Raw genomic sequence first — 144,179 nt, 5'->3', positions numbered from 1 at the left:
TAATTTATTCTTTTTTTTTAAAGGAAATGCAATGAAGGCTTTCTTAAGGATGTGGAAGATCGGATGACTGCAGGCTGTTGTAACAAACTTAGGGCTTCAATTCTAACATATGTTTCTAGTAACAAAGTTCACTGCAGCAAAAGATCTCCAGCATTCAGACAGATCCGCTTCAGTTAGGAGCAATCCTCTGTTCACATATAAAGATCATTGCAGCAAATGGCATGGTGGCAATCTCAAACACCCGTAGGAGCAAGCTGGCTACAGACCCATGTCACAGCCTCTTGGCAAAGCAATTCCAAAGCCATTTAGGTTGGTGATGTGTATTGTCCTGTTTCATTTGAGAGGGAACATCTGATACTGTAACTGCCTCCTGTGATCACCTTCGACTCATGAATTGACAGGTAGGGAACAAAGCATTCATTGTTCCAGCAACAGAAGAAACCAATGTGTAAGGTACCGTCTCTGCAGAGGAAGAGAGGGCACAAGTACCTTGGGCCTAATCACCAAAACAATGGTTTTCAATCTCATTTGCAAAACCCTTCATGTTTTCCAATAAAAGGGTGTCTATGTAGCAAATGGTGTTGAACTTAAATACTTGGCTTTGAAAGGATGAAGAAGAGAGTATCTTAAGTATTCCCAGGTGCTGTTACTTGTCACCTGTGACTCAAATCTTCTGGCCTGTCTGCAGATCCAAGATTTCATCATGTGTACCCAAAGGCTGACATACAATCTTTTCTATGTATTGCAGCAGGAAACGTATTTTATTGCTGTTCCGAGACAACAGTTCACAGAGCTTTTCTAACTAGCTGAGGATGACATTTTTACAGGATTAACAGTCTCAATAAAATACACCCCCAGCTCTAAAACTCAGTTAAAAGTGCACCACAAATGAGATGTGACAAAAGAAAATATGAGGTACTAAAAGATGAAGGAAAAGGGCTGTTAATTAGCTTCACTTCAACTTCACCCTTCCATAATTCCATTAAATGTTGAGAGCAGTATGTTACTCTTCTGTAAGTGGAAGGTGGGCTGCAGTCATTGCATTGCCTATAGTATACCTTTCACGAGACTAGTACAAGTCGCCACATCCAGAGCTGAATTACAGTTTTGTTGTCACCTAGCAGTGTCTGTTTGGAATAATCTCCTCCATGAAGGACCCATCTAGCTGCAAGTATCAGCTTCTGTCTGTCCATCAGTCTGATGCTAAGAGCCTGCGAAGTGGTCTTGTTCTCAGTACTATTCGGATGAGGACACGTCAAGGGCTACACACCAACTCTTCTGTGAAATGATACTATCTGAGCACACAGATAGTTACGTTTCTTTTCAAGCCTCGTATTTAGCTGCAGTACATGTGACATCAGTCGTCTTACCCGTCTCCCACAAAACACCAAACGTTTTCATTATTATTTTTTCTAAAGAAAGCAGCAACTCTGATTTCTACCCCAATCATATCACAGTACAAGTGCCTTAAAGCTAATGTGAAGGGTTGCCTGGCAACAGCACTAAGCTTGCTGGGATCATCCTGCTACTGATTTTTGCATTGATATTTTGGTTCTCAAGGATGCTTTGTAATAACAAAAGGCAGTATTAATCCTGTTGTCTTACCTCAGAACGTAATTAATGCTTTTACTGGTGTGAAAGTCGCTGCTTTCCAAAACATCTAACTATTTTGTCAGCTCTCTCAGGGCATTTGCAAGCAACACATAGAAATGGGTCCATCAAAAGAACCACAGGTTTTGAACGAACAACATCTGGAGATCTTATCGATCCTCTTAAATCTGTACAAAAGTCACTGTTTGCAATGAAACTATTGCTGGGTGTGACTTCTGAGTTCACAGAAGAACAATTATGTGCAATCTTTGCTGGTGACTTTTGAAAAGTCAATATCAACAACCCCTATGCGTAATAGTTGTGTTCTACATTTAGTAGTTAAAGAGAAAACTTAAAGAAAGAATTATCACAACTCACAGTATCCAAAATCAAACAAACACAAAGTTGAACTAATTGGACACCAAGCAATACGCTTATTTGGAGGAAGAAGTACTACACATTAGTAAGCATTTCAGGTTAAGGGAATTCCTCGAAGGACACCTGAACTCAATGGTAATGTTTTTTATGAGCACTGCTCCACGATAACAATAGTCTTACAATGAGTGTAAGGCCCAGGAGTTGCATATTGACATACAAATGTATTTACCTTAAATCTAGACTGAAGGCAAGGACAGAAATAATTTGTGTCTTTAAGAAAGCAGAATATTATTCTTGGGCTAAGAACTGGCAAATTTGTGTCCTATCCTTCCCCAGCCCTGATGCAGTGCCATCTTAAAGATACAAATATCCTATTGAAAAGTCATCACTGAGTTATGGAAGCGACTTTATTCCTCTCTGTTTCTGCTTGACTGAATACAGAAGTCATAGTTGTTGAGACAATAAGTTTATTTCTGCTATTAATAGTAAAATGCAAAACATGGACAAAAATCCTGGTGCTCTCCACTCCCATGGCCAACACAATAAGAATCAACGGGACTCAGATACAGATATGTAAGTTACAGATCTGCAAATAACCAGCAAGATGTGAAGTAGATCCTAGCACTGTGTTGTAATTTATGCTTAAGCAAAGTTTTGGGACATCCATACTTCTGCATCTTCTAGTGACTGTTCACATAAGAGGCAGTCTCATTTCAGAAGCCAGCAGGCTTCTTTTTTACAGGTTAGAATCTGCTGATGTGCATCCCTTTCATCGACTAGGTTTTTTAAGCCCCTGTAACTGACGGCAGGTACTTGAATACATGCAAGACAGGGCCTGAGAGCTGGACATATACTTGAGAAGAGTCACAGGGATAAGACTGCTCTTACTGGAGCTTCAGCACAACAGGCCATAGGTAAAAGTTCAGTTTGCATTAGTTTGTGCTCTCCTGTCAAGTGCAGTTCCTGGGTGGGTGCCATGCTCCTGACCCAAGACTAAGGCTAGGGATGAAAAATTGCCAACCCCTCCCGCTACAAGGTGGTGTCGGATTGTATAATTTGAAGATTATTCCAAACCAAAAAGCCCCAGAGATCCAGTCCAGATTGGCTTTGCAGTAGCAGTGATAAGAGTATTGTTTGATGGGAAGTAGGGTGAGGCCATCCACTAATTCCACACAGGAATCAATTAGTTCCCGTGGAAAATGACTGGCCATCCAACCACCTTAAATCTGAGTTGCAGACACTGAAGTCCTGATCTCCACAGCTCTCCACACACACATTCAGGCTTCATCTCCTCAAATTCTGAAAAATCACAGCAAGTTTTCCTTTTTACCTTTACTCATAGCCGGTAAGAAAGTTAAACCTAGCTTTAGGGAAAACAGGTCATCGCCCTGGTTGCAACCTGCATCCCAAAGAAATCAGCTGGCACTGTTCCCTCTATTTTCATAACAGAAACAGCTCTCTCTAACAAATAAATTCCAAACAGAACAAGCTGTTTGACAATTATCATTTTGAACAAATATTTCTAGCCACGCGCAAAACACCGTGGCAAAAAAAAAAGCAAACTTTCAATAAACAGAAAATAGATGATTGTTCTAAAATGACAGCTTTCACGCTGTTTATCCCAAAGGATCCTCGGAGCTTATGTAGTATGCAATAAGTTTGCCACTGGTTAAAAATGTAAATTCTTTAAATACATAAAACCCTAATGAAAAGGCTTGTAACATTTCCCTTTTCCTGATCCCCACTTTTCTCTTTTTATCTTCCTAGAAGACGACGCTGATTATAATTACAGTGGAGACTAAAATATATGCTTGATTTTGTGTTCAAAAAAAATATTTGGAAAGTAAAATGGGCTCTTAGTGTATGCATGTGTGATTGGGCGTGCGTGTGTGCTTCTACACACCCATGCGTATGACATGAATTGTTTCATGGCTTTTAAAGGATTTTTTTTTTTAAAGCACCGAGCACATTTTATATTTAAATTTGTAGAGAACACGCAGAAGAGAGAGTCTGCCTATGGAGATGAGAGAGAAAAGCTGCTTTGAGACTCTATCACCTCTTTAAGGCTTTTAAGATACAGAGTAATGCAAAACACAGGGACTGACTCTGCCTTCCTACTGAAGCACTGAGGACAGCAGGATCAGTGCCACAGCCTGTCACTTTCTGCTCCTGGTTAGCAGGAGCTTGTGGTCATCACCACGGGGTCAGCTGTTGCCAGGTCAGAGTGTGCTACAACCAACGCTCAGTCTCCACTGCCCTCGAGGCACAGAACAAGAGCTCAGGCCTGAAGGACCACACTGTAGGACGAAACTCACACCTGCAGTGAGACCAAGTGTTTGCTAGCTAGGTGGGCTGATTCCAGATGCCTTTTTGGTGTTTTTTTTTTAACTAGGATTTCAAATTTAGCGTATCACTCTCAGAAGCGAGGAACTAAAAGTGAAATTAATGGAGAAACTAATACTTTGCCTGAGTGGGAGCTGCGTGAAAAGGTGGCAGTTTGGACACTTCACACCTCAGTCCTTCACATCCAAACACAAACAAGACCAACTCCCTACTTTAGTTTACAGAGTGTCTACTTCTGCACAAAGTAAACACACAGGTACTGGATTAAATTTAGAAGCACTTGGTGACCTCTCCTCTAACAATTTTGCTTTTCTTTCCTTAGAAATGGCATCAGCACAGATCCTGCAAGCAGGCTGCCCGAGTCCTTCAACAGACAGCCACTGCATACGTGCCACTCAAGCATGCAACACACAAGCAGCAAGCCCAACAAGACTCTCACAGATGGAGTAGCAGGTGCAGTGTGCTGGATTTACAACGTGCACAACACCAAGTCATACCTACACAAGTCCAGCCGAGCCAGAATGCAGGCACCTGCACCGCATTTAGGTGGAAGCCTGGCACAGTCAGGACACATCAGCCTCACCTACATATCAGGCAGCACGTATGTGATCCTGCCTGCTGTGGTAATCCTGATGTTATAGTGATATGATGGACTTCACTAGGTATCCTAAGATTTTTCCTGCCTCTACCCCAACACATTATGATGATCTTTAGATGTGGAACTACTAGAACTCCACTGCATAGATCCTTGCATCAGAGAGCAGAGGATCTGGGCCCTAGTCCCATCGCTCCTGTTCACTTGCCGTACAGCTGTGTGAATAGTAGTTTGCATCTCATTCTTGCTTGAGAAAACAAAAACATCCTTCTGGCATACCAAGCTTCCTTTCTCACGCTTACTCAGGTCACATTCTCTTGGAACGTGTCACAGCAAAGTAACCAAAATGACTATTAGTCTTTTTTTTATTATTATTTTCCTTTTCAGTTCACAGGGAATGAAATAATGGTGACTGCTGTGCTGCTGCCTGGTGAAACACTGTTTGATAGAGCAGTGCTGTGGGTGTATTGTGTCACAGAGGTGCCCTGCAGTGGCCTGAAGAGTTTCAGGTATTGGTCTGTTTGAGATGAAGCACTCCAAGCAGGGTATGGGCTGTGTCCAATCTACTGGGGTAGTTTGTGTAAAGACCTCTCCTATGGTCTGTGCCTGGGTCTCCTTTTGAATGGCAGCACTTAGTTCATAGCAGGTAGAATCTCAGGAGGGAACTAGCAAGCACATAATTCTGACTATCAGCTCTAGGACCAGAGTTTGCCTATATTTCTGAAGCTCAACTCAGATTGCTAATCTGGTCATATGTAAGGGTGGAAGATTAGAAGGAAAGATTTCCTTTGGGATTCTTTTCTAGTGGCAAAGTTGTAGGTGCAGGCAATGACTAGTTATCTTGTTTATAGTGCAGAAGCTGTAGTCGCACTGAATTCTAAGTGTCAATACATAGCCCGGCTATGTGCTGGTTCCCACCCTTTTCTGTGGTTGTTCCCAATTCATACAAGCAAAGGCTAATGATGGGAGAAAATTAGTTATTATCCTTTTCATTTCATAATTAGTGCTTTCTACTATCCTCATCAGTAGGTGTCTATTGTGGAATTTCCTAGACTTTGCTTTGCCCTGGGCAGAAAGATACTAAATTAGATAAATTACCATTCTGCTCCAGTATGGGCAGCCTTACAGTGATGCAAGCAGCTAGTTTGAATGCATAACCAGTAGCTGAACATCAGAACTTTTCAATACATTTTGGATTACCATCTGTGCAGAACAATCTCATAAACAGTAGTCTTCTCCAGAGTGAGGCAGCTGAACAAAGAGCCAGGGTCCAGAGATCACTTTATCATGGAGGAGCTCAAGTTTTGCTTTGAAGTTAACAACCTCAATCCTTCTCTGCCTCTTTACTTTTTAGTCCGATCAGCCTAACAAGAACTTTGGTTTTATAGTGGTATTTTTAATAATAACATCTTGTAAACATTTTCTGTCTTTCTAAAACATTACTAGTTTTATCAATCAAACAGACAAGCACCAGCATTACAAACAGTGGAAGACAAGTGTACCATCACCTCCTTTTAGTTATGACAGAGACAGAAGTATGAAAGGAACTCTAACATTCACATGAGTTTTAATTCAAGTTTAAACTGAGCTTTATATCAGCTTCAAACATTTTTCACCTTTTATAACTTCCTCATGGGTGAACTTTGACTGACTTGGTTGTCTAAATGTGCTCTGAGCATGCAGTTCACACCAAATAGTCTATAAATCTAACAACCAAACTAAAGCCTCAGTCAAAGCCCACTAGGGAAAAAACAAAATGCTTTAAAATGCAAAACCAGTCACATTTCATTGCTAGATATGACTGCATTAATGACAAAGGAATTCGAAAAAAGTAAAATAATTTGAACCAAACTAGACCATTTGTTGCCAAGTCAAGATTTTTTATGTATCTCTTGTGTACTAGAACTGAACTAGTGATGCCAAGAAGCTTCCCCCCTCCACCACCCTGAATTGATTTATGTATGTAAAGAATAAGAAGGAAAGGTTATTCCGTGGAACAGATAGCTCTGTTCTCCTGCTAATATTGTGTGGATTGAAACTGGTGGTGAATTAACATCAAAGCATGTATTGCAAAGACGATAGCAATTCTAGGGATGCGATTTCCAAAGAGTTTGTTTCAGAGTAGGCTTCTTTGATGCCACAAAAGGGTTCAAGGGTTTCTCATGACTGGAAGTTTTTAATACCTTTCTTCCGTGTTGGTTTCCTTATGTTAAAACATGGCAGCACAGCTTTTCACTCTATAAGGAAATAGATTAAATTCTGTAAATGTAGAATCTTTAATAGGTTGGCTGTTCTCTCCGTAGGTACTTATTTTCAGGAACCTTGAAGGAATTTAATGTCTTAAGCCCTTTGGTTCCTCTATCATATCTGCTTGAACTTTATGGAGTACAAAGATTACTGAGGGCACGATGAGAAAATGAGTGTCAAAACCTCATAAGATGCATTTCCTTAGAAACCTAAGAAGAAAATAAATTCTCAAACATTTTTAGATAACCCCCTGGTTGGAGAACTTAGGAGGATACAGCTTTGCAGGCTTGTCTCTGGGCTCAGCTGGGAGCAGCTGATGCAGAGTTTCTCAGGCTCGCTCTCTCATCTTCCCACATCTCATTGTTTCTGTGCCAAAATAAAAGAACCAGAAATCTATTTTTATACTAAGTTGTTCTAGCTAAATGCATCCATCATCTCCTGAAGATATTATATGTGGGTGAACCTTCTCTTTTCATTCCAAACCAGGCTGTATTTTGGAAACAGAATTTGCAATTCAGGCAGAGACCAGCAAACCTGACTCTATTCATCAGCATGCTGCTATCAGCTGCACACAAGATACTTAAGAGGTTTTAAGTTGCCTGACTTGCCCCTCCAGTTTCTAGTGTGGATTCACAGAAAAGATGCAGAGGGAACTTTGCACCTTGCTGCTACTCCTTGGAAGTTCCGGCATGATAGATTTGTCCAAGTTATTTCTGTTGAAAGCATCTATAAATAGCTTGCATAACGCCTCAAGTGTGTTACGGAATTATTGGGAGTTTTGCCTGATTAGAAGAAGAAAGAAGTAAAAGCTTGGAGAAAGGAGCTCAGGATTTTACATAGTAATAAAGAACAGTAATTGAAGGACTATGGATCTATTCATGTGCTTAAAATTAAGAACACACTCAAGTGTTTTGCTCAGCTGGAGATACTTTGCCTGTGAAATAACATTGATCCTTATTTTCCCCAATACAAAAATGGCCACAAAATGTTTTATCTCACATGTGTTGAATCAGAACTTTTTGTTACTATCAAATAAATTGTTTCACCAGTGTTCTCAGAAAAGACTTGTTTGTTCAGTGTGTTTGGATTCCTTTCCTTTCCTTTTCATACCAAAGATCTGGAAGCAACTTCTCAGTAGATGTCTAGAGAAAAAAGGAAAGGCAACTGTGTGCTAGAAAATAGACTACAGCATCCTTGGAGCAAAAGATGCATCAAATTATAGCTTACAGATTGTGAACACTGCCATGCCTAATGTCTGAATGGGGGTATGAGGGATTTGAACAGCATTATGGAGACAGCTACTCCTCCTTACCCATTAAACAAAAGATGCAACTAAGCACTAGTCACTACTGGTGTTTGAAGGGCAAGGGGATAATAGTAGGGAGCATCCCTCTTGTCACAGGTAAATATGTGTCCTTTGTAACTAATGCAAGCCAGAATGAGTGACAGCTTTATTGGAAATTGTTTTCATGTTCAGCTCATGTGCTAAGGAATGCTCTATGTTTCTTCTGGAGCGTGGAAACAGAACAATCATCTTACTTAAGTTAGTTATGTTCATCCTTCACAATGGTCTCTTATGGATTCACTTTAAAAATACTTTTTCTGTCTCTTCACTCTCAGGTAGTAACAGCATACCGTCCTTGGAGCAGTTTGGTTGCATACTGGCATGACTCAAGCCCAGAGAGAATACTTCCCTGACACTGATTTCAATGTACTTCACAATCAGGCCTCAAGAATCAAAGTGCATTCACCGGTGTGATTTACAGGTGAGGCAAGAAGAATATGTCCATAGCATCACAGGCTACCATATATTCATTTCTAAATGTGGATCAGTTTACTACAATGGTAGATAGGTTAGCTTTTCTTCTGCTTTAGTGCAAATTCCTTTATTTCACATACACATCAAACCTGATGAGATGCTCTCTGAAGCATTTCACTAAACTGGAATAAATAGCTGACACTGCTCTGCAAAAAGTGTATGTGCTGTTCTGTGTGTGGGGTATCTATACTGAGTGTTTGTTCTCATGGGATTTGCAATAGGACAACAGGTCTGCAAAGCTCAGTTTTGTTTTTCTTCTGAAGTTGTAGGTGGATGATTGGTTGGTGTACATTCACTTAAGGCTGGACTCATGGCATGTCTCTGAAAACCTCTTAGAGCTTTTTTTACCCAACACAGAGTTAAAGTTCCTTATATTCTTTCTTTTTCAGTTATATCCGATTCGATCATTTGAGTGGCGTTGCAGGATGAGATTTCAATCTGAGATAAAGGGATTAGATGGATCTCACTCCTTTTCACAAAACCCCATCGACTTTAATTCTCTTTTGCTGCAGTTAGTGCAACAGTAGAAGCTTTTACCACCTTGGGTAGTGAGCTGCTGTTCTATTTGGGATGCAAATTGTATTGGGTTTTGGTAAGGTGCCTCCCTATTGGAATCATTTCAGAAGTTACAGTTTTGCATTCATATACCAGAAATCCAAGAAATTTTCTCAGCTGAAAAGTTTTCTGCTAAAACCCACAGACTATCATTACCTTTTGTAAATTACCCTCAGGAGGAGCTGACCTGATGCCCACTGACGTCACTGAGTAGTACCTGTGGCCTTCAATGGATATTCAATAAGACCAGCAATGGCAGAGGTGTCCTGCAAAGCTGGAGAGACACCAGCTCGATTACGCTGATGCCAGAAGATGCCATGCTATCATATGCTATGGATGATGGTAAGAGAAATGCGTTGGTTTTTTCCACATGGCCAAAGGTGTTCCAAATAATAGTTAATCTAAACTCATTAAGAGCATCAAGCATCTATGACATCTGAAGAATATGACTTCTAGATTTACTCAGAGTTTTCCAAAGAAATGACAATGGTTTAACTATGGCCCAATACACATTCTCCTGCACAAATTTGAACAGCTTAACTACCCATCAACATGGCAAGTAAGAACCTCATACTTTGCATGACTCAAGGTCAGAGTTCAAGAGCTAAAGTGCCAACAAGCAGAGGGCTCACACTGCCAGCCTTCATAAGCATAGCACTGCCAGCTCTGCCTGGCATCCAAGACTTGCCTACAGAGAACACAGTGCACAACCACCACCCTCCCCTGCAAAACGGCTTCCCTCCCATGCAAGGAAACACCCTTTTCCTGGTGTAGTTTCTTGGTTTCAAACTGAACAGTGGCTTATATGCAATATCTTAAACATTCAAAACGTGTTGTGTTGATGTATGTATAAGACATTTTATTTTCAAAGCGGTAAGCTTTGGCTTTCCTCACTGTCAAAACCTGTGGAAAGGCTGTCCAAGGACACTGCACAGAAGTCAGCAGTTTCCTTCAGCCAGACAATCAAGCTGCTTCCAGTCACTTGAGAGCTGAACATCTGTTACTTAGCAACTAGGGAGGCAATTTGGGAGCCTACACCACCCTTGCCATCCTGTCACAGACCCAGCTACTCTGTGCAAGTAATCCTTTCCAAAGGCAGAAGGCTAATGTAAGAAGATTATACATTTCCAGAAATAAAACTTTACTTGAACACTTCTCTAAACTATAGCTAGGGAATGTTTAGTATATAATTTTCTCCACAACCACTGGATACTTAATGCAACAACTGATCAGTCAAAAGCTGTTTCTAGGTCAGAGACACAGCTTGGGTAAAACATTTAAGTAAAAAGTGAATCCATCTCTTGGTCAACACTAGCCCTGCTCGCTTTTACAGTTCAGATAAACCGCGTGTCTGCAGGAGGTTTTTGTTCTGTTTGAGAAACTGCCAATAACCTCAAAAGCCTTAAGTTACTCCTATATACACGTTACGTAGGATCTCCATGTTCAATATTGATGGATTTAATTTAAGGATTGGCTCACTTTGCATCATGCTTTCCAGATATAGCAGGTTGTGATTATCTTGCGTTAATTTCTGTGTTTACTTTTGGTGCTTTGTTGCTAGTTTCCTTTGTACTCCATCTTATGTATTTTGAATTTCATCTCTCAGTCCTCAACTCATTTCTCACAATGATTTGAGTTGCAACTGAGGATCCTACCAACAAAATCATGACTTACAGTAACTGCTATGGTTCTCTTGAAAAAAAAGCATGCCACATTTACTTTTCTTTGTGCAATTTTGATGTGTTTTCTTCATGAGAAGAGGCACTGTAGATAGTAAATTGTTCAGGTGGACCTTTTTGAACATCATATCAGCTACAACATTTTTATACTTTCTTTATTCTAGTTTTCAGGACAGCTATTGTTCCAAAAGCAAAATATATTCCGTTTGCTTGATGTTTTTAGATGGTATTTTTGAAGCTTTCCTAAGATTCACATAAGCAGAATATTTATTTATAGAGAGGAGAGGTTTAAACCTGTTGAACGTGTTACTAGATAAAGCCTTTTAAAATAACTTTAAAACAAATTGCTTTATCATTGATAAGCAACACATTTCCTAGGAGTTCTGTGATTCCTTATACTTGACAGCTGTTTCCTATGTGACTAACAGTTTGGCACATTCAGACATTTTATTGTTGACTTGGTAGGCAGGACGATTCACAACTTTTCTTTCCCAAGTAGGACAGCCAGGTTTAAACACTCAATCTTTTCTTCCCCCTATATTACCATCTACTTGGATAGAAAGATATTTATATTCACTTTCTGTGGAAGAAAAAGGTATAATGAAATAAGCAATGACAGTAAGGAGTAGGAAAAAACCCAAAATATCTGCTCAACCATTTAATGAATATTAACAATAGATTTAGCAACACGTCTTAACTCTATGGAACACAAGTCTACTTTGAAAATGTGTATGTAGGGCCTTGAGATATCATGCATCAAATGAGAGCAACCAATTACATAGAAGAAACAATTACTGCATAGGTTATCATCTTGTGAAGAGAAGAACCAGAGAAACATGCAGCCAACCCCAGTGACTTACACAATTTTATTATTCTTCTGACTTTATTCCTATGAAACTATTCTGACTCAAACTTCAATAGATAGGTAGGCTACTAAACCTAGTGATCTTTTGGCTTGAAGCAAGGAAGAATGCGGAATTATTTCCTGTTGAAGTAATGTGTGCAGCTGACCATATTTGCCACCAGCACCTGAAAACTGGTGCTACACACCTCCTGTCATTTTTCCAGCATTCATGGTTATTGTGTCTAGTATTTACAGCTGCCTTCAACTGCGTTTCCCCGCTACAACTGAGAAGTATGGTCCTAGGTTGTATTTCCTCCAAACAGACTTTGGGCCCAGGTGCTTAGAGTACTTCTGAGACTTCCTATCACAGAAAACAGTACATTTGCAATCCTACTTTCACATGTGAATTTGAAATTTGTATTTTGTGTTTAGTGAGAGGGAAGGAGATGACTGTGGTCTACACTAAGTTTAGATGTTGAAGTTTGTTTTCCCTGTTGCAGGGAGGTGCTTTTATATTCTTGTTTGCAGTCAAGGCTCAGTTATCCAACTCTATATTCAGGTTAATGACTACATCTCCTTCCAGCTCTCTCTAGCAAAGACCTCTGCAGTTAAGGGAGCAAGGCTTACTAAATTAACTTTATATTGTTAAAAATTCATAGAAGATCTAACACAGACTTGTAAACGCTTCTATGATACAAGTAGTTGTTCCCATTGTGGTAGATCAGGATTTAACCTATGTGTTACAGTGGAGATGGATCAACACAACTATGTGCTATGCAGAAAGAAGTGCAAATACTAACAAAGAGGTGATAAACATTCTTTAATGAAGGCTTGCTTTGTTACTTCAGTCTTCAGAAATTAATCACTTGAAATTTGATAAAGGAATCTTTCCAACTAAAAACCTAAAAGTAACAACTCTGGTAAAATAAAAGGAAATACAGCATTAGAAAACTATTTTCTCTTAGTTTTCCCACTGTCAACTTGAATCTTCTTGCATAAATCCTTAAAGCTTCTCTAGCATGTAAATAAATCAGGTGGATGATGGTTCACCATCAGTAATGCTTTGAGTCTTCTAAACACACTATTAACAGTTAATGATTTCTAATTATGGCTTCTGTAACAATTAAGTTATTGGCATCTTTTCAAGTATCAAATTAGGATTTTTGCTTCTCTTTTCCATGCTGACACACATTCAGCATTTTGGTAGGCAGCCTGAATACTGCAGTAGTGGCATTTATACATACAGAATGGCTCCTGACAGAGCTGGGATGTATTGATGAAATGAAAGTATTTGTTGCTGGAAAGCGATCAGTGTTAGTTTTCTGTGAGACCTACCACAAAGAAGGTAATTTAATCTGAAGTCAATTACAATTTAAAATCTCCATGATTTAAAAAAAGTATAAATCAATACTTCAAATAGCAAAGAAATCTTATCTGAGAAGGACTTTGAAGAGCAATAAATGCTCCTTCCTATAATTAGATTGTGAGATGTAGCCACAACGACATTGCTTTACACTCTAAGATTATAACAGAGTGATCAACTATTAGAATAGTTTAGCAGGGGAAGTAATAAACACATTATCACTGCGACCTTTGAATCAGCCTCACCATCTTCCTGAAGCATGCACTACAAGTTATTAGGCTTGCCGCAGCAATCATCGTATGAAATGTCTGGTTTGTGGTAGGCAGAGACCAGAGGATGATTGCAGCTGTCTTTTTATGGGAAGCTGCTGGAAGATTTACTATAAAGGAAGAAAACCCTCAAACATTAACAGTGAAAACTGCACCACATAACTGCTTACACTGCACATAACTGCTTACACTGCACATAACTGCTTACACTGCACATAACTGCTTACACTGCACATAACTGCTTACACTGCACATAACTGCTTACACTGCACATAACTGCTTACACTGCACAGCAGCACTGACACTGTCCCAGGCTGAGAGACCCAAGGTTTCTGCAGGCAGCTGTAACTTAAGCACCAACATGAATGAGAAGATGTTAGAGAACTGATGGCACTGTGGTCAGTCTGATGGCTCAGACCAAATGAAAAACAGAATTACTTGGGGTCATTAGACCCCATAGAGCAAAATTTGTACCTTACGTCATCTTACAAAGGAGACTGGCTAAGCATCTTTTGATATCACTTCAACAGTTGAGTGTGCTAAGCCATGAAGACATCTGAACAGGTCAACATGATGAGCTTAAATGCTCGATTCTCAGATTGTGTGAATAACCTGAAGGAACTATTGCCTTCAGCAGTGAAATTCAAAGTTACAGGTTGGTATGGGCTTCAGACAGCAAGCAGAAGTAAACTAAGGATCTAAATTTTACCATGATGCACAGTCAATCAAGTTTCTTCTGTAGGTTTTCACTAAAGAAGTTTTAGAAAAGGTGGTTACAATGTTTCCTTATATCAAGAGAAGCAACTCTGATTTGAAGTGTTACAGTACAAACAATACAAAATGCTTTACCAAAAACAATATTTGTGCTCTGGAAGAGCACAGTGTGCTATCTATGATTGCCAACCTCTTGCTGATAAGAGCTGTGTGAAATCTTTATCCAAACCCACAAACAACTAGAAACTTGTAATAAAGAAAAAGAATAGGCTAAATGCTTGCTCTCCAAACTGGTATCGGGTATTCCAGCCCTAGACTTGCATGGTTTTCAGTTTGGACTTCATGCTGTGTAACCTCCTATTTACTGTGCTGTATCTTGGTACATTTCCTATTTTATCACATCAGAGTGACAGGACAATTAGATATGAGCAAACCATTTCAACAAAACAAGAAACTAGCCCAAAATCTTCCACCCACGTTTAGGCTTCTACTGATATTCCGAAAGATTTTTTTTTTAAAGTATGGTATATTTTTCCATAGGTGTACACACCAAGGATCTAAAAATAGGATATTTCCTAATGCCTATCATTTTCTGCTTTCAACTGGAAATGGGATATCTAAACACAGCAGAGCTGTCCTATGTCAGATTTGAACCAATTCAGAATAGGTTCCAGTGAGTTCTTAAAGTGCCCATTACTTCCAGCCTCACTGACCCTGGGATACTGCAGAATACACTCAGAAGTCGATCTGGATATAGAGCAAATCTCATCCAAATGGGAATCCATCAGTATCAAACGCTGAAGCAGCAAGTATTAAGCTTTTTTTAAAAAAAAAAAAGTTAAAACAAACAGGAGGAGGAGATGTTTCAGTCCTGGCACCATTAAAGAGGAAGAAAACAAGTATATGGATAGAAACTTACTACATCTCCACCCAGCGCATATGCACATGGCCATCTGTTTATATGCACACTCCCACATCCCTATACACATGCATCCATGTATATAAAAAAGAAAAATCTCCAGAAAGTGCAGCTCAGTCTCCCGCATTTTCTAGAGCCCTGGTCCAAGCAATGAAAGTCTGAAAACCATTTGTTCTGTGTATGTAGCATTGTGGAACTACCAACCTGTCAGCCTCACCTCTGTGCCTGGGAATATTGTGGAACAGGTTCTCCTAGAAGCTATGTTAAGGCACATAGAGAACAGGGAGGTGATTAGAGACAGCCAGCATGGCTTCACCAAGAGCAAGCCTTGCCTGACCAACCTAGTGGCCTTTTATGATGGAGTGACTACATCAGTAGACAAGGGAAAAGCTACAGATGTCATCTATCTGAACTTCTGTAAGGCCTTTGATATAATCTCCCAGAATATCCTTCTCTCTAAATTGGAGAGCTATGGATTTGATGGATGGACTATTCAAGGGATAAGGAATTGGCTGGATGGTCACATCCAGAGGTTACTGGTAACAGCTCAATGTCCAGATGGAGGTTAGTGTCAAGTGGTGTCCCTCATGGGTCCATATTGGGACCAGTACTGGTTAATATCTTCATCAATGACAGACAGTAGGATTGAGCACACCCTCAGTGAGTCTGCAGACAACAGCAAGCTGAGGTATGGGATGCCATCCAGAGGGATCTGGACAAGCTCAAGAAGTGGGCCCACGTGAACTTCATGAAGTTCAACAAGGCCAAGTGCAAGGTCTTGCATCTGGGTCAGGGCAACCCCTGGCATCAATACAGGCTGAGGGATGAAGGTATTGAGAACAGCCCTGTGGAAGAGGACTTGGGGGTACTAGTGGATGAAAAGCTGGACATAGGCCAGCAATGTGCACTCACAGACCAGAAGGACAAATGTATCCTGGGCTGCATCAAAAGAAGTGTGGCCAGCAGGTCAAATTAAAGTGATCTCGCCCCTCCACTCTGCTCTGGTAAGACCCCACCTGGAGTAACGCATCCAGCTCTGGCATCCTCAGCTCAGGAAAGTCGTGGAGCTGTTGGAGTGAGTCCAGAGGAAGACCACAAAAATGATCAGAGGGATGGGTCACCTCTCCTATGAGGAAAGGCTGAGAGAGTTGGGGTTGTTCAGCCTGGAGGAGTCTCTAGGAAGACCTTATTGTGGTCTTTCAATATTTAAAGAAGGCTTATAAGAAAGATGGGGACAGAGTTTTTAATAGGGACTGTAGCAATAGAACAAGAGGTAATGATTTTAAACTAAAGGAGGGTAGATTCAGACTAGATAAGGAGGAAAATTAAGATTAGGGTGGCGAAACACTGGAGCAGGTTGCCCAGTGGAGCAGGTGGTATGTGCCCATCCCTGGAAACATTCAAGGTCAGGTTGGACAGAGCTCTGAATAACCTGATCTATTTAAAGATGCCCTTGCTTATTGCAGGGAGGTTGGACTAGATGGTCTTTAAAGGTCCCTTCCAGCCCAAACCATTCTGTGATTCCTTGTGCACAATAGGCTCATGGTCTATGGCTCTGACTGAACTCTGACCTTGCAATGCAAATTTAATAATCATAATAGTCTCAGTTCACATGAGCTTAAATCTGCAGAAAAAGTTTATAACATTTTAGCTTTAACATCAGGCTGAGGGCAGAGTTTGTAGTTTCACCTGTATTCAGGAGAGCTCTCACTTGCAAGCTTTTCATAATCCACTGCAGATACAAAATTAAAGATCCCAGAAGCAGTCTCACCATTTTGCTTTAAGAACTCCGCTAGATTAAGCGGGAAGATTTTCATGAAATCGCTTAAGCAGATTTTCATTAAGTCAACAGAAACTTTTCATGGAAAGGCTTTCTAGACTACTTACCCCTCAAATTTCTTTTTAGGGGATTCGTTCAGCTGGATTTATGGGAGTTATGAAAATACATATATGCATGAGGACAGGTATTGCTAGCAGAGCATGCAAATCCATCGCTTAAAGCAGGAAGTAGCCTCATCTTGATAGGAACCTTAGGTCCTTCCTGGCTCTGTTTGTAATCCCAGCTCAGGCGATGTTTACATGTACTATAAACCTGTTTAGATGGAGCTGAGGTGGCTTCAAGCTGCTTGCACAGGCCCAAGGCTCTGGTATAGTTATCAAGCTGATACAAGAAGCTAAATAAATAGAAATCTTGGCTAGTACAATACACACCTCAGAACTCAACTGAGCTACTTCCCTTGAGATGATCAGTGACAATCCCGACCAGGTTGCAAAAAGCCCTTTAAATCATAGAATGGTTAGGATTGGAAGGGACCTTCAAAGGTCATCTAGTCCAACCCCCCTGCAAGGAACAGGGATATCTCCAACTAGATCAGGTTGCTCAGGGCCTCATCCAACCTGGCCTTGAACATCTCCAGGGATGGAGAATAAGACGTTCTGGAGTGAATGTGAGCTGGAGAAGTCACAAAAGAAAATCTTAAAAAGTAAATACTGTTTTAAGGAAAAAGTCAGGCTGGACTTTAGCATAGACCTAACTTTACTGTTCCGTAGAACCCAGGTTTGTATTTCCACTAGAGACAGACCAACTTTCCATCCCAATGGATGTAGCAGATTGTGTCACACACATAGACTAGACCTGAGGAGACTCAGCTTCAGACAGGCAATGTCTCTATGTTTCTCTTGCATCAGTAAGTCTTGCTCTTCAACCAGAGCTATGTCCCACAAAGGACAATGCAAACCCTTTAAAATTTTGCATGGCAAGAATAACATAATAATGCAAACAATTCTTTTAGGAAAGGCATCAAGTGCTAATAAGGACTTTAATTACTGCTTCAGGCAGGTAACTTGGTAATGATATGCCTGACCATTAGTTTGAGCCATCTGTGGTTTGCAACACTTGCAGTTAAATGCACCAAACAACCACCCAATGCAATCAATCAGGAAAGTAACCAAAATGCCTTGAAATAGACCACAACTACCTGTTACAAATTACTTTTTTTTATCATTCTTAATCAACCTGTGATGAGGTGCAGTAAAAGAAAGGTAGAACCTTTTTAATGCCCTAGGGAGGAAGCTGCCGACATGAGGCGAGGTATTAATGCATTTATGATTAAATGAGGCCAACAGTACTTAGTGAATAAACCAGGACACCTCTGTGGTGTTTAGACAATCAAGGACCCACTGCAGAAAAAGCACACACTGTCACACAAGAACTTGTATTTACCATCTCCACCATTACCCCCAGCTGCCTAGCAGTTAAGTGTTTGAAAGACAGTATCACGGAACCCTGAAAAAGCATCACTGATATTTGACTCCTTTCAGAGGAGATCACCAGCAGTCTTTCATTCTTTCCACATTCAATAGTAAAATCTCTCCCCACCTGGGGCAGAAGGGGCTACCACATAAAAAACTCACAAATTAAAAAGCACATTTCTGCTCTGATTCACAGGACCACAACATGCGGATCTTGCTCTGCTCTCAGCATTCCTGTATCCCACTCACTCCCAAACCTAAATTTGAAACAGCCTAACATATCCAGTCCTCCCAAATGAGTGTAAATGTTTTTGTAGAGATAACCACATCAGTCCAGATAGCTCCTCCAATACTACGTGTCAGTGGCAATATTTTTCAGAATAGCATGCTGGTCCCATCTTCTTTTACCTGGGGAGAAAGGTCTGTCTGTGTCTTGCATTTTGTATTAACGAGGCTTTAGAAACCTGGAAATATCTAAGAGGTCTCTTTTTCTGCCCATTTAAATGAATGATAAAGAGGCACATGGGCAAAACGAAGGCCCCTTCCTGACACTTATTAAAAGAGTTGAGCTATTTATGTATCATCAGGGAAATGTTCATTGATTTCACAGAGATGAGCTGGGTATTGGAATTCAGAGCTTTGCAGTTGTAGCCACTAAGTCAACTGCAGGTCATTAATGACAAAAAAGAATGGCCCTGTTGCTCTTTGGCAGTGGATGTGAAGGTAGCTCACATCACTAATGCAAATCTCACCATGACCTCATTTTGTATCACCTCTTCAAAACGAGCCCCAAACTACAATTTCTAGGATGGTCCCCCTGAGATTTCTATTGGTATCATAATTCATGAGGAACAACCACACAAATAAAGCTATACCAGGAAATAGTTTGCTACATGCCAAAACCATCTATAGTGGGGCTCAAGTTAAAGGAGAAAAAGAAATATGACTCAGTCAACTAATTACATAATTAAAATTTTGTACAGTGCTCTGTTCTATTGTATGACGTGAAAATTATTCAGCTTGCTATGGCAAGTACATATTTCAGTAGTACTTGCTGGATTTTCTGGCTGGCTGTATCTGATACTGGATATATTTTAGGATAAATTAGTAAATCTATTTAAATATTAAGCAGTGGCTGCAGCTTCTGTGCAAACACTTCAGGACTCTTGCATACCAAGAGTAAAAGGATGGTGGAAGAAAGCTACTTTGCCCCTGCTAAGGTGAAAGAGGTAGGGAGCACTAGCCCGGTCTGCATGAAAGTGAACATGGTCAGTGTTATACGCAGCTTAGCCAGAACGTAAAGAGTGGTAGAATCATAACAAACACGTTCAGGATGTCACTGTGCCTCAAGGAAGGATCAGCTGTACCTGGATCATTTAAGACATCATCTAAGTTATTCTTAGTCTTTTGTCAATGAAGATTCTCCACCAGTGTATTTTAGCACTTCTCTACCCTCCCTAGCATCTTGAGAGAATGCTTATCTACTCTATTAAGAGCAGCAGCTCTCAGTTTGTAGCTTTAACTGATTTGTGACTCAGTTTCTCCTTGCAGCAACTTAACCCCATTACTTATTGTTCTGTCCTCAGATGAGCCCCTTCTCTACTGAGATGTTTTATATGTGAAGCTCAATGGCAGCATTCCTGGTCCCTGAGCTAAATTATCTTTTGGCAGATTACTGACCTACAACTTCTTGTCACTCTTTGAAAGTGGAAAGGTGAGGAGAGGGTTAGATTCTATTGACTTTTAACTGGACTTGAACACTCAGCTTCCATGCTCTCTGCTGAAGTTCTCAGACATGTGTGGACATGGGACAGAAATAATTAGAGTTAACATTTGCTTTGCTTCTTAGCCCAAAACAACCCATGCGACAAAGTAGGGTTCTAGAAGAGAAATCCTGAAAAATTCAAGATTATATATTCAATGTTGATCTGTCATCCCTAATGGGGTACTGAATAAAAAAAGAAACCTAGTTGTTTTTTGCCCAATGTAACACTTGAGGTGTCAATGGCTTCTTCATGGGACAGCTAACATGGCAGCTTCTATACTATTTTGCCCTTCTTTTGCTGAGGAATCCAGAGTTTAACAGGCTGTATGCCGTTTTATAATGGAAGTGTAAAGATTTGCACTGCCAAAGGACTTTGAGCTTTGTTAGAGTGACATCCAGTGGCAGATAAAGTTTTCTGCCTTGTGGCAACATAGAGCAGATATCTCTATTTGTGCACTACCAACTTTAAAAACATTTCATGATCCTGTAAGTAACTTAGACATTAAAAGGCAGTGCATCAGCTGAAGCCTTCAGACTGGGTTGCCTGAAGTAGGATATGTAAATTGTTTTTTAACATATCTATATAAATTACTCGCCAGCACAGGAGAAAAGCAGAACGCTTTGTTTTGGAATTTGTGGACACCTGAAACTTCTGAAGAGCATGGATCTAGTGTCCAGTTCTGACAATCCCAGCTTTTTTTGTTTCAAAGACCACTTTAAATTAGTCATCTCAAAATTCCTAAACATACACGTTTATGAAATAACTAGATCCTCTGCTGGGAATGGCAGGATTAAAACCTGAGAAAACATTATCTCTTCTGGCACAGCTTTTTAAATCCATCTGATGGGACACAGAAGGCATTAGAACCTCAAAAATAGATCCCTGCAGACATCTTTTCCTCAGGTCCTGCAAAAAGGAACTTAACAGGGAACATCAGGGAGTAGACTTGAAGGAGAGTTCAATCTTACAGGAAAAATTGCTGGTGATTGCAGGCCAAGCAAATACTGATTGGTGGAAGGCAGCCACCATGTCTTGAGCAGTAGAGAAAGCCCACCTAAATTAATTCTTTACGGGACAAAAAGTGAGCAGGGAGCCACAAAAACAGTTCAAAGGCACCTTTGTACTTCTTCACACAAGGCACACTAAAAACACAAAAGGCTCAAATTTGAAGAAGTCACATGCCAGAAAGGAGGTGTTGGACCAACTTGGACACATTTTGCCATTCCACTGAGTTATAGCCTGTACTATTGCCCACTTCCTCTGCGTGCTCATGTTGAAGATTCAGTCATTGTTTTGTTTAGCATGTATGAAGAGACATGCCCAATCTCTCAACCAGTTTCAACATTAAATCACAGTTTAAACATCTTTCTGTACAGCAGGATAGCAGAACCATGCTCTGTCCAACTTTGTTTTTATTTGAAATGAATTTTGCATTAATATGGAGAATACACTTCCATCTGAGTCCAGACCCTCAGTGCAAACTGGTAGTCCAAAGAACAGCATAAAAAGGATGAAAAGGGAATATCTGGCTTAGTACGCAAGACTGACTGAGGTGATCCCATTTTCACATTTCATATATTGCCAACTTTTCTGATCTTTGTAACTAACTTCACCCATTGAGAAGGTATTAAATCAGAGGAAACTACACAGAATCATAGAATGGTTTGGGTTGGAAGCAACCTCAAAGATCATCTAGTTCCAACCCCCCTGCCATGGGCAGGGAAACCCTCTACTACATCAGGTTGCTCAAAGCTTCATCCAGCCTGGCCTTGAACACTTCCAGGGATGGGGCAGCCACAACTTCTCTGGGCAACCTGTTCCAGTGCCTCATCACCCTCAATGTAAAAAAAAATTCTTTACATGCTTCCTAGGCTTATGGGAGGGACATTTTCCTCCTAGCTTGGTCTACAAATGCAAACATTTTTGCCAGGCAGCAAAAGAAACCAAAACAAGTTCTATACTTCGAGCAAGGGGCCAGTTTTAAGGTCATGATAGAAAATGAGATATAACAAATCCAATTGCACCTTGGCAGCAGCTGGAGACTCAATCTACCATAGCAGAGGACCGATACATCTGCTGAACTGTATGGTACCACAGAGTGAGGTCACTGAGGATCTAATCCTTAACGCAATTTCTTTTGTGGGGAAGAGAGGAAGAGTGTGCACGAGGCGACCCTTAGGCCAAATGTGTCTATGTCAGGCAGGAGGAAAGTTGCACATTTTAAGCATCAACTTTTCCAAGAAAAAGCCACTGGAGTGGAGAGACAGAGGTCATATCAGAACAACTGGTGAGACAAAACCCTGAAACGTAACAGAAAATCAGGCCAACGTTTCTTTCTTCCTCCCTCCTTCCCCTCACTGTTCTTGGCACGATGCAGGGGGAGAACAACTGTAGGAAAGGTATTGGGGGCTGATAGAACCAGTCCCCACTGAGTTGAGGTCTCAGTGCTGACATTTTTGCAGAAGTTAAGAAGTACTGTTTCCTTCCTCCTGGTAAACATGGCTAACAGAGGAGAGGAACTGGAAGGAATGCTTTAAAACTTAAAAAAAATTATGCTCATTAACACATTACCAAGCAAATTGTTTTCAATGAATAAGCTCAATGCTGATAGTTGCTCAGTTTGTTTACTACTCCTGACTTACTCACAAGTGTTCACATCTCATTCTTTTTGGCATGCATTTTATTCATATCATTTGCTACACAACATTACTCATGTGATGGGAGGTCAGTTGCAAACAGACTCTAGCTGTAGACCAATATCTTCCTTCTTACTAAAAAAATACCAAAAGTCCAATGCAAGCCAGGCTTTTGTACTAGAATGCTTGTGGGCAGACCCCCAGACTACCCTTACTTGAGAGAAAACACCCTGGATTTCAGCACATTCATAAAACACATCATGCCTTCAGCATGATATAAATCTTTTTATATGGACAAAACAAAGTCTTAGTATATCCTTGGTAAAGCACTGCACAGCGTACAGCAGTTTCACAGTAGCTGAGGGTTTACTGCAGCAGCAAAAGCACTACTGTGTGTGCCAGCAGCACAGGGAGCCTGTAGCAGGAACGGGTACTTGGTTTGCTTGTCACTGTATTTTCCATTACATACACAAAAGCATATGGACACACAGAGTCTTTTCTAATAGGATTATAAGAACACAAACATCACCCCTTCTTTACAGATGCTTGCATGTATATTTAGAAGCAACAGCAGAATTTACGTTCAGCTTGCAGGAATGCTGTGTTGTATAAGCAGAAATAAACTGTTTCTGGTAAAGCAGGTACAGGATAATGTCACCCAGCTGGTGCTTTGTGCACTCTCCTTTGTCTCCTGCTTTTCTTCGAGTTTAACGTTGCTGGAGATTCAAACATACAGCATAAGCACAGCTTAACATACAACACAAAGTTTGCTTTAAAAGACAAAATTGCCAAAGCAATTTTAAGCATTTTCCGAAGCAAACGTTGCTCAGACAGACAAATCTAGTTTTGACATGCGCCCCAAAAATAACCATGTCAGACTCAGAATTTACATCTACATAAAGAAGGTTAATGAACCAGGCAAATTGGACTGCGCAGGAACCAAATGCCAAATATTGCTCTTAGCTTTTTCTTGTGAGTCAGTGGCTGCTGTGGGAATGGGGGTACTAAAATAAATAGTACCACATACTTAGTGCAGTTGGAACATCCCAAAATGCCATGAAGCTGTCAGTCTGCATGTCAGAACCGATGTGCAAGCTTGTCAGGAGAAAGGCAGGGTGAATGTGGAGCTTTAAATAGTCACCATCTCTTACAGCTGTTTATTAGCAGTAATGGAAGGCAGCCCTCCTTATGATTGCAAATCAGAACTGCACTGTAATTACCTTTTCATGTGGAATTTGTAAGGAATACATGTTTATTTATGTCTGAAAAAGAAAAACCCTGGTCAGAGGTAGCAAAACAATTCAGATTATTTGAAGATGCTCAGGGCCGCAGTCCAAGATTAAACTTGGAGGCATTGACAAGGTTTGGGGAAATAGAAAGAGGGAGAGGATTGAGAAAGCCCAAGAATGGTTTTAACGGATATTGGCAAACTGAAGTTCAGCAATACAGCTACTATGAGGAATCACAGAATTCCCTAGGGCAAGCCCCAAGGGTCCAAGCTCAGTTTTTAATCAGCTGTTTCAAAGAACTCTCATAAATTAGAGCTGAAGGACCTTGATAGACCACCCAAGGTTCAGCTGCAGAGCTGCTTTAATGAGAAACCTCCCACTAACTTCTGTGGCCTCTCAGTTGAAGCCTCAGTATGAATTGTTCCTTGCTTGACTTTTTTTAACAATGTCCTACCCAAACTCAGGTGGCTTTTTTCCCCCCCTCTCAGAGTTTCTTTTCAAAAGGTCTGTTCACAAAGAATACGTAGAGATACTGAAGGCTTTGCTTTATATGTGTGCACATGCACATACAATTAAACACGGATCTGCGCCTTGTTCCAGTTTTTCTTCGCCTGCTGTTTATCAAGTATCTCATCACCTCTCATCTGTATACAAAACTGTGTCTACAGGTACTAATTATACCCTCTTCTAATTTAATAGGAGGTAGGAGGTTCACTTCAACTACTGATTGTGATTCCCAGGCACTCAATGAAGCATCTAGGAACTGTAATCACAGTTGAGGATTGGCTGACAGTGGGGACATTTTAGTTGCATGTGTGTAAGATTGTATGTTCTGAGATGTTCTTCAGAAGTATTGGACAGGATTCAGACAGAGCAAGAGTAATATCAGGACTAAAAAAGTCAAATTTGAATTTGACTTTCCAGGATTAAGCAACTAGACCTGAGCAATAGATCCATACATCTAATTTATCTGAAAGAGCGACCTTGGAACAAAACTGATTTTACTGGATAAACTGGCTGTTAGAGTTGGGGTTTTTTTTTTGATGTGGTGGTTTTTTGTTGTTGTTTTGTTTTTAAATGAAACATGTTTCATCTCAGATCCACGGATCCATAACAGGTTTCTACAAGACTTCCCAAAGGTCTGAAGCAACTCTAACTTATTTTATTACATTTAGGAATATATCAACTTAAAGAAAAACCAAATTAAATGAGTGACCACATGACAAATATTTATAGCTGTGTTTTGACAATGCTGGATGCAGGACAAGAAGATAGTTCCCCCCCACCTTGGTTGACACAGCCTAAAACTCATTTGTTTCAACTACAAGAAAGTTGTGGTCCTGTAGTAGACAACGACATCCACAAGTATTTACGGATACAGGCAATCCTGAACTCAGAAATTGCTTTAGGGTAAAACTACATACATGTAGGATGCAATTAATTCCATCTATTTTACATTAGTACAAATATGAGTGGTTTTGAGGTCTACAAATAATTACACTGCCTCCTACACATAGCGTTTTTGACTATTTGACAGCAGAGGTTTTGGGGAAGTAGAAAAAAACAAACTCACAGCAGCTGACACAGGTTAACATTTCCAGTTGACACCTGCATTTTAGATGTGCCCAGGTGTACCAGCTAGCAATCTCTGGTAGCATTCTTGGAAAAGATGCCTTCAGTGAAGGCCAGTAAGGAAGAACTGAATAGCTCCTCACTCTCTCAGTGTAGCTGCATAACCTGCTTCCACAGCTCAGTGCTATGCGAGTCACACCACAAACACTTTAAAAACACCTCCTTACTGTGGCTTGAGAAGATAAAGTTAATTATGAGACTTACCAAAACTCAAATGATGTTTAGTTGTGTTATGGTCTAGACCATCTCTCAGACACAGATAAGAGCATAAGCGCTTGAGAGTGATCACACTGGTAACTTCTCCTCATATATTTTCAAAAAGCCACATTGCTGCCTTTCACTGCCTATTTTCTGGTAAGTTGTTTCCTTGCTTGATATTTTTCTGTTCAACGCGAAGTCTGACACTCTTATTTTCTTTGTCTTCTCTATTTCACATGGAGATTATGATTTAATTCTGCTCCGGAGAAAATGTCATTGAAGTTGTTTGGGTTTTTTTGTTGAGAACACTACACAACTGTTTAAGATAATAATTTAGATAGGGTAGCAATGCCTCTCAGTCATCAAGAGAAAAAAAATATTACTGTGCACATCTACCTTCTCTTTTCCAGAGGATACATTATGGGTTGTCATTTTGTCTTATACCACACATTATTTTAAACATCTATACCGTTACAGTCTCACTGACAACTAACACCACAATGAACCTTCAGCATGAACCTTTGGGGATATTTAATAAAAAAAAAAAACACATTTGCTTATAGCTTTTCTGTAAAGACTGTAAACAAATTCTTCATGTGACAGTTATGATCTGAGGAACCCTCTTTTAACTCCATGTCCACCAGTTTAGTTGCTGAGCTGCGAGGACAAATTGATTTTTATATTGGCATGTGCTGCCACCTAATGATACAGAAACCAAGTCTTTTGAAGAAAAAAATCAGAACTGCATCCAAAAAGGGTGCAACTGCAGAAAGGACTCGCCAGTCTAATTACCTGAAGTGGTGCATGTCAAGTACACGTAAAGAACCAGGAAAAAGCTGATGATAGGCTTGACCTCTACTTGCCTGCTGCAAACAGCAGGTGTGCAGATGTTTATGTACAAAGCTCCAGATTCATCAGGTTTAAACCGATTCTAACCAAGAGGTGTCCCCACTACACCACAGAAATGCTGTTAAAAGGTATCTTTCTGGAGCACCTAGCAGCCAAGGAGGCTGCTGTTATCCAGTACCGCGACTCTCCAGCCCCACTGAGAAAGGAAACCTTTCCCAGGAAACTCCTCTACATCATTGCATAGCACAGTGGATAGGCTGCAAACAGCATCAGCAGTTTTCCCCGATTTCAGTTCTGAAATGGAAGTTTCAGCTGGGAAAAATCCAATTTTCAAGGCAGAAGTTTCATTCAATATTTCCATCTAAATAGGAAGAAACAGTCTCCGTTTCAGCTAATTGCATGCAAATGAAGAACAGTAACTGCTGCAAGAAAGCAGCATCCCAGTGTGTGAAGAGCACTGGCATCACCAAATTTAAGTATTTCTCAGACAGGTCTATTAGTTACCACCATAGCTTTTATTTAGTAACCAATCCAGAGATGCAGTAGCCAATCTACCACCCTCAATGTTGTATCTTCACTCCATCCTACCTGCATATGATTTCCCAAGCCAGAACTAACAGTTTCCGATACAGAACTGTCTATTATAGCACGTCATACTTTCATATAAAACCTCAAAACTCTACAAAAGTACAGGTAAATTAAACTCCTTCAGCTGACTAGATAAAAGCTCATGTTTACCCTGCCTTGATACACCAACTCAAAGGACATCTAAGCCACAGAGGCTAGTGAGGTGCCACAGCACTGCGCCAGACTAGGTGTTCCCAACATGAACACAGAAAGTTTTGAGAACATTTGCCAAAAGAAATCCTTTAACACCATAGAATTTTTAACCTGCTCACTTGAATGAGCTCAACAATTAGGATTTTTTAGGTAGCAACAGCACTGTGGTACATAGAGCAGGCTTACAATTTGAACTGTGCATGGGTGGGATAGAGAACACAGGAGCTTGTGGAGGTGGAGTTTGGCAAGGGTGGGAATAATTGAGGAACAACCTGCATGTTCTGTTCATTCAAATTCTGCAACAACTTTGCCAATTCAGATCACTGGCACACAAGCACCTCCAGTATAACCCAGAAACACACGAAAACTAATTCCACAAGTCACAATGCTAGAAAACCTGTTGAGACAAAACTCTGTCATCCTCCCCAGCTGTCCCAATCCCTACCTGTTGTGTCCTTGAAAATAGAAGAGACGACAGTCACTGCACTTGTGATATCCACTCCAACAGACAAAGACTGCACAGTACCCAACAACCACCCAGAGCAGCACTTCCTCCAAGAGACTTTCTACCTACCTTCTATCACTTTCCTTTCCTTCCCCAATCATGGTTGCCATGTGCTGTCAATTACTTCTAATTAATCCAATCAGCCTCCAGCACCTTCTACTGCAGAAGCAGAGACTGTTCTAAATGGCATTGAAGAGGAAGCACAGCTGTGTAGAAGGGGAAGGAGAACAGTAGTAGTTAGAGAAGCAGTGGGCCCTAAAGCTTGGGGAGGAGAAGGAAAAAATGTCCATGCCAACAAGTTTTCCATGAAATCTAAGGCAAAAATTTGGCAAACAAGCAGAGACTTTTAAACATAACCTGGGCTAGTTTTTTGGAAAGAATGTCTGAAGATAAGCAATAAAAGTTAAAAGGTGATTTAAATGTCGCTTGTGATACGTCATGCTTTTGTCCCTGCAGACAACGCAAAGAGATTAATTGTCCTTTGCTTGTCTTAATAGCCTATTCTTCTCTTGACTTCTGCTTACTGACCTGGTACTGCGTTGTTTGGCTTGTAATTTTTGCCCGAATTTCAACACAGACAACAAAACTAGTTTCACTGGAAAAGGGGAAAAAAAACCCCAAACCAAAACTCAAAACAAAAGACCAAAACTAGGCAACCTGATGAAGCCCAGAATAATTCCTGGGCATGTTGCTGTTGAATTTTATACATTTATTCTTCCAAATTATTTTGGGAGCAAGGTAAGAGTAGGGCTTGATTAGAAAGAACCACGGAGTTCTGGCCTGCCTATGTAAACAGAGCTCAAAGCAAGGTGGTGCTCCACAGCAGCTTCTGATCCACCGCTCCCACAGCTGAGCTTGCTCCTGCTGAGAATTCACAGATGGAAGGATGTAAACACAAAACCAACCCTGACATCTCCTGTCGCGTATGAATAAACCACATGATATCTTTTCCAAACGCATAAGGCTTGTGAAGGCACAAGTGGTGCAGTGTCCTGACGGTGTCCCTTCACCATGCTTTGTGTTGTCTTGGTCAGTTCTGCCTCGCACTTGTGCCTGTGTCAGGGCTTCCTGATGCCAGTGCTGGTCAGAGCACAGCTAAATTCCACGTCACTGGCTGCAGCCAAACTTAGAATTGGCCCTGGAGGTGTCTGCCTGAATAGCTAGAGCTTGCTCTTTTGAGCGTGGCATGCCTTAATTGCAGACAGTTTTTAGCCCTTTGGGAAGAGGAGAGGAATGATTCATCTGCATGTAGTGTGATAAGTAAGTGGGTGTTTTCATTTAAGTACAGAGTTCAGCCAGAGCTCTGCGTTTCTGATAAGATGTTTTACAGTAACGTTTAAGAAAAGCTGCTGTGCTTCTCCTGTAGTGCTGTAGGAAGTGCTGGGAATGGGTAGCGGAGTCGGCTGACTGCCTGGGTTAACGGCAAGCGGAGGAAGTAGCATAGCCCCATAGTCTGTCTCTAACCATTTTTGGTTAGAGAAACAATGGCTGGCGAGACATTTCTTGGAACATGCAAAGATTTTTGTTCCTTTCACTTTTGCCAGTGGGATGCTTTGGCTTCTGATTCGGCAGCACCAACAATATAGCTCAAGGCTATTCTCCTTGCAGGATGGACAAGTACAGGTGATGATGAAGGCAACTGAGGAGGGCAGCTGCAGAGAGTTAGCTTGAAAGCCCAAGAGCAGCCTTCTGCAATCAACGTGAGCACGGCCATCGAGGAGGTGACTGTAAATGGAATTCAGAATGACTTGAGGGAGTGCAGGACGTGGCTGAGGTTGGTTGCAGCTCTCAGAGAACAAAAGTAAAAAAAGGTGAAGGAGCTGATCCTTTTAAAATTAAAGTATGTAAGAAAAGGGGTGTGCAACTCTTCTCTCAAATTCTCTCTTCAAATCAGCACCCAAATCTTGGTCCCTTTGGCTGTATTACAGTGTAAGGGATAGTTTGTAGTTTAGGAATAGCTTTAGGAAGAAGAGCTGGAAACTGTCTGGCACTGTTAACACTCACCCCTTAGTGTTCATGGAATCTGGGGAGCCTGAGCATTTGTGCATTATGCCTTCTCAAACTTCTCAGCCTTCTCCAAACCTTTTTTAAGAGAATCTCAGCGCATTTTCTCCTTTTTAGGTCTGTCTTTGTGCAAATTTTCACATCTTCTTCCAGCCAAACATGTAAATACATAATCCACCAGGACGTTTTTGATCTAGTCAGAAATCAGTGGGTTTAGACATCTTCACTAGACCTACTGCTGCACTATGGATCACTAAGTTCAGGTATCCCTCTGAATATGGGGAGTCATCAACATCTGAGGCCAGATTTCCTGATATGTTCAGATTTACTCAATATTTAGTTGCAAGATGGGGCCAAGAAGCTTGTAATGCTGCCTGGCTGGATCCTGGGTCTGCCATGGGCTGCTGCTCCAGGTGCAAGCACATCAACCCTGGGAAAAGGGTGTGCCTCCTTCCTGCGGTGTCTTTGCTGCTGGGTAGAGTAGTTGGTACAGTCAGAGAGGAACTGAAAGGCTTTGTCAAAATCCATAGCACGTTTTCCTTATTATAGCCAAGCTTCATTAATCGAGATGAGAAACAGCCTTTAAGAGCTTCATTTCCTGTGCGGCAGGCTACTGTATAACAGAGTGCCTCAGGGTGGAACGTCGGGATTTTTCATCAGTACTAAAGCGAGCGTTTTTCCCTCTACGTGGGCCAGTGACATAAGAAGAGTATAAAAGCTTAAAGTCATAGTACAAAAGTCAATCATTGGCCTGTGACTGAGGCCATGGTTAGGAGGTTATTTTAATCCAGCATCACGTATACAGAAGATGTAATTCACCTTCCTGTGGTGTCTCTTCAGCGTTAGTGTTTGTAGGGCCAGAGATAAGCTGGAGTGACTGAGAACTAACCGTATGGTTTTGTTGGGTGGAGTTTCGGCCAGCTGGGTTGCTGAGGTGGCTCTCCGCCAGGCTCTCCTGACACTGCCAGCGATGCCAAGCAGGCCACAGCAAAACACAGCCAGAAGCAGGGAGGGTCGGGGTAGGGGACGGAAAGCGGTGGCAGGTCTGCACTTTTCCATGGCAACATGGATTTACGTTAAATAACAGGGACATTAAGTGCTGAGATCAGGAAACTGCAGTTTGTTACAGCCACAGATTTACTGCAGGAGCTCAAATAAGTTGCTAAATCATCTCTGGTTTCTAAATTCCTTGTTTAAAATCAAGGGACGTATGTCTGCCCTAATGGGGTGGTTGTGATTATTTAATTTGTTAGGTGAGGGTCATATAAAACACATTCGGATAAACTAAAATACACAGAATGGGTTTTGCCCATTTCCTTTAATTTTTGAAAACAAGTAAGTAGATGAAATCTTATGCCCTTCAAAACCAAACAGAATCTTTCTTTGTGTAAAATGTTACATAACCCTTAGTGGTTTTTCATTTTATTGTATTATTTTTAATAATATCACAGATATTTCAGAAAAGGGCAATATTGTTTCTACCGCATAAAAAAAATCATCACAATATAGTTGTTTTTTGCATTTTCCTCTTCATATTGTTTCAAAAAAAAAAAAAACCAAACCAAACCCAAAACCCACAAATACTATTAGGAAATTTACCCTCCCACATCCCTCCCCACAAAAGAAATTTTTTTTTTTTAAAAATCAGTACAGTGTTAAACAAGTCAGATATTAAATGCACACATTTACAAGCACGGCACATTAGTAACACTGTATAATACTTTAGACCATGCCAAACCAGATGTATGTGTATAAAGCTCCGGGTGGAATGGTTCATAGCAGCAAATAGGAAGCATGTTCCATACGAAGCACATAGTTCCTGTGGAGACACTTGGATGAGTACAACAGTTCAGAGGACACTGACAAGCTAAAATGTGCAAGTCAAGTTTTCCTGCCACAGCAACGTGCGTTATGATGCCAAGGGCAATCTTGGCTTGTCTGGGATTTTTGTTTTGTGTCTAATGCGTGGCCAGTCGAGTGGTGGGTTCTGCCTTTCAGCACCCTTTACTGTAAACATTCATGAGAAGTCCTGACTGCTGAAGATAACGTCACTGAAATGAAGGCTAAGGGCCAACTGTAACCTAACAGGGCATCTGCATTTGCCCACCCTTCGCTCACAAGAAAATGTCTTGACATTTACTCTGGGGGAGAACATAATCCATCCCAAGGCCCGTAGATGGCTTTGGGGCCTTAGTTCTGCACCTCTGCTAGGTGGAAAGACCAGAAAGGGACACTGGATTAGAAATGTGTATGACTCATTAGGACTTCAAAAAACGTTTTGTGGTGGTTGTTTTTTCAATGTCAGTACATAGCTTTCAGTTGCCTCGTTGTATTTTCTGTAGTCACAGAACTCTATCTGTGGTTTCAATTCTGGGAGCGTGTCTCTTCCAGAAGTACTCTTTTCCAAGGGGACTCTGATTTTACTTGGTAACCTCCCGTTCTGGATGCCAGGCTGAAGACTCCCTCTGAGGGAGGCCAGCATTCACAAGATGATGGTTCTGTACCTTCGTAAAGGCAAGCTCCGTCAAAACGTCCTTTCCTAAGCACCTAACGAGGGAGACATACAGAGGCAAGCAAGACTTCAAATATTCAAAGTAGAATGATGGTAGAGAAGTTCTCTCTGAGGCTTCCACCTTACCACACAAAAAATACAAATAAGATAAAGTAAAATTAAATAGATCTATTAGATTTAATGATGTGACTTGAGACCAAGTGATTCTATGAAAATGCTTTGTAAGAGGTAACCGTAAAATCTCAGAAATGCTGACTACACGGACAGTTCTATGTAGTAGTAAGATATTCCTAACGATTTCCAGTGAAATGTTTCCCTCTGTATAAGGCCGGCAGCCACTTCTGCTTCTGGTAACTCCAGATGGTGGTATCTGAGCTTTGATGATTTTTAATTGCAGAGAAGACAGCAGATTTTATGACATTTCTTCTTAGCTAGGTCTGTTGCTTGTCCCTCTCCATCAAATACTGCGCAGTGTAGTACAGTATTCCTCCACAGGTTTCTCATACAACCATTAAATGAAAAAACAGGTCAAGAAAAAAACAAAAGTCCAGAACAAATAATAGGAATATTGGTAGAAGAAAAAAAAGAAGAAAAAAAAACCTCCAAGAGATAGTCTAGAGATTTTGATACTGGGACTAGCATTTGCATACCTCATGGGAACAACCATCCATCAGTTGGACTCACATACAAAATGTGTTTTAAATCAGAGGGAGTCAGTTCATACAACTGATAGAATAAGAAAGCCTGATATCACAAGCCCAGTGCTGCTCCCTTTGTGAAACAGAGAAGTCACAACATCCCTGTCTTGATTCCTTCTCCTGTACCATATATAAATTACCTCCTGGACCTCTTGTAGAGCTTAAGGACCAATGACTCTGCCTTCCACCAAACAAACCTCTATTCTGACTTCAGTGCGACCCTCAGTCCAGGGTAGAGCAATCAGGGCCTAATCTGAGAGTACCTGGGAAGTACCTCGGAGGTGAGAACAGCTATGCAGTGCTGGGCGCTGTCGTTACAGGGTCCTTGGTTTCTTTTGAGAAGGACAAACAGGTGTGCAGACAGACAGACTGGCAAACAGATAAAGAGACAGACAGAGAGGCCAAGGTATGCAGAGCTCTAAACTTGCTCTTTTTTAACTCAGAATACCTCTGCATATATAAAGTAACCTTGATCTCCTGTCGTACAAGATAGACAAACACATTTCACTTCGGGGTATGAGAAGCATGGGCCACCCAGACACTAAAGAAAATGAAAAGCTTTAGAGGTGTCCTGAAGCAGTACACATCATCTTGAGACCATTGACTTAGAAGAGCAACAAAATCCATAGCTCATAAGAAATTTTCTCTATCCAGTCTCCAGAAAGACACTGACTCAGAAGTGGGCCCATTCCACCACATTTTTAGACCTGTCGAAGCAATCAGAGGGTGGAGGGAAGGCGGTAGGAAGAGCTGAGGTGGTGCTTCCTGTCAGCTTCACAAAGCTTGCCCTGAAAGAAGAGCTTTGTTAGGTGCAGAACTCAGTCTGGCAGCTGCCCTGGCCCAGGGAATGGCCAGATCGCCCACGGCCTGCTGCAACAGCCGCTGGCCCCAGTCGGACAGGCTCCCTCGGATTTCAGTGGACTTGGGACACAGCCCACGTTGAGAGAGTGATATGCATCAGTGGTTACAAGTCATCCCCCAGCCCCTCACAATTTCTTCCAATATAAGCAGAAGCGCGTTCTGGTCCTCTTTATATACATACATTGAAAGCTGAAATGGTCTGAAATGCGTACAGATTAGAATGCATGTGTCTACACAACAGTATATCTGACAGAAGTCAAAGTAGGAAAGTTTTACAGCACATTATATAGGTCCCTCTAACTTCTAAAAAAACATTTACTGAAATCGCCATATTACAAGAAGTCATCACTAACATACCATATAATGCTATTTCTTTTACAATAATCATTGCTTATATAGTAATTTAAAAAAATCACTTTTAAACAAGTATACAATTTTCACTTCAAAATTAACTGGTTAATAAAATTTTGTGCAAAACAAGCCAGCCTCTATAATTAAGTGAATTTATTTACTTATTTATACAAAAAAATAAAACAAAAAAGAGAGTTCTTTCAGAAATGCGTCTCCTTTTCTGTAATGGTCGAAATGTTGCCATCTCCTTTCAGTTTGGCATCGCAGTCATTTATTGCTGCAATGTAGGCTCCTCCTCCAAGCTTCCCTCTCATTTTCAGATCTGAGCTAGGTGTAATCAACTTCCTGAATTTCTAGAAAATTTGAGAAAATGAAAATCATTATCTTTTTCTTGGTCACAGACACACATTCCTTAAGCAGGTTGACTGCAGAACCCTTTTCTCTTGCATGTCTGCTGCTCACTTCCCTGTTACAGGTACATCCACAAACTGCGTGCCGCGCAATTGTTTACAAATCCCACCAGACCAAAGGCTATAGAGCGAAGGTGAAGACAAAGGCAAAGTGCATTTTCATCCTGATGTAGAGCAACATCCCCTTCTATGAAGAACCTCAGCACAATGCTCTGGGTAAGGCCTGTTCTATGCGTGCATTTTGTTTCTCATGGTACAGTCAAGCGATGTGCGCTGAAAAAACTAAATTAACAAGAGACTGTGAAAGTGTATTAAGTTACAATAAAGAACAAAAGAAAAACGTATGTGTTCAGCTGAGAACTCTCTTCTAGCAATACCATCAGTAGCAACGCTGCTGCTTACAGCTTGGGGAGCAGAGGTGTTGCAGGAAGTTGGCTTCCTGAGAAGCTCCCAACTGTAATTAAAAAACCCCTCTCATCGTTCATGTATGGGAAAGATAATGACCTGTCTGCAGTGCTCCAGACTACAAGGCAGCTCAAAACAAGACTCTATAGACAAAGTCTGTTTACTTGCAGAGACAGGGTAAGGTTGATGTGTTAAGGCAATACTTTATGTTAAGATTTGAGCAAAACTTCCTTTTTTGACATGCTAAGAAAACTATTATTATTATGGACAATTAACTTTTTCTTAATGTACCACAGTAAAGATTTCCTAGGTAGTCTCCAGGCCACATTTAATCAGCTTAATGGGGTCATTTCAAGATGGACTGCCAGCAGCCAGCAAAATAAATTCCATGTTACCTTCTCCGTTCAAGAACGCAGTACCTATTACGCTGAGATATACTCAGACATATTCTGATGTCATACCCCTTGGTTCTGAACGGAGGATAATCTTGAAAGTGTGGCTATACACTGTGAGACACATCTTTCAGAAGTGCTAGATAAGTTACGGATCCTCAGGCATGCTTGACACAGAAATTCCTACAGTCTTGTTCTTCATGTTGGCATTATCCTAAAGAACATCAGAAAGACTGAGAAAGCATGAAAGGGACCGAATTAGTTCCCTTCATATGCATTGAGATAGAAGGAGGCAGTGCTGGGATACCTGCCTCTACTGACTAGTATCTAAGGAACTCCAGATGACACAACCAGGCTTTTCTGCAATATGGGCTGGAGCACCTCTGCTATGAAGACAGGCTGAGAGAGTTGGGGTTGTTCAGCCTGGAGAAGAGAAGGCTCCGGGGAGACCTTCTAGCAGCCTTCCAGTACCTAAAGGGGCTACAGGAAAGCTGGAGAGGAGCTTTGGACAGGGTGTGTAGTGATAGGACAAGGGGCAATGGCTTTAGACTGAAAGAGGGGAGATTTCCATGAGATCTAAGGAAGAAATTCTTCACTCAGAGGGTGGTGAGGCACTGGCACAGGTTGCCCAGAGAAGCTGTGGCTGCCCCATCCCTGGAAGTGTTCAAGGCCAGGTTGGATGAGGCTTTGAGCAACCTCGTCTCGTGAAAGGCGTCCCTGCCCATGGCAAGGGGGGCTGGCACCAGTTGATCTTTAAGGTCCCTTCTGACTCAAACCATTCTATGATTCTATGAGAAATCCTAAATGCCTAAATAAGATTTATATTCTTGTTTCTTCCGTGGTAGCCATCTTCACTGTCTTTCTTTGGAGAAAAGGTCTTATAATCTTAATATAGTTAATAATCTTCAGCTTGGACCTGAGATAACCTGATAGCAAATGTTAGTAAATTGCACTGAAGATTTCTTTTTGCCTCTATTTCTTGCTTAGAGAACTGTAATCAGGAAAACTGCCCAGAAGACATATATGAGTGTTTGCTACCCAGCTCCTGGAGGAAAATCCAGGCAGCAGAGACTTTAGTTAGCAAAACCGTGGAAAGAAGGCAGCTGAGCTGAATGAATGTCTGGTACAAACCTTCTTGAGGGATTTAGCTGATGTTACAGACATTTTAAGCTACAAATTGAGCAGAAACAGAGCACCTTAAAGCTATAGCATTTGTTAGTTTACTACAGGCTGAAATTAGTGAAGGAAAAAAAAAAAAAGGAAATTCAGAAGAAAAAACAGAGAAAATTCAGATGCCTCTTTCCACCAGTGACTGAGAAGCCTAACTCAAGCTGCCAGTGAAACAGGCAGGTGGCATTGCTTTTTTGGTTACTGTGCTTAGTCTCATGCAGGTGAGGGTTCAGACTCTCTTCCCGCTTCTTTTTTTAGTATCATTAATCTGAAAATTTATCTTACCTCTGTAAAAGTGCCTTCTGTCTTCCACAGCTTAATGCAGATCCACAAAGGGATACAGATCATGGAAGACAGTGCCATCATCCACCCTATGCCGTAGCCCCAGTCAGGGTATATATATACATTGTTGTATTTCAAAGGCTTGTATTTCACCAGGAAAAAGATGAAGATTCCCTGAAATAAGCAGAGAAACAAGTTAGTGGTATGTGAAAAAACACTGCCTATGTAACAAGAAAATGACTGGCTGTTTAGACCTAATGGTGGAAAGTAGATGTAAGCTTTTCAGTCAGAGAAAAAAAAAGCACCATCCATTTCTTCTTTTATGTACAGCTTAAATAACGTGTCTCAGTACCTTCCACAGAAATGAACAACCTTTCAAGTTTAAATCCTATTTACCTCTCGATGACAATAAAACCTGCACTCTGATGGCAAACAGTACCTGGGCAGGAAAGATTAAGTTTTGCTGCCGTGAACCAGCTGTGATTAAGTAACACAAGCTGCGTTCTCTCCAATCTGTCATGATGAAAAAGGAAAGCCAAAATTTTCAAAGTTGCCTTAATCCACTGTCTGTATCTGCAGTTCTGCAGGCCAACTCTTTCATCCTCACAAAAGCTCAAATATATCTGTCTAAACTTGATAAGTGTCTAATCAAGCAGTTTGGACCATTTGAATTTATGAAATATAGAAAAGTTACTATGTACTTTTCTCCAAAAGTGGTGAAAAGAGTGAAAAGAGCAAGTTATATTAAGTTCATTTCAGAGTTGATTAAAATGAGTCAGAACTTCTCCCAAGTTTGCAAATGAACTGGCAGAGCTCAAGGGAACCTGGATCTCCAGGTGCCCCAGCATCTGTGGGTTTGCAGTTGCTATCATTTACGTCTTGGACAACTGGAAGATTTTAGTATCTAATCCTGAAGCACTTGTGGATCAAATTTATGGGCAATCTGGTCATGCTCCTCGTGTAATTTTGTCCCTATTATGTAGCCGCAGCAGATTGCCAGAGTTGGCACCAGTACTGCTAGCTTCTGGTATGGCAAATTCCGTCCCCTTCTTCATGCATACGAGATGTACTTTTGGCCTCTTCTACCACTTTTGCTAGAAGAAAAAATGTCCTGTCTTCTTTGACAAATGTCTACTCATCCAAAGAGAGGGAAGGAAATAGGAGTGTGGAGCCGTAAGGAAACCAGCACAAGTCTGGAGGAGCTTGAGTTATGCTGGGAGACACACTAGCGATGCAATGAAAAAAAGCCTCTGTTGTATTGGCAAATGTTCATAAGGGCCCTGAGTTTATTTTTTTTCCTATTATTGTATTTACTAAGGTTTCTCACAATTCACAGAATATTGAACAGTTCTTACAGATCCCACAGAGCGGTTTTTTAATTAAAACACATGCTACAAATCAATAGGCGTTTTTCTCAACAGTTGTGAACTGTTAGCAGCAGCAAAATTCTAAAAATATGCACAGAAAACCCTCTTTATTTCTAAAACAAGTTATTTGGATATTCTGTACTTACTGCACAAATACCTGGAGTTAAGACCATCCAGCACCATTTAATCAACGACAGTGGTTTGTAGCCAATCATGTCTTCGATGTTATCATAAAAGCGATTGCTGCCTGCCCGAAAAAACAAACGAAAAGCAGATGTAGGAGGTACATGTAAGAGGTTGTACAGGTCAGTATTTAAAACAGCAAAGACAAAACCAGTTTCTGACACGAGCTGCAAAGACTGAAGATAGCTGGGGACATGTGTGATCTGAGGCTCATACGCTGTTTTACCAAGTAAACTTTGCAGCCCTTTGTGTGCAAAAACTGCTGGAGGACGTAACCATGAACTGTAGCCAGCACCGCGGTGGTTTTCTCTTGACTTTGCTGACAGGAAGGGCAGAGCTAGGGACACTGCTACGTCCCTTTTGTGTTTACGAGGCCTGAACTCCAACTTCCCTGGGTTTATCTGCGAGCGTCAGAAGTGGAAGGGAACGTGCCCTGCACAGATGCTTTGTGAGAGAAGAGAGACTTATTGTCACCCCTGCTTTCTAAGGGCTATAGAGATTTCCTTGGTGAAGGAAGGTGGAGGTCAGTCCTGCCAAGGACCAAGGGGAAAAAAAAAATAATCTATTCCACTATCTAGAGTGGAAAATAATCTATCCCACTATTCTAGACTAGAATATTCCACTATTGAGAGTGGAAAAAAAGGCATTCCTGGGTTTTGGTAGGGCATGGGAATGTGGAGGGCCCCACTCCGTAAGGGTACAAGGCTTTCACATTGCTTTTATGCAACTAGAAATCTCAAAAGCTCAAACCCACAGCACTTTCAGCAACTCACCGTAAACCCAGCCTATGCAGACACATTCAAATATGGCGACAAAAAGAAGGCACATGCCACTGGCTGCGTAAGAGTCAAATAGCTGAAAGACGTACATCCCGCCCTGAAAGGCAAAAACAAAGGAAAAAATATATTGTGTTGGCACCAGAAGGAATATTTCTTAGCAAATATGGCTTTAATTACACAGTCAATCTGTCGGTTCCCTGGCAAACTTCCTACTAAAGTTGGTTCCTTCTTGAACAAAAAATATTAATTTCTCAGTGATTTGTTATTGTGAAAGATTTTTTTCTTCCATAGCACTAAAGATTATTCCCTATGCAAGTTGAATACTGTGCATGTGCTTTAAGGGAGTAAACCCTGGAGTGGAGAGGACTACGTTTGCCTTGTATCCAACATGCTGTCCCACCTCTGTGCTTTTTTCCAACTTCCTTTGTTATCACACCAAGCTGTGGATAACTACAGGTGCTCTTGATCTCCAGATCACTGCATGTCAAGATGCAGGGTTTGGTTTTGTGTCTGTGCTATTAATATGTAAAAGGATTAGTTAAAATGTGGGGAAAGATGGCAAAATCTGTAGCTCCTAGAATTACTCTCCAGTGGCACAAGGACTGTAAAACGTATAAACTGACCTATAAAGTTTGACTATAGCTCACAGCCTTTAAGCCATATTACTTAAATGAGTCATTATTATTTGACAAAAAAAAAAAGAATGAAACAAGAACCACCCTGACTCCAGGCAAACTTTTTTCAAATGTTTTCCTAACAAGTTAAAAATTGTTCTCTAAATGGCTTTAAAATAGCAACCTTTGTACTTCCAGAAAGGAGAGCAACCAAATGCGAGCAGTGTCCTAACTCAGCATGGCACCCAGACACAATGCACGCTGTACTACCAGCGATCCGTAATGCTCTGCATTCAGTGGTGCCACTGCACCAACCAGTATGAAAAAGGTACATGTGCTTAACTGAGACATCCCCACTAACCTACTGTTTGACTGTGACTCAACTGTATCAGCTGACACATCTATCAAAGACATAATTCTTGTCTTTTCTTCTGTTTTTCCTCTTGCTTACCACAGTCAGAACTGTTCACGGAACTAGCTGGCTTTCTAGAGCCTTTGCCTGAAGGCAAGATGAGAAGAAAACCTATGATGTCCAATTAATAAAATTATGGATAACCTGACTATAAAAATTATATTAATAATATTACACTACTTTCTAGGCAAGATACTTAATCTTTTATCACATATGCGTTCCGTATTGAAATAAGGAGGAGATTCACAAAAGATCATTTAAATAGAAAGGAATCCTAAGACTTCCCTCTTTGCAGAAAGCTGTGTGAAGGAAATAGGGGCTTGAGCTCATCTCTTCAGTTGAAATGTAATGCTATTTGAGTAGTACATATGATCCATTACATCTCAGACAATTTTCTGCAAATGGAAGAGAACCCTAAAAACATAAAGAAAACTAAATCAAAAACAATACCTAGGATTTCCCCCTTTTTTTCCTCTGCATTAACTGACTGAAGGTAAGTTAAGATGGACTCTGTAGACTTGAAATCCTGTCTAAATCTTACAGAACAGAAGGATGTTGTAAAGTTACTGTATGTAAAACCGCATCGATGTCCAAACAGGCATTTGGCAAAACTAGTGCTGTGTAGTTAAGAAACAACCAGATATCTTAAGGAGGAAGTTTTCCTATAAGGTAAAATATCTTTTATGAATAATCCAAAGCCTGAATGAAATCCAGGAATGTGTATTTAGAAATACAAGATTGGATAAGGACCGAGTTGGGATCTATATTTACCCCTGGAAGTCTCACTCATACATAATGCTTTGATGCCTTATTGAAGTACCATGGAATGAGTGTTCTCCACCAGTGTGTCATTTCTGCATGGAAACCCCACTCCTCAGATTGCCTAGGCCATGGTGTAAATAAGTCACATCTCTCAGTAGTAACTTGCGTCTCTCTAACGATACTGAGAAAACAGTGATTATCTGTCCTTTAAGGATCCTGTTGAGCAAAAAGCTGTAGTAAAAGCACTGTGGAGTGTCAATTCTCCCAGATCAGAATGCAAATGTTGAAGCAAATTTTTTTTTCCTCTTTATGTAGATACTTTTTGATTATTAGCTATACTGCTTTTAGTCAGCTCTGCCGGCTGACTGCTTCCCAGCGTCTCACAAGTGAGTACCTTTGCTGCAAAGAGCTCACTGTGAGGTTCAGCAAATGTCTGAGTGAATTGGAAACTTAGAGATCAACCAACCAAGACAATACAATGTAAGGAACACAGTTCTGCAAAACTCCTGCAAGAATATTCCTGTCATTTTGGAGAACTTGCTTCGTCTTCACTCTTCATGCTTATAATTCTTTTCGCCTGTACATCTCAAGAATGTATCTCTCAATGCTCTGCTTAACACTTGCACTGTGGGAGGACTTACTCCAAAATTTCCCCATTTTACAAAGCAAAACCAATTTATCTTACTGAGGGTAAGAATGATTACAGGCAAATTGGTCCCTATAAGGTTGCTCTGCTCCAGTGTCCAACTTACAGGGACACATGTGGAAGGAATTTTTAATCAACTAGTGTCAATTCCTCTGTTCTCACAGGGAACTATGTCACATAATACCTTTCATAAACTGACAATCTGAATTCCAGTTTAAAGCCAGAACCTACTGTTCTTGGAAAAACTCCTAGAACCTCACAGTTCTGATGGATAGAAATCTCCAGCCTAATTATTCATGGCCAGCTTATACACCCTGGATTTGGTTTGAGGGAAAGGAGCCATTCTTTCTGCAGAAATAGTTTGTGCTTATACTCACTGCCACATCTATGGTGTGCTTACAGAAAGCTAATGTTACCATCGTTTTGCTGTTTTCTGGTAAAATCGGTTCTGTGCTCCCGGGATCATCCTCACTGTGCTTGCTTTGCATGCTGCTCCAGTCCGAATACAAGTATCCAGAGTCACACATAATATTTCAGTGGGACTATTACCTAGTCCAGTCACGGGACTATTCCCATCTCTTAATTGGAAATATCTTCTGGAAACATCTAAGGAACATAGTTTTATGTCACAGAATATTTGTAGTGCTTAGTTTCACATCCAGATACTTCTCTTTCCTAATTGTTTTTAATGCCTACTAGAAACTACTATAGTCTCCCTATCTTTAATACTCCAGTCACCCTTACATCCAGTCCTTCCCTATCATTATGCCTTCTTCTGTGACCCAGGAACATCAGAGTTAAAATCCAATTTGGACTTAAATCTTGCAGGTGACTGTGAGCCCTTATACTTCATGCACTCATTAGGCTACAGCTTTTTGTGAATTCTCTGTTTGTTTAATAAAGACTGAACTCATGCTTTGTTCTTTTGAACAAAAAGGACACTTCTAGGGCTTCTCTATTTGGCTGCCATCTTTCACAACCCTTGAACTTTCATGAAAAAGGATTTATATTTGAAACTTCTGTTAAATTGACTGAAATCTGCCAATACGGTCAAAATTTAAAATGAGGAAGGAATACAGAGAGCTAGTCGCATGTAGCCAGTGACTGCATGTGACTGGTTTCCATAGCAAGTCTACTACAGATAGTAGATGAAATTGCTACCAAGCACTGTCTGTAGAACTTCACAAAGAATCTGTTTCGACACCAACGGTCATCATCTCCTCTTTGTCCCGTTACTTGTACAAGTCCTTTTCTTTTGAATAAAGTTAATCATTTCTCTTGTGATGAATTTTCAATTCCTTCACTGAAGTATATAAAACTTCTGCTCAACTGCATTTGCTTCATACAGTGTCGTATCTCTTATCAGAGAAAGATCTGATGAGCCTTGCGCAAACTAATAAAAGTTTCATTTTGTCCTAGTCTCCACTTTCCTCCCAATCTTCAGTTATTCTTTCCTCGAAAGTGTATCTAAAGCTAATATAGTCTGATTAGTTGATTTATTCTATTTGTTGTAAAAACTTGCATACTGAGGACAACAGACTAACGTGCTTACAATTGCCTAACGCCTTTTTTGGTGAAATTTGCTCATTTTCAGTAACAAAGCAGTTTAAAAAGCACAAAGTCTAAGGACTGGGTCTCTGCCAAGGGAATTTAAGCGACCCCAGATGAGTTCATGAAGCCCTGGGAGGCTGCTTCACAGTGGGAAACCCTGCCTGAGATTGCTGCACAACAGAGACACGTCGTGGCCCTTCACCGTTAATACAGCCGGGCTTCCGCGGACAAACATTCCTCAGGCGTTCGATTCTACAGCTCCTCAGACATGAAACTTTTCTCCTTCTTTGCCTCGCTCCCTGGTGCAGGGAGGCTCTCATGTCCCAGCAAGCAGAAGAAACGGGCAGAAGAGAGCGTGGACTCTGCTTCTCCATGTCTTGAGAGGGTAAAGTGAAGGAGAGGAGACTCTTGATAGAACTCACTGTGTAAAGGTAGCACTGAGCAGCAAGACTGAACTCCTACCAAGTACCAAAGGATCCCAGAGTCCCTCCCTAATCCGAGTACCAAACGCAGTAGTGCCAGACTTGTTGCATCATGAACTGATGCGATGGACTGACACCCTCAGCATTTTTGATTTAGAACATCCCAAAGCAAACACCCTGGTCTGTTTGAAAAAACCCGTTTTGTTTGGTTTGGTTTTTAACTCTTACCAAAGGAATTTCTGCTCAGAGGTTGGCTGTATTGATTGACCTGGCTTGGTGATATAAAAAATCAAAGATGTTCTAGTTTTCTATTTTCACTTTACTTGATCATCTTTATTGGTCTATTCATCCAAAAGGTAGTTGTTTTCAGACTGGGCTGCCCAGAGTAAGTAAGCAGAAACCATGATCAGTACATCTGGTCGGCTGGTGCAAAGCGGATGGAATTTCCTTGGCTATGTAACTTTGATTAAAATCTTTCCTAAGCTCAACTGAAAAACTGAGGACACTTTTCACCTTTCCAGTGTTACACAGTAGTTGAGAACAGTCTCTCAAGTATTTTGTAGTCATATTCCTGACAGTGAAATTTGTCTATGGCAGATGTTCTTGCGTTTTATGTTATGATTACAAAGAGAAACCCATTTCCTTTTTTCTGCAGTAGTTCAACAAAGCACATCTTACCTCAGTTAACATGATTAGGCCAATGAAGTATGACACAATGGACAGGCCGAGAATCAACAGTTCTCTTCTGTAGCCCCTTCGGAAAATCTTTGGGTACATATCGACAACAGCTGTCACAATGCTTTCGACACACACAAACTAGAACGAATGATAGGAAAGTACAAATGAAATATGTATCTCATCTGCTGTGGGGATTTGGATTTGCTACAAACCACTTCAAATATCCTCCTATGTTCTTATCATAGAGACTGAACGATCCCTGAGGACACTCTCTAAGCAGAAGCTCAAACTGAGAGGAGCATCATTTCAGAATGAAAAAGTCCAAAGCCATGGATTTCCAGTCCACCACCAAATTCAAACAGTTGAATCTGCTAATATTATCTCAGAATGCATTTGCCCTGTAGCAGATGGATCACATAAAAATTAAACCTTTCAAACTTGGCTTGAATGGGACTTCAATAACGTACAAGCCATTCACAGGATGGCAGCAGAACGTCACTGTAAGCATCCTGCACTTTTGTCTCTCAAACGAATGATATGCAGTGCTGTGCACCTTCAAGCGCTGCTAAATGAAATGCAGGTTTTTTTTGGAGAAGTTCTCTCCGTTTTACAGCACAGAGAAGTTCCACAAAGCTATTAAGTGCCCAAGCCAAGTACATTTAATGAAGGAGGGAAGGAGCATTCTTGCTAACTTTAAAAATCAGCAGAATGCAAGAGACCTGAGCTTCTGACTCAGGGCTCAGGAGCAATGTTTCTAACATAGGCACCAAAATTGGTGGCCAAAAGTAGACAATATAAAGCCTGCTTCCTTGCAACAGTCAAGAGTAGAATTCAGGAATTGCTCATTTTAAAAAAGACTTTAAAATAATTATTAGATCAGGAAAAAGAGCAGTTATTAAAACGTTAAGTTTAATGATGGGAAATGTCATGCAAAATAAGCACTGACGAGCTTTATTCTACAGTACACCATCGTAAACTCTCTGCACCAAGTCATGCCAAGAGCTGAGCTGCATGCTAAAAATGCCAGCTGCTTTCCATTTTTCATCAAACAGCTTTCACAATTTTTATGGCCCCAACGGAAGCACAACTTCTATGCTGTCAGTTTGCTGCAGAATATGACTACACATTTCTTGCTGCGGTATCATGAAGTACAAATACACTGCAGGAACTTACATTATCACTATCTGATATTCAGTTTCAAAACTCATTGCAAAGTGCTTTAAAAACAACAAAAGACGACACACTGGTATTTTACTGAACTGCAAATTTTCATGACCCATGTTGAAGTTCAGATTGATTTCTGTGTCAATAACGAAACCCATAGTCAGGCTGAATCAGCGTTCACAGCAAATCGCAAAGGAATCTCCACTATCGCATAGCTAAGATTTAAAATAAGGAACTTACGTCAATGGTTTTAAGCAAGGAATTAGGGTTCATTCCTTCATCAGGTTAGATGCTGTTTACATCAAGGATGCTGATAAACAGCTGCTAGAGAATCTGGCAAAAACATTTAAATACTGTTTGTTTCATACCTGACTATCTAATCCAAGGAATATGAGCATCATGAAGAACAGAGCTGCCCACAGAGGAGAAAGAGGCATCATGGTAACAGCTTTGGGGTAAGCAATGAATGCAAGTCCTGGTCCTGAAAAGGAAGAAAAGGAAGGAAATGGTTTGTACTGGTGTGCTGGCTGTGGCTGAGAGGGAGCTCGCTTTCTTCATAAGAGCCTGTATGGTGCTGCATTTCGGATTTGTGGACAGAACAGCATTGCCAACACCAACATTGTGGCTATTGCTGAGCAGTGCTTGCACGGCATCACCTATTACACTGTCTTTGTCTGGACCCATGAGCTTTCTGACTTCTCCTGCTCTCCTCCCCACCCCACTGGGGTGGGCGAGTGGTTGAACAGCAGTGTGGACACTTGGCTGCTGGCGAGGGTCAACCCACCACGACTTCATTGTTCTTTTACAGCAGAAAAGAGGAGCTAAATACAAGTCTGAAAACCTTGACAAACTCTACATCTCTAATAGTCTAAATATTTGGTGAGGAGGCTAATCGCTAATGAAGATTTGCCTGGCACATCGACTCTGCCTACATCCTGTCTGAATGTTTGAAGGTCCAGACTTCAGTTAAGATATCACTGTACTTTATGTTCTCCTTCTCACGTACAGCAAGACTCACATACCTGAATAAATAATAGCATGTGGTCTTGTGGTTGCCTTATATAACTTATCAATGTAGTCTGGAATCTTTTTTCTTCCTAAGACAGCAGGGTGTCTGACATTTTGTGCAAGAGTGCAGTCAATGGCAAGAGCTTCATCTTGGAAACCACACATATTGCGAGCTGAATGTCCACTGGTTTGTTCAAAGCCTGCTCTGAATTTTTGAGTGCTGCTGCTGGTACATAACATGAATTCATTTATTGCGTATTTACAGAAATCTTTAAAATAGAACATTTTTGCAACAGTATTGGTAACTTCTCAGATCTGCTCAATCACCATCTCACCTAGCTCATATTTTCCTGTTCTTATTTACCTGTGCCCGTTTGTCAGCTTCTGCAAACTCTCATGCTGTAACAGCTTTTATTGAAGTTAGCCAGCTTTTAAAGCAAGGATTCGAAAGCAGTATCACAAGGCTGATAAAGGAGTACCTCTGTGCTCATGCTGCAATAGCTTCGGTGAAGACCTGCCAGCACATTCCTGCTTTTTCATTTAATGCAGTATTTACAAGCTCCTACAGTTTCCAGAGTTGCTGTAGTCTTTCAACCTTTTTCTCTATAGTTTCTATAATATTATAAGCCAATTGTCTTGAGGGCTTTAGGAAAAAGGAAATGTTTTCCATGACAGTGTCACTGAAGCTCTACTTGCTTTGCAGTTGTCCTGCTAACCTTACTAATTCATGAGAGTCATTTCTCCTTCTCAACAGTTGGGCATTATACTGCTTTTCTTTCGGGCAAGGCTCCTGTTCTTCCTGTCCTGTTGAGTTTTAAGCGATGCTGAAAGACGTTACATGCACCAAGGTGTGTAAAGAGCAATTAACTTTCATTGGATGCCTAACTCCAAGTGATGCTAATGAGCGTTAGATGGTTAATTTCCTGTAGAGCTGGGCCTTTGCACCTTTCTGGACTCAAAACAAGGACTTTTACCCTTAATTAACCAGAGTGTCTCAGTTAATGTCCCTGGGAGAAAAAGTTACTGACATTAGGAGGTGGCATTTGCTGTCTGACTGTTAGAACTCTGTATTTGGATAGCATGCATTAAGCAAGACTTCAGAGTACACCAAAGATTTCTCCTAAACACCTGGTTTCTCGTTGCTTTCATAGCTATATCTTTTATTTTTTTTTTCCTCCCAGAAGGAACAAATATTTGTATGGATTTCAGTCCATTTCATTTAAAGAAAACTGAATGGTCCTTTCATGAGGATACAACACTCAAAGGGCATAACTGAGCAATAGATCTCTGCTAAATAATCTTCTGGATGCTCAGCTGGAGTAAGTTTGTGTTACAATAGCTCCTTGACTTTATGATTTGGGTGCTATGCACAGTAACATTAATATTTTTCACACATAAATGTACGACTGTAAAAATAGTTAAGAACTCTTCTTAGAGCAGTTATTCTAATGAGTCATATAACAGGTTTTTAAGAGGAGTTTTGTAAAACCATCTGCAAAACAGCCAACTTATCTGTAAGACATGGCACAGGCTAAGTATTCTGACAGCAAACCTCCGGGCATTTTTGTTAGCTCAGAAAACTGCTTTGGGAACTTACCTGATTCTGCAACTTCTGCAATGGGCACGCCTTGTTCATAAGCCATAAATCCAAGAACTGAAAAGATAGCAAAACCAGCAACAAAGCTTGTGCCGCTGTTCAAGCAGCAGAGCATGATGCAGTCTCTGAAAATATAAATAAAAAACACTGCAGTTGATCTCCAGAGCCTGGGTTTCTTTCATACACTGAGCCATGGGACTAAGAGAACCCCAGGCTGCAGAAATGGACATTAAGTTGCCTGTTAGATGATCTTAAATGAACTAGATGATCTTTGAGGTCCCTTCCAACCCAAACCATTCTATGATTCTATTAAGAGCAAGCTCCCAACTGATGCTGTGCCTGAGGGGAATCAGTCAGGCATAAGCATTTGCAGGAAAATACCATCATAATACCCTGGCTTGTGTTTTAACTGGTTGAATTGCAAACCTGTTGCTGCTCACTTATTGGTTTTTGATAGTCTTTTAAAAAAACATGTAAAAGTACTGTAAGAATGGTGTTAAGAACAATTTTTCTACAGTAGTTGCAATACTGTATTCCAGAGGATATGAACTCATTTATAAACTATATTTAAAATTGTAATAATTTGTTTCCTGGAAAAAAATCCTGTGGTCAGACCCTAGCTAGTTCTATTCCAGTTACAGTATACTGGCAATATATATCCATACAAAATACAACTCCAGTTTGGTTTATAAACTTTTTTTTACAAAGCCATTGTAATGAAAAGCGCCGTACATCATCTAAGAAGTGTGTATATGCCTATTGTTCCACCAAAGCTCAGGGATGTTGTTCATCCTGCTTCCAGACAGCACTTCAGGCTTGACGGATGAGGAAGTAGGAATGATTTACCATGGCAGTCAGTCATTTAAGACTGTTTGCTACGAGAGACAGCTGTGTGCTTGAGAAAGTAATAACCAAACCTGGATGCCTGAAAGTAACTTCGGGTTGTAAACCACTGGAACATGAGGGAACCCTGTAGCTCTGTCAAGCCTATACCGTAGTCTGGTTTGTTCTCATCCTACTACTACCGCTCTGAAGCCAATTTTTGTGGAACCAATCTGTGAGAAGAAATGACCTTGTAAAACCTAACAGGTTCTGAATCCACATCTTCAGTAGTGATTCCCATCTTTGTCACAGGTTTGTTGTGACTTTTTGAGAATCAGAGACAATCTGTACTTTTGAAGTCCTGGCATGTATTCCGGCAAAACTTCATTGGTGATCTCTCTCTCTGTCCTGTTGCTTGTTCTATTTGGTATTTTTATCCTGTAACTTTAGCTCCTCAGTTTCTTAAGCTCAAAGTGAGGTCACCAGATTGAGCATCTTATTCCTTCACTAATGAGCCCTGCACTGTATCCCACGTCTGTTCAAAGCTCTTCCTGGTGCTGACTTTGACTGCCCTTAGCATCAGGCACATACATGCTAAATGGCAGGGAGCAGGCAGACATTTCGGTACCGCAAAGCGAGTGATCACCTGAACTGTGGCCATTGGGCTGTAGGAGGATTTGGCTCTTTCTCATCACCTTACCTACAATTAATTTTCACCATTATTTCGAGAATGTTTTTGTGTTTTCGTAATAATTTCATAGTAAAAAATTTCTGTATGGCATATCATCTATAAATTGTCAAAATTTGTCCAGAAATGAAAAAGAATGAGTATTCCCATTTGTAGGTCAAACTCAGACATGGAGGAGTCCAGTGATGTTCACACTTCTATCACAAATGGACTCTAACACTGTTTGTTTATTAGCAAGGGTAAAGAAGTCCTTTTCAAAAGACTCTCTGAAAATTCTGAAAATGGTCAGAATTCCAGCCTGTTATTTGCTTTTCATATGAAATTGCTTCCTGTAGTTACGCACGGCCAGGCTAGTTATACGCTTTGGATGTTTTAAAGCAAAACAGCAATCTAAAAGAAAGCAACCAGGAGCATGGAGTTCTTTGTGCTTTGCAGAGAAATAAAACAAAGAAAAATCTCATCTTCCAAACCATTCTTCTCAGTGTATTTCAGCACTGAGATAGCTTTGGAGAGATTCTCACCCCAGCCTCTCTCACCTACAAACTGGTGAGTTCAATGCTGAGAAATTAAAACTAAGTGTCATGAAACTCTGTCGATAAGAGATGTCAGAAAGATGTAATTTTTAATCCTTTGGGGGAAAAAAAAGAGATACTACTTCAGTGGGGTGGATGTGGCTGCTCATCGGTCATATGATTCCTCCATTTGGAACTGCCTGTTTTCTGCAGATAAGATTAATTTTAGATAATTCCCAGGCTTCAAAAGCAGTCCAAACAACAAGATATGTTTTTCTGTTGAATGGTGTGGCACAGGACATTTGAGAGCTGCTGGTTCCTAACCATGCGAAAAAGGGCTGAGGTGGAGACACATGGCTCCCCGTGCACCTTCAGAGCCCCTGGCAGTTTCTGCTGCTTCCTCTTGAAGGAAGGTCCTAGGGCAAGGCCCAAGTGGTTTAAGCTGGACAGTCCTGTATAACTAGATCATCTGTGAGAGAACAAGAGGAGCACAGACGTTTCTCCACTCACAGGGAACACCTACCTGTGAACCACAGTGCCATGGTGCAAAATAGTTACAGACTAGATTCGCATTTCTCCAAGAAAAAGGGCAAAAGTGAACCTAAGGGCGTTTTCATTATCTCCAGTTAGAGTCCTATTCTTTTGACATAACACAGCCACAGCTCCATCATTTTCTTCCCCAGTTAGACAGTCACAGGCTGAATACTCGGTTCTCTGGGACCTGGCAGTGTTTCCTGTCCTAATAAAAATATAACCTCCAATTTTAATTTCCATCCTTCATCTTTGCAGGAGTTCGACTAACCCTTCAAATCCTTCTGGTTTTTTCCCTTACACAGAAGTGTGTAACCTGTTGTTCAGTCTTTTCTCCTGCTATGGGAAGGAAAACTGAGAGGGGGGATTTGGATCCATTGATTGTGAAACCAATGAATTTTAAAACACAAATGCCCGAGAACCATTGGACAAACATGAACAAATTTTCCATCAATTTTTTATAAGCATCTTCAGTAGGAAGGCATCAGAGCCTGACTGAAGCCCAAACTAATTTTGAATTAAAGGAAAACTTCAGATTTTTATGAAAGCTTCACATTCTTCCAAATTAATGCCTTGCCAATCACCTGAATAATTCAGGACATGCATCCCTTACCCTCTCCCAGCCTGACAGGTAGGATAACGCTAAAAATTGATTCTGCCTTCCTTGAGGAGCTTTCTGATTAGAGAGAAAAGCCCATTGAGCCTTTTGCATCTCTCCAGTTACTTCCTTGCCTCTGTGGACCCCCTCATGACCAATTCCCATTCCTCTTTTCCTCTTAGACTAGAAGCTTGATAAAGGACACATCTTCATTTCTTAAAAGTTTTGTCCGTTTGTTGACAGCGTGTGAAATCGCTCCTTTATCTTCTGCGCCACAGCGGCAACGTGGCAGCTAACCCCTGATTTGTACGTGAGGCTCATGCACATGAACTGTCCTGCTATCCATCCCTTAAGAAGGTCTGAATGGATTGGGAATTCTTAGTTAGCTAAAAATTAGAGGAAACATCAGTACACCTTTCTTTCATTCATATGGGGAAACATCGGCTGCTGATGGTACCGCTGTTACTTTCCTCTTAAGAGTCACTTTTGATATAAACTGTCGTAAATCCAGGGAGGATCTGGATTAATGTGTTACAATGACAGATAAGTAAGGATAATAAAAATTCATTTCCTATTCAAACGTGTGAAGTGACTTGTTTGCAAGTCATTCCCAATGCTAATGAATTAGATTGGGTTGCTAAAAGAAAAACCCATATGCAGTTTAGATTTTCCCATTTCCCACTAAAATACCTCATGTCATTACTTTCTACTGCAACTTTCTCTTAGAAAAAAGAATTTAGTAAAACAGAGTGCAAAAACAGTGGAAGTAGATGTCACAATCAGACAGTGCACCGCGGGTATTGCGAGAGGCAAATCCATGGCTTGATTTTAATTTTTTTAAGTGCTAGTTAGAATACAAATTTAATTCTGCTTTCTACTGCGTAGCTGCTTTGTATGTCTTGCTCTGGTAACAGCCCTGTTTAACTCAGCTGCCTTCTACAGTTAACATCTGTGCTACTCGTTCCCTCAGATTTCTTAAGAATCATACTTTGGGACACAGTAAAATCTGTCCTATTCAGGAAATTTGTGAAAACATTTTGTTAGAGGAATTGTGAGGCTTGGATTCCGTAACAAGTATTGTGTTGCAGCATCTTGCTCAGGAGCTTTAAAGGAGAGCTGCTGGTGGTTTTTTTACATACTATGCTGCTAGGGTTAGAGAAAAAGAAGGAAAATTACGTAAGCTCTCCGATCATGCATCCTGCTTTTTGTAATGGGTTACAAAACCGCAGTAAAAAGATTACTGTGGTCTTTGAGGTAGTGACAGAATAGTTTCTAGATAGGATGCAACTGGAAAGAAATAAAAATAAAAATAAAAAAAAGAAAGAAAAGGAGTAGCACCTTTGTTAATGCATCAGTTATGCTAATTAGGGAAAACTGTTGTTACCCACTGTTCTGTAGGGGTGTTCATTACCCTCTGTTGGGGCATCTTTGTCGTGATTCTGAAAATAGTGTCAATCAGCATTGAAGATTGTAGGGGACTTACACTACTTTATGCAGCAAAACATTTGGAATTTTGGCCAAGCAAAGAGTGACTTACATTGCTGCCAGCTTACTTTGCATGTTTAGATGGCAAAGTACCCTTAACTGTCACTGGACAGCTTTGCAGACGTTCAGCTGGTGGATACATTCGTGCCTCTGTGGTTTCTAGCATCCGAATTCCCTCATTGTCTGGAAGGTCCTACTATTTGGTGTTTCTCTGACAGAAGAGCAAATTGTTGCTAAGACATTGAAAGAAGGCGGCATTTCCCAAAACTATCTCCTGAACTCTCCAAGTAAAACTGTAATTTAATACTTACACTTCTGGGGTTTTGGGAGTGGTGTGTTTGGAGTTCTTTTGCTTTTGGACTGTGTTATTTTCTTTATAGAAAAATGAAATTTTAATTCTCTGTCTGGAGATGATAATGGAGTCAGTACAATCCATTTACTGTCTTGTATGAAAGGCTGCTGAATAGTAGGAAAACTAATTCAATAACTACTGATGCCAGAAGAAAAAAGTATTGCTCATATTCCTGCCCTTGCCAGTAAAATGGAATGAGGATTTTGTGTGAGTCATATCCTTCTGACATGGATTCAGGAAAAATTAAAACCTACTGAAGTCACTAGCCATTTCCTTACTGATTTCTATAAAGATAAGCAATGAAATACTGTCCATTTCTACTGTGCTCTAGCCAGGAGCCAGGAAACTATGGGGAAAAATGACATTCAGGGCATGGACCATACTCAGGTGAGTTTTAATAACAATTTTTTGGTAGGATTTTTTTTTTTAAAGCAGATACATGTTATACAATCAAATATGGCACACACATGCTGTTATACATGTATGAAATTCTGTATATTATACATGCAATCATGTATACCTGTGTGTACTGAGTGGCTTGTGGCTGTGTGAGGGTCAGATATGATCAAAGGGGATGAAAACACCAAATTTTGGAAAAGAGTTCCTCGGAAACAATTATAAGAAATGTTACAGATCTCTGTTCTACAAAAACATGTGCATGTGCTTATGGTTACTCATGCAAACAACTAAAGGAAAAGGGAAGTACTTCCGAGTGAAGCTAAGTATGTGGACACTTCATCACTGAAAATAAAAGTAAAAAATAAAGTGTGGAAGATATTACCTGTAGCAGTTATTATTATAGTTGTTGTAACTTCCCAGGGCTGTCAAGCACCCCAAGCAGATCGCGTAAGAGAAAAATATCTGTGTACCAGCATCCACCCACACCTGAAGACAAAAAAAAAAAAAATCGAATAATTAAAAAAGGTCAAGAAGGAATCACTTTTATGCATATATTGACTGCAGACGTGCAGAGAGAACTGTGCAGGGTCTGGCAAACCTTTTATAAACCATAGCCTTAAAAAAAAAAAAGTGCTGTGAGTTAAATTCCTCTCTCCATCCCAGTGGTACAAACAAGGAGTAACTCAGCTGGTCTTTATGGGTTCAAGCTAATCTAAGTAGAAAGAGAGATGGACTTTCTGGAGAAGAACCTCACCTGGTATAAATTCCTTAATGGTTTTATTAACTTTATAAAGTGTTACAACCTGAATAGAGTCATCTGCATTTATCTCCTTCTTACTAGATTATTATTTATTCAAATTCCAAAATCCAGTGTGAAAAAATACTGTAAAGACAAAACATGCTGTTCATAGATAATATACAAATTAAGGTGGGAAAAGAGAGGAGGCAACTTATCCAGGGAAAGGAGGTTTTTAGCAATACTTAACAGGCCCAATTAGGCACCAGGATATGGTTGTTCTGGTCACTGTACAATTAACAAATAAAAGTTCTGTAGAACAAATATGCAGCTTCATAATATCATTATGGTCACTTTATATCCTAAAGTGATGCAAATACTAAATTCCAAATCACAGAAAAAAAAAAAAAATGGAAGCATGAGCTGACACAATGAGATTATTCTCCTCACTGCAATCTCAGAGCATTAATGTAACGTGATTTTTTTTACTTTAAAAATAGTCCAACAAACCAGTTTGTTTCATTCGACTAGAGTCTGGGTGTGTTATTACTGGAGGTCAATATACGCTTTCAACTCCTGATTTTGCCATGAGAGCTGCGTGAACAACCCACATCCACACAGCTGCACTCTTCTTTCCAGTCCAATAAATCCTGACTCCTGCTTTCCTGGGATAAATGAGCTCTGTAAGTTTTTTAAAGCAGAGCAACCAAAGTGCTTTTTGGAGAAGCAACAAAACCCTGACTGATAACCAGAGGCAAGAGCTGTGTAGCCATTAGCTACTCTGAGACAGGAGAGAGGTAATGCAGGTAATGATTTCACGACTAAGAATAGTACTGGTCAGATACTCAGAATGTATGAAGGGGATGTATTTGTTTTACATGTGATCAAGTGAGACCTTGGTCTCTGGAGTTGTTCAGAATGTTTCTGTTTAGGAATAACATTAAGATCACATTTGATTTGCATCAGTGGCTTAAATGGTTTCATTGCTGTCATCCTGAATAAGCTACAGCTGATTACATCTCCAAGTTTCACCACTTGGTAAGGAAAAAAACTGCACAGAGAAAGCCTTTTGACAGACAGGCTCTTTAACAAGATCAGAAGCTCCCAGAAAGCTGCAAGTAGCATAGGTCAACTGAAAATGCACGTTCTTCTTCAGCAGAAACAAGAGGGAGGAAGCTGGATGGGCACGGGCAGAATCTGCTGTTTCCTTCCATTGCAGTTTTCGCACAGTGGATTACTGCAGTGCGTTGTCCAGCACTCAGATGAGCAATGGCCTTTCCTGTTGGCATACGCCAGCTCCACAGAAGCCTGATTATTCCTTGGACAGCAAGGAACAGTGGAAATGGGGCAAAGAGGAATTGTACTCTGAAGTGAGAAACTCCAGGGCTGCTTGAGAAGAGAAGCAGAGAGCACATCCCTCTGAAGGTGCCCTGTACCTAGTTAGAAAAACAGGTAAAATTCTGGCCAGGATATTATTTCCCTCAACGAAAACAACTCTAAAGACTGTGACATCTGATGGTGTTTCAACATCAAAAGTGGCAAATACTCTATGAGAAACATGTTCTGTAAGCAAATGTTCACACACTCTGTAAGTTGAATCAGAATGAAGAGCCCTTTGTTCTTGTTGCACTATATGACGTCAGTCTACAAATTCCATTAGAACTTATGGCTAATGTTTAAATAGGAAGGAAGAAATAATTTTGTTTACTGAATGGAATATTAGAGTCAGTGTAGCTTCTTTTGGGTTGTATGCTCAGAGAACCAGTGACATTCAATTTGCGATGACCATTCATATTGCAATTTCAGGTTTCTGAAACGGCATTTAGTGTCAGACTGCAGTACTCATTTGTGGTTGGAGAATTTGTTGAGGTACACAAATTGTTTATTAGTCTGAGTCACACCTAGTATTGGTCAGTCATAAACTGCACCTCAGGGGAAGTTCTCATTAAAACTTCTAGGGGTACAGATGGGCTCTTATAGGTACCACTCAAATCCAGGGGCCATCCATCTGGCTTATGGCAACAAAAGCATTATAAATTATTTCTGAGGGTGCTGAATTTGCAATGTCTGGCTTAGACTAGAAATTGTAACATTTTCCAAGTACATGGAATAAACGTAGCATGATTCTGCAGAACAATGAAATTCTGAAGGACAGAGACAAAGAAAACACTGCCAGAAAGCTGCAAACCAAGGCTGCTGGAGCCAGCAGCTGGTGAAAGGCTGGGGCAAAAGGAGTACGTTTTCTCTGAAATGAGATGGAGCTTGATGCGTTTCTGGCATGAGTAAATTCCAGAGGAAAGGACCTGTACCAGAGAACATCCTGTTCATCGTTTATAAGACTTTGTACCTTGAAAATCCTTTGGTTAGTGATACTGAAGTCAATTCAGTAGTATGCATTCATAAATTCGAGGACTGAAAATGTTTTATAGTCTCCTATTTGCTCCTACTTTAAAAGATGGACCTAAGTGTTTTTCCTTATTTTAATCTCATATTTAAAATGTTTCCATGCCAAAACAAGATCAAAATTGAAGCACAAAACCTTTGTTTATTATACCTTAATATTTAAAAAATCCAAATGCCAAAGGACAGAACCTTTATATCTACTGTGCTTACATTTTTGCTCCCATGTTACAGCCGCTTTCTAGACATGCTAGGCCCAGCTCTGCATTAGGAACAGTACGGGCAAACTAGAAGGATGCAAACACCAGCTCAGAACACAGCAGCACAGCTCTTGCTCCAGCTCCTGCACAGAAATAAGTCTTGCTGGTCAGGAAGAAGGGGCTGTCCAATGAACCCATATGATGAAGCTCTATTCCCAAAGGGAGAAGGCAAAGTAAAAAAGCCTTAATTCTATGGTGCCATCTGCTTTCTCCAAGTAGAAAAGAGGCACGACAGTGAGAGATTGAGTTTCTCCACTTTCCCTTTTCTGAGTGGGAAGGGGGAGAGCAGAGCTGTCTGTGCCCTGCTCTCCGTTTTGAGGCTTTCCCACACTTCACTTTCCTGATTCCCACCATTAGCTCACAAGCAGTGGTGCCCACTGTGTCCTGCTGATAACTGACTCACATTGGTACAAACCCAATTCCACAGAACAGAATAAACAGAACATTTTTTACTAAAAACTGAAAGTGCTGTTTTGCAAAGTCCAGCTCCCAAAAGCTCGCAATACCCGGATACTGAGTCTGCCTGGGTAACCTTAATTTGGCCTCCGTGTGTGTGTAGGTCTAGGATACGATCTTCATTTCCATGACTATTCATCTCTCTGCCTAGGGAGATGAATCGAGCTAGTCAAGCAGAGGATCCTGTTGTCTGGAGGATCCCTTGCCGTGATTGTAGTGCGTGTGATGAATGAAGGAGGATAAAGAAGGAAGGAGGGGGATGTGCTGCAGAGAAGACAACAGAATACTGCTCTGGAGAATTAGGTTCTTTTAATGTCTCTGCTATAAAGTTTCTGTGTGACGTTACGTTCATAAATCACTCAAACCAACCCTTTCTCAAATGTTCATTAACTGTGTCGTCCTCATTTAACAGATGTCCAACGTGAAGTACAAAATAACTGAGAATTCACTGTTGCAACCAAGGTGAATAAAAGCTGTGCCTGGAACAAGTGAAAAAACCAACAGCATAAAAAGGCAGGTCTGTCAACTTCAAACTGAAAATCCCCAAATGACTGATGGCCTCTCTAAAATGAGAGATTGATCTCTCACTACGTAGCTCTTTACATGAGTGAGATGAGGTCCTGCCATACATGGAAAACAAAATAACTGAGGTTTATGAAGCACATGGACAGTGCAGAAATAAGTCACTTTGAAAGGCTGAGCCATTTTTTGTGATGATCAGAGCCTGAACAATATGCAGCATATTTAAAGGGCCAAGCAATGAGTGAAAAGGATATTACACAACTCTCCTGAAATGAGCTTAGTTGATACTGCACCCGAACAAAGCAGAGACCTTGGGGAAGACCTGTTCTATGTTGACATTGATTATTTCCATAATGCATGGAGTAAAAATGAACATTGCTTACCTGAAGAACTATCACTAGATTCCAGGTTTTTTTCTAATTTTTTACCTTCCCTTTACTTTCTGTGCTCTGTGTTTTCTGTACACTATCACGCAGCTATTATGGAATCCTCCTATGACTGCAGGAAACATATCCCAGGATAAACTGACTTTAGCTGGCACTTCCACAAGCTTTTAGAGTCACAAAAACAACTGAATGTAATGCAAAAGGTGTAAAATTGTTTCATGCCTGGAAAACGTGGGAAAATTAAGTAGTTAATTTCAGTCTGATCCTCCTAAAAGATATGTAGTTTTAAAAAGATATTCTCTCGTCACTTGAAAAGCTTCATTTTACACCTCAGCTAGGAAGCTATTCGTGAAATTTCACTATTCTGTCTCGTGCATATCGCTGCATATTAGTCTATAAGAAAAACGCAAGTTGCCTAAAATGCAAGTTGAGGACATTTTGAGCAAAAGAGGGAGAGGTTTGTTAAAAACGCGATACTCAAATTCTGTTCATGGCAGGTTATATGTTCGAATCCCCAGCCAGGCATCTCACACTGGGCCTGGGCCCTGGAGGAAGGCAGGACCTGGTCAGCCTACATTGTGGGCTGGGTAGACAAGCTCTTGGCATAAGCAACAGTTTATGGTTTAATTTTTCATTTTGTTGCTCAAATAATGGTGAAAATGGGAAAAGCAAACAAAAGAGAATATGATTTTTTAGCAATGGCCCAGTGCAGCACAGCACTAATTCACCTCGACCACTCCCTATACCCGTTCCTCGTTCAGAGGCCCGTCTCTACGCCGAGTTGTGTGGGTACCTGTAGACCCTCACAAGCACCTGCACGCAGGAACAGGCGCCTTCCAGCTGCCGATTCACAGGGGTACTGTGATTGCAAGGTGAGTTGGTTTTTCTCTACTTCAAGCCAGCAGATGAGAACAACCACTGTGTAACACCAGTGCTGTTGTCACTGTGGCGTTAAGTACGAAAGATCATACATGGGCCTGAAAGATACGATGGAATTTAAACAAAAAAAAAAAGAAAAGCAAAGCTTACAGAGCAGGCAGTGTCCACACGATTAAGTATATGCCTAATTACACACAAAGAAAAGTAGCAGGAATGAATAAAGTGCTATAGAGCAAGAATCCTGGCTTTACACCAAACAGGAAAACAGTATTGCCAATGTCATTACAACTGGCTCTGACATAAGAGCTGCACCTGACCTGTGGCAGGAGAGCTGCCATCATGTCCTCCCAGTGGTACTGCTCTCTGAACTCACAGAATCAACAAGGATGCTGAGGTGGTAGCTGTGGGCTCCTGAGACTAGTCTGGACTTAAACATAGTCTTTAGGTGCCTGTGTGTTACAGTTTCAGAGATTTGTTTATGTTAAGAAACACACACGTCACCCTTTCTCTTTTTCCAATCTTCTAAATTATATTTCACAGATTTCTTAATGGTACCAAATCATTATACTATTTTGGTTTCAGGAGACAGTTCAGAGAGTTTTCAGTGTAATGGCTGACCTAAAAAAACCACAACATGACTGTTTCTCCATACATAAGTAGAACAACAATCAAGGACTATGAGGATTTTTCATTAAACAAAATGTATATATCATTTATCTGCCTTTCGATGGACTTTCCTGTATTCTACAGTTAATAGATCTGTTAGAGATAATAAACATCTAAGGGCTGCTAATATTTGTACCCAGACACTTCAGTTTGCTTCCTTGAGTGTTTCATCAAAATCAAGGGAATTAATTTCATGGTGATGTCTGAGTACAGGCTGAAATATGCATCCCAGTGGTGTATTTTCATAAATATGCACACTTTTTTTTCATTCTTAACAGTGAGACTGAACACCCACTTCAGCTGCAAAGCTCAAAGCATCCTTAGCTACGCAGTGGTTAATAATTCCATAATGAAGCACTCTGTCTGAGAATATGGGAGATCTCATAGGCCAGTTAAATGCTGCACTTGTTCTTTAAAACATGATGTTCCAAATGTTGATAGTCATTTATTTCCCATTTTGTTATCAGAGAATGAGCAATCACTTTAGAGTTTTCTTTTAATTTAAATTATTCATTACTTTTTGATGAATCTCACCAGCGTTCATATTTTAAAAAGCAGTTTGCTTTTGGTTTCAAATAAGAATTTTTAAAAGAAAGCCTTTGTTGTCAGCATATAATAAATGAAATTTCAAGGTAAAGGCATAGAATAGTTGCAGATTTTTAAAACAGTAAGAATGCCTGAATAAAACAACCTGTTGCCAAATAAACTTAAGTAGGAGCGTTACTTGAGGTTAAGTCCTACATATCATGGCAGGTTTAATTTTTATGTGCCAGTGTCTCTCACGACATATGGGAAGTGTGCAGAAAACATCGAAAATTCATGTCAGCTACAGAACGTCTCTAGCTGTACTAGACCCCAAGGTTTAGCATTTTCAAGTTGGCTTCTAAAGCACGTGGTTTGTGAGCCTGTGGCCGCAAAGTGAGGTTTACAGCCGAGCCAGCTGGGAGGCAGGCGGGCTGCCTGGGTATTCCATGTAGTGTAAAAGGTCAGCAAATTCAGCGCATGGAGGAGGCCACAACGAGGGCACTAAACCAAGATCAGAAAAAAATAAAACCAAAATTCATACGCAGTGTAGAAAAAGGAAGAGAAGATAGACAGCAAACGGAGACTGAAACCAGTCATGGAACTCACACAAGGTGACAGGATAAAGATCATAGCTTTGTCTTTCAAGAAAAAGATCTGTATATTCTTTCATTACCATATAGGTTTAGACATGACAGGACTGTAAGAAGCTGCAAGAATGTCAGGTTTAATTTTGAAGTACCACCTGGCTTAAAGAGTACCCCTGCCAGACGTGAAGGAATTAACAACATGTTTAATTATAATAGAAGCTTTTGGAGAATGAAACCATTTCAAAAGACTACCAGCTGTGGTCCTAACATGGGCTTCCTTCCTCTCCTCCTGCCACCTGAATCACACTAAGGTGTTTAAGAGACTGCCTTTGGCAATGCCAACCACAGGTCCAAGCACTGCTACAACAGCTCAGAATATTTCTGACATAAAACTGCAGGAAAACCCAAAATATACGCTGAGCAATATGTGATTAAAAAAAAATGCCGTTTCTAATGACATTGGGAAAAGCCAAAGTCCCTATTTCACCCCATCCTTTCATCTCAGATAGTCTGGGTCTGTCTTTTCTATCAGTTCACCATTAAAGACTGCTTTCAGTGACTAGCTAATGCATCTGACTGAGTAGGAGCTGAAATAGAAAACCAAGCTGACCTTGCTGCTGTAACCCCACAGAAAAAGACCAGGTGCTCGTGCCGTGAGCCTTCAAACACAATTCAGAAGACAATTGGACAGACAGACAGAGGCTACTAAGATATTCTGACGTTGTTTCAAGGTCAGACTGGAACCTTTCTTTCCTCTCGTGACTAACAGGCCTTCCTTTTACATTGACACTAATAAAAAGAGCTGTGATTGTACATACGAAACAAACATGAATAACTCAGCTGTAGTAAACCAAACAAATCATGTTCATACACAGCGGTATGTTTTTCCTGCAGACGTACTTGCTGATGCACAAATCCTGCGCATGCAGAGGCTCCTGACCGTAACTGCTCTGGTGCAGCAAACAGGGCTCCAGGGCCACTGGACTCTGCTACTCAAAATAACACGTTGATATTAAGAAAATATAGAGCACATACTCTCTACTGCCACAGGAAAATACCAAGTAGCCTGAAGATTCCAAGGCAGTGAGCTTTACCATTTTTTACTTCCAAGATAATTTTTTCCAGTCTCTCAAATACATGACAATATTATCACTAAGATGAACTTCTGAAGACAATAGGAAACTAAGAATTATTCCACTGATTGAAGTGTGCCTACGCAGTGTAGGTTAACGTGCAACTATAAGAATCATTCCCAGAATATTTCTTAAATTGCCATTTATTACATTCCACTACTCCAAGTTACATTTTTATGTGTATATGAATGTATCTCCTAAGAAAAATTATTAAATAGGCAGTAGTGGAGGACTGGGCATTTTACTTCTGGTCTTATTCCAGTTAAAGTAATTTTTTTTCCAGTTTTCTCTTTATGAAGAATATTCAGCTACATCACAAACTATTATGTTTGGCATGGTATAGCATTGCTGATACTAGCAGGAGAGAGCAGCAGGATGATAAGTGTACTGCTGTATGAATGCTGTATATAATATATTGGAAAGAAGGCAATAGGTATATATGTGTGGGGTTTTTTTTTTTGACACTTCCTATGTACCTCATATGCTAACCAAGGTGAAGAATGTTACACATTGGCATGACACCCCACCAGAAAAGACAGAGATCCATTTGGGATATTTTCAGTTTCAATGCAGAATGCTTTGTAAAATGGATGGAGAAGAGACCGGAGCACCCACGTCTGCCCCAGAGGCCACGCTGAGCAGGAATATCCAGTGGTTTTAGATCCTGTTGCAAAAAGTGCAAAGGGTTATACTCTGGACAATTCACTGCTGTCTACTGAAATCTCTGTTCAAAGGCATGGAAAAGAAAATTAACCAGTCTTCATTTATTCTCTAATCACTCTTTCGTAATCAACCGAATTTCTTTTCTTCAATAGCAGCTAACACAAAAATCAGCTGAACGTCTGTGCTGTGCAACTGCACAAAATACATATTTCAGTTCAAAGTACTGTTCTGTTCTCAAAAACAACCCAAACACTTAGAAGATGCAGAGTGAATAAATCAATTTCTTGCACGCATTCTGCTCTTTCCCTGACTAGCAGTACACTGATAATATATCTTATTCCTGTGAATCCTGCAGAGAAAATCAAACAGGGAAGAATAAAGTTTATTATTTTAATCTTCCTACATAATCAACACAGTTATTGTAACTGCATAGTTTTTCATGTTTGACTATAAAATAACAAAAAAGACTGATTTTCTGATCTACAAATCTTTTCAACAGAGTTAATTAAAAAAGACAACTGAAAAGAAAATGAAAAATGAAAAGCTTCTTGCTGACTAGGAAAATACAGCTTCTCACTTGAAATGGAAACCTTGGAACAACCAGAAAGCAAACCAGACTGTTACAACACAATTTTAAAGCAACTTTTCTGAGTAGAACATTACTTTAACTAAAGACACAGGTTAAAGCTTCTGAGAACTTACACGACGACCTTCACGATAAACCATCGTGAAAGTCACTGCCTCAACAAACATACTTTCAACAGCAGTTCAACATAACTTCCGATATGCTTATATGCCATCAAATATACTTCTTTAAAAGAAAATTTCAATGTCTAAATTTATCAAGTCCACATTTATTGAACCTGTGCTAGAAATGTGATGTAGAAAAATAGGGATATAAATCAGACTATTCACTGAAAACATGCCTGTCCTCAGGCTACTGGGAAGCGGCAACTGTTTGTTCAGTCAGTAATCAATGTAAGAGTTTAGCATGATGTTTTTCATGTGAAACACAACTCCTCTAGACCTATCCAGATGGCAAGAATAGTACTAAAATATCCCCCAGTTATCTCCACGCAGCCTCAGTCAACTCCAAGGAATCGTGGCTGAGGGCAAAACTGGGGTCCTCATGTTCAGAAAAGTAAAGTAAAAAAAACCTGCTGGATCCGAGCACGCTGGCACCAACTGTGTCACCTAAAGTAAATAAGCTTTTTAGCCCCTGACCCCTGTCCCCAGATGCCTTCTTGGGGAAAAAAAAAAGAAAGAAAAAAAAAAAAAGAAAAATTATCTTGTTACTCTCTCAACTCACTGGGAAATGTAGTTATGTCATTAAATAGGAAACTAAACCAAAACAAAATATGAACTGGGTATTGTGGAGAAGTAGAAAAAAAAAAAAGTTAAGTTTTGGATACAGGTCTTAGTTTGTTTCTGAAGTTTACTACCCAGGGGTTTTTAAACAACACAGCTTCTGAAAGCAGAGCCTTCATTAGAGCAGGAAAACACAACTTAAACGGCCAGGCAGAAAATGGCTGAATTAAGCTCTTTTTTCCCTTCTCTTTAATGGTAGTGATTCTCAAAAGATTAAAAGTAGGTTAGGCGAATAATAAACCAGCTATGTTTCCAGTGTCTACCTGACAACAGCTTTTGTAGAAGTGAATAATTACATGAAAATCACTTCCTTTCCACCTCTCTTTGGGATTTCTGTGGGTTGCTAGGCAGTTCGCTCCTACCTTCTGCTAATGTTACTTACAGACAGGATGAATGCGCTATATTCATTGTGAGAATGGCGAGCTGAGGGGGAGAAGGACCTAAATACTTGAAGTTTTGTTTATTCATTGCTGCCTTTGGAGACCAACACTATAGCTCAGATTACTTTACACATATTTAAATGCTAATTTTCCCAGGCATAATTGTTAGGCAAGTACCACCCTGTTAAAATGGAACAGGACCTGCTTCAATACAACAGCCACACTAGTAGTATGTTTCTGTGTTGCCAGCCAATGTTGAAAGTCAGGTGCTGGAGCAAAGCATACTGAGGTTCTTTCTGGGACTCAGAGGAAGAATTCTTTCACACTCTGACTGCTTTTCGTGACTGAAATAACGCTCGTTATGAGACTGGTTTACTTTCCTGAACTCCTTACCCCAAAACATGGGAGATAGCTTGATTGCCTTGGCACGAGTCCAAAACTAGCAGCCCCAAAGTACTGTCGTACTTCCCTGTTTGTATAATCCTGAGTGCGCTCTTACAGGCTGGGTGTATGCTCATTAAAAAAGAAACAAACATTATCCAAAAATCACTCTTTTCTGCAGTGCTAGCTGAGATAACGAGAGGCCTGAATGCACCTTTCAGATAGCAGGTAGGCGTGCGTGGTTGTGGGAAGGGCACTGAACCAAGTGCAAGTCTTCGTGGGTTTTTAAACAGTGTCTTTGATTTCCAAACTCTGATTTCGGTCTTCTGAGCCTGCAATTCACTTGGATCATGGACTTGTCAGTTGACATCTTCAACATTACCTCACTCAGCATGGGACAACAGGAATACAGGAAAGAGACCAGAGGCTTTGGATTCACTTCCCAGTCTGCATATCCTGAGGGCAGGATTCAAATACACAAACTAGCACCTCAATTAAGAGAAACCCCAACCTGGTAAGAACTAAGGTGCTAAACTATTCTATTTGCATCATGATTTTACTAGTTTCCTACCAATTGTCCCTCCAACTTGATTGTTGCCGAGGACAGCTCGCTGCACACCCCATGTGCCCCACACATCTACACAACTTTGCTTCCAAATTTAACAGCATTACAGAAACAACAGAAGGTAACAACTCCCAGCTGTAAATCTGGTATTTCATTAAATTCCAGTACAGTGAACTAATTTATTAGAAGAGCAGCCTCTGCCTCCTGCCTCACCCATACTCTGCAAGGCACAAGGCTCAGCTGCATTTCATGCTGGAATGCTTGTTTGTCTACTTCCATGTCTAACTTCTGTATTATCTGCATTTCTAATTGGCATCTCAGACCTCAAGAGGGCTCTGAATTCCAGGACATTGAATACTCAGGTGACTTCAGTTTCCCACAGTGGCAGACCTGAAAGCCTGTTGTTTCTGCATGGCATTGTCACCGCAATGACACCTTGGAGACCTGGAGGCTCAGAAGAATGCCTGGGCCACCACAGGAGTGACAACACAGGTAAGAGCATGCTCTTATCTCCGGGTTGTCCCAATGTCTTTGCATCCCCAACTTGACTCAGAAACAGCAATGCCTAAGGGCAGTTTTGTCTGCAGGCGATGTCAAAGGAGACTATCATGGCCATGAAAGCACCCTTTTAGGTGTTCAGAGATTTAGCCTGTCACTAAGAGCAACTGGAGGTGTGTAAAATAGCATTGTTAAGGCATAACCCTTTGGAGCCGCCCTGTCCAGCTGGTATTTCAATGGCTATTAGTTATCTTGTCCTGACCATCCAAGAAACATAAAGGTGTGAAAGAAATAAAAGATCGCTATCTGGTGTTCCTTGTTAAAGAATTTGCTTTGATTTAATAGCACAACCTATCTTATGCCTTGCTTGATTTCTTCTTTGCAGATATACAAAATCCTAGGAATAATTTTCATAGGACTTTCCCACATGTAAAAAGAAAAAAAAAATCAATAAAAGAACAAATATTTTGCCAGGCCTATATTCTTCTGAAAGTCAATACTAATATTCCAACTTGTCCAAAGAAATTATTCTTTGGAATAATATCCAATATTCCAAGAATATCCAAATATTCCAAAATTGTCCAAAGAAAAATCCCATCTACAATGCTAGTTATGAGTCCAGGAATTTCTCTAGCCTTTCTCTTATTTATGGTAAAACTTGCATGTTTTCTTTTACAGCCAATAGTTACAACAGTTGTCTAGAATACATGGAAGAGGAGAGTTATCTCATAACACAGAATTTTCCCTTGAAATATATACCAGTTTCCCATTAGTTTAGTTCTGGTGCATAAGGTAAGGAGATGGCTGACAGTATAAGACATATAGAAATATTCAAGAAATATTACTCTTATAAAAACATTTATATCCATAGGATGAACATGATTTCTGTGGAAACAAAAAAGTCACCGAGTAGCTGGAACAGTTCTTTTGTGTCTGAGCAATAAGAAATGAAAATTGTCTTCAGTAGATTGGTAGCTTACACTTGGGAATCTGGCAAGCTGTTTAAAAAGGTATCGATAAGAGTCAAAAATATCATTTAATCCCAATATCTCTTGGGAGCAGCATCTGTTTTTTCACTGACTCATTTCTTGTAGCTGCATACCAGATGTACACAGAGCTCAGATCAGCAGGACAGTCTGGATCATTCCTCTGTGACGAAACATGCTTGTATTGACAGTTCTTGGTTGCTGAAAATTGTCCAACATTCTGGAAAGTTGAAGTCACTGACTGCTAGAGCATCCACAGGTTCTGGTTGTGCTGCAGAGCTCTCTTGTAGCGTGCCTTAAAAGCATCAAAAGTTTTGCCTTCTTATACACTTGCACTATACAAAGCTTCAGGCATTTGGAAATAAAAGAGGTGTTTTTTTTCATTCTGAACATGATATGAAAAAATGGCCATTATCTTTCTCTTTTCGATAGAGAGTATATTTTCAGTGTCCTAGAGACACCAGACTTTACCAGGTCTTTTGGGGGGCATGTTTGGGAATCGAGGCATGCTTAATGTCACTTCCTATAAATGATGAATAAAGATGCTCGATTTTTTTAAATAAACACAGGAAGTGCGGTTAACTAATTTCTAAAATGAGAGTGTTGATTAGCATTCCTCTTTACTGACTAAGACTATCACCAAATGCTCTCAGAACGAGATCTATGGCTGCTCCTACATACACTATAATGTCTATGGATAGCCAGAGGAGCTTCAAAATATTTATGTTCAATTGCTTTGAGGGATTGATGAGATTTCTGGAGGATTCTGAATCCAAACCGAGATGTTTTTAAGGTGTTTTTTTCTTCAAATATTCCATTTGTGTAACATTTGCCAGAAAGTAGGGCTCTGGGATTGGTTTGGTTTTTAGGCTTCCGAGGGGAGGGTGAGGCAAATGTAGTAGGGGTTCCATATCCTCTCAGCAAGTAGATAATTTCAAGACACCTAATTGCTATTACAGAGCTGCTTGACTGTAATATCACAATGACAAAAGAGATCCTTCTTTGACAGTTTTCTTTTTGTTTACTCCTGTTACTTTCTTAAGATTCTCATTTAGCATTCTTGAAACTTGGGAAACACTGGAGGTATTAAACACAGTATTCAACCCTGATTGCAAATACTTTTAAAAAGGGTAAATGTTTTGGTCATTAATCATTATTCAAAGAATTCACTTTACTCAGAAATTAAGAGGAAACTATACATAGGTTATATAACATTAGGTTAAAAGTTATTTAATCTAGAATGCTGGTCCAAAGGTTTCAGATGTATTGATGAAGTAACTTAGTGTCATGCATTATTCATACCCAGTAACAACTAGAACACATACTAAATATTACTAAAAATAACTGACATAATCTTATAGAACTGCAGATGAACCACTCTTAAAATGAAGGCTAGATTTCCTGAAAGAAGTAATTCCTCATCTTCAAATGCTATACTAACCAACAAAAAGCCTTTTGGTTTGTGTAAACCTGTGACTTAAAGGCGGACAGACAGTAAAATCACACCCTAAAAATTATTTTCAAATAACACTAATTTTCATTTAGGCAGAAGTGGAACTCATGGTACTGAGAACACGGTGGCAGCGTGCTTGTGACCTGTTCCCTTCCCAATGTTTATCTGCTAGACAGTTCCACAGCAAGGCCATGCAATAGGATTGCATAATACAGTGAAGTCTGTACTACTTTGTTAAGCAGCCTCACAACACAGTAAAATTTAAAAACCACTCTGGCTGTACGAAGGCTACAGCTATTCTGTCCGTGCAGAGAGGATGCTATACCCACAGGGCTGAACCCGGCTCTGCTGTGGAGGGGAAAGCTGTGCAGGCATGTCTGAATGGGAACAAAACCAAAATGCTACTACCAGGAGCAGGTAAAAAGGTCCTCTTTGTGCTCAGTAAATCTGTGCTTAATATGATTCTAGAAAGATACTCCCAGAGTAGATTCAGTTTATGTCAGGAAAACAGAACTTCTGCCTGCGAAACAAATCATTTGTGTCATCAAAGAAGGCATCACATTAAAAGCACTGTTTGCCCAGAAAAGCTGTCACTACATTGGGAGTTTTTTTCAGGATTCTTGTATCAGTCAAGGGTCCAGGTCCTTCCAACTACTGATTATAATATAGCTATGTTGCCAAAGCCTATCTGCCACCCATGTTAAACTCTAATGAGGGTGCTTAAATTAAGAATGTACTCCTGAGTTCTTCTGTAGCCAAAGGAGAGAGGTTGGCCTCTCCTCCAAAGTTACTCAATCATTAAATGGGATAAATTACCATCTAGAGGAGCCTATTTTCTCTCTGTTGTTTATACAGCGAATTAAAAGCAGTACCTTAATGTTCTTCATTAGCGTACCTAATACAAAATAGCCTAACTCTGCACTTCAGGAGTCCCCAGTGATTTTCAGTGAGATCCGTGAGAACTGAAGATCTCAGACCACTTTGAGTCCTCAAGGTTCCACTCGAGTTCCGTGTTTCACCTCTAACATTTTTTAATGTCTACTTTGCAATATGAAAATTTCTCTTTTAAGGAAAACTTACATTTAGCACTGTAGGGTGTTAGAAAAAGAAAAAACGAAAGGAAAGTCGAAACAGAAAAAAAAGAATGTGCTACCTGACTAGTGAATGCTTTAAAATTTTACAGTTCATTTTAAACAGGTAAAGCTTCTGCAATGTTGGGGCATAAAATTTAATAGAAATTTTTCCATCAATTTACAGTTGCCAAGATTATACCCTGATAGTTTTTATAGAATGGGAACTTGTGAAAACAAGATATGAAACTAAAAGTCTTGCTTACTGCCTTTTTTTGTTTGCAGAAATATTTATCAAGCAAAAGTCTGACGTATATGTTAATATATATTCTGCTACTCTAATGTGGCATTTGGCAAATTATGGGCTTGAGGACACCATATGCGCAGTAAAATAAAAAAAAAATACTCATCCCTTAGATTATAGATAATTTAAAATTGGGCCGGGTTGGAATAATCGAACTTATGATATAAACTCTCATCTAAATAAAAAATACCCCTCAGGAAGATATTCACATTTCCTAAGCAGTAAATAAAATTTTATCTCACAAAAGCCTATCTATGTTCATCATATCTTTGTTCACCTCAGAAATCCCTTTCATGACACAAGATATTTTCCTGACTGCAAATATCTTGCAGAAGGAACCCTAATGGCATTTAGGTATTAGGACAATTGTAGTAAATATGATAAAATAAGCATATGCAGAGATTATCCCCTGGTATACACTGCTGCAGAGACAGAGAAGTTCCCTGTTTACCTCACTGCACTATCTGGTCAAGTCTGTGAAGCTACTGTGGCTTTGCAGATCTGAGAGATCAAGACGTGGCATGCAACGCGTACCCAAGCTTTTAATTCTGTCTTTGCACCTGCACTCAAAGATCTCATTAACTTCTGATAAAAAGAACTGTCTTTGACCGGAGAGCTTGTGTCAAGGGATAAATGAAAGTGTTCCGGCTCTATGTACCAACACTGTATTTTTTTTTCCCAGGTTGCATTCTGCAATGAGATCTTAACAACTCTACTTTCTTCCTTAGATCAGGGTGTGTAGAGACTGACAGGCACTGTCAATACACAGAACGAGCAAACAGAGTGGAAACTGCTCTCTTTTAAAACAAGCTCTTCATTTTTACATATTTTTTCTTGTTAGTTTGTTTTGGTATTTTCTGCAGTAGCAGCACCAGCGTTAAAGGCTGTTTGGGGCAATCAACGCACTAAACGTTTGAGATACTCTTTCTCAGATTAGATCAGATTACATTCCTGCCTTCCCCAACTGTGCTGGGGAAGATTGCATTGAGTCTCAGTAATCTTTTTTATGGCTGTAGTTTCTACTCATACAATCTCTTTTTTTCAGTGACTGCAGTCAGCAAGTGATTGTAAGAAAATTATTTGTCCCTGTTGACTCTTTATGGAAAGCAGAGAGTAGCAGTCAGAAGAGAATAGCTTCCTAACCCACAGCATTGCCTCTCTCCAGCCACTGCCAAAAACATAAAAGCCCAAAGGCAAATCAAGAAAAAGTCTGCAGCATTGAGTGAGGTGAAGAACATATTTCCCCTTCTCGACTATGCTGGCATAGTGCCACGGGTCGGCACCTCACCATTGGATTCTGGCTCAGCTGCTGGAATTGTGCCTTTGGCAGCTGCATTTCGAAAATCAAGAAACCAACCAAGTTTCTATAGCATTACCAGTGCAGAATTCATCTCTAGCTATTTCCAGAGCCTGTTCTCTCTGCTCCTTCTGGTCCTTCTATACTTGGCATTGGAAACATGACAGAAGCTGCTGGTAAAGCTTAGAAACTGCAGAAAAGATGAAACCAACCAAGAGAGATTATTGCTCCTAAATTTTTTGGAAGTGGTCAGGAACCATGTGGTTGAAGGTGATGTAAGCCTATTTTGATTTTCAAAAGCGTTTTGGAAAAATCTGTCACCAAAAGCTCTTTAGGAAACTAAGAATCTGTGGTTTAAGAAAGCCTGTGCTGGAAAAATAACCGATGAGAAGGTAGGAAACATCAGATAAGAGTAAAGCAATAATTTTTACAGTGAGGAGAGAGATCACCAACGGAACACTACACTACAATGTGTCTCTGCTGTTTAGTTTCTTCCGAAGTCAGTGAGAAAAAAGAGGTGACAAAGTTAGTCAGACTAGCAAAGATGATAGTTAAAAAAGAAGTGACGCTAAGTTACCCAGAGTAGCAAGAATGATGGATCTTATGAGCTGGCATGACTGGAAAATAATTTTTTTAAAAAATGGTAGATAAAATTCAATTACATATAAAGTAATACACACAAGAAGAGCAATTCTGTTTTGACCTATGAAATAATGGGCTTTCAGCTGATAATTTTGATTTGGAAGCATCACCTTGTAGTTACGTTAGATAGTTCCAACAATGCTCAGCAGCGGTCAAGAAAGCAAATTAAGTGCTAGTCGTTATTAAAGAAGAAATACAAGGAATACTAAGGAAGAGAACAACATTGTACCACTGACTAAATCCATCGTTTGTCCACATCTTGAAAACTCCATGCAGTTCTCACTATGGTCTCCTCACATAAAAAAATTACAATAGAACTGGAAAGGGCTAAGAAAAAGATGAAACAGATAACCAAAACCAGCTTTGTAATTTATGGTGTGGACGACCCCATGCATCCATACAGGCTAGAGGACAACCTTCTGGAAGGTGCTAGGGGACCAGCTGACCATGAGTCAACAATGTGCCCTGGAGGCGCCAAAGACAACCAACAGCATCCTGGGCTAAGCATCAGGAAGAGCGTTACCAGCACATTAAGGGAGATGGGTGATCTTCCAAGCACTGTTGAGACACATCTAGATGGCTTTGTTCAGTGCTGGGGTCCCAGTTCATGAGAGATATGGACTTATTGGAGTAAGTTCAGTGAAGGGCCACAAAGATGATTAAGGGACTGTTGCATCTAACCTGTGAGGAGAGCCTGAGAGAGCTGGGGCTGTTCAGGCTTGAGAAGAGAAGACCCAGGGGATCGTTAACAATGTCTATTGATACCTGATGGGAGGCAGTAAAGAAGAGGTCTTCTCAGCAATGCCTGATAGAAGGACAAGAGGTAATGGACACAAACTGAAACACAGGAAATTCTATTTAAGCATAAGAAAAAAAAACGTATTGTGAGAGGGATCCAACACTGGCACAGGTTGCCCACAGAGAGCTTGTGGAGTCACCATCTTTAGATATACTAAGAACCCAAGTGGACATAGTCCTGAGCAATCTGCTCTAGTCAAACCTGCTTTGGGAAGGGAGGTTGGTCTAGAAGATCTCCAAAGTTGCCTGCCAGCCTCAACTATTCCATGATTCTGTATGAGAACAGATGGAGTGGGCTAGGACTTCTTCAACTGACGTGGGATGTCAGTGCAGTTTAACAAGTCATGAATGACAAGGAAAGAAAGAGTAGGGATACTTTGTTCACTGTTACTTCCAGTGCAAGAACTTCTGAATCATCAGATGAAGTTTCTAGGAATCCAGTTCAAAAGAAATTAAAGGAGGTAGCTCTTCCTGATACAATTAGCAGACCTGTGGAACTTGTTGCAAAGAGATCTGGAGATACTAAAAGTCTTCATGGGTTCTAGGGGAGATCAGAAAACTACATAGAAGGGAATTCCATTGAGGATTTCTGAACATAAAAAGCCACAGAGATCTCAGGAAATCACCTGAGCTGAGAATATCTGGCTGTCCAAATAGTTTAAAGGACAAATATCATATATTTCCCTAGGAATCCTCTTAGGTCCACTGCTGGAGACAGCATACTGGGCTACATGATCTTTATTCTAGGTAAGTTTTTATGTAAAGCATCATCTTATATACCTTTCAAGCAAATAACATATTGATTGATGCTTACTTTGACAGTCTCTGTTCTGCAGAAAAAATTATCTTGTTGACTGTCCATCCAAACCACTAACATTCTCTAGTTGTTTTCTCACACTCATTTCTGTAATTCTCTCCGTCTCTCACTTGATAATGCCAGTACCCAAACAAGGACTACTATATTTCCACACCTATACAACTTCTGGCTCAACTTCTCCCACCAATTCATGCATAGGTTAATGAAAATGGTGAATAATTGCTATCAAGGGATTAAAGATATCAGTTAAACTATGAATCTGTAGCAGTCAGCCAGTAATGTGTTATTTTCTATTCAAATAAGCATGTTCTGACTAGCTGGCATGTACTTCATCTTATTTTATAGTAGGAACACAGAAGACTGCACCTGCAGGGCGGACCTTCCAGGACAGGGAACTTGCCAGTAGAAGCTGGACGTAAATTCTCCAGCAGAAACAAGCTGGAACCACAGGTTATATGTGGACTCTGGTGTTTAACAGTTCAAAATTGATCTGTCCATAATTAATTGAATTAATTTATACTTTTGGCTTCCCACATCCTCTAGCAGTGAGTTCCACCTTTTAGTTATTCATTGTGTGAAACAGCACATTCTTTTGTGTTTTTCTAAACCCACAACATCTCCATTTTTATAGACTTTTGCCAAATCCAAGGCAGGGTTCCAGTAGGACCTCCTGAGTTACTGGCTGACTGCCACACAAACAGGGAATAGTGCCTTGGCTGCAGAACCACGAAGGCTGTGCTCCAGTTTCAGGTCTGACAGTGCGTAAAGCCTTTTTTTTTTCCCTTCCCTTTATCACAAAAAAACCCACCAGTGACTGTTGGCTATATAGTGCCCTATAAAGCTATTTAATTGTTATTTAATGAGCAGATTGGTCTTGTAAGGAGCATCACAAACACAATACAGTTCTCTGAAAAGCAACTCTAACTACTTACTTGTCTACAATACCACCAAAACTGTGGTCCAGCTTCCAGCTAATATCCACTGAGTATCTCTACTATAGTTTATTTTAAAAAATATTCCTTACCTAAAGACCAAAAGGAAAAGTTTAACATGTTTTTAAAATTTAACAGAAATGTCTCTAGAAAATCCTTCAAGTAAAACCAGTATTTAATAAAGCAATTAAAGTTGCCAAATGCCAAATTATTACCTATCATTCTGTTACACAAATAAATGCTTAATTGAACAACATTGATTTCATGCTGCCCACATAATAATCTAAACGTCGTCCTTCACAAGCATAATAAAAGCTGAATGCTTAGGCAGAATAAATAATAAAGACACAATTAAAAATTAATTATCTTTCTAAAATAGTAATCTCAAAACAGAGATCTGAAATCCTGTGCAACATACTCCTTCAAATATTGGTACTGACAATGTAGGTCAACAGTCCAAAATGACAAACAAGAAAGTATATAATTTTATTATAATTTAATCACATTTTAGTCACTCAGCCTTCAACAAAGCTACAGATGTGGATAATCCCACCTTAACTCAGCAAAAATTGCCCCAGAAAACTAAGAAAAGTGATGTAGTTAGACTAGAGCATTAACCTCTTCACTACAACATCTTAAATCCTCTTTTTGTTTCAGTTTAACATGACTTAAGACAACAGAATGGAAAAGATTCATAGTACTACTAAGACAGTCAAACACAAATATTTTTTCACTTTTGCTACTTATGTACAAAGGAGACATTTGGATATAAATACATAAAAAAAGTGGGGCTACATTCAATCAGTGCAAAGGTATCCCACTGCCCTCTTTTAATTGTAAACACTAGATGCTCAGGGAAAGACTACAGCAAGCATTTACCAAGCTGATCTATTCCAATTTTATTCTAGTTAGTTAAACTGTATCAAAATGTTATATAATATTATATGACTTGAGTACAATGCAGTGTCAATGTTCTCCAAAGCTGGCTTTCTCTTTCCATTATCTGCACAGGAAGCCTGGGAGTTCCACCACCTCTCTTACCCCTACCACTTATCTTCTGGCTGCAGGTCATGGGTAACCAACAGGCTTTCAACTGTAGGGCTTTGCCCCAGGAGTTCTCAGAGAAACACTCAGGGCCAGAGCGTCTTGGCCCTTGCCTTTGGGACAACTTTGGTGTTTGGTGCCCTACTTTCTGCCACTTTGTACGATCACGTTCAAACTACAGTTTTGTTCAGTTGTTTGAATGTAGAAGACAAGTAACAGGAATGAGTCAAGAATACACAGAACTGTCAGCATGACAGCCCAAGGAAGCACACAGAAATGAAAAGCTAGTAAGTGTCTTTAGGCAACAATTCAGGCTAAATGGATGTGCTCCCACTGTGTACAGCAAATCCAAATTAGTTAGAATGAGAGGCTACGTATTACTTCTCTTTCTCAGTCAAAACAGAACAGCAATTCTAGGAAGCAAAAGTAAGAATCCATTAAGGTTACCTCACAGCTAAACCTTCAAAATATAAATTCTGTGGTAGCACAGCCCAGTAGTAAATTGTTTCAAAATACTGTTACAGTTACCTCCTCAGTGAGTGCGTGCCACAAAACCATATAGATTTATATGCACTCTTGAAGACTCCATATTCACAAAAGGAAGCTCTACTACTTTGTCCCATAGCCGCTTCCTCCTTGAATTTAATCTGTTATTAAATACTGAGCAAGAAACAGTCATTAACTTAGGCATTCTGTAGAATAACTAACTAAAGCTTTAAATTATCCCTCCTCATACTCTTAACTTGTACACAAGTGAGAAGCCTCCCATCCTAAAAGTAACGGCCAGCTGGAGGTGGGAAGTCTTGTAGCATCTGCAATAGACAGCAAGCACTGCTATCAAGGGTATGCCACCAGGGCTCCCAGGAGGGAATCCGGTCTGGTTCATAAGGGGAGGTAGACCAGCCATTGACCTCTTCTGTGGACTTATACAAATCTGATTCTGTGGATGAATGAGCGCGGCCATAGCTCTGCAGCTGGCCGGGCACCACTGGCTTGATGCAAAGATGATAACTTGGTATGTACCATCTGACTGTGTGTCTCAGAGTTAATTACTGGTGAATGGTAGCGGGAATTTGCTTGGAACCAGACCAAGAGCCTGGCACCTACCCAGAGTTACGTGCCAAGAATCTCTGAGATTCTTCTAGCAAGCTTAGAGCAACAAGTTATCGAATCAATTCCAGACCTTATTTTGTGGGGTTTTTTTAAAGGGGCATTTTGGGTTTTCTGGTTATTCTGTTACAAGTCATTGAGACTCCACCTGACAGTTTAAAGAAGCTCACACCACTAGGTATAAGTTCTACTAATAACATCCAGCTCCACAAAGGGCGAAATAGGTATAAAAATCAGAATTAGTTCCCTAGATAATTTTCATAAATAAATGCAAGGGAGGGATGGAGAAAGGCAAAGTAATAAAGCAAATTAGTTTTAGACCTTCAGGCATAAGCTTGTCATCTCTTCCCTGTGACGAATTTGTCTTGGAGAAGTTAATTTGAGAAACAAACATTGTACTGCTGATATTCTAGGCTTATTTTAAATCCTTATCTGAAAAGTTCAAAGAGCTGATGTGCTGGTAGGTATTTTTTTCCTCATACCCAGCCAGGAGCATGGAGTGACATATAGGTCATTCTAACACACAAACATCTTTGATACTGCGTCTGTCGCTCCGAATCACTTCTTGCATGTTCCCCCTCCATCTGAAGGATGATTTGCTTCTGTCTGATACCTCCAATCTGCAGTACTCAGTACAATAGGATGGAAAGAAGACAAAAAGGGACCATGTTTTTGTTTATTTCTTCCCTTTTTCTGCTTGCTGCCAACTCATTTAGTCTTGCATTCTTCAACCCTATTTTTTGGTGATATGCACTCAGTTCTTACTTCTACTTGCACCTGTATGACTATGCAGCTAAAGTAAAAATTTAAGCCAGTGTATTTAAAAAAAGATCAAAACAAATAAAACCAGCCACCACCTCTCTTGGACCTAAAGAGAGAGCAATATTAATATTTTACTATTTGATGATGTGTTTGACAGACCGGGTTTTTAACAACTGACTTATTCAGTGACTATCCATACTATGTTTTTGTGACCTAAACTACTTACAAATCTGCAGATAAGTGGACTTCTAAAAGTACAAAAATCCAATTATCAGTGATATACCAGTACTGAAACTCAGTCTCAAAACACCCAGGAGAGTAAATTAGCCCCTATGTTATTTAGCCTCTGCTTCATTCACTCAAGCTGAGGTACCTGTCTCTGCACTGGCTGTAAGACTCTGGTCATTCCAAGTGCTCTTACAGAATTAGTGCAAAAAGGAATTTACATGGCTGACACAAATGGTGGGTGACCGAACTACACTTACCAGACACCCTTCCCTCTCCACTGATGAAAGAGGCAGCCATCTGCAAAGTCAGAGCCTTGCTCACCCATGCCAGTTATATATGTAATGTTAAATATTATTCTCGGAACCACCTTATCTACTTTGTTGTGACGATCAAGATACAGGACAAACCATTTCAGTTTGTAATCCCTCATCATGTGCCACATATTCTGCCTTCCTCCATAAGGTAGTAACTCACTGAAGGCTATACCTTTTTCAGTGCTGTAACTGCTGCAATCATTTTCCACCTATGTTCTGCTCACCTTCCCGGATGGATAAACAAGTTCATTTAGACCTCCAGGCTGGGTAAGTGCCAGCTTCCACTATACCTTTTTGTGAACATCCCTCAGAGTCACCATGTTGTTTTATTATTTTACACAGAGGGATTTAGAGTATTTTAAAAGCATGAGTTGTTTTTAGAGTGACAGAAACTGTGTACCCAACTGGCAAATTTTAGTAAACAAGCCACTCAACATTCACTAAAATTCTGCTGTGAGCCTAGTCCTTTTTAAAGGGAGCTGGGCAATGAAAAACCTTTCTTTTATGCCACAGAGCTGGCAGAATCTTGCAGTAAAATCAAGTTCAAGATAAAAGATACACTAGAATAAAGAAATGCCATTTAGGAATTAGGTATTCACGAGCTGCACTTCTTGACACTAAAGGAGCTACTGAAAATATTGATACTGATCAAATGTTTAGTTTTGGAGGAGAAAGAAGATTCAGTTTAATTTACATTATTTGCAAATTTGTGTCAAACTTTAAATGCATTTGGTCAAAAATGGAAAAAATTTTGAGAAGTCAAATGTTATTTCTCTATTTTTAAATTAAGCATTTGATTTTTAGTTCCTAAACATGATTTTACTTCAAAATAATAATAATAAAAAGAATAAAGGAAAACACCTCTCTAAAATAAAAGCACTTTTAAAGCTCTGGTCTATATGAAATGTTTTGTGTTTGTTCTGCTAAAATATCAATATGTGAACACAGAACTTAAGTGCAAAATAACTAGGAACCAGATTCTGCCTCCCATTCTTTACAAATTCAGTCGCGCTTTCTTGATTCAAATGTTCTCTGAAAAGTTCATATGGGTTGACAAACAAATGAAAGATCGGTGAACCCCATCCCAAACTGCGTCAACATCTGACGATTTGCTGCCAAGTTTGTACCAAATTTACTCAATGCATTTCATTGCCTCTCTCTTTGTGACAGCCAGATGCTTTCCTTCCTTATCTTTAGTTACAGTCCTAAATGGAAGTAGGAGTGTTTGGTTGGCACTGATGTGACAAAACACGTTATTGCCTCTGTTCTCTGATGGCATTAAAAAAAATTCTTGCAGCCAGGATTCCGGTGCAAATGGTCACATACTGCTCAGTTTATTTGAGACTCTTTGTTTAAAGTAGCTGTCTGTAAACATCCATATGGGAAAATACGTTAGCATACGGAAATCTAAGACTGCGAAGACAGTTAAGGAAGATCTCTTTGAAAATAATAATGACCTTTGCAAGAATTCCTATATTACAAAATTTTCTGGAATTTAACATAAACACAGGAATAAATTTATTCCTTAAAATACTCTTATTTCAGAGAAAAGTATATGAACTGTGTCCCCAAGTCATATAATGTACCACAGCAGAATCTGAAGATAAGAAAATATGTTGACTATCCCATCTTGTCATTCATGTTCATGGGCACTTTTGATGGTATAACTTTAGTGTGCATATATATGTGTGTGTGTGTATACACATTTTCCATAGCATAAGGAAGAAAGAATTACATAATGCTAGGTAAGGTAGTCGACAATCAATGCAGCTTCGACAGCCTAAAAAAAAAAACTGTACTAACACAATAGAGTTACTTTATCCATCAGGAAGGAATAGTCAACAATTTAGCATAGACATTCAGAGTAGAGAGCATCAGAAAGTCACGGATGCCAATACACACATCTTCTCATCTTCCCAATTTGCTCTCCAGGATCTGTATCCTTGCTGTGAGCTGCCTGGCAAGCTGGTGACGGTTCATGATGGGAGAGGCAGCTTGTTTTCCCACATACTTTAGGGCAGTTTGCCAGCAACTGTCATCAGTCACCTCCCACCTTGTCCTCCCAGCTTCCCTCTCCTTGCTTTCTATTACTTTTTTCTCCCTTTCCCACACTGTCCTTGCAAATAAATCACATATGTATGCACAAGCGTCATGCAAACTGTATGCTAGCGGACACAAAAAGCACGGTAGGAAGAGGGAAGAGCAGCAGTAAGGCACACGTAGTTGTAAGATGCCTACATAGCCCACAGCTCAATGCAGTTCCCAACTTTCTTAACCTATCCTGGAGGAAGCACCTTTTCTGTTCTTTTCTGCCTCCTCCTCATTTTGTATTTCCATTAGGCTCAGAGAATACCTTCAGGGAGAACTTCAGGACCAATGTCCTCCAGGCTACTTCTGAAGGAAAAATGTATGTGAATCCAACTCCATTTGCTGTAAAGGCCTTAGCTAGGGACCTTTCTAGGCTCACGGCCACCCCTATAGCATGGCACCTCTCCAACACTAATTTGTGGACTGTATACAATACACTTTATATACTACTATATATATGCTACTATTCAGCTCTGCAGATATTTGCCCAGCCTTCTTTTTGTTAGATTGTTTTGGGAGTTCGACTGTCATTCCACTTCTAGGATGGAAATAGAAAGAGTGTCAGAAATGTCTGAGGGATTAAAAAGCATTTTTTGTACAGGTCTTCAAAGAACAATTTTTAGGAGCAGTCAATTTTTTAAACAGTAAATAACAGATTTTCTGCAAGCTGCACATCATTCCACTAGTGTAGTAATCTTTTTCGTTTTTCTCTCATTCCTCTGGAATAACAGGATTAACCATAATCCTGTTAGTAATTCTTAAAATAACGATATGTTTGCAGTGCCTCTATTTATATGGCATCATATACCCACTTGTGACTGCCCCAGAAGTAGTGTGGAATATTTATTTGCTTCACTTACTGACTATTCTTCCTGTACACAAGGTCCCTCATTAATACCCATATATCACTAAGTATTTTTGTACCAATTTCTAATTTCATCTGATACAAACAAATTTTTAACAACAGCTTTCTCTTGCTGGGAGACTTGACTTCTAGAGCAGCTGACAGGCTGGAGTCATTGATAATATTCACAATTCTTGAAAGTTCCTGAGAATTTTAATTAATTTATGCACAAAATGGCTCTTCAAGTTTATCTCTTTTCGGGTGCCATAATTGTAAACAGTGAAAAGTCTCTCCCTGTTGTGCCAATACACTGAGCTAATGTGTGGATCCTGTCTCCCTCCAGTGGCATACCACACAAGCCATAAAAGTCTGTTATTAAAGTGCAATTAGAGTTTCCCTGAACCTCAGATGATGTCTCTCCATTGCCAAGGTTGCTAAGGGGTTGCAGGGATAGCTGGAAGAGACTTCATGTGGCCTAGAAGCCCCAGGGAAATTACAAAATGACCCCATTTTTTCAACAAGTCTCTTCTAACTGCCAAAATCTGCTGTTACCTGCTCAGCTTGCTGTTGCTTGTGTAGCAATAGCAAGAAACACGAGGAAAAAAAATGGGGAGAGGAGGTAAACTATTTGTTCAGGCTTGAAGTAACCCTCCAAAGCAATAACTGGACTTCTGAAACCACATCTGCTACATAAAAATTAATAGTCATGATATTACACTGTTGCAAAAACCAGAGTTGTATATAGAGCCTAAAGGTACGTCATGTTCACTCACATAAACCAGCAGTCTAGCAATGGCATAGTCAATTCAGATTGTGCCTTTCCCAACTTAAATACACCTAAAATCTTTGCCCAGTGTAATGACTTGTGCGGCCAACAAATACTAAGCTGTTCCATGCATTGCAGAGAGTAATTTTTTGTCAAAGGAGAAGACCTTGAATGTCTTCAGCCCATGCCTTTTGAAATGGATGTGCCCAACCGCTGTAGTACAGATTCACTGTGAGAGAGTAGCAAATGTTCCTTTGAGCACTGGAAGTGAAATGTGCTCCCAGGATTGCCTTCAGTCTGTCTTTGGGGAAAACAGGAATAGTATCTGTCCATGGAGTGATTTATGGCTTTGTTAAGCACTGCCCTTTCAGCAAGAGCACTGCATTACAGCAATTTGTTGGTCTTCCTTTTCTTTCAAACCACATAAACAATTTGTCATGCAGAAGCCATGATACATAGTAAAATAAAATATGTACTCATTGTGGAGATCATAAACTGCATTGTAGGGCAAAACGTTTCTAAACATTGTACCAGCCTATATCCTGTGCTTCCCTTACAATTTAAAATCTCAGTAATTTTTACAGATGGAGCAAACAGCAGACTGTGAAGAATTAATTCTTTTTCAAGTTTAAATTAAAAAAGTTTAAATAGAGGTTTACTACTTAACAGCCTCACAATCAGCAGCAATACTTTATTTTCCGGTTATAGAAAAAGCGGTTTGAAATTTGGTTTCCATATGGAATGAACAAAGACTGTTCAAAGATAGACACGTAAAGTGGGAGTTGCAGTTACACAGATAGTAAATTCAGCTAAGGAGTTTCATACCCATGGCCTTTGTATGAATTTCTGTCACTTTACTCTTTTTTAAAATTACTGCAACTCACATGCATGTGCATCGCAACTGCCTGGCTCAGAAAGTGAATACCTGATGAAGCAAACAATACAGAAACTGGGAAGAAATGAGCAGGAAAAAGAAGAGTAAATTCTGTATCAGATACATGAGGATGAGTATCCCATGAGTGTGATGGGAACTGGACATCTTCCTCCTCTCATTACTACTGTTTTTTTCCCAGTTAATTCTTTTTTTTAAAACGGCTGCACGAACTCTTCTAATGGTCAAAAATGCAGTAAATTGCTGAAGGTATTACCAGACTTAGTGGTACTAAAAGGCTGGCAAGATTTTGGACATGTGACCTGCCTCTGAACCCTTCAAGTACTATGCTTAAAAACTACGCTTGGCATCCAGGACTGAACAGTGCGTCTCATTAGACTGCAAGTTCCTCACTTGTCACATTGCAAACAAATAAAAGCACCAAAATATTCTCCAGCAACTAGATATCATTTCATTGCCAACATACAAAAATTCCTAGGTTTCAATTTGAAGGATGAGTATGCTTAGACAGATACAGTACAGGTCTACTCGGGAATCCATACAGTTTGCTTGATTTTCTGAAAACAAAATCACAATTTCTTCTACTTTTTTTTTTTTAAAGGAAACAGAGCTCTAACACTTCTTTTTAAATATCCTCCACTTTCAAAGCTAGGGGAGAATTTTCATTTTCTTCTGCCTTTGAGAACATAGGTTTCATTCGGCCTCAAGGTGGCAATACAGTTGTGATAGTTGTTTGCTTCCAAGGCTGCATGTCCTAAAATTGAATCAATCTGGGTTTTTTTCTTCTACTGTTAAGAGAGTTCTTGGCAAAGAATCAGAATGGCATTACTGCTGCAGCTTTCATCTCTAAAACAACTCCATGTTATTAAACATTGGAAATAAAAAGTTAAAGGAAGATAAATACTTTTCCAGTTTAGATTTGCAGAGCAGAGTTCAAGAAAATATTACCTCTACACCTATATGATATTTCCAAACGTGTCTCTCACATAAATATATTATAATTAGCCTAATTAGATAGCAATTGTTTACAGTTTTGGTGAATAGTATCTTTTTTTAAAGTAAAAATCTCTGTATATGCTCAAATACACTACAATGATGTTTAGTGAATAACTAGGAAAATAAACTCATGCTAACCTGAAAATTAAGAAGTTTTTAATGAAAACTACAAGTTTCAGGAAAAAAAAATATCAATGTGCATTTATTCTAAGTGATTGTCTACAAAAAAAAAAAAAAAAATCAGGTATCTGATGTACTAAAATATTCTTTTTTTCCTCTGTAAAAACATACTTCATGAAAACTGAGCCTAAGTGCCACACAGGAAAGTGCAGGAAGAAAGAAATTTTTGAGAAAGAGGGCAATGTAAGGAAAAGGTCATCTTTGCACTAGAAGACTTATCTAGTGTAAGGGCTTTTTCAGGTTAAATTGATGCTTATTGCTGTGCATCCATGTTTTGGTACTTATCTTCAAGAAAGGTAAGAAGGAAGATCCAAGTGAGCTACAAGCCCGTCAACCGAATTTCAATGCCAGGGAAATTAATGGAAAAAGTCCTGGAAGACATCTTCAAACTGGGTAGTCTACCCATTGCAAGAGTAACCATAGACGGAGATGAATTGTAGAAAAATCTCTGCCGTTAGAAACGTTATTGCAACATTCTGACTGCAAATAATAGATCAGTGACATTTCAAATCAAGCCTAACTGTGATGGCTTAGATTTTCCTGTGCCTTACGTGTAATTTGCCCTGTCGTTCATTTATTGTGCTTAACATTCACATGAGGGCACATCAAAGATAAAGTACAACCTGTTTTCTCTCCACATAGAAATGTATTCTCATGTGCAATTCAGTCGCAAAATCCAGATTACTTTTTTTTTTTTTTCTAGATTTTGGTAAGCATCAACTGCTCAGGGTAGAGTGCAATTCTGACTATGTTGACGTGTTCACCCCTGCAGATGCTATAATGAGTATCTTCATTAAAACAATACATATTTTTTAATAAAAACAACCCAGTAACTCAGCCAGTTATTATCATCCAAGCAAACAAGAAACAAGGCTTTATTTCTATTTTCCTCCTCATTTTAAGAGTCCACTGCAACACGCAGGGTTTAAATCTACATGCATATGTTTTCCAGATCATAGAACCATAATATTACTCCTTGATTGATCAAAATGGTATGTGTGCTAGTCCCTAACCAATTTAACCTCTTCTATGCACAAATGTTTGGAAAATCCCATTATAAAGAATCAAATGTTTTCCCCAAAAAGGAGCAGTGAGTACCACACACAAGCACAATTACATATTAAGTGACTTAAATGTGTTGAGGGACAACCAGAACCATATTCTTGAGTCAGACTTGCACACAAACCCCATGACAATTCTAGTAACTTCGTAAAATACTTCTTTTATAAGAGTTATAACTCAGGAAAAACTCCATATTTAAGCTATGAACAGCACCTGTATCTTCCAGATTGGGGCAGAGGGACATGTTTCAAGCCAGTTTGAGCACGAAGGCTATAGAGACCTTACTGCTGATGAAACAAAGCATTTCTGAAGATTAAATATAGTACTCCACTATCATAACAAAAAGTGATTGGTATGAGCTGTACGGATACACAGAACAAAAGACGGCGTTTTCAGACCAAGAGGATTCAGTCTGCTGAAAAGATGGAATACAAAAATGAAATAGAGAACATAGCACTTGAAAACTAAGAGGAACTGAAAAGACAGATGAATAGCTGCTTAGAAAGCTATAATGAACCATGGAATGCAAATTACACAAAGACAAAAGATTCAAGAACTTCAAACTAAAGTGAGCCTTGAAGAAAAAAAAAATGATTTAATCCACAGTAAACACTGTTGGCACTGTGGTTCAAATATCGCTCTCCTGATACAGACAGCGTAGTCTCCCTGGAACGTTGTTGAAACAGACTCTGACTGAAGAGGAAAACAACTTCTGCTAGTACACATGCATTATGCTTTGATATTATGGAGTAAATCCAAATAAACAAGAGTAAAGATGAAAACTGGAAGCACAAATGCCAAGGTTACTTTAGGTGTCCTATATTCGCTTCTTGGCAAAAATCTCTAGAACAAATTGGGAAGAGGTGTATGGGATGGGATTTTTGATGCCAAAATTTGTGGGTTTGAACATTATTAAGCTCTACATTTCCATAAAATGGAAAATGTCTAAATATCTATCTTGTTACCATTAAAAGTTGCAATAAAGCTGAATCAATTCCATTTTACTTTTTTTTTAATAAAATGAGTTGTGCCAAATTCTATTTTTAAGATTGAGAAGTCAAACTTCCTTGATTTCTTGAACATTGACCAGAAAGCCCACTCATAACTCAGAAATCTTTCTTCAAAAATTGCATTGATTAACCTCAACAAAATATTTCCATTTCAGTGAAACAGCATTCTTTCAACACAAGAAAATTTCTCTAAAACCGTTTCATGACATGTGCTCCAGTTAAATTACGTGTACTAGTGTTCACAATCTCTATTATGGAGCATCCTACTTCAGCCTCTTTCCTACAGGAATGTGCTCAAAATGCTAAGGGTGGAGTATGGCAATGTGTCAGTCAAAGCCTCACTGAAACGGAAAAAAAAGTTGGCTTGTTGAAGCAATCCATTAGGCCTTTCCAAAAGACATTCTGGTATCAGCTGAGCTATATGTGCGGGACAAACAGACACATGAACACGTGCCTTAAGTGCTTTGTACTTCACAGACTGCTTAGACTAATACTACGTGCTTTGGAGATCGTCATGGCAACAACGTATTTCTTCACAAACGGAAAGTGTACCGTAAATAGGCATATAAACCCCTTGTAGCCTGACAATACGGGTGCTTAAGCTTGCACGCCCTCCCTCAGTAACAAACAGAAACAAGGGTGCCAGTGGCATGCGAAAAATCCACACGCAGGGCAAAATCCTGTTAGCAGGCCTCGTGCACACCACTGGGCAAGTGAAGGATTCAACATTTAAGCAGCAGGACTACCTCCCAATTCCTACTAGGTCAACAGGCTTCACAGGTGGAGGAATCATCATGTTGTAGTACAAGAAAAGAGTAACCAGCGAACAGTTCTTTTAAGGCAAGTGGTAGCTTGCAGAATCACACAGGAAGGTGAAACACTGGTTAAAACTGGACAAAATAAACAGTTGTCGTCCATGTTCTCAGATAAGCATATGACAGTCAAATTTCTTGTCTCTGCTAAAATGAGTTAAGACATAGGATTCACTTAAAATTGGACTGGCTTGCTGTATTTACTACAGTCTGAGTCTATATGTTGCAAACAAATAACTAGGAGCGTGTCAGAATCCTGTTGGGTTTTCTCTATTGCTGTGCTAATTTCTCAGGTGAACTGAGGCCACCTCTAACCAAGCTAGCTGTTGGAAAGCCATAGCACATCGCTGATGTTCTAACACCACTTCCACAACTCTGCTTTCACTTCCCATCTGTGCTGGCACAGAATGATGGAAATGTTGTTGAGTCCAAAAGTAGCAACATGATTAAAGTTTCATCTAAAATTGTCAATATTTTAAATGAATCTTCTTCTTTCTAGCTGTTTTTTCTGTAGAAACATTACTTGTTTAAAGTGAACTTTACATGACTCAGTCATTGCAAACACTTCAAGGCAGTAACCTGAAGGGTCCTCTCTGTTTGTCTTTTACAAAAAACTAAATACACATTTTCAGTAAGCAGAGATTTAAAAAAAATTATGCTGACACATTTTCAGTATGGAGATTGAAAAAACCTAATTTTGACAAATATTCCCAAATTTCCTTTCTATCTCCATCTCAAGGTCCATTTAATATTGTAATAGCCTTAGGAGTAACACCGTATAATGTCTTTTACATTGCCAAACCAGATAAGGAAAATGCTGTCTGCAACCTGTCAGGTTTGGTAGAGCTTGTGCCATTTTCCCTCTTTGATATTAGAAAAATGATATATACTAACTGTTTGATTGCACTCATCTGCCACTGAAAAAAAAAAATCAATTTAATCCAGTATTTCCATGTTCAGCTCTACTCTGGAAGCAACAAAAAAGACACAGCTCCTGGTTTGAGTACTTCATTTCTCCTTGATTGCATATAGAAACTTTTGCTTCAAAGGCAACAATCATCTGAATAATTAATTTCTCTACTAATTTTGACTGAGATTTAGATTTGGAATGAGCAAAGAACTGCAAAATGGGTAAGCGTTATTTAAAGTTGTTCCCGTTGAAATGCAATGCCCTTGCCCCTCCATGGCCAAAGCAGCAACAGCAACTGAACATTTCTGAAACTTCTGATTTATCAACCAAGGTACTTTTCTGCTAAAAGAATAATATATTCCAACACATGTAATAAGTGATAGCTTTAAAGTCCTACTCGCAATTCCAAATTTCTAACAATGAACAACTATCCAGCAACCACCTGTATTTGAACTTTAGAATCAAGAAACTCTTACATTTTTTCCCAGTCAGAGAGGAAAATAAATCCATGGACCATAGTCTTACCTGTGGGTCAGACAGTCGAGAAAGGTCAGGGTACAAGTAGAACTTTATCCCCTCGGAAGCACCTGGTAACGTTACTCCACGAATCAGAAGAATCATCAACATGATATAGGGGAACGTGGCTGTTACATATACAACCTAGCAAGAAGAAGCAAACATTAGAGAAATATTTTCTTCTAACTGCAACAAAACCACCTCATTTCCACATCCATTTTGCTACTAGATAAAAACCAAATCCTTTTCTGGAGGAAAAGTGGTTTTGATGCCCTTGTTCATGCAGGTAAATATTGTCCTCTCAATATATACCCTTCTAAACTATTTATGTCTTGTAGGAAAGGCCAACGCTTTTTTATCGAGAGATTAGGAAGTTCTCTTGAATTATATCACTTACCCTTTCTTGGTGGTAAGGGATCAGACACTATACTATAGTGTACCTGTACACTATACCACATGCTATTCCGAACACAGATACATGGAAATTGACTCTTAATAGTTAGTAATTAATTACATTACATGTATTCTGTAACAACATATGCAATGAATTCTCAGTCACCTAGTAATGACTAAACTGTCAGCTCGCAAGACTGCTTTGCCTGCACGTCTGCATTTGAGGAATAAACATTTCATCAAGCCTAAAGGTTAAACCTTATTTATATCTCCTTGTGATTTGCTATAGTACCCTTATTACACAAAGTACCCTCAGGCAAGATTTCTGTACTGCTCAAGCCCAGCAATTTCTGTTTTCATATATATAGCACATTTTTTTCAGAAATGAGTTTGCTCGGTGCAGCTTTTCTGGAAACCTGCAAGAAGTCACTTTTTCCAAAGGAAAGATTGAGCAGAATTGACCTTATTTTACAATCACAAATGTGAGAGCAATATACAGCTATTCAAACTTGGAGATGGATTAAATGATAAATTCCAACTGACTATAAATATGTCCTTTAAATAATAACATTCCTTGAACTTAACTCTACATAATTCTCTATAACCATTTCTGCCTGTGCAAAGTAGGTATGAAATATCCTAATGCGTGATGATACTCATACGTTGCACAAGACAAAATTCCTTAACAAGCTGCAAGAATAGGGAAAATCACTTGGTGAAAAATATAACCTGTATAGCCCTCAAAAATGTGCATTTTAAATTCAAAAGTTCATTACCTCTATCATAGCTACGTAAATGAAAGAGATACATCAGAGACTGCACACACAAAAGGATTCTCAAACACATTTCCATGACTAATGAACTGAATTTTGATTTTTTCAGACCGTGCTGAGTATTCAACCCCAAATATGAAATCATCTCACGTGTGCCTCAGTTGGTACGCTCAGAAATGGAGGAACTTAAAATCGCATTGCAGATATTTGAACACGTCCAGCAGCCCAAGACATATTTAGGCATTTGCTCTCGCTACCCTTAACTTCTATATCTTTCAGGTGTCTTATCCCTTTTGAAAATACAGTCCATGATTTTCCTAGGAAATAGAGACAACCATTATATTCCTTTAGGTCTCAGAAGCCTGACTTGATGAATTCATCGGTCCATAAAACGCAAAATGTAAAGCTTTATCTCAGTGCTTACATTTATGATCATTGACTATTAGTGGACATGCAAACTGATATGACTGGCTGAGTTCAAACAGACCTTGTCTCAAAGTGACTGCTCTCCATGTTTAGGTTTCAAATAAAAATGGATCATCAGTTAATGAGAAGTAAAAAATTAACAGAGGGAATGGACATGGTCCTGCTCTGAGTACACTGAGTCTCTCTCTCTCTGAGACCTTTTATGTCAGTAAACAGATTGCAATTTTGTACAGGCAGATTTCTTCCCAGGTTCCTTTGGGTGCATTTCCTCACTCAGCTCCATCAAGGAAGAGCTGAAGCCACTCATCTCCATGTCCAAGAGAGGTCAGGTAAAGGTACCCTTGTACAGTAGTCTGTAATCCCGCAGCAGCCATCCAGGCTTGTAGAGCTGTACTTCACAATTTTCTGTTTGCTTTTCCAAGTGCCTTCCACAGCCCATCTGCAGGTATTAACACCATTGCAAGGACTAGAACCACAACCTCTAGCATTCTTTTTTATCTTGAGGATAGTTGTGCCTCAGCTTCGGAAGAATGAGAACTCTCCTTCCTTTCTGGTTACAAAAAGAGGATATAAATGGAGCGCAATTGGCCCAGTATGTCTGGCAATAAACACTGATGCAGATATCCAGAACGACAGTGAAAGAGATACCAAGGAAGCAAGTGTGGAGAAGATACACCCTTCCTGAGCCAGTTGACATTGCTGACAGTTTTTCAATGTTAGTGCTCAGACAGCTGGTGAGGCTGCTAAACTCCAAGCTTCACCTGTACCACAACAGGTGCAGGTATTGTGTTCGGAGAGGGGTGAGAAGGCCACCTCTGCAGGTGGTGGTCGAGTCTCCCAGTATGTTGAGCCACTCAGTTCTGTTGCATCCAGAGCTCATTTTATCATGCTTCTCGAGAGCTCATGAGTTGCAGGAGGATAGGGCATTTTAGAAATCAAATGCCATTATTAGTATCATCATCACATCTGTAGGCATTAAAAGTTTCCTGAATTGTTTTCTTTTCTTTCAACACATCAAACCTCTCTGAATATAAATGTGAACACAACTGTTTCTAATTACACTGCATCCTGTTTTAATTGACTTTAATTGCTTGGTATGCTAATTTGCATTCCAATGCTCAAAATGCTTTTTTTAAACCCTTGTCAGAGTACTGCCAGTGTTTAGGCAGTTGGAAACAAAATAAAAATTTCTGGCATTCTAGTTTTTGCACCAAGTTCTCCTATTACAATACAATTGAAAGACAAATTTAGAGAGATTATTAGACATACAAGTATGTGGAAAGGCACCTACTGGGACATCTAGCAGCTCTTTAGCATACTTAGGTGCTTAACTGAAAGTTACCAAGGATCCTGAGAACAGATATTTCATTGACTGCTATGAACTTTAAGTACCAAAGTATTGGAAGGAAGTTACGTATCAAGTACTGGAACTTTAAATACCAAAACCTCAAGAGACTTAGATGTCTGTATCACTCAAGGTTAGATATAAAGATATCTAGGTATCTAAGCAATGATTTCATGATTTTATGAGGCACCATAAAGATCTTGAGAACTGAACTAGCTGCCAGTTTGCTTCTTTGCATACCAAAGTATCTTAAGACACCCACAAATATAGTGCATAGGTTCACATTTGGCTACTGAGACTGTTGAACTTCTTGTCCAAAATGAAAAGGTGCTTTTCTGAACGTTCTGGTCAGATCATGCTGCAGAGGTTCAAGTGAAGGTGACTTGGCTTGTGAGAAAATGTAGAAGAAATACCTGATAAATCTGTTGAGAATAGGAAGAAGTTCTGCATGCAATGAATTGAGCCACACGCCCAGAAATCTAGAAGCCTAAGAGTAGATTCCTCTGGCTACAGCTACTACAGACCACGCCAGCCCGATGTTCACGCAGTACCTTACAGGAGCTTCATAGCAGGGTGAGTCGTGAATAGGAAGTGGTGAACTTTAATCCTTCGCTTGGCCTTTGCTGAGCACATAACTGAACCAGAATTCAATGAACAAAACACAACTTCCTGAAGCTAGGAAGTTGAGGGAATTCTTCTTTGCAAGCCTCAATGTTTGAACTTGTTAACATTATAATGAACCAATTCCATTTTATAAATGGAATAAAAGTGTTTAATTTCACTTCATGCTTCAGAAAATTACTAGCTTGCCAATCCCCTTCCCCTGAAGTCCTCTGTTGCTCCATTAGGCTATAAACACAAGTAGCATTAATGCAAGAATTGCCAGCAATTTGCCCAAACTCAGTATTAGAAGAGTTATATGGAAAATAACACCTGACCCCATGCCCTGCTCATCTTTATCTTTCATTTAGTGTTTTCAGCTTACTGGCTAGTCATTTAACCTATTTATTTAGTTGACACTGCGATCATAGAGAATTAGACTGACACCACCAATGCCCTTTGTTAAGAGGAGACCGCTGAGCAATCTTCAGATCTCAGTGACATACAAGGTTTGCCCACACAGGTCAAATAAAGGAAAATTATGCCCACACTACAACACACTCCTGTGTAGAGAAACAGCTTGGGAACCAAAATGTCACTACCTAAGTGATGTGACAGGGAAAAGAGTAACTTTTATCCTGCTTTACAGTGTCGATGCAGAAGGGCACATTAATACAACCATAGAAATGTAATTATTTTGCCACTGTCTGGCAGCTCTAGTGTCTTTGTGGACACACCCAGGTATTAACAATTTGGACATGATTTCCATCAAAATTTTAAAAAAGAGTTCTACATGCCACAGTTAACCTAGACATCTTGGTTCCACTAATATACTTCCAGTTTCACAAATTCCAACTTCCTAGATGTTAACAGCGGATAACACTATAAAAGATTTTCTTTTTCAACCACCGTGGTATACTGTGAATTTTTCCATACAGCATTGTTTGAAAAAGAGTCTTTTCCTAATATGACACTATAGCTTCTACAGACATATAGATGACAACTGAAGAGATATATTTTCAACATTAATTGGATTCACAAGAAAAAAGGCATAAAAGAGTATAAAGGAATGACAGCTGATTCACAAGTTTTTTAAAAGCATGTCAAAAGGGGGAAAAAAATTCTAGATCTGTCTACATTTAAAAGCTAAACTTTCATATGCAGTAAAAGAAACTGAACCGAAAACCCAACAGAACACCAGATGAGTGGATTTGTATGATAGGATGGTGCAGGGGGGGAGACAGATTCAGCAAAATGGCTGATTTTTCTATTTTCTCTGTGTATATATATGTGTATATAATATAGATTCATTCAGCATCATCTTCTGTTTGTCTTGCTTGTTTATCCACAGAGGTAAATTTGCTCCAGAATAATCTGGTGAACCATCCCTAACCAGAAACCTACAAACTGCAGAACTTCTTCTAAGCTACTAAGGTAAGAGAATTTAAAGATATTTGAGAGCTGAGAACTAAGTATCAAAGAGGAAAAATTCACTGAGAGTGCAAGATGCTCTAGAAAATAAGGGCCAGGAGAGGACACTTAATGAAGGTATATTAGATCCTACATTTAATGAAAGTATGTTAGAACCTTGTTAAATGCATAGTGATCACGGGAAGCAGGAGAGTATATATGACACAATAACAGCAAAAAAAAAAAACCACTTCTAATGCCACATCACACAGAAAAATCTTTATCTAGCAGAGCTATGCAATTCCTTATTTTTATCCATGTGGTGAAGGCAACAAATAAATAACTAAATAAAAGTCTGAGTCAAGCTGAAAGTTTCCTTTACAATGAAATGAAAACTGAACTCCAAAATTCATTCTGAGCCATTAAAAAAAAAAATTACCTTCTATTCCATTTAGTTTTGGCATTCTTTTTACTAAATGGGTAAGAAGGGAGACCTCTCTTGATTGAAAAATGCTTTAACAAGCCAAAGTCATTATTCATAAGTTTCATTTCAATATTAAAAAAAGGGTGAAAAATGTTTTTTTCCTATTTTTTAAGGAAGAATTATTCTTTACATTGGGTTTGACTTCATGAACTTTTCAGCACTTCCCAAATTCCATTTCAGCAACATATTCTGTGTTCAAAAAACTGCCTACCTGTAGTAAGAAGTTGCAAAAGGCGAGGAGGAAAAATATGGTGGAAGTTTTGACTCAGTGCTAAGGACTCGTGCTCTAACGGCCTCTACCAGACCAACCCAGGAATGTAGCTAAAATTTGAAAGCAGTGAAAAAGTGCCAAAGGCAGACAATGCACTGCAACGGCTCACGTTCCTGGCTGAAGTAAGTGAACAATTTACTTAAATTATGAGCTATTTCTCCCCATAAATATTCCTTAAGCAGCACCAAGTTTTCTTAATATGTGTTAATCAAAATTATTTCCCAGCTAATTACTGCAGCTGTTTTTTTCCAGATAGCCCAGGACAACTGAAATCACGATCTGTCTGTCTTCTGCTAAAATTGCTCTTCAAGCTTGTTGGTTATTTTGATGAGGTCTACAGGCTTCATATTTAATGAAACAAATGTACTGCCTAGACCGAATGCAAAGCTAGGTTTCCATGTATTTGGGTCAGAATTCCCTAATTTAACAGATACTGCTGCCCCCAAACATTCATTTGTTAGACTACCAACAGAAACCAAACAAAAGTAGTCATAAATGTGACCTGAGAGGTTTCAAGACAGGTATCTTGGAACATAGCTGTATCTACAACGCAGAAACAATGCACTTCGCACCCCCAGCAACATCTCAGTTCTTGGTTATCCCTACTTCCCGATTACTGTTTGAATATAATGAGAGGGTGCAAAACTCCCCACATCTCCTTCAGAAAGAAACCTTGCTATGTGAGTAGAAGAGAGTTTCAGTGATTCTACAGAGACTGCCCAACCCATACAACTGGAAAACACAAATCAAGAAGTGCTTCTTGGAACAGAACTTCCCCTCCACATAGACATAATCAGCAGAGCCCAGTCATGGGGAAGGCAACACATGAAAGTGCCTATATAACATTTAGAAACAGTTAATTTTATTACATTATTTAAATCAATTATGTGACCACCTGCATTTAAGCACTAAATAATGATAAATGCAGATAACTAGATTCTTTCTTGAACAGACCATATGCATACACAGCTTAATAATGACCTAATCACTTATAAAGAATGTGCCAACAGCTGCTAAAAAAGTGAGACTGATTATAATGGATAGGCTGCATCCTGAAAGAGTATCTTTAAATCACAGTTCCGTATGTTTCCAGAATCCATTCCAGTCTGAATAGGCCTTGGTTGGTCAAATTCAGTCAAATTTGATTTAGGGCATCAAGGGAAGAGACTCACTTTATCTAGATTAAGGCTCATAAGAAACTATTTGCATGGTTACTCTGAGTTTATGCAGTCTACAAAGTAACACGTAGGTCAATAGTAGTCTTTTGAGACCCTGCTCTGAAGCTTACAGAAAGATTCACTAGTGAATCCCCACAATGCTAACCTTGCTGGTCTGAGCAGGGACACAGCCTGAACTAAGAAACTGAAAGACTGTTAGTCATACTGTTTCATCAGTGCTACTACGTTTTTTGCTGTTCTGAAGTGCCAAAGAAAGAGAGCAGGAAGACTTACTTCCTAGATAAATATATATCCGGAGAACTCTCAGGAACTCAGTGCAATGACTTGCATCCTCCCAGTGCTGCTGTTCCTCAGTCTCCAAAATTATGTTGTCTAAACTCAATATTCATCCTACACTTACCAACTCTCTAAGTGTCCTCAGAGGACTTATGTTGATCAAAAAAGTAAAAGATGCAACAATTTTAAATAGTAACATGCCTAAGAGTGTGCTATCCGTTCGTTAGAAACTGTGCTTGTCATATTGTTAATACATTGTTAATACACTGCCAAAGCAAAAATTCCAACAGTTGTAGAACCAGCATGCCTAAAATAACTCTGTGAAGCAAGGGGAGGTCTGTACCGTAATTTTCAAATGCACAAAGTTGCAGAAAATCTTCAGCAAAACGAGCACTACAATTTGGCAAGCAGATACAGCTCTACCAGTGTAGATACAAAAGAAGCAATCCAATGATAAAATCAGGGTGTTATTGTCCCTAGTACCGATAGGGTGTGGTGTGGTGTTTTCGTTTTGTTTAGGAGAGGTGTTTAGTTTTGGGTGGTATTTTTACCCTGAAGAGGCTATTGATTTAAAATAATTATTCTATTCCACCAGAAATGGCCTAGCATCGAACTAGAATGGTAAATGAAATAATGGTATATTGTAACTATGAATATCTAAAAGAACGATGTTAACTTATTGTTTTGATTAACTTTCAAGTGCACAAAGAGGAAGACCTGCCCTGTGGTTGTGGGCAGGGAGAGGAGGACTGATAGGGAGGAAGCAAATTTCAGCATCTCGGCTAAGCTCATTACCGCAAGGAAAAGTGTTTATGCAGAGTTCCCATCAAGTAGGGAATTTGCAGAGCCACAAATATCTCAAAATCAAAGACTGCTATTTAATCAAGTAAGACTCAACTTTAAAAATCAATCAGGAAGAATTTTAAATATAAATTAGGATTAATTAATCAACTGAGGGTTTTTTTTTTTCATTTCAAAAAGGTCTTTAAAAAGTTCAAGCTTTTATAAACCAAAGCTGTTCCTCTTCAGAACCTTCCAGGATTTTCAGACTTCTGAATACCATCTAGTTTGCCTTCATGCACAACAAGACGGATACTGATATTAGTTACATACACAGAAACCTGAATTTTGTTTAAAAAAATGTTTAAAATGGGATGACTATTCCTGACATAGGACAATCCCAGTCCTTTGAAAATAATTTACAGCAGGTCAGGATTATCTCCCATACTAGAGTCTGAACTTCCAGTTTTGTTCCTGAGTTTACACAGGCAGAAAGGGGGGACTGATAAGACGCTAATTGAATTTGATTTCTTAGCTACTCTAGAGGTGCCTTCCAGCTCTCACTGAAGACACCAGTCAGTAGGTTCTGACATATTCTAAAAATGTTTAACTTGTAAAGCAGAAAAAGATGTAAGGGTCAGAATAGGACAAGTGATGATTTTACTTTCACACAGTAAAACGTCACAAATTTGTAAGATCTTATCCTGCACGGGAATGAACTCAAAATTTTTGGACAACGCATTCCTCCAATCCAGGGGACAGTAAAGGTTTGTTTGCCCTCTGATTGCTTGCTGGAGAACACGAAACTGGGTTTTCCAGATGAGCGTTGTCCTCATGTAATTACTAGCTGCTCTGAAGAACGACTAGCTGCAGTGAATCAACATTTTCCAGTGAAATAGAGGTTTTCCACAACATTCCTTATCATCTCCAGCTTAGATTGCTTACTTGTCCTGCTTGATTTTCCTCCCTTGTCTTTGAAGGAAAAACCAACCTCAAACAAGCGAAAAACAACACACCCCCCCCCCGACTCCCAAATAAACACCACCACTAAGGAAAAAAAGATGACTGCACGCAGTCCGGAAAGCGGATAAAATGTTATCTACCAAAAGGATTAGGAAGTGAGGTCTCCTAGTTAGAGCTCCTCCTTCTTCAGGTAGCCACAAAAGGTGAAAGACACCAGTCAATATAGCAATCAAAGTATATCAGCTGCACAAAGGCCGTGTCTGGGAAGGAGGCAAGAAGAGAATCAGGCACTGTGGCCAGCATATGAGAAGTCATCAAATAAAGGCATGATTACATTAGAAATTTTAAATAACCGCAAATATTAAAACCATGAAACATCAATACAATGGGAATTGGGAATTTCCCTAGAACTTTGCACCAAAACTAGTCACACATGAGCCTCTTTTTGATATGTAGTCTATCAATCTTTCAAACACTCAAGCGGATATGTTAGTGGTCGTATCTAAATGATTTGTCAGTCACTTCTGCACAGTTTTCTGAGAGTACCACAGCATTATTTAATCTTGTGCAGTAAATGCTAGGAAAAAAGTGATTTGTAAACAAGTAGGCAAAAAAGACATCCCTATAGCACACTATTACCTCTTCTTTCTTTTGATAATTTTTGTAATCGTGAAACTGTCTTGTGTATTGGACTAGATGACCTTTAAAGGTCTCTTCCAACCAAAACCATTCTATGGTTTTATTGGGAGGTTCAGGAGGTTTATAGGACAATAAAGAGCTTATCGTTTATTATTGAAAAGGCTGTGTGTTTGTCTACCCACAGAATGACAGATAAATTTCTATTATTCACTGAGGAACAGAGGTCCTTATCACCATGGTGACAGCTGAAAGATGTATTCACCATAAAGCATTTCCAATACTGCTTAATAATTATAACAGAAATATAATAAATAGCTTTATCACCTAAGCTAACAAGTGTCCTTATCATCCAGACTTTAATTCTCCACATTCCCACTCCCTATGTCCACTACATCTACTATAATGGAGCTAGTCACATCTCTATTTACTTAAAGGCTTATTACACTGTAACTTCCCTACTAAACAGCTTCTACATCTAGCCATTAAATCACCCCCAGGCTGACTCGTAGGACACTGATCTGACAGTGTGCTGCAATTTAACTGTGGTTTGGAGCCAAGTTTCAGTCTCAGAAGAAGAGGCGAGGGGATCCATGGGAAGAATGAGAGGAATCACACAATAAAGACATTGGGCTGGAAGACAGTATGACTTAAAGAGTATGTAACTGCCACAGATGTATTTTTGTATCTTAGGCAAATGCTTTGATCTCTCTGCTCTCCCTTCATCCTTCAGTTCAGCAGGGATCTCTGACTGTTATGCAGCTGTAAAGGCAAGCTCTTTGGGGAATAGAGGCATCTCACTGTGCTCATCCAAGACTTGCTACACTGAGACTCTAACCTCAGTAAGGCACTCCAGGAACAAGTGACACACAAACTAAACCACGAAAATGCTCACTGACCTGAACTACGATTGGTTATCGCAGATAGCAATAAACACATTTTACACCCACAGGAAATAACTCAAAGAAATTTTTATTACAGTTAATTCTTCAGGTCAGACTGTTGTAGCAGCTCCTTACACTTTCTATATATGACACAATCAAGCTTATATAAGACGTTTTGAGGTTTTTTTCTTTTCTTTTTTAACCACACAAGTTTTTCAATTGCCCAGCAGCAGAAGTGAATAGCAGGTGCATGGCAGCCAATTCACTTCTCGGGGATGTGTTTCAGTTACTAACATAGCACCAGAAGCTGCCTGAAGCTGAGGTAGCAATTTATTTCATTAAGCTTTCCCATTCTTAAGACTGAGTTTGGATTCAATCCATGTTAGTTGACACTGGGGTGGTATACAGAACTCAAGTCTGTAAATCTCACGAGAACAGCCTTGTAAACACAACTTCTACTACAAAGACATCTTTACATTGTAGATAAGCCAAAAACCTGTCCTATCCTGACTGCGGAAACAAGAGAGACTGCCTTCCCACTGGCAGGAATTTGATACGATACTAAACTTTGCAACAGTGCCATGGGTATGGATACCTATAAACTGCTGTGTAAATCTCAAAGAATGAGCCAATCTTGAAGCTATATAGATTAACACTAGCTGAGGACAAACGACCTGTGTGAGAAGAGGGGATCGTATCTATTCTACTTCAGCTGAAGAAACATAAAATTGAAGCATCACCAAGAGAGCCAGTGCTGTAAATGGATACCAACTCTCATGTTTCTGTATTAGAGTTGAGGGACCAAGGAGACATTTTGTGTGTTCTTGCTGAAAAAAAGGTGCAAGTAGTATTCCAAATGCCTAAACTAAGATTCACAAAACCAATTATCCGTAGCAATGTCTGTACACACATAAAGAGTAGGACACGGGCAACCACACAAACATTTTTGTAAAACATAGCTTCATAAAACCTCAACAGTTATAAATCACAGATACAAGCAGTGTGTCATGCACCTGAAGGAATAATGTTTTAGCCCTGGCACATGTGCATCAACAATGATCACAGTAAACAGAACAACTTATATTTTGGCTCCTGTTTGATGTTCTTTTGTATAGCATTGTTCTCTGATTTATTTTTTTTGGGTGGGGGATGAGATAATCAGTAAGAAAGGCCAGATTCTGTGAAAGGAGAAATAAAATATGAAGAGGTCATGTAGGAATAAGTGGCTGAAACTATTATTTTTTTTTTTTTATTAGGTCAGTGCATTTATTTTATATAATGGGCTAGAAGTGCCTGGTAACTTCAACAGAAAAAAATAAACCTGTATGCGTTACCTTTAGCCAATCCAGGCATTTTCCCTATAGAGATGTCTCAATCTGTGCCTTTCAGCTTCACCTTTAATTTTTTCAGCAAAGTTCACTGCATTACCACTGCAAACATCACAGCTGGCCTCCCCTCCCTTTTCATACAGAAGGTTGGCAGATCAGGTGATTTCTCTGCCCAAACACTCTCCCATCTGCATGTGCTCTGAGCTGTCCTTCAGTGCACTGAAACACACTTTTGGCTTCCTTGGGCTGTGGACCAGGGCTTAGATCCAGCCTAAGTGAGTATTCATAGAAAAGTGGATCTCTGCTCTTAAGGTGCAGCTGGAAAGGAATGAAATCATGACGATACGATTCAGATTTAAGTTTACGATTTGATACTTTCCCCAACTGCCAAACAGAGGATTGGGAAAACCACTGAGAGGGACACAAAAGTCTCCTTTTGTAACAAATCCGAGGTGTCCTTAAATGCTCAGTGCACAGCAGAGGGAAAAAAAATATCGCAGTAGCTGTTTTAAAACCTCACACAGAGGAGGGATAGCAGGAACTCTGCATGCATCTCATGAATGTTCTACTTTCCCCCTTTGAATGCAGAGATCAGTCTTGGACAGAGTGCTAAAGCCTCGCCATGAAGGGCTATTCTTTGCTGTTACTTCAGGCTAAAACAAAAGACACTTCAGGAGATACAATCATTGCTGCCTAGTTCCTTTTCCTGGGCTCCTACAATGGGCCCCAGTTCTTTTTTCTTTTTTTTCCTTCCACACATCTTTCTCTTATTTTTTTCTTCTGTCCTTTTACTCTTTCTTTCTGCCTCATTGAATCCATTAAGGCCTTTATATAGCCTGCTATTGAGAAATAAATTTTCTTTTGGACTAGTGACTGAGTCTTAACTGCTGGCAAGCAAGGCTTAACTCCTGATGGGAGGGCAGAGAAAATGATGGGTAAAAGGTATGATGAAAAGTCCATCTCTGAACTTCGAGTCCTTAAGCACACCAGATACCTTGCAGTGCTTTGCTGGTAATCAGCTCAAGGAAAAGGAACATCCTAATCCTAACAGTTTTTCCATCTCTTTCATGCATTAGTCTTGATACACTGAGTTATCTTTCTGCTCACATATATTCTTTTCAATTATTTTCCTTGGTTTAGGTCCATATGCCAGTCCTTTTTGCATAATTGTAAACTAGAAGGCACTCTGACATCAACAGAGATGCACTGCTACGAAAGAGATGTAAAACCGGTCCTATCTCAATTAGTACAAAATTATCCAGTCAGATATTTCCGAGGTCTGCCAATAGCGTGCAAACAATTCCAAAGACTCTAAAGCTAGATTCAGACCGGGTGCACTGCAGTTTACCCTGGAATAAGACTAGGCCTGCATGCGAACTGAAAAACCTATCCCGCTGGGGTGACAAACTAGGTCTTACACAGTGCACCACGCATGAGAAGCAAGGGAGCTATAGAGAGGCCGAGCAAGCAGAGACCTGAATGAGGACAGAGAAGGAAGATCAACCCATGGCCCATTCTAGCAGGAGAAAAGAGGTCTGCATTCAAACAGGCCAGCTTAAGCAGGTGTATGAAGGCTGGCATAGGAGCCCCGGCTATCCCCACCCTTCTCATGATGCGAAGCTCTGTGGAGTCAAGTCTTTTGCCACGGGGATACATTCTAACAGCAATGGCCTTGGCAGATGATTTGCAAAATTTAAGACTTGAAATGAAGGAGAAGAGACTTCAAATCTTGAAGTTCTGAGTAGCTGCTACACAAAATTGAGAACATCTCAACCACCTGAGAACCATATAGATCGTTCACAAAATACAGGGAAATATGAGCTGAGGTGGGGGCTGAAGGTGAAAAGTAATTTACTATTAGTGTGCTCTTTATTGTCACCAGCCTGGATAAAAAGGTTTTCTGGGGGGATGAACAGTGAAACATTCATAAATCATCCTATGCTTTCCAGCACTGCAACTGGAGGTGGAGGAGGGAGCGTGACTATAAAAAGGGAGGTAAGGGGGGAATGTGTAGTGTTCAATGTGAGAAATGGCACTACACTCAGCCAACCAGAGCCTGACAGCTTACATTTTGCATTTTAAATCATTCACACAAATTCTGGGGTTTTCCTCAACAGCTCAAATATCTATTTGTATTAAACTATTAAGGCCTATCAGAACTGCAACCTGGGACAAAAGGTCTTCAAAAGCACTACAGAGTGAAAAAAAAGAGGGCCCTACACCTTTAGTTAAAACTTGCTAAAATTTTAGCAAGGATGCTAATTAAGTATATTTTAGTACATTTCATTGGCCTTCTTATTTATTCATTATAAATGGTCTTACAGTTTTCAGTGATCGTTTCTTGCCCATCACATTCACAGATTAACAATAATGTCAAAACTCCTTACTAAGCCATTTTTCTATTATTTTTAATAGGTCTATGTCAAGATGACCCAGTCAAACAGGCTGTACCTTACCGTTCCTCTTATCTCTGGTCTTTTAACACATAGAATTAACACAGATTTCCACAAAATTTCTTGACAATTTACAGTTAAATGACCCTTCACTGTGTTCAGCTTAGCAAATCAGACTGATCAATGGAACTAATTAAGTAGTAGGGAATGGTACAGCATCGGGAAGGACAACAGCCATGCAGTTACAAAATGGATTTTACTAAGTTCAGCTTAAGACTCTCATATTGATAACAGCTATAAAATGCACTTTGCAGCCTTTACAAAACTCTTGTCTAAGTTCTACATGTAGAGCTTAAATAATGCACCTAAACCAGGAAAAATCTGGGAGTCTGGGTGGAATCTAACCAAGTTTGCCAAACATAACATTTAGAATGAGACAGGCTCCCATCAGAACCGTTAAGTAGAAAAGAACTATGGAAAACGTTACAGGTTAAGACACTATGCATAAACACAGTAAACAGAAAAAAAAATCAATAGCAGAAGAGTAAAATGACAAATTATGCCATCACTTACACATGTTCAACCCAACATCCTGCTTACTTGTGGTAGGTAAAACAGTACTGGTGCTCCTTTAGGAAAAGAACGTTCTCTGCTCTGCTAAGGTGTTTATAACTTTTCCAATTATGTCATGGTAGAAAGTGAAATATTTGAATGAATAACGAAAATGACAAGTAAATAAATCGGAGTGCCTGATACTTTAATGTTTATGTATAACAACTACATCACCAATAAAGCTTGCGAGGTCATTTCTAATAGTTTACAATGATGAACTGCAAATATTTTCTTCACCAAAAGCACACTTTTTAGAGATGCAATAGATAACATGAGGCTATCCAATCATAAATTAGGAGAAAAGTCATAAATGTTTCATGAGAAGGCACTGTGTGATCATTAATCTATTATTTTAGATTTTGACTTACAGGACTATTCAGTCAAGCACCTTAGACAACTCATGTTATGTAGAGAGTAGCTATATATTCTCCCCCTTTACTCTGCTCTTGTGAGACCCCACCTCGAATACTGCGTCCCGTTCTGGTGTCCCCACCATAAGAGAGACAGAGATTTGTTGGAGTGTGTTCAGAGGAGGGCCACAAAGATGGGCCAGGGGCTGGAGCAAGTCTGCTACGAGGACAGGTTGCAGGAGCTGGGATTGTTCAGCCTTGAAATGAGAAGACTTCGAGGGGACCTAATAGCTGCCTTCCAATACCTGAAGGGAACTTACAGGAAGGCTGGGGAGGGACTTTTTACAAGAGTGTCCATTGATAGGACAAGGGGAAATGGGTTTAAGTTGAAGGAGAACAGATTTAGATTAGATCTTAGGAAGAAATTCTTCAGTACGAGGGTGGTAAGACTTCGGAATAAATTGCCCAGAGAAGTTGTGGATGCCCCCTCTCTGGAGGTGTTCAAGGCCAGGTTGGACGGAGCCTTGAGTAGCCTGGTCTAGTTGAGAGGCGTCCCTGCCCATGACAGGGAGGTTGGATTAGATGATCTCTGAGGTCCCTTCCAGCCTATGGCATTCTATGATCAGTGCTTTCTCTTATGTAGCACCTAAATAGATGTGAGCACAACAATATCTTTCAGCAGTGCTTTCTCTATTATGCTTAAGAGAGTACCTACAGAGTGGAAAGCAATAGCAAGTGATGAAAAGAACCATATTAATGTTTTCTAGCATGTTGTCAAGTCAAAGCTTGGGAAGATAATGTTCAAGACATCTTCAAAGTTGATTATGATCTGAATAACCACGCAAATTTGCTTTAGAGCAACATCCACAGCTTTTTACAGGGGACACAGCCTCTTAGCTCTGGGTCTACTTCTCTAGATGGTTTTGTAGACACTTGATACCTGTGAAAGATTTCATGCTTTCTGCATGTTCTTATATCTTACCTTTCAGCATCACCCTTTATTTTTATTAGCCTCTACTTCTGTTGTAGTTTTAAAGTCTATCAAGACAGCATAAAGGTAACACGCTCTAAGATCACAATGATGTTAAACTTCAGGGAACTCAACATAAAGAATAGGAAAGGATCAAAAGATTCAGAAGTCAGAATCAGAGAGAATAATATTTGGTGAGTACCGAAGTCTATCTCTGTAATACATAAACTAGTTCAAGAAAAATCTGAAGAATGGCCTCTTAGGAAATTTGTCCCTCTTCCAGACAACTCTGAAGCAATGTAGAGAAGGATTTCTCATCACATACGGGCCAGTAGCTAATGGAGAAGTACAAAACAGTGTGGAAGAGCTATTTGAGTTTGGCTCTGGCAAAAGAACAGAAGTATAGTCTTACGAGATTACGAGAACTCATTCAAAAAGATTAAAAAAAAAAAAAAGTCTTGGTCTTAGTGGTCATACAAGCAGTGTGATATTCTAATAATAACATGAAAATCTTCAAAGTACACAACAATATTCTTTGAACACTTCATATCAGAAAATGCTGACTTTGTGTTGAGTCATAAAATGACAAAACCCGACCTACAGTTTTACAACAGACTAACTTTTTTTTGCTTACTAAATGTTTCCCAGACCAAAAGCAACTTTCCTCCAGCTATCCAGGTCTTTTTTAAATAAGTGTTACTCAGACAAATTATATCAGAAATTATTACACTTCTTGGTGTTACCCAAATTTCTTTATGGAAAGGTTTTAGAGAACAAATCAGAATGCGCTATATATCTGAACGCAGTTTACTATTTTGTAAGGGGCATAGGCTTTTCTGTCATCTGCTTTTTGTAACCAAACCATTATTAAATAAAGTATTCTATTGCCACAAAGAAAATGGTTTGGAGTACAAATTCATATGGCAATATTATAAGGTATGAATATTCTGTAAGATGGAAGCTGTCTTTTTGACAATCTTTACCTATAATATCCTTCTACGGATCTGTTGAAGTCTTCAGCAGACTGCACATTATTTTTTTCATCAGGTCCAACTCTTTAAAATAAGACTGAAAGGGTCTTAGCTTGATTTCCCAGGAAATGGAAAAGATATTGCATATGGACAAGGGCAGTTTATGGCATTTATTACACATTAAATACTCACTGCCTAAACCAGCCCTGGGATCCAAATCTATTAGTCATTATTATGTCAGTTTCCCTTTTACAAAGAGTTTTGCTTTCTCTTTGTGGCTTGCTTTCAAACGTAAGACATCACACTTAAAAATGCAAAGCTGAGGGCTGGGTAAGGTATTCTAATATCCATACTTGAAAAGCATAACGAGACTGCGGGTTGCTTTTTAACACTTTTGATTCAACCCTTCCTCATCTACAGAGTGGGCAGAAGTAGTGCTCTTTTGTACAGCACAGGGAACAGAGGCACATCGTGTAATATTATAAAGACATGAGCAAGTTTGATCTGTTGTCCCATGGCTGCGTGACATACTGTATGCTGATTGGCCGCCTCTCCCATTCGTGAATAGGCCAGTGATGATGACTAGAAAAGAAAGACTCAGGAAAAAAAGAAAAAAAATCCAGCTATTAACTTAGCTTATTAACACAGAAGTATTTTCAAGTCATTTTGTGTGCTTGAATAATTGCAGGCACTCAAACCCGTGCTACAGAGTAACACAGATGATACAAAAATGTGGGTTTAATCAGGACTAGATGACAGAAATATAACAAGCTAGGTAAAAAAATCATATAATTCAGTAAAAAAAAAAAATATTGCAATAAACCTACACGTAGGAAAAAAGTAATTAATAAATGACTCATAGCACCAGGACAATTAAGCATTGGAATAGGTTGTCCCAAGACATGTGAAATCTCTGTCCTTGGAGGTTCTTAAGATTGTCCTGGTTTCAGCTGGGTTAGAGTTAGTTTTCTTCTCAGCAGCTAGAACAGCACTGTGTTTTGGATTTAGTCTGGGATTTGGTACGAGAAAACGCTGATGACATACTGATGTTTATAGTTGTTGCTAAGACATCAGGGAGTTTTCAGCTTCCCATGTTTTTTCACTGTGCAGGTGCACAACAAGCTAGAGGGAGCGTAGCCGGAGCAAAGGACCCACAACTCCTAGCGTAGGATTTGAGCTTAGGTTTAGGATTGAGGCCTAAATTGGGCAATGGAATATTCCATATCATGCTCCGTATACAGATGAGGGTTGGTCCAGAAGCTCTCTTTAGACCTCTCTTCAGGGCTCTCACTCTTCCAAGATTGCGGTTTTGGGATCTCTCTTCTTTGGGATCACTAGTCAGGGACAGGCCAGGCATTAGACAGTGGGTGGTCAGCAATTGCATTGTGCATCACTCGTTTGTATATATAATTATACTTCTATTAGAACTTTTATCATTATTACTTTTTTTTTTTTATTTTATTTCAACTATTAAATTGTTCTCAAACACACGAGTCTCCCTCACTTTTCCCCTCTGATTCTCTTCCCTGTGCCCTGGCAGGTGGGGCAGGGGGACCGAGCAGCTGCATGGTGTTTAGTTGCTGGCTGGATTAAACCCTGACAAGATGCAGCCATTCGAAGCACTAAGAAAACCGTTCCGAGTTCAGTGTTGGTCCTTTTTTGACCAAGAGGCTGGACAATAGACTTTCCAAGATCACTTCCAACCTGTGATTCTATAAATCCAGGTACTTGACAGGGCTCCACACTAACAATATCAGCACCAGACAGGGATGCGCTGATGCATTCAAAAAGATGCTTGAACAGAAAAGGAATGGACTAACGAATAAGACAGAGACTACCAGAATGTCTTTATATAACTCTCTAAGTCTACCAGCCTCCTCACTTCAAAAGGAACCGTGCAGAAGTTGCTACAAGTGAGGAGTCACAATGAGGTCAGAGGAGTGATCACTATCTGAAAAAACTCCCATACTCTCATTTAAAAAAAAAAGTAAAAGAAAAAACGAACTATTGGGATTACTTCCCTTGGCAAGCAATTTAGGAAGAATAGATTAGGAACTTCTGGTGTCCCTTTCTCAAAGTTTAAAGCACAAGGACATTCAGTCAAATTAATAAATGGATAGCCAAGATCCAAAAAAGAACTGGTTCCATGGTACCTGAAGATTTCATGAAGATCAAAAATTAGCAGTACTCAGCAATTGTGTAGTTATATTTATCATAGAAATACTCAGAATTGTCATAATTAGCAATCAAAAATATTTTTGAAAAATAAGATACTAAACCAAGCCCTAATGATCAGAGTCTAGAATGATACTTTAAATGTTTAGAAAAACTATCTCCAGTCTTTTACATATTTCTTACCTCATCTATGGAAACATTTGGTGCTAGCTACTGAAAATACTTCTGCATAAGAAGGATATCATGTATTATCAAGCTCAGCAAGTTGCAACATACACATAACGTTATCTTAACATTATGTTGTCATGTTTTTCTTCTTTTGATTTTGAGTTTCTCATTCAAAGACCCAGCATTTACTATATATGCAACATTTTAAACGTGAAAACTAACATACGAATAACTTCAGATCTAAGATTGAATAATGAATCGCAACAACCTCAGAAAAGGCACAAATACGTTTCTCCTGAAAGCTGCCAGAACCACTTGAAATTATTTTGATATTACACATCTCTTGGAATGAAAAACTAACATGTTTTCTGAGAAAGCGATGAGGTCAAACAGGTCAGTTTCACTTTAACTACTTCCAAAATGCAAGATCTGTTTCTGGGAAATGGTATAAACTGAAGGAAATCTTGCATGATATGTATATGAAGAACAAGAAAAATCTGAATGTAAACCACAGAAATGCAGAAATGTACAACATATCCTTTCCAAAATCACTAAAGCCTCTCCCTATCAGCAAAAGATTTCTACCAATGCTATTTTTCATAAGCACAGTGCAGTTTTGCACAAGCTTGCGTGCATGCACGCATGTGCATTCACCGTCTGGGTTTTTCCCTCCTCCCTTGGGTCAGATTATACTATGGTAGAATAGATCTCCATCTTCAGACATTCTTTCTGATAGAAAAAAAGAAAATTAGTTTTGCTCAGTTTCATTTCTTCACTGCCAGCTGTAGCTCCTCAGACAACTCTAAACCACTTTTTTACTGCCCTGGAGTGCAGGTTTTAAAGACATATGGACATTTATCTTGTCATTCCCTTATATCATCTTTGCTTCTCTATATTTTTCTCTTTAGTTTTTTTTCCCCCCTTCCCTCTCAACTATTCATGCTTATATGTATCCCTAGACAGTCTTTCTCAGCATTTTCCTGCAGTGACTTGGTAAAAGTAGGGCTGCATAAATCTGTGTGTGCAAATACTTAGATGAAAAACACAGTACCAGATTGACTGGCACAGTTGGCAAATATAGACAGAATTCAGCAAATAGTTTCAGCCAAAATTTTGATAGAAAGAAGGATGTATGTGGTTGAGAAAGCTGAAAAATTTAACTCTGATGTTCTCTAAATTAAAAAAAAACACTCTACATTTCAAACATTTCATAAAAGTAGCCTCTAAAACAGAAACAAACAAAAACTCCAACCACACTTCCAAACTAAGTAATAAACTATTAAAAATTAAATGCACAAAATGTTTCAATTAATCCATTTTTTTTCCTTGAGTTCTTTCTTCCAGCATGAGAAAGCAGTGTTTCTTTTAGATCCTCCCCTCCAGAACTATGGCTCTTTTCCTCCCTCCATTTGGTTGATAAACCATATATTCTACTCAGAACTATGTCTGTTACTACTCCAGGGGCAGCCTCTCCATCATCCCACGGCTCTCTGTTGGGCCTTCAGTATGGAATGGCATTCACTCAAAGAGTAGCAAAAGTACTAGATATTTTTCTTCCTCCCTCCTCAATGTGTCCATCTTTATCTCTGAGTTCTTTCATTATTTCTACTTTTGGTGGTTTTGCATTTTTTTGTATTTGTTGTAGGTTCCTTATACGTCTAAATTCTCTCTGCTTACGTGTGTAATTTATTTGTGTCAGAGTTTCAACTCCTGCCAGTTTGGAACAAAATTTAAATTTTGGATACCTCACGTGCAGAAATTAACACAACCCAGTATTGATTTCAGGGTTCAAGGATTAGTCAGTAGCGTAACCTGCTAAATTAAAAAAACGAAATCGAAACAAAAACAACCAGCCTCATCTAACAGAAGTAGGGATAAAGCAAATCATGAAAACCAAGAGGAACAAAGCAATGCAAAGTGTGACTGATTAATTAACTGGTAATTAAGTTACCTAGTATTACAATTTATATACTCCCGAGTATAGTTACTTACAGCAATGTAAGACGCGTGTGAAATTCTACCATTCTGATTTAAATAAATATAAATGACAACACAAGTTTGGAGCACAAGAGTGTCATAATACAGCTGATGCACAGAATTTTAACCTCACCTTTCCAGTAGACTTTGTTCCTTTCCAAATACAAAAATAGCAGATAGTCCAAGCAGCAAGGAGGCACAGTGCAAGTTCCCAGCGAAGATTCCCAATATGTTCAATTCCATCAGATATAGCTAGCACTCTTCGTCTTTCCAAGGGAAAAAAAAATAAGAAAAGAAAAAAAAAATTATAATATTGAAGCAAAACTGCACTACATATAAAACACTAGGCTAAATCCAAATCAGCTTCAACCAAAGAGACTTCTAGTTAGTGACTACTTAAAATGCACCATGCTAAGAAGAGACAGAAGGGAAAAATAGAATATCCTCAGTGGATCTTACATCTGGTTAAAAACAAACAAATGTTTAATTTTTCCAAGTTGGCGACAAAATAAAAAAAGATTTTTAAATAGCTTTCCTATAAAGTCAAAGTCAAAAGAAAAAAATCCACATTTCTTTGAATTAATAACCGTCATACATAAGCTCCCAAAAAACCACTTCTATAATTAATGTCTTTTTTTCAATCTTACTGTTTTTTCAGGAAAAAAGTTCTAATCATTATTTTACATTATAACTTCCCCCCTCCCCCCCCAGTAAATTTCATTTTGTACTAGAAACCCAAATTTTAAAACATTTGTTTTCAAAACACTCAAACATCACAACATTTTCCAGATGGATTTTTTTTTAGGAAATGCTAACATTGAAATGTTAATACTTTAAAAACAAAAAAAAAAAAGTGAACAATTTTTGTGAAAAGTGGTCAGTAAAATATATATTAGATCTACTGTTTGAAAATAGTGTATTTGAATTACTTGCCACTCAGTTCTAAAAACATAAACCCTCATATATTTTAGAAACACCCCTCACAGCTCAGGGTACGGGGCCAAAGTATTTACTAACTTAGTAAACAAGATAAAGAGAGAGTAAAGAGTTTGTGGATTTTTTTAAACAAGAATTTGGGAACAGAAAAATCTAGTGAATTGCTGGTCTTCACACAGGAAATCTGCAGAAGCAAGATACAATGCTGTTTTCCACAAATCTGGGCTAGTGTTTTTTTCATGAGATTTTTTTTTTTTTTTAAATATAAGGATGATGCTCTTATCTGGGAGATGCACAGTCCTTTTATGCTCTTTTATTTTTACTTTAAATAAACACTCAGATTAAACAAAATGTAAATTATTTACCAGCCTGTAAATAAAACATGGGTAGTCCTGGTTGTATAGATGAAGATGTTAAAAGCAAGAGCAAAAAATTATTTCTATAAAGCTCAAACATTTCATGAATTCTCTTGAGACTTTTCAATTGCACTTAAGCCTGAAAGAAACGTTGTAGATAAGTAAAAAGCTTTTGTTCAGGAATCTCAATTTTCCAGAACAATAAAAGCATGACTCAACTGGTATGTGAGGCCACAAATTGATATGGATTTAAATTCCATACATTCAGAGATTTGGAAACACCTCATTGTTTTTAAACAACTTCAGGCAAGCAATTAGTCATTTACTAATTATATACACAGAATAATTAATTTCAGTCATTCATGCCTTTTATCAGCTTAATCATTCTGTACAGGGGCTGGTCACATCTCATAACGTGTGTGTTTCCATAAATACATTTGCACACCTGCATGCACATATATACACATTCACATAAAAATTCCCATCGTTCAATCTTACATAAACTACGCTGAGGAAAGTTTCTCTTAAAACTGTATTACATGTTATCTATACAACCTCAGAGACCCTCCACTTACACTACCCTCCCTCCCAGAGACAGTGGGAATGAATATAAATGAATTTAATTTCACAGATACTCTGATGCAGTTAAAAGCCCTATAATAATAATCACTGTATTTTATATATAATTAATGTAGATATAGTAATACAGATTATTTAATTAATTACAATAAAATCTATTTCATTTAAGAGTTGAGTATTTAGTTAAAAAAAAAAAATCCAGTCTACAATTACCCATATGAAATAATTCTTTTTGCATTTAATTCAGTCATCAGTCGAGACGATCAGTTCAGGGAGTATAAAGTGTGATCACGTAATTCAAGGCCATGCCAAAAATAAACAAATATTGGGGCTACCTGGGGAGGCATCTGATCTGGTTCTTCCTGCTTTCACCAGCAGCAGGTTGAGGATGAAGGGAAGTTCCTTCACCTGCCTATGATGGAGTAGGAGGATGGAGATGCCAACAGCTAGTGGTATGTTGGGAAAGGAAAAGATCTATCTATCACCAAGTCTTTCAGCTGCCCATACAGATGCTGTGGCACCTCTTCAGGCTTTCACACGTTTCAAGAGCTGCAGCTACTGTTCCTGCTGCAACCCTGGGCTGCAGCCCCTTTGCAATGTATATGCTAAAAGTTTATTGCTTACCTAATGCAGAGTAAAATTTAACAGGTTAAAGAAAAATCACAAAAAAACCCCAAATCCTAAAGCCTCAGGTTTGTTTTCTTATTTTCCAATGAACATAGAAGATCTTTCCACTTAAAAAAAAAAAGGGGGGGGGAGAGGAGGGAGTTTACACAAAATATTTGTAATAGAAGGTATTATGTGCTTAAATGTAAAATTACTGCCTCCTCATCCAGTAACTAGGCATATTCTGCAAAGCTTCGGCCGTCACCTAGTTAGGGAGCAAGTGATCTAGCACGGAACAACCTCAGCTAACCAAGACCTGCAAAGCACCTAAAGAACCATCATCAAAATGCATTCAAAAACGAAGAGAGAAGGTTTTTAATGAAGGATAGGTCTTAATCAGGAAGTGGAAGCACATATTTTATATCTGCAGTCTAGAATTGAAAATAACATCAGCAAGCAATAATTATACAGAAAGGCTGATGAAATAGATACTTAAAATTCAAGTTGTTCTAAGCAATTTGACAGATGATATCATGTGGAATTTGACTTAGAACGACACCCACTCTCTTTTCAAATTTTCATTCGAAAAGCGAGATCCTTGAATTCTTAGCTCACCTTGAGTATTAAGGAGTCACTTGCAAGAGAACCAAGACAAAAAGTGGTATAATATGATTAACGCAGGTATGGGCAGTGAAATGCCAATGAGTGCATACTGACAACAAATTACGGATAACCATGTTGGAAGACATGTTAAGAGTGAATATTTCACCACAGAACCTGATGACAAAGCAAAGAGCAGGTATTTGCAAAGACAAATTTCAGTCTGAACTTCACAATCAGAGTAAGTGAGAGGAACTCACAAGACAAGGAGGGGCAGCCTAAAGAATTGTAATTGCTGGTTTGCTTAGAAAGGTTTTAATTTTTATTTTCAAGTAGTATACTACATTTAACAATTAATAGTATTTTTTTTAAGATGAAAAAGAAAACTAAACCAAGAGAATCTATGATCAGAAAAGTGAAACAAAATGTATGTGTTTGAGCCATAATAATTTTGAAATGGAAACTTTTTTCATTTAGCTTTATTTTCAGTGAAAAGTAATAATGAAAAAATTTCCTGATGTTTCGATGAAACCATTTTTTTTTCTGGCTATTTACAGTATATTTATGTACGTGTGCACCTAAACACAAGTATTGTTTCCTTTCCAAAATGCAAAGCTGTGAATACATGTAAGATGGCTGCAGTAACACAAATCAATGTCATGGAGAAATTTGGAAGCTTATTCAGCTACTGGATGCCACAGAGCTCTGTTATCACAGCACCCTGCCTGGGCTAAGTATTGCAAGTAGTTACCTGCCCGTAACACACATATGATGGATACAGCTGTGCTGCTTTGGAACATGAACTAGGCAGTTCAGAGAGCCTGGAACCCCTGCAGTAGCCTGTCGTATCCTGTAGATATGAGCTTCATGACAAAATCTTCTACAGGACAAGCTCTCAGCAACAGGAATAGCTCTTGGAGGATTGGTAAATTTATTTAAGAGAGGCTGGCAACTTCCTCACTTGAAGATTTGTGCGCATCTGTATGGATGATGAACTGCATCACACTAGTCACTAATTCCCATGAATACCACTTGCCCGGTCTCTCGGTACCTCTCAATACCCAAGTCCTGCCAACAGTTATGCACAGGGCTACAATCAGTCCTCAACTTCCAGATCCATGAATGTGTCAACTGAGATACTAATTTTTATTGAGCTGTCTTGTAGCATGGTTGCAGAACTACGTGCTGTGGCAAGAAGACATGGAAAGCTTTCAATAATAATTCCACAGTGCTGCCACCACATTGCCAAATAGTGAGCATGACGGAAGTATATGACTGATACATTGGCACACTCGGGGCTCAAACACAGCTTGCAGAATTACTTTAGACTCATACCCTAATCCATGTCCAGCTGTCAAAGTAATCCACTTCAGCAGCCAGTCCCCGGAATTACTGCGCTTTCTTCCCTAATAGTATAACAACTTAATAAATAAATGTTATTACTCTCTCTGTCTCAGTTAGAATGTTTTGCACACCAAAAGACAACTTTGTCTTAAGAACAAAATTCTTAGTGAAGATTCAAGATAAGGATTTAAAAAGCAACTGGTTTCTGGATGCTGTCTGTAGAAAGTATTTTCTGAATGCTCTGCGAGAAGTCTCAGATAGCAGAGACATCTACCATACCCATCCAAAATCTTGGCCTGATTCTTTTGGAAAGAGTGTTGTAGAAAGTAAATGGCAAAATAATGGCATCAACACAATTATCCCTGCTTCTCCCACTTAAAAAAGACGAGTGGTGCCAATCAAGTTGAACTGTTAGGACCATGATGAGTATTTAAATATACTGTTATTGCAAATTGTTTTGTATTTTCTTTGTTCAAGCAGAATAAAGGTTTAGTGCTTCCCTTAGAAAGTAAGCAGCAACGAGTCCAGAACATATAATTAAACTACAGCATACAACGTATGCGAAGAATAGATCCAAAGAAGAGAAAGTCTTGCTCGGAGGCTAGCAGTGATTTCCTCAGCAGGCACAATGCAGCTCTCCCTAATGCCAGGGCCTTAGCTCTCCTGCTGAACCATCTGAAACAGCAGCAGCAGATGTTAGTTTTGAAAGAAGGAGGCATTCAGAACATGAAATCCTTCTCACAAAGCCTCGGTTCAGTCTGACTGTAGATATATCTGCTCTTATTCTTTCATCGTTCGACTTAAGACAAAAAGTGAGAGTGTTTTAAAAATTCGTTATTCTCCCCTGCACCCAAGAAGGAGCACATTCAGAGGTCACATTCTTAGTTGCGCCAGGGGAAATTTAGTCAGATATCAGGAAAAATTTCTTTACAGAGAGGGTTGTGAAGTATTGGAACAGGCTGCCCAGGGAGGTGGTGGAGTCCCCATCCCTGGAGGTGTTTAAAAACCGTGTGGATTTGGTGTTGAGCAACATGGTTTAGGGACCCTGACAGTGCAGGGTGAATGGTTGGACTCGATCTTGAAGGTCTCTTCCAACCAGATGATTCTATGAGGTCAGAAGATGATTGAGTTGATCGCAGCTTCTTGCTCCTCAGCAGTTCAGCTTCTACATAAAATCTGCCATGACCTTGCAAAAATCGCACAGACAACAAAAAAAAGAGATAGTGCAGCTTTCACTATGTTGTCTTCTTCTCTTACCACTGCAAGTCCCCTACACTACCTTGTTCTCCTCACCTCTTAATGCAAGGAAAGATAAGGAAAGAACGAGAGCAGTTAGATCAGCATTGAAAGTGATGCTCTCATTCCTGAAGTAACAAGCATCTGAAAAATTGAAGTTCTAAAGTGAGATGCCCAGAAATAGCCAAATCTGTGAAGGTTCTTTGCACAAATGTTTCAACACTTGTGACTGCACATATTAAGAGCAGAAGGGAGTAATTGATGCACATTGCATAATTTATGCAGATTGCAAGGGGAAGAGGTTGCAAACACCTCACAGTCATTGTAAGTGAAATTATTCTTGAACAGAGGGCCTCATTTCACCCTACTCTTCCTCCGGTATAAACTACACGGTCTTGTAAAATAAGATAATGGGATTCTGAGACAAACTACAAACTCATAGTGGTTTTAGATTCCAATTAACAGGTGATATTAAAAGTGTAAATGAAAAACACTGACTTTCTGAACACGAGCCACCCTACTTAAATAACTGACAGTCTCAGGGAAGCCACTGGACATAACTGACAATGGTAATTTATCGAAATGAATTATGAAGAATCAGAAATCTAAGTTAAGGGATGAGTTCAAGACGTTTCTTTGTGATAAAACTTTTCAATTGTCAAATCTAAATGTCGTGGGAAGGATTAGAGTGCCAGTAGCCATATTATTTCACAAAGGTGCCACTACCTGCCAGACATACTATAAAAAAGCAGACATGTCCAGTAATTGCCTCCTAGATTTCACTTCTTGGATTCTACATGTTTTCCCAAAGGAATCTCACATCTGTCCTTAACAGCACTATTAAAAAAATACAGATAGAATCTGGAGAGTTCACTTTCACGTCAGCTGGTTTGGTTCATACTTGCATAGAGAGGAAAAAAAAAATAAATCTTTTTCCTTATACACATCAAGACTTATTAAAGCTGAGGAACTTTAAATAAAATCCCCCAAAATTAAATGAGGGGAAATATCTTAACAGACATTTCATTAGAATGTCTTGAAATGTTATCGATAGAATTTCCTACTCTCATCAGCCTAAAGCCTGAGTGTACTTACCTTCAAAAAAAATGTTGCAAACTTATCTACCTTGCAGGGCATTTAGGAAAAAAGATACTGGGTTATCTAATGTTCTCTTAATATATGAAAGCTTCCATAAATCATCACACATTTAAAGAAATAAAAAAAACAGTAACAATCCTGGCAGAAAAAAAGCCCAAGAACCTAGAAGACCATTGTAGCTGCCAGTACAACACACTGGAGGTAACTGTAGGTAACATTTGAATTACTACAGAATGTAAGATTCACTGGTTAGTACAAACAATTTTGAGTAACTTTGAGTATTCTGAGTTTTCTGCCAACAGCTTAAGACTATGTGAAACTTTGGTGTAAAAAAGATTTGTCTTGCACAGAGACCTGAAGATACAAATCATTAACTATTTTTGGAACACATTGAAAATAGAAATTGATGAGAGTTTGAAAAGATTTATTGTAGTCATTGAGTTTGGGTTTTTGTTGTTGCAGTTGTTTTGGGGTTTTTGTTTTGTCGTTTAAAGACACACAGCAGCTCAGTTTCTTAAACCAACTAATAGCCTGGGAAAGAAGCCAGGGGACTGGTGGCACTGGAGCATTTTGAACAGAATATTGAGGGAAATAAGCTCCATTGGTGTTAGGGTTAATCTGGAATGCAAAGGTTAACTCAAACCAGAGTAAGCTTTTGAAATGAGTAGTAGCAAACTATTAATTCTACACAGGATATTTTGCCTGTACATAGAAAATTTAATTTAAACCAGAATGTATTTGTAACATGCCTCACATCCAAAGACACACTACGTTTGAAGGTTTCACTATCTCTAGTTACACATATGTAGCTTGACTACTTGTTATTGAAGGTTTTCACTTTTCTTTCTATACATAACACAGAAGAAAAGCGATAAAAGTTAAAAGCATCTAATGAATAAAAGATAAATTTAAGTGGAATAATAGGACATATGTCTGAAGGATGGCATTCTTTATATTTCCCATTAACTGTCAGAAATGCTGATGTTTGGTCACAAGGGTACTTACAGCTAGACTGAAAAAAATACGGACATTATAACTGCAGTGTAGATTGATTCTGGTTACAGCTTATAGTACCAAGTACTGTAAGCCTATTTTAAGCTTACTGTTTAACTTGAACCAAAATATAACTGTGGATAAAACCAAACACGGACAGAGTCAGGAAGAGATAACAGAGCCATAGAAAAATTTCAGCATACTTCAACTACACACAAAGTAACATACTTAGCAAGAAACTAGACAGCACACAATGACCTTTTGCTACCTACATTCCAGGAACATACTGTTGCTAATGGTTACCTGTGTTCTTTCAATTAACATCATTGCACATATAAGCCCTAGCAAAATTTAGAAAGATAAAATCCCATGAGGAAATTATTTCAAAAAGTATTATATACTTATTGGAAATGTTTTTAATTTGTATGAGAATGTGTTAAAACACCTTTCAATTTAGTAGTTCAATACATTGGGCAGGAAGAAGGGCCCCTCCATAGCTGAAATTGCTGTAGAGGGACATGTTGTGAGGTAACTGCTACTTCTGACTACTCGTAGCTAAAAAGTAACCTTCCCATCCAAATTTGAAAACTACGTTTTGGAAGCTTATGACACTACACTATCAGCTGGGAGAACACTGCATTTTCCTGGGAAAGAGCGTCTTTATTAAAGTGTTCTAATGTGTGGAGCTGTACCAGGCCCTTGAATAGAAAGAGGATTAACTGCTGCCAACACATTGTTGAAAGGAATGTACCAGGGTACTTATTGCATTATTTCATTATTTGGAAAGCTGAAGAACAGATTCAATCTGTTTGAGGAAGGCCCCTTCAAGTTCCCTCTCTGATTTGGAGCAGTTACCAAGACATCTTTCTTTAAAAATACAACAAAAAACATCCAAACAGAGAAGGTGGCCTCTTGAGGTCACTTCTCCATCTGTATCTGTTCAGCCAGGAACATAGGTGGCAACGTTCCTTTTTACGCTGGGCCAAATTCTGTGGGGCATGAAAGGAGAACAAAATGAAGCCACTAAGTAGCAGTAGTGCTACTGTGCAGTGGCCTTCCTTATTCTATGTTTTGGTGTTCTCCTTCCATCCCTGCAGATTTTTCAGACCCAGTTCACCTTGTGAACCTTGTTACTGAGCTCCTGGTACAAAAAGCGTAACGTATTTGAGTGCCAGTGCTGCACAGATTTTCTATCAGTTTAGTAGAAAAGTATCAATATCTTTCAGACATCCTCTTTTCCTGTGTTAAAAGTGAGTTCACGTTCTATCTAAAGACATGTTTTCTAAACTGTCATCTTTCTTTCTCTCATTGCACTTTATGGAGTTAATATTCTTTAGTTTTTGTGAAAATGTATTGGTTTGAGTATTTCATACCCAAATGTATTCAAGTATCATATGCAAATATACAGCATCTGACATGCAGAAACTCAAGCAGGTATTAATAGAATTCTGAGAATGGTGGAATTCAGATTCCGTGTACCAGAATCCTCTGTGGATGCTTGAACGGCTATGCCAGAGAGTGACCAGCATCCGAGGTTCTGGTAAACATCTGCTGTAGAAAATCACATTGTGGATTGTTTCACTGTCAGATGCTTATTCAACTAGTTAGCAGTCAAAGTCAGCTTCCTTTGTACGATTGTAATGATTGCAGTACTTCCAGACACACTGGAAGTCTGAGATGTTTGTCAGGGACACACAAAAAAGTAAAAAGGAACGTTCTTTTTGAAACAGAGATCAGAGGCAGCTCCTTATCTAATGTGCTTGTGACACATTATTTATTGATGAGAGTGTGGCCAACCATACAACTGAAAGAATGGCTTAGAAACAGCTATTTTGAGTTGTTTCACCACCAGCAGCATTTGTTCTCTCTTGTCTAAATCACTGCAGCTTTCCCACTACCTGAGAGAGAACCTTAAAAATTGAACTCTGAGGCTCACTTGACCCTGCACCCTTCCTAGACAGCAGTGCTGTGAGTTCTTGCTCAGGTCAGTGCTTCCTCAGCTCTTAGGATTGCAAGCAGCTTTAAAGAACCTCTCAGGTATTGACGCTGCTCTTTTCTTTCTATCAAAACTCTAAGCTGAGCTGAACAGCACAGCAGCTTTTCTATACTGAAATACCTTTCGGGGAGTTGCAACACTTCTCCATGGCTGTCTAACTGTTGCATGACTGATGCACTCTAACATGTATATAACAACATGATTGTTGCGTGATAACTGATGCACTTACTGTTGTCTGATTTGGAAGAGAGGCTGATCCATGTATCCAGACTGCATACCTCAAAGGTGGAAAAGAAGGAGCTTAGGAAGAACAAAAACTTTGGAAAGAATGCTTGGTTTAATAATAAAGCGTAAACATACAAGCAGTGATATTTCAGAGAAGGGTCTATTGCTTGAGTCAGTATTCTCCAATTTACTGGCTAGACACACTAAAGCTCTCGTAAAGTAAGGAATAACAGCTAAGAGAAGGTGAGTTCACCAAAATTACATACTTCCCACCTTTCTTTGAGTAGTGTTTTTTTCTCAGAGAGAGTAAAAGAAACGGTATTAAAGACAGTACACAAGATGCTAAAGATTTGAGATAGTATTCTCCTTTGCTTTACATACTGATATGATAGCTTTTGATAATGACACTCATATAACAAACTTAGAAAACTTATGCTGAATGCTAAAGGATACAAAACTCCACAAAACCCAAAGACTAGCAGTTCACTTTGTAAACTTCTCAGGACTTCTTACTAAATATATACATTATGTATAGGACAAGGTAAACTAAAAATTTTCCTTCAATAAAATGAAGTTAAGAAGAATAGTCTTGTTATTTCCCTGGTCAATTTATTACTTGTACTGTTTTCCAAGGTTTTTCTCTGGCATGGTTCATTACGTTTTGACACAAGAAAACATACGGAACAGTACAATATTGTCTTAGACAACAGGTATAGCAACATTCTCTGTACTAGTAATATCAAAGGTGTGAAGCATTTTTCAGTTTTAAAACATAAATCAAACAACCTGTTCTATACTTTACAGGACTAAATATTAAAAAGTAGCTGCCAAATAAAGTAAAGGAGACTTTCTGAGTTTCACTGAGTGAGCAACAACCAAGAGAGTGAAGGCAATTTCTTGTTAGACAAGAATGTATCTGGTGCAGGACTTTGACAAAAACACGTGGGAGACCTCTCCCTTTTACAAGAAGGGAACATATATTTTAACAGGGATAACCCTTATAATGGTAAGCCCCAGAGTATAATATATACTACATACTACTCCTATACTACAGATAATATATACTGCATTGCCTGAACAAATGTCAACATTCAGCAACACGTATGACTCAAGATGCATATTAAACTGGTCCTGATCTTACTTGCATCCATATTATACAATCTCAAACTTTAGTAGGAGCGAAGGAGACAAGCGTTCAGATGCACTGCATGGCTGGCTAGTGCATGGGCCCTCCTTTGGCTTGCCAACAGAGCTCTGGTTATGTGATGATGATACGGAAAAGAACGACATATTGATAACGTTAATACCATATAGCAGGCGTCATCTTTGAGAAAGAGCATGCCTTAAAAAGAAAGAGTTATTTTCAGACTATCTTTTTTCCCCTACAGATTCTAACATTTAGGAAATTAAAAATGGGCTGGTTGCGTCGGGCTTTTTTCCCGGTGCAACAGTTCGGTAATCACCGAAACACCTCCAAGAACAAGCATGGACACAACTATGAAGTTGAAAAAATGTAATCTTCCAGTGAATTTGTAGCAGATTTAGTCACTAAAAGTATATGTTCTTTGAAATGAGGTGTCGTACTCTCACCAGGAGTCAACATGAGCTGATACTTTCACTTTTTTGAAAGTTATATATCCAAACTGAATATATACTGGATATATAGAACTGACAAAGGATACAGAATCTGTGTACTGTAAAAACTCTCTTTTTAAAGTTTCATGTAAGCTCTAGAATAGGATATAAAACAATTTTCTAAAAGTGCTACAAATAATCCTTGCCAGATATTGCTGGATATCCACTTGTAGTCTCCAACCATTAGTGCTCAATGATTAGAAAGATGTATTTCATCTTTTAGAAGATAATCTACAGATTAAAGAATCTGTAATAAAATTCTCGCAAACTGTAAGAACTCTCTTCTGGAAATCCACTTAATTCCATACTAGGCTTTTTTTTTTTTTTTTAAAGCAGCAGACAGACAAATCTCAGCTAAGGCATTATGAACAGCTCTAAAATATTTACCTCTTACAGCATATTTTCTGGTACCGGCACATATCAGAATGAATTATTCCTAGTTGAGCTGCTGTCCAGCCTAGTTCCTTCTTCTTACAGTCCTGATAGGGTTGAATGTTGCTGCATTCATTATCCGTTTTTTACACTTATCAAATTAAAAGGTAAGGTTAAACTCTCCTCAGCAGACTTTTCTCTAAAATTTCTAGTACTGCTTGTAAATAACGACACGTATTTCTTGTGTCAACCTCTGTCTCATTAAAGTCAGTACTTAAGTTATCTGAATATAATGTGACACTACTTAGCAGCCATTGTGTATATACTTTTTTTTTTTATTTATTTTTATATGTATAGGGGTGTGTGCGTCTCTCTCTCTCTCTCGACAGAGACAGTAACGGATAAACACAGAATATCCCACTTCTCCTCTAGCCATTCCTGACCTCTTTTCCTTCAATATCTTTCACTGAAGTAATGGCAACTTCTTAACCAAGTATGAGAGCTTAATCCTGTCAAATAACTTTTTTGTGCTCTTCCACTCACCTCTACTCTACGGTTTCTTGGTACTCTCAATATATTCAAGACTCCTTCAGTCTTTTTGTAGTTTTCCCCTTATTCCTCTCTGAAGAAGTCATGCAGTGACAAAAATCTCCTTTTTATTCATTAAATGATATAAATTAGTTCAGCACACAGTAGCAGCTGTAATCTGAAAGCACCTAGAAGAAATGTAAGTCAACCTGATGGCTCTCAAAATTTGTGTTGAGTCTCTTAGACAGCCTGTACACTTGGACTCAGTAATTCACTCTCAATTAAATGCTCATGAGAACTACAGATCACAAAAAAGTGAGAACTGTTCCATGATTTTGTAAAACAGACTTTCACAGTGAGCTCTTGGCTATAAACTCATGTAATGAATGAGTAATGTTAAGCTCTTATCTCCTCCACACAGAACAGGCCAACATAAAAACGTCACCTGGCTGACCAAAACAAAAATAAATTAAAAAAAATTACTCTCTCAACATATTTCTTATATTCACTGGCCCTGTACTAAATCCTAGTTATAAAAAAAAAAAACCTAAGAAGTGCAAAGGAGCAGGGGCAACAGGCAATAAAGAACAGCTGATAGGTCAAAAAAAGAAAAAAAGAAAACTGCAAACATACAGAATTTGTTTTGGGAGGTCCCAAGTCCTTTATCCACATTTACAGCTACTGAATCTTTATAAAATACCACTTTCCTGTAGCCCTTGCAGCTTACAGTATGATTCTTATTAAATAAATCCAGATAAATTCTACTGGTTCGATTTTTCATTTGTAAACTAAAACCAATAGTCAGTAGAGTTGAAATAATCGAAAAATAGCTGTGGAAGGGACTTTGGGAAGGTATCAGTCATTTCCCCTTTCACACTGAGGACAACTATGCCTACATCATATTTTCACGGCTGCACTGACTGAGATTCTGTAACACTTTTATAGGAATTCCATAGCAATATTTAATAAGTCTTCCTCAGGAAATCCTCCTGGCACTGCAAATCAGTTTCCTTGCTGCCATATAAGAATATAGTGGAAAATAGTGAAAAATTGAACAAACCAGTTTTTTTCAGTCTGTGTTCACTTTTTTTTTGCACAGCAAAAACAACTCTCCTTTGAGCATCTAATTTGATTAAAAATACCCAAGCAACCACTCTTCCTGTTAATGCCCTGAATCTACAAAGCCATACTTGGGAAATACTCTTTACAAGTGTCTAAACTTTTTTTAATTTGCTTTCTTGTGAGGATACTTTTTCAAAAAATAGATATAGGCTTGCTTAATAGTATGGAACTATCTCCTTTACACAATACCCATGCTGAGACAGCCGAGAAGTAGATGAATGTGACTGCTGTTTAACATTGTTTTCAGAGTTACCTGGGCACCTCCAAAATTCCTTGCACCAGTCTTTAAGATTCTGAATTTCAAGACAGTGAGCAAATCTAACAGACACGTTCTTGGACAGTTGAAAATCTATAAGAAACCAATTAAAAACCTAGCAAAACCAGAAAAACCACACCTGGTTATTTTGGCATGTTCTGCAACTGACTGATTTGGCCAAGCTTGTCATGGCACAACTAAGGTTCTTCTATTTTAGATCTTCCACATTATTTTTTTAAAAATTTATTTCCCTGCAAGCAAACTATGCTTCTCAAATATTTATCTCCCTACAATATCAAAAAGTGCATATATAGGCGTACATGTCTTTAAAAATACACTCGTACATTCACAACAATAATGCAAATGCCCTTAATGTTAATGATTCTTTAAAAAAAAATAGCATTCTTCAGTAAAACTGGATATCTAAGCCAGCAGCATCTAAAGTTTTTTCAGCACATCACTCAGCTCCCAGTGCATGTTTTTCAACTATTAGTAAATAATAATATTATTGATGGAACTTTCAATTGTGTAATTAAGGGATATTTTAAACAGCTCACGTATGATCTTTGCTACAAAAACGTAATTGCTATTTTTTCTGACACTGCAGACCAAACCTTTCCCATATTTTATCGCAGGAACCAACTGAATGCTACAAATTCCCAAAAGACATTCTAAGTAGTAGACAGTGAAATAAATGTTTTATGAACTATACCTGAAGTAGTGGTATCATTCTAAATAACTAGGAGAATAAAAGATAAAATTTGTTCATGGTACCTTCACAATCAAAGAAAATTTTATTATCATCTTAAATACCTACAACCACTGAAGAGGAATTTGTGACATTTTAAAGTTACTTTTCCAAAATATAAAGGCGCACGTCCTAACACTGAATTTTTATTATTGAAAACTTTCCATTATAAAATCCTGTTTTCAGATACAAATATATTTATTCAGACGCCTACTGTTTAAACAAAGGGGTTTAAGATAATTCGCTTCAAAAATGTTAATGGCAATTTTTGGCTCCATCCAAAACACTGGCATAGGAAAACATATATTGCAATAACCTGACAACCTTATCATTGAAGAAAAAAAGAAAATGACACATTGCCAACAGACTTCATCAGGATACAGATAAAATGTTCCTCTATTCCTCCATCAAAACACACTAATGCTGCTTACTTACTAACTTTGCACAATTTGCAGAATATTAGGAAGGAAAAAAAAAACACACGGAGGACAGACTGGGAGTTAAGGAGACTTGAAGGTAAATTGGACTGAGACTGTCTGGACAAGGAGGTCAGTTTTCCTCACACTAGCAGATAGGCATGGGGAGAGGAAGAGAAGCAATGAGCAGAAGGAAGAACAGTCTGTGATTAGTTGATCAATGAATTTAGGGAGCAGATGAAAAACGTTTAGGGAGTTAAGACTGAAGACCAGTGAGCAACCATCCTTGCTGCAAGTGACAGGACAACTGGCTGGATAAAGTGACTGGAACTAGGTGGCTGGAGGTGGGAAGCAGTAATATACCTGATTTAGAGACAAGTCAGAGGACAATTTGAACTGCTCAAGAAAAGAGACTAGGATGAATTACAATGCAAAGAAGAGACAGCAATGGGAAGTGTATGTGGGAATGGCAGGATTGGATGTAATCCTAGGAAAGGATACTAAACTGGTGAGGATGCCAGGGAGGCACTAGCATGGACCAGAGAGTAACAAATCAACCAGTGTCCCAGAAGCATGCTAGCATTTTGGTTCCCTCTGAACAGACTTTACAAAGTGTCTGGAACTAAGATTAGAAACATGGGGAACGAAGAGCTGATTTGCATATACAGAGAGTAGAGGCTAGGACAGGGAACAATCAAAAAGCTCACCTGTCACGCTGGAAACCCATATTCATAGCCCTCGTCTACCCTAAAGCCTGTAAAGTTTTCTGCCAACAGAACTCCTTAGCTATTAAGCTTCCTTCTATTCTGCAGTAGGTGGATTCAGAAAAAGCTTTCACTCTCTCCTGTTAGTACTGTGTAGAAACAAGTAAATATATTTATTGGCATAAAGACTGGAACAGCATGGTCTAACTACTAACCTGTGAAGTACCAGAATAGTCTCCCTCAATCCTTCCTCTCCTCAAGTATCTCCTTCGATCTAAATCATCTCAATAAGTACTGAGACAGTGGGACAATGATCCCATAAACTTCTGGCCACAGCAATCACCTGAGAAACAAGATGTTAGCATCCTAGTCTATACTCCATGATTATTTAACTTTCACACAAAGTAGAGCAAGTTCAAGAGAAGACGGTGAAATTCCCACATCATACAGAACAAATTCAATTCAAGTATTTGATTTCTTGCAAGCGAAATACAATGAAGAGACTCTTCTAGATACTGAGTTGTTAGGGCAAAGATGACAAAAATTGCTGCTTTTTTTTTTTTTTTTTCAAAAATTCCCTTAAATTTTCGTGTAAGTGTGCAAAAGGAAATGTTTTGTTTAGAATGAAATAGCAATTCCTTGTTTCAAACAAATGTTACAGTGTTTTTAATTAAGTAACTTTTTTTTTAATCTTTGTCTTTGGACAAAGCTGGCTTGCATACATTTTCTTTGTTTCTTAATTGAAATAAAATTTGTGCAACCTTAATTCTAAATATTACGAAAAAATGTCTTGGGTCTCTCATACCTAGCACTTTTACTCTCTCTGTAGCTCAGATCCCTTCTGTAAGACAGGAATAATTTGACCTTATCGAGATTCCGTGAAGATAAATGAACGTGTAAATAATCAAGAAAACTATGATTGCAAAGCCATTGACACCATGAGCACCCTAGGAAGCCTTGATTAAATTAATAACTTTGTCAGCAGAGCAGGAACCTAATAATAACGAGAATATAAAACATGAGAAAATGAACAAAGAGAAGAACAACAAAATATTGAATACCTGCACAGTGTTTGCTCCCTATCTATCCTCTAGCATGAACAAAGCAGATCCATTGAAAAGTTATTAGGCAGTTCTTCAACTAAAGATGACCATATTCATAAAAGACGTGATCTTAAAATGGCACCACCTTACTTCCAGTATTTCCTAATACTCAAAATACTTGACTTTGCAACTTTTAAGGTCATTTTCTCTCCTTAGTAAAACCGTTATATACAATGTTCAAGATAAAAATCAAGCATGGAAGTTGATCTGCATGGTTTAGGGTAACATTTATCCCTCAATACTAAGAAATCAGCTTAGCATTTTGACACCTATACCATTTATGTCTTTCAGCTGAAACCAGGCAAACTCAGTGGTTTTGATGAAAACCAGATGAAGAGCTCACGTGACTCCAAACAAAAAGCAATTGTCACATAGCCTCTTATGAACCGAACAGAAGCAAGCAAGTCTGGCACAACTCAATGTTCTACAAGACATGCACAAAGGGCCTAGTTCTGAGAGGTGCCGAAGGTCTCCGGGTAGTGGGCATTGCAGGATCAGGCTCAACTTGCTAATGACTCTTCACAGGGTAGTGGGGATTAACCACAATGTGACTCCTGCAGTCATTTGCAGCCTGAATGAAACAGGAAAAACTCCTTTTGACTTTGCAAGAAAAAGGTTTGTGCCTTTTCCTTTTTGCTGAGAACAGCCCCTTTTCTTTTCTTTGACCAAAAAAACCCGCCTTTTCTCACTAGGCTTTACTTGGAAATGCTAAGGATGTGTCACCCCCTCCAGAGAATGACAGGCCAACAACTAGACTTTCTTTAACAGAGGACTAAGTTGTTGTTATACAGCCAATAAAAAACTATTGAGGAGGAATCAACCACAAAACCATGGGTCCTCTGTCTGTCCAACTCCCTTCCCAGGCACCAGAAACCTCGAATTCCTGACCCTGGTGACAGACGGGAGTAGCAGCCAGAAGAGCACACAGACATCGTTGCTGTCCTCTATACCTGCCAGACAATTTCCTCTCCTAGGAAAGTACATAGAACAATGAAGTGGAGTATCTTCTCTCTATTCTGTTTCCCAGGCCATAAATATAGCCTCATCCATGGCCACAGCTCTCTTTCATGGGACTGCTTTAACATATCCAAAATCATCAACACCTCTAATATTACTGGAGCTGCCACTATTGACTGTTTAAAGCTTGGATAATAAAAATTCCATGTGCCGTACCTTGAAATTACGATTATTATTTTTTCTTAGAAAACCCTTAATCAAGCTATATGATTAGGATAAGACAAACGCCATAAACAGTAGTTCACTGGGCAGTCTCTGAATGCTGGGCACCAGTATGAAATGAAAAGTGAAGTTTCAGACTCTTGCCTGTCCTTCTTTGGAACATAGCATCAGAGAGTTTGAAGAATAAAAAGTGAATTTTCATCAATTCAGCTGCTTACCTTAGAAAACTGTATACACAGATGGAATATGAAACTTTTCAAGGCTATGGCTTGCAAGGTCTTTTTAAGCAAGGTAAGAAATCCTTTAATCTCTGAATTTTTCCCAAAGTTGTCAACACTGATACCTGTAGTCAGTGGCATTCTGCTAGCTCAAATGAAGTCTTAAAACATCAAAAGGGATAGTCATTTCTAAGAAGGAAAACAATAAAGAGGGTCCAAACTCCCAGACCTTGCCTACTGGGATCAGACATTTTCTCTGTATAGCTACAGGTAAGTAGTTATCAATTACAGGCTCACAAAAATATTTTAAGTTTTGAGGTCCTTGCATGTACGGTGAGATTCTTCTGAGTGTACCAAAAGGAAAATAGCATCTAGGACCTGTTGCAGTACTTATTTCTAAAGTCTTCACTTTTTCTTTTTTTAAAAACAAACAAACAAACAATCCATCCAAGACAATAAATAGGTCTTCACCCACTGTGTGACCCAGTCATCAAAGCTGGTAAAGAATGTTGAATTATCAGAGGAAGTGAGTCTATACCTGTTAGGACAGCAAGGAAACAGTATTCTCTGTACAGACCTGAGGAAGGGTAACTACCAGTTCTCATGCCAGAAAAGCTTCACAGTACTGCGAAGTGAAGTATCCTCTCAGTCATCACTGCACTTCAGTGAGTTGCTGTTTGACTTCAGCAATAGCGTTAGGAGTAGCCAAGACCACATAAGCAAAAAAAGCTAGAAACATTTCAGCAGAGAGGCTGCAGTCTTCATTTGCAGTCCTCAAACCAACTGAGGATTTGGATTTGCTTTGAGTCATAATTAAAGGCTGAGCTTTCTAGCCTAGATGATGGAAAAGACCTAGGAGTACTAGTTAAACAGTGGAGGACAGAAAGAGGAAAGGACAGAAAGAGGAAAGGACAGAAAGAGGAAAGGACAGAAAGAGGAAAGGACAGAAAGAGGAAAGGACAGAAAGAGGAAAGGACAGAAAGAGGAAAGGACAGAAAGAGGAAAGGACAGAAAGAGGAAAGGACAGAAAGAGGAAAGGACAGAAAGAGGAAAGGACAGAAAGAGGAAAGGACAGAAAGAGGAAAGGACAGAAAGGGAAGGACAGAAGAGGAAAAGGACAGAAAGAGGAAAGGACAGAAAGAGGAAAGGACAGAAGAGGAAAGGACAGAAAGAGGAAAGGACAGAAAGAGGAAAGGACAGAAAGAGGAAAGGACGAAGAGGAAAGGACAGAAGATGAAAGGACAGAAAGAGGTAAAGGACAGAAAGAGGAAAGGCAGAAAGAGGAAAGGACAGAAGAGGAAAGGACAGAAAGAGGAAAGGACAGAAAGAGAAGGACAGAAAGATGAAGGACAGAAAGAGGAAAGGACAGAAAGAGGAAAGGACAGAAAGAGTAAAGGACAGAAAGAGGAAAGACCAGAAAGAGGAAAGGACAGAAAGATGAAAGGACAGAAAGAGGAAAGGACAGAAAGAGGAAAGGACAGAAGAGGGAAAGGACAGAAAAGAGGAAAGGACGAGAAGAGGAAAGGACAGAAAGAGGAAAGGACGAAAGGAGAAAGGAGAAAGGAAAGGACAGAAAGAGGAAAGGACGAAAGAGGAAAGGACAGAAAGAGGAAAGGACAGAAAGAGGAAAGGACAGAAAGAGGAAAGGACAGAAAGAGGAAAGCTTTTCAAGGCCGGAAGTAAAGACATCCTTCTGAGCCTGGTGTACTCATTTACCTGCACACACACAAAACCAAATACAATTTGTGCCCCTGCTACCAGCCTCTGCTGGCATTACATGATGCTAGTCTAGCCTGTTGTGTGATACACAGCAACCTGTATATCCCTCAGCATTACTAACTCTTAAACTGAGAGAAACACATAGCACTGCTAAAATATGTGTTTGTGTAAATACTGAGTCTTCCCCTAGCATTTTTGTTGTTTTTTTTTCTTTTTTTTTTAATTAAAAAAAAAATCTGAAGATATTGTGAATATCCTAGAAGACTGTGATAATAAGATATGATTATCAAAGGAAAGACATAATATCAGCCTGACAGTTTACAAAAGCTGTATTCAGTTCTACATGTAAGTGAGATCACATACGGTAAGCAAACAGGATCACTATTCACAATAACTACCACTCTAACTCACAGATCATCTCAAGAGTAGATGCTAACAGACCACCCCACATCCCCTCAAAAAAAAACAACCAAACAAACACCCACAAACCAAAAATCCCAAACTCCAAGCTTCTTTTACCCCAGCTGACCCTTTATACAATATATTGGCTTTATGCAATCATGACTTAGAGGAATTTCAATTGCAGACAATTGCCCTTCGCAGGCAACAGTTTAATTAATTGCAAGGAGCCTGGTTGTTATGCAAATGAATTCAGTCCTGTGATTGGTTATTGCAGCAATGAAGATTCTCACACACCATCCACATGAGTCCTGAAAATAGCAAGGAGCATCTGCTCTGTGCAGTCTACCCTGTCAACTTTCCTTTTACTATTTGTTTCACAAAGAGTCTTTCAACAAATTTATGGTTCCAGACACCAGAATTTATAAAGGAGTAAAGCAACATCATGTGAACAACACCTCTGAATAAGGGAAATAACGTTTCTGGTAACACTTATCTATACAGGCTATAAGATGACTCGCTGGACTAATTAACTCTATGATCTGCAGTGCACATCTATACACAAAGACCTCTGGTGTGTGTTTATGTCTGCTGTATTTAAGACATATGACTTAATTACAATCTTCTGTTCATTCTGATTAGTTATTTTAATGCAAAATCAGTCCTGATATTTAATAAAGCTCGTTCTTCCACTTCTAAACTAGTTTGTCACATCTATTTTAAATTTTGAAGCCGTGCAACATCATAGCTACTTAAATTTTAACAAAGCAAATACGTTCCTCAGCAAGCAGAGAGTACATTCGTTTTCCAAGGGTGAAAACCTGCGCAACTTCAGTTTTGCTTGGACAGATAAAGCAGATAGCTTAAGTTATAAAACTTATCTTGGCCAGTGAACTGTTAGTATTATGAAAAGTTTGCCCACAACACAACAAAGAAAGAAGTTCCAAATAAATAACAAATTGTTTATCTTCTCTTTTGGGTTTTGTGCTTTTAAAAGTTTTGGAGTGCGTATTTTCAACTTTGTACACAGAAGACTGTAAAACATGTTAAAGAAAAGACTAAATCTTATTATCCCTTCTAGTTTTATAATTCATTCCTAACTCAGCCAAAATCAAGTAGGCAAATATGTCCAAAATTTGAAGGATTTTAAATCCACTGTAACTTGAATCCAAGTTTAGCTATAGAACCTTGTTTAACTTCACTTTTAGAGAATTCTGAGAAGGGAACATGCTTAAAATATACGTGTGTGTGTCAAAATAACACTGACATGGGAATGTAGGCAATCCAAAGATGAGCGCTAACAAAAAAACACCAAAACCCTAGAAAAATGTGGATATAAAACTTAGTCTGTGCCCTCCGTATAATTCAACTGAATGTTGTCTACTTCTCTGGATAACTGGAGTTACCAACAACTGCTCAGCTTTGAAGAATTGTTCAATAAGCAAAAAAAAAACCTCAAAACCCACCCAGTGGGTAAATAAGGCTAGTACTGGAGAAAATACTTTGTCCGTTTACTCTAACTATATAAAATCTTAGTTCTACTTATCTCGAAGAACCATAAGATTCTTTTCTTAAAGTGATGAAGCCATAGCAATAAGAGATGCCACATAAGAAACTCTTGTTTATTCTGAAATATTAGCTGGGAAGTGAGTAGAGTAGCTATATTTTAATTTAACGTGTTAGATGTTCAGATTATTGAAAACATCAACAGAAAATAAAACAACAATTTTAACCATATGCATTTTCATGCCTTGTTCAGATTTAATTTTGTCTAGGGATTTTTTTTAAAATTATTATCAATTTTAATTAAACAGTATTGTTTACCGAAGCAACAATTACCATCCATGAAGGCTAAAGTGACTGACATAGCAAGAACAAGAGATTCAGAGACAAAGACAATAGCATATGCTAACATTCAAGAAAATGATGTCAATGTAGAGTTCTTCCTTCAAGGGTAGTCATTATTTATGGGCCTTTCAAAGTGTAGCTATAGCTGTCCTGAACATAAAACAGGGCTCTGAATATACAGCCTCAGAAGAAGGTTCTATCTTAAAAATAATATTAATGAGATTAGAATGGACCCTCAAGAATTCTTAATAACTCAGAATTTTGTAACACACTCTGAATTGTGAGACGACTTAGCATTAAAAGTAACATTCCATCTCTATGACTGTCTAAACACACACTGTGCCCTGCAAGGAACAAATATGCGACTACACATGCCCTAATTAAACATTTATAGTAAGAAAAAAAATATATGTGTCACCACAAAAGCAGACCATATTTTGTAAAGATATAATTCTCTTCTATTACTCTAACTAGAAATCGGAATTAAGGAGACACCAGAGAGTTAAACTCTCCTGTTACTATAGCTGAATAACTAATGCTTACATAGTCCTTTAAAAAATAATGAGATTCAGAAATCAAAATTTTTTTAGCTCAAACAAGGATGAAGATGAAGCTCTCAAATCCTTAAAAAAAAGAAACATTCTGGAAAAAAAAAAACACAACAAAACCAACAAGAAATATTTAAAATCATCCTCTTTCTTTCACCTCTGCCTCCTCATTAGTATGGGTTTGAGGCTCTTTCCTCCAGCAGCAGGAGCCAAGCTCCCAAGCAAGTGGCACACTTTGTTCTATGTTTTTCAGGATACGGAATTCCTTTCCTTGTATCCTCTAAAAAAAAAAAAGAGTTAAAACTCTCATCCTGACTCTCTTTGGCTCTATGAGAAAATTTCCAGCCAAACTCAAATCAAGAAGTGCTATAGGGTTACAACATATCTAATCATGTATAAATGACCAAAATATTGAAGATAATGAATAGTCTGATCAAATGTAAAGTTTATGTGCACTTACTCCCAGAATTCCATCACTGGAGAAGTGGCATTTTGTAAAGAGACTTGACTGCAGTTGCTCATATTAAGTTTTTGAAATTCCACACAGTTTTCTACAAAAGAACAACAAAAAAAGTTTGCTATAATGACATGCAAGTACATTTCTTCTTCTGCATCTTGTAAAGCCACCATTCTATAATACATTTCCTCTACGTAGTTTTACACTAAAACACCACAGCTGCTACTTGTGCAACACCGTATTTTGATCACCAGATCACAGGCCTATCCCAGAACAACATCCATGCAGCACGCTACATTCTCCTATAACACTTTCTAAATGCACAGTCACAATGGCATGGGCCAATAAAATGTCTGAGGCAGAAGAAAGACACTCTGAGAAACTGAGGCAATTGATTGGGAATTACAACGTGCAACGTGCTCCTACTCCACCTGCTGGTTCAATGGCCAATGGTAACAATTGGCTTATGAATTACTGCGAGCAACAAGTTTCCACTTTGCTTTAGTGTGGCAAGTGAAAAGTCCCTCTGGCTTATTATGATTATTATCATTATGTCTAATAGAGAGAAAGGAGCTCAAATCAGCTCATTTGTTGAGCGGACACTCAGCAATTGAACAGCGATCAGCATTGGCTGAGCTCCTTTCAAGGCTGCCAAAATTGATACTGAAGACATCCACATCTATTAGGCTCAAGCCTAGTTCCCTAACGAAACTTAAACTGCAAGATAGCTTTAGGTGTGCTGAAAGAACAAGATAACGACCAATTGATAAAAACCATGAAAGACAGCACAACTGGCACATGATCAGAAAGCAGACAGTAGTATAAGGAATAAATGCAGAAACTCCAGGAACGTGGAAATAAGGGCATCGATATGTATACCTTCTCGTAGATGTCTGATCTTCAAACGCAGTAAGTAGAGCATTACAGATAAAAATATCAACGAGAGGACAGATGCAGAGCCTTACACTGCAAACTCTTATGAATACACACCTCATCTTTCATGTAAGAGGCTACTTTGCATGCAGTAAGGATTATGTATGTGACTAAATTTTCAGAAGTAGCTTGATGAACATTATCCCTCAACATTCGGCATTAAAGAGAGCAGATCCAAAGTTCCACGTTTAATATTTTCCTCTCCATTTAAACTCCTTCTGATTTCATTAGAGTGAAAGAGCAAGACTGTAACCTGTCATCAGCTCTTCAGTAGAATTCATTTACTGTATTCAGGGAGAATAGATACAATTGCAAATGAGAGTCTTGGGATTTAGCCAGAATATCTTACAGAATTAACAAAATCCAAAGTTGTCTTCTACTATCTGACATTATATTCTGCAGGAACAAATGTTTATACAATGACCTAAACCAAAAAGGTATGAATAAGTCTTCATTCCAGGATTCCTTTATCGTGGTGTAGTGTGATGTGATTGGTCCATTTCAACAGACTTTTCTACCAGAACGGTTTTGTTCCTGACATTTTAGTATATTGATCAATTTCTTGGAAATATTAGTATAGCAATAATGTCTACTGAGGTCATACCTGTATTCCAGTCATGCCCACAGGTAGCCCAAGGAAGCTCTGTAGTAAAGCAGTTAAACAAATAGAAGATAGCCCATGCTAAAATGATGATGTAATATACATTTAGATGTGCCTCTATAACTTGGGTAGCATATCCAATGCCTAGAGAAATAAAAAGTGAGACACAATAGAAAACTTTTACTTTTCAGGTAATTTAAAAACAAATGCTTACTACTTTAAGTATATCTTGACTTCAATTTTGAAGTCTATATATTGAGTCTATGTAAGTCTATATATATATTGACTATATATTTTACTTCAAATTTAATGCATTCTTTTGCAGAAGAACAGGGAATTATTGTTACCTTCAAATAGAGGGCAAACTTTCCTCCAGCATGTAATGCCTCCTTCACTAGTAAACTGTCCCAAGGCCGTCTCCAAGAAAAACACTGGTATTCCACAGCAAATAAAAAAAACGACATATGGGATGAGGAAAGCACCTGCAAGCAAACATCGAGGGGGTATTGGTTATAATGAATACAGTTCCTGGACAGCATAAAGAGAAATTAATTTTCTTAATAAAGGAAGCCACTTCTCAGGCATCATGCTGAAAGTGCAGAAAGTGTTTACTCCTGGCCTCAAATATAAACAATTAACCTATAAACCAATGTCATGGACTGTAAAAAAAACAGACCAAAGTTCCTCAGTATAGACTAAATTCTGCTCTTGTGTCACTCGAACACAGAAAAGACCAGTCTTGTTCAGCCACACAGTTCTTCTCTGATCATCACCAAGTCAGTCTACACTATCTTCTCTTCCTTGCTTTGCTCAGGGAAGCGGGGATGAAGAAGTGTTACGGAAATTAAATCCAATATGACCTTTCTATGTTATTTAGATAAGCCTGATGATAAGTATCACAAAAAGGGAATGATGAAATGAACTTTAGAACTACTTACAAGAACAGCAAAGCAGGGCTTGGCCTTGTAGGAAAATAAGAAAGCATCAACATTTTTCTGTAAACTCCAGCATAGATGATGAATAGTACAATTCAGTGCTGAAGCATTGTATACAACAATAAAAAAAATCTTCTCTTATTAACACATAGCAGAAATGTTGTATTATTTAATGATTGATCATGTTATTAGGAATGGCACGTAGAGAACATGGCTGTGAAGTATGTGGAAGCAAAGAAATGAGAGAAGATACACGTGAGGCATAATGTCACTTGCTAGTAATGTAGATTTCAAGTATTTTATTTAGAAGTGATCCTAAATAATAAGGAATAAAATACAGCCTTTTGACTACGTAGAGAATCCTTTAATATATAAGGCATAAAGAATTTTCTTCCTCATTCCCCAAGTCCTCAGACTTTCTGTCAAAGAATGAGGTGGGAAGCAAGCAACTATATTAGACTGAAACAAGGAAAGTAGTAAATAAATACTAAGAAGAAAGGAGAAAATTAACAATTCTGCCATTTTTACCTACTCCAAGATAGCCTGACTGGTTTAACCAGGCAGACTAGCACAGTGAAGTACTGCACAGAATAATTTATCGGAAGCTGTAGGAAAATTACAAAGCCTTAACGTCCAAGTTATGAAAACAAAGGTGAATACAACATACATACTGTTGAATCCAGGCCTCAATCTACTTGCTCTCAAACAAATAAAACCACAACACTAATTAACTTTTTTTAAAGCTCCCATTAAATGATGTAAGCATCCCACCATTCATTCCATTTCCAATCAACACAAGATACGCTAAACGGACAAAAGTTTCAGTGGATGCAGTATTTCCTGGGAAGATACGTTTTACAGTGCTGTCCATCGTCGTATACACATTGCTCAGTTCTGTACAGCTTTAGCAACAGCAGCATTTCCTTCCTTCAATGGGTGACTTGAAGATCAATTTGATCATCAACCAACAGCACCTTAATCTTAACTCTCTTATACTAAACCACTAACAGAACATTAACTATGAACAAAATGTTTCTGAACATACTTCAGGAAGATTTCTACAACTACAAGGCAAATGGGTATCCCGTTCATGATCTTAGAAAAAAAGAACCACACCAAAACACCACAACATGCCCACAATCTGCAACAACTGTTGTGCTTTAGTCACTTTGATTAGAAAGTTGAGACAACTAAATACAGCTGCTTTGGCTTTAAGTTTCTTTCTTCAGACCCAGCACATCAAGAGAGATCTCTTCACAAGTACTCTCTTCCCTCAACCAGCCAATTTGCCTGTAGTTGAACCTCAGCTGCATCTCCAGCAATACATGTGGATTTTACAAAGAAAGGAATCCTTGTGTCTAAAATGTGGTTTCTCTGTATGATTTACCATGCAAACATTTTGAACAAAATCCTTATAGGCTAGGAAAACTGCTGACCAGAATTAAAATTCAGCTTGGCCCACTCATACGCATTATCATAGCGAGTTTATTATGGCAACTCGTTGAAATTGAAAGTACTAGCTTTGATTTTATTTTTCCAACACTGTTCTACAACAGGTACTTATCATTAAAATTACATGACATCAGGTTTCCCAGCTTGCAAACAGATCATATTCCAAGAAATAAACATGAAAAGAAATTCATTTTCCTAAGAAAACCACTAAATATCCATAAGAACAAATTAAAATTACAGAAGCTTATGCCTACACTCTCTGTTACGACTGGGAGTAAGTACCAGAGGGAGGTCAGACCTCAGAAGTTCCATACTACTGCTTCTAGATTTGTTCTGTGTCTAGTAAGTTAATTCACAACTGGCTCATATATCTTACCACTGTCCTCACTTAGCACATACTAAGTAGCTTTCAGTATTTACATCTGATGCATCAAACAACTCCAACTCTGGTCTAATTCCAAGCAGGGCATTCCAGAGAGTTATAAAAACACAGGTCATAGACCAAGTCCTCATTGAATGAAATTGAAGTCAATGGCAAATTTCCCATGGTGCCGGGACACGACCAATTAAACTACACACACTAATTCTGCTCTTAAAGAATAGAGTGGTGATTAAGTATGATATTTAAGTAATTACTTTTTCACCAAATCACCCAAAAACATGGTTAGAATTTTTTCTGCCTAATGTTATAGCCTTAAAAATGATAGCATAACATTTTGACAAGCTAGCATATGCACACAAATGGGCATAGAAAGGTTACTGTATGAACAATGAAACCTTCATTATATACCAAAAAAAATTTCTATCTTTTCCTCTGCCAAAATTTCTCTGGGAAAACTTTGATAATCAACAAGAAACTGTGCTGCATATCATATCCAGCATATTAATATTTATGTACTAACAGCAGTACCTGGTAGCATCATTCTGAAAACGGATGAATTATTGTTATCTTAGTTTTGCAAAAGTACACATATATAAAGAAAGGAGCTGCAAATCAGAAACACATCTTCCAGTAGTATTAGCCTTACAGAAACTGCAGATAAAATGGGCCAAAACCATTCCTGAGTTCAGACAACTGTGCCTAGTTTTGGAGTGATAAGGGAAGGAAATTCGGCACAGCGTTGTTAGCAAACAAATCTGCTAAAGAACAGATCTTTGTATATCAGCCACTGAACGTATTATTTTTCTCCCAGCCTAATGCTTACAATAACACTGATTCAGGCCTGAAGTAGGGAGAATGTTGAACTCAGTCCACAGAATTCTAAACTAAATTTTTAATTTACTTTTCTTGCCTAGTTGCTTCACGAGTCACAACTGATGTGCTTATTCTTAACTATCACATATCCTACACAGTTTATGCTTAACTATAACCAATACATGCCACATGTTATACTTGTGTAGAAGTTAAGTCTGTTCTTTTCTCTCTCAAATAACATTCTTATTCTCAATTTTATAGGCTTTGGTCTCTTCTTTGAGTAACAGGCAGCCTTTACACCTTTCCCTACTCTCTTGTAGCGATTTGGGAAGTAATGAGGAAAAAAAGTATGGCTGAGTTAGAGAAATTAGTATATGACAAAGGAAAAAAGTAATCTTTGTAGCATTATCAAAAACAATATTAATCCTCTCCAGTATACTGTTGTGAAAAACTGCTACATTCTTTTCTACTTCAGGCAAACTTACTTAAGTATGCTTGGGTCTATATTCACACACAGAATAAAAAACACTCTGTACTACTATAACAGAACACTGGCTTCATCTGCATTAAAAATCTTACAGAAAAAAATCCTTCAGTTTTCCGGCACAAAAGAAACTTATGAAAGTAAGCCACACAATATTTGGGGAGAAGGAAAAAGAATCGCAATGCTTTTTTCTTAGTTGCCAGATGCTTAATACTTCACTATCTGCACATACACTGAAATCCTGAATACCTGTCTCTTACTAGTACAAGAAATCACTGTAAAGCATTCTTAACTGTTTATTTCCCAACGTTTATGATGAGCTGTAAATCAACATATGGTACCGTCTTACCTCCTCCATTCTTGTAGCAAAGATATGGGAATCTCCATACATTTCCCAACCCAATAATCTCCCCTGCCACAGAAAGCACAAATTCAACCTTATTGTTCCAGTGACCTCTTTCATGAACTTTCTTATCATTGCTGTGGACGAGGTTGGTGCTTGAGGCTTCTGGGTCCAAGGCATCTTCTGGCTTGCCATTAATTATAGGAATAGTCTTTTCAGCTGTCATGACTCTTCAGCCTGGGGGAGAACAAGAGAAAATATGCAGATGTTTTAAGTCACTTGTTAGTAATAACCTTCAATGACTAAAAAAGTTCCTCAGCATATCATTGGCTTCTTATTACCTACATAAATTGGCAACTCCATAAGGCTGGAAAAGTTGTAAAGAAGTAAAAAAAGTAAAAGGGGGGCAGGAGGAAGAGAAGAAGAGCTCGCGTACGAGGGAAGAAGATTTCCAAGTTGAAACAGACAACTTAATAGTACAACATTGTTTTAAGGCACAGACAGTGAAGTCTTTCAAAAATCCCTCCCCAAGCAAAGATCCCAGCTTGACTAACCTACCAGAGGAGAGAAGTCTCCTGCAGATACCTTCCAGGCACACAGCAGAGAACAGAAGCATAAAGGGATGTGCAGGAGGGGGCCTGAATGGTTGTGGCCTGCCTGGAGGAGTAAGGGAGCTCCATACTACTCACCCAGGGCTCTGCCTGCGCCTGCGAGGCTGGGAGAGGGACAGGGTCTCTAGCTGTGCGCTCGGCTCCGAGCGACCCTCCGCCGGCTGCCGCCCTTCGCTCTGTTGCGCGGAGGCACGGGGCAGCGCAGCCGCCGGCGCCCAGCGGCAGAGGCGGGCAGGGGCAGGCGGGAATAACGCGGACAGCGTCAGGATAGCGACGAGCTGGGAAGCCTCGTCCTGTTCTGCGGCTGCCGCCCGGCCGGACGGCGGGAATGCGATGCTCCCCGCGTGCTGGTGCCGGGATTTGCAAATGCTCAGCCTTCCCCGGAGCGACGGTATAACACCCGCCTCCCCCCTCCGCCCACCTCACGCTGTCCTGCCAGCTCCCCCCTCCTCCTCCTCCTCCTCTGCCACCCAGCATCCCCGCCCGAGCATCCCCAGCCCCTCACAAAGCAACCAGGGCCAAGCACCGAGCGTTACCCAGCCCCGCTCCTCGTCCCTCCTCGCCTCCCCTCAATGCGGGGAGGGGGGCGACCTGCCTGCGGTTCGCGGCGGGCCCGCGGCGGCGCTGGCGCGGCGGCGGCTCGGTGCGCACCTGCCGGCCGCCGTGCTGCAGTGCCCGCCGCCGCCCTGCCCGCCGCCTGCCCCTCGCCTGCTCTCGGGGGGCAGCCGGTCTGTCGGGGTGCTCGGTGCGAGTTCAGGCCCGGCGACTTAGAAAAACGGAACCCGCCGAAAACAGATGACATTAGCTTCAGCTGGAAAGGGCGGCGGGCGGGCGGGAAGAAAGGGATTTAAAAAAAATGTTGAGGGAACATTTGGAAAGTGTGGAAACAATGTGGGCGCTTTCTAGTTACACTGGGAAAATGCAGAAACAGCCCACGTGGTCATTTCTAACCGGCGTTTTGCTTAAAATTCAAGCCAAATGAGTGTAAAATAGAAGAAAGAATAGGGAAAAAAATAATACATGCTGTTTTGTTTCAGGTTGAATGAAATATGCCAAATGGAAAAAAAAAAGTCTCTATTTAATTTTCTCCCCCACCCCACCCCGAGCTGGAGGATGCTGTCCCAGAGACACTGTGCTCTTCGGTGTGAATTCTCTCCCTTTTGCCCTCCAGCTCCATAGACTTTTACACTGCCAGGAAAACTGTTACCTAGTGCTTTCTGAAACAAGTGGAAAGATGCCCATGGTTAGATTTTATTTTGACTTAACTTCAGCTGACTGCGGAAGCTAAAGCCTGGTCATACCCTGCTTATACATGTAGCCTCAGTATGTTCACACATCGGAGCTCCTACTGTGGTTAAAGTTTTTAGAATTTTGATTTTAAATTATGCATGCCACAAGAAGGGGTGTTGGGGCCTCACCTTACATTCTGTCAACTATATATCACATCAACACCTGCACCTAACAGGTGCAGGATGAGGCCCTTTCTTTTCTTATTGATACCAACATATATGGCACTAGTCAAACCTATACTGTGAAATGAAGAACTGCCAGTGGTAAAACTGTGACAAACCTGCAGAATTTTGATTTTATTTTTTTAATCATGTTTTTTAAAAGTATCATCCACAGATATCATTACCAGAGATGGGTTTGGTTTTGGGTGGTCTTTTCATGTTTTATTTTTGTTTTGTTTTTAATGCAGCTGATATTCATTAACTGAGGATGGAATAAATCCATTTTTCCCAACCTGGCTTTGTAGAAACCAAACTCAACTTTGAGGGGTTTTGTTGTTTTATTTTTTCCCCCTTCTTCAACTAGTCTTCAGCAGGGATCAAAACAGGCATTGTTTTTCTGTATTCCAGCCAGGCTGAGCAGGCTCAACAGGATACAGGTAAACATCAAAGCTGAAATTGAATTCTCACTTCGTTCCTAAGAGTAATTCTAAAAATGGAGGGAAGCTAAAAGACAGAAAATATTTGACTGATGGTTCAGTACATAGGAGAGACCAATCTTATTCAAACAGACTAATGATACCAAATTGAAGGGGCTTACTGCAAAGAACAGACTATAGGATGACTGACAGATGCAAAAGATGTTTAATCATTGCTGATTTGTTCAGTATGTGAAGTGATTAATTCCTAGTGACAAGTATTTTATCCACTGCTGTATTCTTCTACTGATTCCTATTCAGTCTCCTACCAATTGAACGGTTTATGGAAGTAATTACTAGCTGCTAATCTTTGTGAATACTTTACTGAAATGCAGTGCCGTGTTTGCAACACAAAACTTCCCAAATTTTAAAACAGGTTGATAACTCCAGATTTTTAATCTGGTGGGGCCGCCTGTATTGCAGTGAAAAAAATTCTCTGGATTACACGTTACATCTAAGTTCACGCACTAACCTTCTGCTCCTCATCATGAATTCATGTCTGCTTCCGTCAGTCTGTTGGGAGATCTGCACATGACATGCAATCAGAGCTCAACTCGGTGACTGGGATGAGAGCAAACCTTGCAACGTGGCTGTACTGGAAGACAAGAGACTGATAGTTACCAATATCAGAAGACTGCTACTAGTAAAACTAGTACTAAAACCTTAGTTAATTAACTAAAACATTAGTACATATTCTGTAGAAGGAGTAGCAGCATCATACATCAAGTAACGTAAGTATGTCCAACTAGATTTCTTCTGCGTGGTCTGCTCTATTGCAGACAATGCAGCACCAGTTCTGCATAAGCATTTAAAATTGTTGCCTCCAACCCATTCACCAGAAGTAAGTTTCCTGGCCATTCCTCTCGAGTTGCAGGTTAAGATGATGTGACCTAACAAAGCAATTCAAGTTCAGCCTTATTCAGATTTATCTTCACGCTCCCAAGGAAACCATTAAAAGTCTGTTTAGAAAGTTGATAGGGGTAGAAGTGCAAGTCAGATGTTTCTGCTAGCCAAAGAAAGGTGCTGTGAAGTACCAAATGTTCTACGACTACATTTATTTAGATTTATAAACTCAAATTAATAAAGATGAGGAACTGCTATATAGAGTAGCTTGAGAAAAGAACCTCAAAGAAGCAGCCACATTCCCACAGGATTCTCTCAGGATGCTGAAATACATGGTCGGGTATGCACTGAGGAATATGCACTGTACCCAAGCTGCTTTGGTTCCTGCCAAAGAACAAACGGTTCCACTCATATTCAGCCTATTTTTCCATTTATTCTGCTCTGGGACTTCTACCTTGTCCATTCTTTTAAGACGCAAACACAGAGTGTTAAGACTTACCAACACATGTGGAGGATTAACCCTTTTGCTTTTTTTCTCTTTAATGCCCAACCCCTACACGGTTCAGAAGGCATATGAAGAAAACTGCATGATACAGCTGCACATTTTGCTTCTCATGCTTTGGGTGTATAACTTTCTTGGAAATCAGGATGCTTTTCTTATCCTGCACTTTGGATCCTTGTTAGGATGCTTCATTTTCTGTAGCATTACAGTTGGACAAGAGTGAAGTCTCTGCTACGCTGTGTAATCTTTTGGCCTATGTATGTGTGTCTAGACTTCCGCATTTTTCCTGACTTAAATTTTAAAAAAGGCAATAAATAGCTGTCCAAAAAAGAATGCTCATTAGGATTAAAGCTATCACAAACAGAGCTGATTTCCTAAAAGACATCAATACAACATTTGAGTGTTTAATGTGAGCAAAAGTCTTGTTACATAGCTTTGGAAATTAAAAGGCTTGGGCTTGGTTCCATTTCTTTTCCTTATTAAGCCACAGTAGCTGATGATTTCTGTGTTGTTTCAACAATACAGAATCCTGCGTCAGTATAATTGAAGGGAGGAAGGAACAACTATCCTCTCCAGATTTAGAAGTTTTAGTTTAGATTTGATGTAGACAAAATCTGCACAAGCCTTATGTAAAGATCTCACAAAGTCAAGCTCTTCACGGGTAAACAGCTACACAAAAGAGAGGAAGTTCAATAAGAATTTCATTAGTGATAGTGATCTGACACAATATTTTGGATCAAAAGCCTAAGACCACGAAGCAATTTGTGGACAAGTAAGATACCTTTAGCTATGCTATTACAGACTGGACTTAAGTCAAACAGCAATAGGCTGTCTGGTTTGTGCCTAATCGTTTTTCTGCAATGGGGAAAAAAGATTTATTTGTTGCAGATAACAACTTTAAATTAAGCAGCAACTGATTGTTCGGCTTCTATTTAGAAAGGCTTAACAACTATCATCGTAGATATCTCTCTCAAATTTATTGCCCATACCTCACAATGGTTGAGATGCTGAATTTAGACTTCAAGAGAACTGTGAAAACCACTTTTTCATCTATTGATGTTGCCCTTTGGAGGCCTTCTCTTGTCCCTTGCTGTCAGTCTTGCTGTCATATTTTCTTTCTGTTACACACATTTTATCTTCCAGATCATCTTATCTTCTAAACAGGAGTGGGTGATACATTCCACAATTTGGGTTTTCTGCTCCAAACTTGTGCTAACATGTCTTCATCTTTGGATCACCTCTGATGCATCTTGCTCTGAAAAGGTTAACTTCAGTTCCCTTACAGGGTTCCTCAGTGCCTTTTGTCACCCAGACTCTTCTGAGTTATTCGGTGAATGCTTGTGTTTTAATATATGACAAAGGTGATCTAATGTCTCATAAAAAAGATGGTACACATCATCGGTTCCTCATGTTGCCTCCCACAAGTAAGCCCCGTTCCCATTGTGTTTTATGGAGACACCCCTCTGCTAACGTGGCTAATAATATTTTGAGCTTCCTAAGCATGAGTTTTACAGACAGTCAGCACCTGGAGGGAACCTTCAATAGTGAGGCTTACACACAACTTCCGAGAGTTCGCAGTCATCTGTCTAAATTGAACAGAGACCCCTTCTATCTTGTGTCAAAGTCATATCTGCTGGCTTAGCTAACAAAAGCATGTTTTCACTTTTGCTAGTGCTTAGAGCAGCAAGAAAATAAACAAGAAGCAAGAAGTTAT

At 39.2% G+C, this 144,179-nt stretch overlaps 1 protein-coding gene across 1 annotated transcript; it reads right to left on the bottom strand.

Moving 5' to 3' along the window:
- Window positions 1-34,788: 34,788 nt before the first annotated feature.
- Window positions 34,789-138,808, bottom strand: SLC6A11 (solute carrier family 6 member 11). Its single transcript, XM_009988626.2, has 14 exons — window positions 138,589-138,808; window positions 134,521-134,655; window positions 134,177-134,317; window positions 132,643-132,733; window positions 109,552-109,684; window positions 88,065-88,199; window positions 54,200-54,303; window positions 48,431-48,555; window positions 46,194-46,306; window positions 44,662-44,799; window positions 39,571-39,673; window positions 38,761-38,861; window positions 37,251-37,421; window positions 34,789-34,941 (listed from the first exon to the last, which is right to left on the bottom strand). The coding sequence occupies exons 1-14, from the start codon at window positions 138,806-138,808 to the stop codon at window positions 34,789-34,791; spliced, it is 1,863 nt and encodes a 620-aa protein (XP_009986928.1).
- Between the last annotated feature and the right edge of the window lie 5,371 nt (window positions 138,809-144,179).

This window comes from Tauraco erythrolophus, chromosome 12 (assembly GCF_009769465.1).
Source record: "Tauraco erythrolophus isolate bTauEry1 chromosome 12, bTauEry1.pri, whole genome shotgun sequence".
Classification (NCBI taxonomy): domain Eukaryota; kingdom Metazoa; phylum Chordata; class Aves; order Musophagiformes; family Musophagidae; genus Tauraco; species Tauraco erythrolophus.
This window is presented reverse-complemented; position numbering and strand designations above follow the sequence as displayed.

Bases quoted from the DNA above. Each gene is read 5' to 3' on its own strand.
- SLC6A11 (XM_009988626.2), bottom strand. From the start codon at position 138,808: ATGACAGCTGAAAAGACTATTCCTATAATTAATGGCAAGCCAGAAGAT. The intron at 46,307-48,430 runs GTAAGTTCCCAA...CTTCCTTTTCAG, and splicing joins TGCAGAAGTTGCAGAATCAG to GACCAGGACTTGCATTCATT. The intron at 38,862-39,570 runs GTGAGTTGCTGA...TTTTTCGGGCAG, and splicing joins CTGCATAGGCTGGGTTTACG to GCAGCAATCGCTTTTATGAT.